This window comes from Nelumbo lutea, chromosome 7 (genome assembly GCF_056320005.1).
Source record: "Nelumbo lutea isolate HS-2025 chromosome 7, American lotus-T2T, whole genome shotgun sequence".
Classification (NCBI taxonomy): Eukaryota; Viridiplantae; Streptophyta; class Magnoliopsida; order Proteales; family Nelumbonaceae; genus Nelumbo; species Nelumbo lutea.
In genome coordinates this window covers 24774460-24888806 of record NC_142690.1, presented here as the reverse complement: position 1 = coordinate 24888806, position 114347 = coordinate 24774460, and the positions used below count along the sequence as shown (strand labels likewise).

The following is a 114347-nucleotide window of genomic DNA, read 5'->3' as shown; positions in this document are numbered from 1 at the left end:
CAAACCTAACAACAAGCACACATCAATTCATAGGGTTACAATCGAACCAATCTCTAATCGAATAGTTTGAGTTCAAATCCGATTAGGATCAATTTGAGTTTGATTCTAATCGAGTTTGAACCACGAAGTAATCTCAATTAATTATTCGAACTCGAGCTTGACTCCATTAACAAAAATATACATACATACATACATATAATATATGCATACATGCATGCATGCATATATTAGAATATAATATATACATGCATACATATATTATAAAAATATATCATATATATAAGTTCATCGAATATTTAACCGAACCAAGCTCAAACTATGAAATAGAGTTCAAATTGAACTCAAACTTGAGCTCAAGCCTAATAGTATTTTAATCAAGCCGAGCCAAGACATGTAGAAGTTCATCTCGGTTCGACTCAATTGCACCCATGTCCATTCCCACTCATCCCTGCCCCACAGCAAAACAAATACCAAAGAATCAGAAAAAAAATGAGTTACACATCAATCAATTCTTAAAACAGGGAACCTCATGTAGGGGTGGATTCAAGCTGCTTCAAGCTCGATCTTGATTCGAGCTAGAGAATGAGCTCAAATTTGACTCAACTCAAAAGTGTATATGTTCAATGTCATCTTAATTCGAGCTTGATAGTGAATTAAGCTTCACAAAAAAATACATATAAAAATTAAAAATTATGCATATAACTTCAAGCCAAACTTGAGTCCAATATATAGGCTTGCTTGCTAATCAAGCCGATCATGAGTCCAATGAAACTCGTGGAAAGCTCACTTTGTGTCCACCCCTAACTTCATGTGGTCTCCTTTAAACAAGTCAAAAGAGATTGAGGGAGATCAGAATGAGAGTTGAACTCATGGTATCTTCTTTCCTTAATGTCTAAGTTTGAAAGATAGTTCACACACTTGTTACCTTCCCAAACCGACTTAACCCTTATAAAATTACACACTTCTAATTTGTCTTACTAAGTAGATAATGTTCCATGGAGATCTCAAATTTTCAATGAGTATTCACGGGGCATTTGTTGTCACTTTCTACCTCCACCTTCATCAAACCCTTGTTGTAACAAAGGTTTAAACCATCAAGAAGCACTAAACACTAAGCTTTAATAGAAGTATCATCACTGTAGTAGTTTTTTTTGGCAAAGCACCATAGTAATTGTAAAAAGCATACTTCAGAACCGCATTATAGTCTCTAATAATCCCTCCACTGTGCTTTCTTCCAAGTTGCCATGACATGAGCGGTCAACATTTAATTTAAAATGAAACTGAGTTGGAGAGTGCTAATAGACCCAACAATATTGTTCTTCTATTTGATGAAATAGTAGGAATGTTCAGGCATTGTAAAATGTAAGGATTCATCTCAAGAGAGAGAGAGAGAGGTTTACCTCAAGTCAAACTGATTTCCAACAACCATTTCCTAATTTTGATTGATGAGAGAATATGACAAAATGCCTTTACCCTCAAAACTCCCATTGCATCTTTCTTTTCAGAGCACCCAAAAGAACAATGGAAGGAAAAACTATCATAATATGATGTAATTGTGTTTATTGCAATGAAGTTCCACAATAGTTTAACCTTGTTCATCACCTATTGATCTGTAATGATAGGGATATCAAAAGTGTTACTAAAATGAGACAAAATTTTGTTTGCAATAGCACCATTAACAAACAAGTGATTAAGATTCTCAACACAAGGGCATTCACAACAACGATGTTTTGAGGCTATCTAGACTCCATGACTTCTAACCACACTTTCAGGGGGCAAAGCTCCATTGAAAAGTTTTTAAATGATATATGTAAAAATGAGCAACTTGTAGATGTGTTTACGAAGGGGTTTCATCACCTACGGCATAATGATCTGTATAACAAGTTGGGCATGATAGATATATATATTCAAGCTTAAGGGGGATTGAACCAAGAGCATGCAACTAACATTGGCGAGTACATGGAAGAAGAAAGTTTGAGGGAATGATTTAGAATCAATGACTTGCTACTATAATAGATAACACATCAAGAAGAGCTCTCGCTGAAGGTTGAAAGGGAAGAAAGTGTATGGTTAGTTAGGCATGATAGGTATCTATACTCCAACTTAAGGGGGATTGGACCAAGAGCATGCAACTAACATCGGTGAGTACATGGAAGAAGGGGCTTCATCACCCACGACATAATGATCTGTATGTCAAGTTGGGCATGATAGGTATATATACTCCAACTTAAGGGGGATTGGAATAAGAGCATGCAGCTAACATCAACGAGTACATGAAAGAAGTAAGTTTGAGGGAATGATTTAGAATTAATGACTTGCTACTACAATAGATAACACACCAAGAAGAGCTCTCGCTGAAGGTTGAAAGGGAAGGAAGGGTCTTGTTTTCCTAGTGAGAAGGGTTGTATAGTGGTTCCAAAGTTTTTGGGATGTAGCAATGAATGTTGATTGGAAGGTTTTCTTCAAAGACCCCATAAAAACATAAAGGAAATATTACACATCGACAAGAAAAAAAAATGCCCATGGTTGGTATGTCACCCTGGAGGAAAAGTTTGGTAAGGAAAAAGACAACTAGTTCTTATCCACAAGCAAAGAAATTCAGTGGGATGGAAAAGTGTGGCAAATGCCCTATTTTGAGTTTTAGCTGGAGGTGTATATAGTGAAGAAAATAAAGCAAGGAAGAAATGGATGCTCCTATAAAACCCTTAGTCGAAGAGTCACTGACCAAAAAAAATACTGGAACAAAAAGCTTGTGGTTTCTGCTAAGAATAAAGTTAATGATTGGAAGGAAATTTTGGATACTTGTTTAGAAAATATACAAATAAAAGAAATGACCATTCTTATCCCCTTTGAGAAGGATAAAGAAGTTATTGATTTAAGGGATTTTCGAGTAGACTTTATAATTATGAAAACAAAAAGAGGTCTAATTACAATTGAGAGTTGTTTGCCTTCGAGTAATGAGAAGGAAGTTTAATGGTTAATCTTGGGGCTACATTTCAACCTATGGGTAGAGCATGTCTTCGGAAAGATTGCAATGATTCGTGGATGAGAGTTAAAAGCAGTAAGCTCCTATGACTTACATGCAACCAAGGTTAAGGTTTTGGGTGGTTAATCTTGAAAATCCCCCATGTAGTGGACATCCAAGCTAAAGGTAGATGGAGGGAGATCTAGTTAGTGTCAAAAACTAAAGTGACGATATGGCATGTAGAGACAATGATTGAAGATGAAGATGACAAGGCAAACTAGGTGCCATTTGGAGAAGAAAAGAATGACTTGTAGGAAAATCTTAGGGGGTGTTATTTTTTGGATTTTGAGAGGGAGAAAATTGGTCAGTGAGATTTTGGCTCCTATTGACCAAGAATTCTATGTTCTTTTTTCGAATTTATGTGGAGGTTAGGGAAAGTTTATTTTCCTGGGTGATACCCATCTCCTAGGTGGGTAAATAACTATCCCACTTGGGGGGAAGTCGCCAACACTTAAGTGTGACAAAAATGCCCCTTTTAATAATGGATTTTTATGGATAAAATGGTCACTACCTTATTTACATGAGAAATTAAAGAACGTGGGTAAATGCACTTACTCGAGTAAGTGTTTCCCAAGAAAAACTTACCCAGATAACTGCATTTACCTAGGTAAGTAACTTAACGAAAAGCGAGCAGGGCCTTAGGGTGAGGGAAAGGGAGAAAGTTGTAAAGCCAATGGAAGTTAAAAGAAAATTTTCATTACCTGTTAAGGAAAAGATTTCAAAATGTTTTGAGTTGAATGCAATCGTGAGAAGGACCACCCATTTGGAAGTCAATGAAGGGAATCTTGAAGTTGAATTGAAAGGTTGAGGTGTTGTAAGAGGAGGGAACTTGAAAAGGCTTGAAGGTGGTTAAGCGTCAAACCAAGATGAGCTAGGTTTGAGATGATTCACATGTCGAGGATAGGGGACATGTGGGTTTTTTAAATAGGACATTGGGGTTCCATATAATGGAATATTGTTTGGGCCCATTGAAAAAGGGGAGAGATGTTCAATTCAATCTTCATTTGGTGGGTTGCAAGTCCAACAAGGTTAGGTTTTATAGGGATGAATCACGAATCACATGATTCATTTTATGAGAATGTAACCTCAATCAAGCTTTGGAGTTTGATAGACCAAATTGTGGCTCTATCATTATCCTCCTTGAGGCAAAGTAAGATTAAGAAGGGTGTGGCGATGGTGAAGAAGATTTTAGAATCCATAGTGTATGACAATGACGGATATTTGTGGAGAATTGTGAATTTCTCTCATGAAAACAAGGCGAGGAATTTGTTACTTCATGCCATGATAATGTTGGTAAGAATAATTATGAGGCCAATAATGAACTTAGCAAATTGGTAACAAAAACAGAGATATGTAACAAGGTTGATTTGATAAAAGCAGAAGATTCTACTCCCTTATGAAACGTATCGAAAAATAGAGCATTGTAATAGAACAGGTTAATGAAAATGGTAACATATTTAGGGATGTCCATAAAAAACTACAAATTTGAACTGAATCAAGAAAACTGGACCGGAAAATGAGGTTAATCGAACCAATTAGTCTAGTTTCAGTTTGGTATTTTTGAAAAACCGAATAACCGGTTTGATTTTTGGTTAACCTACAAACAATTGACAGTTAATCGAACCGACCGGTATATATATTTTTAATATATGTCACATGTTTTCTATATATTATATATAATTATATATTCATTATATATAAATATATACATATATTATATATTTTTATAATATTTATAATATAATATTATACATATATTTATATAATATATATTATAAATATAAAAAACTGAAGAACCAAACCAATCAAAAACCGAAACCGGCAAGCCGGTTAATCGGTGCTACCGGTTCAATTTCGAATTGGGGAAATGGAAAAACTGGTGGTATTGGTTTGGTTTACAAAAACTGCCCATAGTTCGGTTAACCGAACCGTGGACACCCCTAAACATAGCTGATTCAAGTACATCTAGAGAGTGTATGCAATGTTATCAATGGTACTTTGGTTGAAAAAGAAGGGCAAAAATAATGGATGTGATGTTGAGGGAGGAAAAAGGTTAAGGGAAAATTAATATTGGCTTGGGGATGGATGCTGAAGGGAAAGAAGGGGTTGTTGAGGAGAGAGACAATGGGGAAAAAGTGAGGCTTGAGGGTGAGAGGGAGGAGGAAGTCTTGTTGGTTGCTCAATAAAGAAGAGAGGATGGGTCTTAAGTTTAAAATCAAATGAAGGGGAGTGTGACTAGTACAGATAAAGTGTTGGGCAACGAGGGAGATTTGGAAAATGTCAATTTGGAGAGGCAAGCTAAAAAGGATCAAAGAGAATAGGTGAAAAGATGAGGGAGGTAAGAAGATGAGAATTTTAATAGCTTATAAAAGGAGAAGATTTAGCATTGTTCTCATCAGGGTTGGAAAAATGAAGACATTTGACTCTAAAACAAACTCTAAAGATAAGGATGAGGTCCGCATAGATGAGACTCATATGGTCTAAAAGAAGATTGATCTTGAAAAAAATAGTTGATAAAAAATGGAAGTAAGATTTTGGGGCTGTCTTTTATAGGTGGGGAGGAGTTTCTGAGGAGATTTTTTGGGAATTGGAGGAAAATATTCATGACAAAGAGGTCATCAGGGAAAATGGGGTTGGGATCTTTTCTATGTTGGAGTTGCAAGAAAAGGTGATAGGAGGGGAAACATAAGAGGAAAGATTGAAGGAAGAACGAAAGGAAATTATGGGAGTTTTGGATATGGAAAGGAAAAAGGATATAAATATTATTCTAAAAGGGTCTCGCAACATAGGCAGATGATTTAAAAGTCAAAGACATACCATTAAGTTCAGGTGTCTAAGGTTTTCACCGTATTGAAATGGGCTTCTTTGGAGTTGTCCATAGCAAATTTGTCAAGAAATCCAAGAAATCTTCGAAAAAAAGGAAATTGGATCTTTCACAAGTATCCAAGAAAATGGATTAATTTTGACGTCTAGTTGGTTTTTACTTGGTTTTGTGCGTTGAGGATTGAGGGTTTAGTCCTTTTTTTTTTCTAGGATTTGTAATTTTTCTTAGTTTTCAAGTTGCTCATCATTTTTTTCTTCTTTCTTTGGAATGTAGTTCAAATGTGAAGATAAATTTATTTGCTCTTTGTCAATTGTTCCTCTTTGTGGAGTTGTTCTTTCTTGGGGTTGTCCCTATTAAGGATTTCTTTTCTCTTTGTTGGTTGATTGCTTATCACCTTTCTTTGTAATCTCCTTTTTTCATTTTTTAATAATATTTTTTTCTTTATTTACTTTCAAAGAATGTTTCCAAATGAACACAAAAGCTTTAATAGGAAGGTCTAAACTACAAACAAAAGTATGCTATTCCACCTAAGGGTCATGAGTCCTAATTAAAATTGCAACTTTCATCATTGTTTAAAATCTGTTTCACCTCAAAGTCTTGGATTACGTACTTTCATCTTCTAATTTAAAAACTACTAGACCAAGACCTATCTAGTTGTCATACCAAAAAGAGATAGAACCTTTGCCAATGAAGTTGGCCTAGAATCACTTATTTTGCAAGACTCTGATACAATATTTCAATTTGAAAGCTTTCAAATTTCCATTATAGATATGATACCAAACCCCAATCATTTTTAAAACTAGACTAAATCGGACGGTTGGATCAGAAAAACTGGGAAATGGTCAGGTGACCGATTTTGTTTTTCCTAAAAATCGGATATTTGTAAATAAAAACGTTGATTTGGTCAATAAACCGCTAACCCAGGCGGTTGAATCGTTCAAACCATTCAACAGTTTTGACCCTTTTTTTTTATCTTTTTGTCAGAACGGGCCGACCATTTGGTTCAAACGGTCAAACTGTTCAACCCAGGACCGGACCCCTGACCGATTCGTTCTCTGGGTCTGTTTTAAAAACCTTGCCAAACCCCCTTCATTAGTTTTCTTCCAAATTTTTTGTTTTATTCATATTCTTTGAAGGAGTACAAACACTTAGGATATATAAAGATAAAAAAGTTTCTTACTTTGAGTTCTTCCTCACAAAAAAAAAAACATCTCTACAAATTGAGTTCAATTCTTTGCAAATAGAGGAAGGAATATCGAAACCCGTCATGTGGTATAGCCATATAGGGGATGGAGGAAAGAGTGGTCTTAATGAGGGTGCACGTGCCTGCATGTGAAAGGAACATTTATCATATTAAAATATAAAAAATGCATAAATTAAAAAAAAATATTTACGCAAATGTGTAATATCATATATTTATCATATTAAAAAAAAATAAGTGTGATATATCAGAATTATTTTTACATACATAGAAATATATATATATATATATATATATATATATATATATATAATTCTATATTTATACTACAATTAAAATACAAATATTAGATAAAATATTCATTTTTTGAATTTAATCCATATTTAATTGTGAGGTTCAAAATATAATTTGAATTACTACTTTTTGATAAATAAATAAAAAAACATACACTAAGAAGATAGGACATTATGAAAAGAAGAGTCCAGTCAGACATGTAGGCTTGTCAATGACACTCAAAACTTTGTAACCCAATATGAGGGTTACACTTTCTCTTATTCTTGTTTATTTATTGTGTATTATCCAAGATGGGGTTAATTGGTCAAAGCTCAATTTCTCTAATAGTTTTATTGTCCTTCTCAGCACCCATGTAACAAAGACAAGTATTTGAAACATTGTGTAAGAGCAGATTTATTGCCTTTCAACTTAAAGACCCAGCTTCAAATCTTCCTACTTTAGTTTATTGGGTCTCTTTCACCAGAACTACTTTTTTTTTTGGCAAAAAACCGTTGGCTGCGTCAATAACATGATAAATGACTGGTTGGATCGTTGCCTTTTTTTACTCAATTAATGGGTCATGTGTAAGACAACAATTCTCCTTTTTTGCTTTTTTTCTAATTTTATATGTTAAACTATTTTTGTCATCAATAACATTAATTCTCATTTTTTGCACATACTAGTAAGTGCGCATGGGATTTACACGTGGCAACTCTAAATGATGACAATGATAGTAATAATGTATCCAAATTTTTCTATAAAGTTCATGCATTTTTTATTTTATTTTTTATTATTAATTAGATGCATATTACAAAATCCAAATCTGATTACATAAACACAAAAACTCTAGAATTATCACAACAATCTTCACATCAATTTTACAATTCCAAATAAAAGATACATCATACATTTAAGAGCTCCCACTTCAGTACATTTAGCGTAGTTACATCATGAAAGATGGTTAGACAATTTACATAATAATAAAAAAAAAGAATTTCATATCTAATAAAGGGGCTTCATTAACCAAGGAATTAGCACCTGCCTTGCTAAATCCTGATTGTATATATGCATACTCAGAATCAATCAACATAACCATCTCAGTCCCATTTTTTAAGGAGAATGACGGTTCAGCCTAGGGTCAGAATTTTTAGGCCCAAAGTGCAGTTGGGGTGGGTGCCAGCTCGGAATGTTTATAGCTCTGCAGTGCAAATCAGAAATGTTTTTAGGCCCAATGGGCAGGCATTGGTGTGTAGAGTGGGGGTTTTTGACATTTTGAATGTTTATAACTCTGCAGTGCAAATCAGAAATCAGAAATCTGCATTGGGCCTGTCCGTACTTCTCCGCCATTTTTTTTATCTCTGCTTGTCATTGTAGCCATGCAAGTAGATGGAGTGAATTTTAGACCTTTACAAATAGTGCAAACCCCAAACAAGAATATTATAATCATATGTTAATGATGGAAAAATAATCTCGTGAGTATACAATGGATATGCATACCACAGACACATCATAGCATTACACATGCCCTGTAGTGCCAATATGTTAAGCATCACTAACAGGCATTGGTGCATTAAACTGTCCCTGCATATGTGAAAACATGGTAAAAGAATTATTATACAATAGATCAAATCATCATTGACTGATGTAATTTAAGTTCGCCAGTCAGGAAAGAAAAGAAAACAATTTCTGCAACTTAATCATGATGGTAACTTTAGTTGGGCATACCATATCTTTTTATGGTCTATTGAGCACCAGAATAACCATGGAGGTCAGATATGCTAGGATTTGCAGAGTGTATTATTGGGTTATTAACTATTGCACATTTTCCGATTGCTTCTTCAATTGCATGAAGTGCAATATTGTAGCTTTCTTGAGATAGTGAGGCTTCAATACCCAACTTAAGGGCTCGATGGCATAAATTATTACAGCGTTCTGCCCTAGATCCTACTTCCTCCAATCTCTGTCCCATGATATGCCTACTCCCTGCATCTTTCATCCATCCTTTTAGTATATACTTGGATGGGATTTCAACCACAGCTGAACATTGCAGAACAACCATTGCATGTCTGCAGAGAAACCCTTTATGTTCAAACAAACGACATAGACAGCATACCTCTGATTTTGTTTCATCCCATGCCACTGTGAATTCTTCTTGTGCTTCGAAGTCATGGACCCTATATATTTTCTTGGACCCATCTTCTTTCTCTTTCCTAGGATGACATGCAACTGTTCCCAAAACCTCCAGTTGGAACTTCTGGAATATTTCATGAGGGTATATTGTAGACATTTGTTTTTCATAAGGTGAATGGGACTTCAAAGGAGGCATTGGAAGCCATGTATCAGAATTTACTCTAGATTCTTCATCACGCCCATCTTGTATAAAGACATTAAATTGCACCAAAAGATCTTTTAATGTGGTTTCCTTGTGCACATAGTTCTCAAAGAAAGAGTTCATGCTTTCAGATCGTTGAGCAGTAGACATCCCAACAAAAGAAGTATCCTTCATAAAAACTGGCACCCAATGTTTACGATCTTCATACAATGATTTAATCCATTCATCCTCCCCAAGTTCAAATGTGTGAATCATTTCCCACCATTGAGTTTCAAATTCTTCTTCTGTCCACGACTTAGAAATGCACTTTTTAAACTCTTCTATAAAATTCTCATTTCTTTTCATTACATGACTGAGCTTCTCAGGTACATCCCTTAATATATCCCCTAAACAAAATCTATGGCATGTACTTGGCAAAACCTCTGCAACTGCTGCCTTCATAGATTTATCTTGATCAGTTACTATCACCTTTGGAGCTACTGCACCCATTGCTCTAAACCACATCTGCATTAACCAGACAAAAGTTGATGGAGTGTTGTCTGCAAGTAAGGCACATCCAAACAATATTGGAACATACTGATGGTTCATTCCAATAAAAGAAACAAACGGCAAATTACATCTCTTTGTAAGATATGTGGTATCAAAACAAACAACATCACCAAAGCTGAAATAATCATGCCTTGCTTTGGAATCAACCCAGAACACGTTTTCCAAACGTTGCTCATCATTCAAATCAATCACATAAAAGAAGTTGGCATTCTCTTCTTGCATACGTATAAAATAATCAAGCAGAGCCTGTGCTTCCTCTGGTTTTATGGCCAAACGTGCTTTTTTCATTTGATTTCTCACAAGTTCCACAAAACCAACAGTTTGATCTCCATCACACTGATTGGGCATTGCAGCACAAATCTTACTTATTTGTACCTGGCCAGCGTGCAAAAAGTCCAAATGTTTCTTGCTAATGGCATCCATGCACCTGCGGCTTCTAAAATGATATGCTTGGGCAGGCAGAAGCTCATGATTATGCTCCTTCACAAAGTTATACACATACCATTTCCCATTTTGTCTTCTTTTCACATGCATGCTTGCCTTGCAATCTGTCCTATGAGTAGGCCGTGGGTTAACAACCCCAGGTTTTGCAATTTTGCTTCCTTGCCTATAGCATGCAAAATTTGCATCAATAAATGTTCCGGTTCTTCTTGACCGACTTGTATTCTTTTTCTTTGCAGTGAACCCCACACAACTAGCATATTCTTCATAAAATGAATATGCTTCCTCATGTGAGTCAAATTCCATTCCCAAATAAGGCTCAAAAATTGCATCATCTTCAGTTAAACCAATATCCATGGTGGAAAAGCTCATACCCAATTCAGCTTTACCCTGCACCTATACATCATTGATCACATTTTCACCCAAATTTGTCCTAGACGCTTGCATTCAGGTTCATCCACATATTGTTGAATATCAATTCCCTATACATAAAAATAAGGCATGGCAGGTATAAGCAATCAAATAATCAGTAGATATTCATAAACCAAGAAACAGAAAAATAAAGGGGAGAAACAAAATTATAGCCTATAGGCACACTGACAAATAAGCACACGACAAATAATAGATACTGGATACAAAAAATGTAACGTAGAGAAACAGAAGTGAGCACAACATTCCTCCATAAAGAAGTGCATGAATACATGCAAAAATAAGTGGATGAATCACAGTATCCAAATTACCAAGAAAACATATAGGCCAGTTTGTTTCTTTAAATTTATTATTTTTTAAATGTTCATTTGGTAGGCAATGACCTCCTATTAATTAACTCCAAAAAATGGGGAATTTAAGTACAACCCATGACTAGTTAGAATACCAAGGGAAGCATGTACCACTAAATATCAAAGGAAACAAATGAAAGGCCAAAAATTCGCACCTTTAACCTTCTTGTTTCGCAGATAGGGTTTTGAAATCCAAAACTCGGAGGATCGGAACCTAGCTAAGCCGTATTTGTCTACTCTAAACTTCATGGATAAAACAAGGCACTTCTGTTACCGAAACTGCCACGATGACAACGATAGCTCATTTCTAAAAATATCTTGGAACAAAACCCTAAACCTTGAAATGGGAACACTCAGATAGCAGTAGAGGGGTCGAGGAAGGCCAAATTTTATGAAAATTTAAGAAAACAAACGGAGAAAAGGAGCGCTGAATGATATTTCCTCCGGCGCCGGTGACGGATCTGTGTCTCTGCGATTGTTTTCAGGTGAAGACCGCCTCGAGGAAAAAGCAGTTTATGACGCTTGCCAGGTCGCGTTTCGAAACCGAGAGAGTGCTTTTCATATGACATCAGCTCAATTTTTTATTATTTGCCTTCGAGAGTTCAAGAAATTACAAGAGGAATTACAAAGGTATCTTTGTCACTCGAGCAGAAAAATATGGCATGTCACTGACACGTGAGGGTAAATCGCTGAAACCTTAGTAAAGTTTCTGCTGAAATGTTCTTAAGTTTGATAATTGTGATTATGGTTTTCAAAATCGGAACAAACGGTTGGACAGGAAAAACTGAAACCGGTCAGGTGATTGGTTCCATTTTTTTTTTTAAATCGGATTTTTTTAAAAAACCGTTAATTTTAATTAACAAACCACTGATTCGATCAATTAATTGTTTGTTTAAACAGTTTTGACCATTTTTTATTTTTTTATTTTTTATTATAATGGATCAACCATTCAGTTCAAACGGTCAGATCGTTTGGTCCAATGACCAGATCTGGTCTCCAAGTTAGTTTTAAAAACCATGATTGTAATTATATCTCTTGAACTTTTTCACATAGTTGCAAATAGACCCTTATGTTGTAATCCTTTATAAAGAGTTATTAAAATGTCCAAACTAATTCATACATTACTTTTGATCAAAATATTTATTTTTTTCAAAATTTTCTCATGTGTATCCATAGCTAAAACCCTTTCGATCTCTTTTCCAAAATTAATTTAGGTCCATTTGGTTCACAGTTTTAATTAAAATCAAAATCGGAATGGAAATCCTTTAGAATCGAAATCGGAATATTCTATTCCCATGGTTTGTTTGGTTCCGACATGAATGAGAATGAAAATTGAAATTAGCAAGAATATAATTTTATTCCCAAGGGAGGGACAGGGAATGGCCATTCCAATAGGAACAATAATGAGATTTTGGTTCCACCCAACCAAATAGGGCCTTATTTTCCAGATTTGCCATTTATATCAATCGCTCAAAGGTAAATTTGCAACTTTAAATTCTTTTTTTTTTTTTGTTGTTGTTGTTGATTAAGTTTGTATTGTTTATTTTTATGTAAAAACCAGCTTCAATAGTAATTACATGGGTATTTTGTACATTTTCATGTCTATTGTTAGAGGGTGCTAATGGAGGGGGTCTACTTGCAACTATGTCAAATAGGTAATTGCAAATACTAAACTTGGAGGGAGGTTTCACCAATTTACCCTTATTGAAACTTGTGTAAAAAAGTAAACAAAAAAACTATATATGGTATTTGGTTAGATTTCATTTAACTTTTATGACATGCCCAAAACCAAGCAAAGGAAAATATGCTATGCACCTATGAAAGTAATAGGTAAAGATATAAAGTTGAATTTATATAATTAAATTTAACTTTTATTATCTGTATGCACCAAAACCAATGCAAATATTAGTAATGGATTTGTTGCTCACAAAGTGCATCTCACACCAACCTTACTTCATTTTCAATTGTACATTGGGAATATCTCTCATACTTGGTTTTATCATTCATGGAAAGACTTCCTAGGGCTGCGATATACTGTGGGGTTGGTGTGAGGTGCATTATGTGATGAGCAAAATTGATTTCCTTTATATAGTAGTATATATTGATAAAAATACAAGGAAAATCTTTTAAACTACCCCCTAAGTTTTAGGAAATGGACTAACAATATCCTTATTCTTCGCAAAATCCCTTAAAATATCCTTAGGTTTTCTGACAATTAACTAATTCTACCCCTATGGCTATGATGCCATCCAATGTTTTCAACTTGTCATTGATCCAGTTGGTTGAACCGTTCAAATTGTTACCCTATCGTGATTTTGGGTTCGGTTCTAGTAAAATCAAGAATGTTCTTAAAAATAATTGACCAGGTCAAAAAACATTTAACCCAATTGGATGTCCATTGACCCATTAAACTTGGTGACCAAGTCACTGATTGCACATTAAATATGTGTGCAAACTTTTGGGGGCCATAACTTTGTGCTATAATGTGTGATTATGGTGATATTTTCTTTGAGTAACTTTTCAAGATCTATGCAGCCCACCCAATTGAACAATTGACTCATTTAACTCAGTAACAAGATCATAGCAAGGATTTTAAGAACGAATTGGAAACAAAACCGGTCAAGGGACCGGTTTTCGGTTAAGCAATTCAACTATTCGAGTTGAACAGTTCAATCCATGATGTCATAAATAAATTAAAAATAAAAAATATATTTTCAACTTTTGGGAACCACCCGACCTTCGGTCCTTCGAGCCTGAAGGTATAAAAAAAAAAAATGCAAAATATTTGGGTTTCCAAATTGGTGGTTTCTAATTGAGTGTCATGCTCGAAATTGGTGGTTCCCCAGTTTTGGGAACCCCCAATTTCGAGCCTGAAACTCAATTCAGTCGTGACTGGTGATGTGAGGGAGGTTTCATTGATACTTTAAAAAATTGCGCTTGGGTTGGGTGAGTGGTTTGTGAGGTTTTTGGTCAATTTTATCCTACATAGGAACTATGACGAGGGATTCTTCCTTTTGGTAAGTTCCTGAAAGTCAATTGGGAATCACGGTTTATTAGTTTGCCAAGCTACAGGTAAGGCTGCAGATAGAACAACTAAACTTACTCTCGCACGTATGGGATAATAGTGGGCAAGAAATATACCATCACCGTCACTACAGCTAAGGTTGCAAAATATCCGCTATAAAATCGTTAGCCGCCGCTGCAACTCAATCGCCAAACCTGTTACTTCCGCAACCCACAACTGTTACTGTTGTTGGATCTGCTGCAAAATCAACGTTGGCCACCATAAATGAAGCTCACCGCCATTGCCGGATACCGTAAATCATCGTCGGTCGTTGTATGTTATCGTAGGTGGTCAGTTGGGTGTGACGGCTGAGAGGAGGTTAGGGTTAGAACAGAAATGGGGTCGTTCTAACCCTAAACGTAAGGGATGGGATTGGGAATATGAGGGTTATTTTGTTTTTTAATTTTATTTAAATCAGTGAAAATAAAAATGATAACCTACAAACTGTTGTCTGGGTCGAATGGTTTAGTGGTTCGACTGCGCTGAGTCAGTGGTTTTCTGACTTTTCAACGGGTTTTAAAGATTTACCGGTTTATAGTATAACCGGACCCAAGGGCTGAACAATTACCAATTTTTTTGGTTTGACTGTCCGATCCGATCCAGTTTTGAAAATCATGCATCATAGGTTGCACACTAAATATGTATGCAAACTTCTGGAGGCCATAACATTATGCTCCAATATATGATTGGGGTGATCTTTTTTTTGTTAACTTTTTGAGATCTATGCATCCCAAGGGGCTTGTCTCACTATTTCGTGAAAAAAAAAAAAACCCTTTGTTGACATCAAATTGCAAATTTTAATGTTTTTACAAATAAAAATAAAAAACTGAATTAATTTATAAATTAAATATAAAATAATTACATATTATTTATTGATAGAAAATATGTATTTATATACACTAGTAATTAAGCACATGCGTTGCACATGATAAATTTTTCTTCATATTAATCACTTGAATTTTAGATATATCATAGTTAATATAGAAATTGAAAATTAATAAAAGTAACAATATGATTAAAAAAACTTAAATATTTAATATTCAATTAATGATATCATGTGTTTCTTTGAAAAGTTGGACACTAACCTACCATCTAGATAAAAAAATAACATTGCTTTTGGATTAGTTTTAAATTAGGAAAAATTATAGTTGGAGCCGACTGAGAATCGACTCTACATTTCAAATTATAAAAACCCTCGCCATGTCACCGGAGGGTTATGTGGCTTTTGCCAACATGACACTCTTAATCCATATTGGACACAACAAAAAATCTTATACTGAAATTGCCCTTTAATGTTTGGTGATTGAAAAATAAAAAAAGGGTTTTAGTTTCTTTCTCTCTCTCAATCTCCCTCACATTCTCTCACTCACAGTCATCTTTATCTGCTCAACGACTATGTGATTTGAAAATAAATAAAAAATGGTTTTGTTTTCTGTATTTACATTCTCTATATCAATTTCTCTGATTCTTTCTTCCCTCTCTCTACCTATCATTTTCCCTCGATCTCTTTCATTATCTTTCTTGGTCAATCTCTCATTCTCCCTTAATTTTAATCGTTCTCCTTCAATTTCTCTCCCTTTCCCTCTCTCGTTTTTTTTCTTACACACTTATATGGTATTAATCAAGTCGTATAAAATAACATGAGACCAACTTGGTATGGTTCAAAAATTATTACACCAATTTGATAAAAAAATTCACAATAAACTCTTGGCTATGAAATTTACACCAACTGGAGAACGACAGAGATTGAGGGAAAGGGAGATATTGTTTGAGGTGGAGAGTGAGGGAGAAGAATGAGAAAGATTGAGGGAGAACAATAGAGAGGGGAGGGGGGGGAGGGGGAGAGAGAGAGAGAGGAATTTTGATTTTGCTACAGACCGAAGCCGAGAGAGTGGGAGAAATAGAAGGAGCGGGAGATTGAGAGATGTCTGTGAGAGTGAGAGAAAAGGGAGGGAAATTGAGAGAGAAACTGAAAACCTATTTTTGATATAGTTTTTTTGGTTATGTCCAACATGGAATAAGAGTCCCATGTTGGCAACAACCACATAAGCCTCTAATGACATGGCGGGGGGTTTTATAATTTGAAATGTAGAGCCAATTGTCAAAGTTTTGTTGGTTTTTTGACCAACCTGTAACCTAATTTTAAATGTACAACAAACTTTGACTATAATTTCCCTTTAAATTATATATTTCGTTTACATTTTTATATCAAATATTTATTACTTATCACACTTGGTTTTTATTTGTCTACGGCATAATTTTACTCAAACCACTAACTCACCATCTACAAATAAAAATTGTTTGATTTCTACATTGACATTAAATTTTGTATTACATTTCCATCATTGATAAAATTATTTCTTATGTATAAAACTTATTTTTATTCAATATAATGAATGTATAGTATTAGAAATGTACCCAATATTTTATTTTTTATAAATATATAACATTAGATATGTGCCCAAAAATTTCTCTATCATTTTTTTTTTGTGATTCTTTGTATTTTCTATTATTAAAAACTTTCTAGGTAGATTTTGAATTTGGCATTCCATTTTTATCATTGATAAAAATACTTCATACATTTCATAGTTACTTATTTTAACTTTTTATTATTTAATTATGACATTATTTATTAATCCATTTGACCTCAAATGGTCGAATTGCTTGCCCACCACCAGGAGGGAAGAAAATGGTGTTGTTTTCATATTAATTTTCAAATTATTTATTTTTATACTATTAAAATTAATATTATGGATTTAATTACAAGAATTTAAAGATGAGAGAAATATATCTTAAATATAGGATTTAATGGGAGAGAATAGGAAAATATTTTTATTTCAAACTGGTTTTAAATTTTACATTCCATTTTCATCATTAATAAAAACATTTCTTATTTATCATACTAATTATTGTTTAATATGTATGTTAAAAATGTTCCCAATTTTTTTAATTTTTAATTTTTTTAATTTTATTATTTAATCATGACAACATGGATTAACCCATTTGACCCAAAATAATTTAATTTCTTACCACCACTTAAATGAAAACACTATTTTTTTGCTAGGTAGATTTTAAAAGCATAAGCTTTTATGTTATTGGAATTATTAATTTATTAAGTATGTATTTAATTAATAGAACTTAATGATGGGAATAAATAAAAATAAGTTAAATGTATGATTCAATGAACATGAATGCAAGTTAATAACTTAAATGTTGGATTTAATGAGAGAGAATTGAATGCATTGAATATCTTTAAAATACCTCTTTTCAACTTATTTAATATCAAGAACTGATTACCCTATTTGCCCTCATTTTTTATCAATAATTTTAAATGTAGAGAAGTAAATATTGTCCTTAGAAAGTTCCATAAATATTCTTGAGGTCATTCGTATTTTTTAAAGTAGTATAGATATATGTATATAATTATACATGTAGGTAAATATATAAAATGCTGACATAGCATAGTCTAACCCATTCGACTCAGACAGTTGAACTGATGACTCATGGGAAAAAACTTTAGCTGTTGGGGGCCAACGGCCTATGCTATTGAGAGAATTTTTAGAAATGCCATGTTACCATGGTATAAACAATATATGAAATTTCGAATTCGAATAATTCGAAAGGAATAAAATGGTCGAATTCAAATACATACTAATTAGATTAGATAAATATTCAAATTCAATAATATATTTATAAAATATACACAAATTTATTATATTCTAAATCCACTAACTTGTGGTACACCCTTTACACATGACCCAAAGCATCACTTGTACCTACTTACTACAAAAGACAAACAAAAGTTGTTCTTGATTGACAACCACTTTAATTGACAGGCCTTATCCACTCTTTTTTTTTTTTTCCTGCAACACCTTTCACAGTGAGGATGAAAAGTGTAAAGAGAAAGTAAGGAGAACTATATTATATTGAAGACAAAAGGGCTTATAAAGATTAAACTTCAACTTCTGTTGATTGGGGTCATTATCCAACTTCTCTCTCTCATTTCTTATTTCCTTTGGATTATGAGTTTTTATTTTTTGTATATATATTTTTTCTTGTTCTAGATTTTTGGAGGCTTTTGTTTTGCATAGTTAACAAGTGATGATTTTATTTTTTGAGTTTTTTTGTATTGTTTACATGCGATGGTTGTTTCTCTTTATGTTGGTTTTTAGATTTACAGTTTTCTCTACAAAATCAGTTAAAATCAATTATTTGACATTATAATCAAAATCGAATTCGATTGAGATTTTTGAATATCTGTCTGATTTCGAATCGAATTCAAATAACTTATTTTGTAATTGGAATCGAATTCGAACATGGCCCGATTCAATTTGAATTCACTCCATTTACAAGCATACTTTTTCCCATGTTGTCACCCAATATGGGAGGTCTGAAACTCTGAATCCAATTATTATTATTATTTTTTTCTTTTAAGAGGGGAGATTTAAGTATTTAAGAAAAACATTAAGAGGGTTTAAATCTTTTACCCTAAAAAAAAATTAAGCCATGTCACGTTCCAAAATCCTCATTCTAATTTTCCTTTTCTTTTGGATTTTTTATCTCTTATTAATGGTGAAATCTCATTGAACCACTCATCCTAAAATATGTCCATTTCCTAAAATTTCTCCTAAATTATCTTTTTCCACCAAAACATTTTCTTAAAAAATATTTTAAATACTATTTGACATATCTCTAATGGATCATTTGACATCTGTCTGTATCTCTTTCTATTTCTATCTTAATCTTTCTCCACATTCCAAACGCTATTATTTTAAAATATTCTTATATTAAGTCGGTGCAAGTCATTAATCAAATGGTTTGGTCTGCTACCTAAATTGGACTAATCTAATTTGATTCGGGTTCAAGTCCGGTCAATTGAGTCTATGCGTTTTATAAATTTATTGTCTCACACCAGTATAGTAAATTTAATAAATGTGACAAATAAGAATTTTTAGAATTTTGTATAGATATGGTAAACGTGACTAGAAAATAAGAAAAAACAGAAAACCAACATATAACGGTCTAACCCATGATCCAAATGATCGGTTCGACCGCGAGTTAAAAACGCTGGTTTTGGGGTTTTGAGGGAAGCTTGCCCCATTGCTGTTAAGCCCATTTGCCTAAATGAAAGCAACTGACATCCGACACGCGCACAACAATGTCATTTGTGAAAATACATCTATTTTAGGTGTGATGAAAGAAATGAAAAGTGGAAAACAAAACTGAGCTCTGTATTTCTCGGCATCTCTTATAAGCTTCAGCTCACTGGGACTAGGAGCCATTACATGAACGCACAGTGATTAGCAATAGCAGAGAGAGAGAGAGAGAGAGAGGGAGATGAAGACCATTCCATTGATTCTGATGGGTTGTGGAGGCGTTGGGCGACAGCTCATCCAACACATTGTCAGTTGCAGATCTCTTCATGCCAAACAGGTATCTAAGATAGCTGGATGTGAGATAGACAATAGTTTCCCTCTGAAACAATGAACATCATGATCATCCTACTGCTTCAAGTAGCGGCTTTCTGACATTTTGATTACGGAGCAAATGGGCTGTTTAATAAGAAAATAGGGGGGTCCTTTCTGGGTTTTAACTGAGTGAAGTAAATGGGGAGGTAATAATATCTAAATTGGATTTTCTAAGTGTCTCTAGGATGCATGGAAATGAAAACTAGTTTTTTAAGTGTTCCGGTTCCTATCGTATATAGAATCATCTTTCAATTGATTCTGTAGTCGAATGAAGAAGAAATTACAACTTCTCACTGCAGTTGTGGAGAAGAGAATTATTTGCATAATGGATTGGATTTAATAATGTTCTATTTGTTTGGAGAATAGAGCAAAAAGAAGAACCTCTATTCTCATGAACTTGACTGCAGAAGAGAATTCTATTAACTTTGTTAGCATCCATCGATTTTTTGGTAGTTATTTTTTTCCTTTTTTTTATTGTTTAGATGGTTGATGATACGTTACACTCCAGTATAGTTCACTCTTTTTTTGGGTAGAACACCTGTATAGTTATCCATTCCTTTCTTCTTTTTTTCTACTTATTGCCCTGTCTATATATGTGAATAGAGATTCAAACGTGTAATAGAACATGCGAACTCATCACACTGTACACAGCTGAAATTTGCATAGCAAATCTATTAATATCACTGTTTTGATTGTCTGGGAATTAGACTTAGACCTAGAGGTGTATAAATCACTTTGATCCCTTAGGAGGAGGAAACTTGGGATGCAACCTGGGATAGTCAATACGGACTTGACCATATGACCTGATATCTAGGATGGATTGCACTAAAATTTTAGAAATTTGGTTAGGGACAAAAGTTCGGATTGAACTTAGTTGAGTGTGCTGAATCCTATTCCACCATTCCACTTGTTAAGTGCCATTTCTATTGTTAAACTATGAAGTCTGAACTCATTTTTTTGAAGGTAAATTAAAAAAGAAAAATTTTATTAGAAAAGAAGGGAAAAACAATTACACCTAGGTGATAAGATATCACCCGAAAAGAAACAAAAATTGTACCCAAACCATTCAATATTTTCAAATACCCAACTTCCTTTCCCAACTCTTACAAACAGAAAAACAAGGCCTATTATAAAAAAAAACCAAAAGACCAAAATCCAAACACAAACTCCCAAAGCATCCCAAACCAGCATTGAAACAAACAGATGGAAACAGTCTGAATTGAAGAAGTCTCTGGTTTGGAAGTGATCCAATACCTTATTTTAGTCAGTCAGAATTCTGTTGCAAAGAATAAGGAGCCGTCTTGTAATAGATGGTCTGAATTAACACGGATTATATCAAAGTTTCTGTTTTAGGAGTAATCCAACAATGCGCCCTGATCTATCTGCACATATGCTGTTTTTATTACTTTGGACTTGGCTGTGTTGATGACCCAGGTTTTCCTTTATCTAGATTATGATGTTCCTCTTTGATGGTTTTATTTCTGTTACCTTTAATTGGAACTTGTGTTATTGAGATTTCCATACTGTTTGAAATAGGGAGTGCTTTTGCGTGTTGTGGGAATATGCGACAGCAAATCAGTGGTTGTAGCATCAGATGTATTCACAAGGGGTTTAGATGACGCTTTCTTGACAGAAATTTGCCGGGTTAAGTCATCTGGTTCTTCTTTGTCAATTCTGGGCGGCAAAGGTAGTATAATATAATGGTTCTTGTAATGACCAGTTTACTATAGATCTTTATGTGTAAGGTTCTAGTTCAGAAGTTTTTTAAAGGAGAAATGTTTGGTGTAATGATAAAATCTTGGGCTGATACATATTCAAGTCTTAGAGTGGCCACTTTGTGCCAAAAAAAAAAAAAACGCCAAAGGAGATCTTGGATGGCAGGGACCATTATTGGGTAGTTGTCCTTTTCTAGGTTTATTATTTCTATTACTTCATTTTGATTCCTATATTATATATGCACACTACTTGTGTTAACTGAATTTTGATTGATGTTAAAGTCAATATCTGAAGAGTTAACCAATGAAAATGATCCATCAAATGTATATTCTTTCTTAATTCTGTTTGTTTATGTGATTTAGGTGGTGAATGCCAGATATTCAGCAACTTGGAATCAGTGAAAAAAGTTGTGGATATTGCCAGTCACTTGGGTGGAACAACTGGTTTGTAGCATGTTGATAGTAAAATGGTTCTTTCCATTGCTAGTATGTCTATCCATGACAATGTTCTCACATCCCCTTTGGAAATTTAAACATTGGCTACATTTCTTCACAGTGAGGATGACCTTTTCAAGTGTTGGTTAATTCAAATTTGATAATAATTATATAAAAATACATGGGCACTATTATTAGGCTGGGGTTTTCTTTCATCCTATCTCATACCATTCTCCCAAATTTCATCAATGTACAATAACATATTACATATGTTTCTATTGATTCTTTTCCCTACAGGTTTGACATTTGTTGATTGCTCTGCCAGTTCTGAGACTATTGAAATACTAAATCAAGCTGTTGATCTTGGTTGCTGCATTGTGCTAGCAAACAAGAAGCCTCTTACATCTCCAATGGTAATTTTTCCTAGAATACTTGACTTGTCTAACACTAAATGAAGAACAATCTGGTTTAAATGTGTGGCAGCAGAAGAAAGAAGAGAGGAGAGTGTAGAGAGACAAGAGGAGAGAAAGCTGTTTTTGAGATGAGAGAGAATGTGGGGTCGTCTGCTGCCCCCTTACTTTCCTTTTATTGTGTCTGTTAAAAAGGGACAAAATGACAAACATGCCTGGTTAACCTTACACATCTGATCAGGCAAAACAAAAGATAAAAAAGTGATAGAATGGCAAATATAACCTCTTAACACCCTTCAATCGGAGCATATATATTGATCATGCCCAGTTTATTTACATCAATAATCGACTTAGATTTGCCAACACCTGAAAACATCAGCTAAGGGCCCCTTAATGGTGACAAATGGAAGACACATCTCTCTTGAAACATGTTCTTGGATAAAATGCTTATCTACTTCAACATGCTTTGTTCTATCATGTAGAGTGGGATCATGTGTGATGTTTATAGTTGCTTGATTATTGTAGTACAACATCATTGGTTTTGCATGATCAACCCCCAACTCTTCTATTAGAGACCACAATCAAAGAATTTTAGAAACTCCAAGAGCTATTGATTTATTTTCAACTTTTGCACTTGATCAAGCTACTTCTGTTTGCTTCTTGCTACTCTAGGGCAATAGTTTACCCCTAAGGCCCTAACTAGTGTGTAATACCTTAAGGTAAACTGCCTATCTTCCACTAAACTAGCTTGACCTTGACCTATGAAAGCTCCAATCTTAATTGCCCATGGTTTTCTAACACATGCCTTTTTTTGGATGCCATTTCAAGTAAGATAGAACCCTCTCAACAATTGCCAAATGTGCATTCATAGGGGTGTGCATATATTGACTAATAACATTTTTTTTGATAATTATTATTGGCTAATAACATTAACTGCATATGTGATATCCTCCCTGGCCATACATAGGTATAACATCCTTCCAACCAACCATTGAATCAGTCCCATATCTTCTAGCCTTTTCCTTTGAGGCATACAACTTGTGATTCTAATTGAGAAATATCAGTTGGTTTGATCCCTAGCTTCTCTTTATCTTTCAACAAATCAAGGGTGTACTTCTTCTACAAGATAAGGATCTCATGCTTAAGATCTAACAACTTCAATTCCCATGGTGTATTTGAGTTCACCTAGATCTTTAGCTTGTCAACTTATGTAATATCATTCCTTGCCACCATAATATCATCTGTATAAATGATGAGTTCTGTAAGCCGCCATCCCTCTTAGCAAATAATGTATGGTCTGACTATGCTTGTATGTCACCATTTGTTAGAAGAGTTTCTTTAAACTGACCAAATAAAGCTCAAGGAGATTGCTTTAGCCTATGCAGGATTCTTCAATCTATAGACCTCCCCCTTCTCAACATTGCTACTAAAGAACCAGGGACAAGAGATAAACCTCCTATTGTAAATCTCCATTCGAAAAAGCATTTTTCACATCACTGTATAATAGAAGCTAATTAGCAACAAGGGATATAAATCTCATATATAGTTCCTCTTTGCTACAAGAGTAAAGGTCTCTAAGTAATCTACCCCATAGATATTTGTACCTTTCTATCACCAATTAGACATGTATTTCTCAATCTAATCTTCAGCCCTATACTTCATAGCAAAGAACATTTACACCCATCTAACTCTTCTAGCAAATTGACTGTTGGGACCGATGGCCTTACCCGGGGGGAGGGGTGAATTGGGTAGAGCTCTAAAAATCTGATTGTCTTGGAATTCTATTCGAATTCTTACACCCTTGACAATCAAGCTCAAGACCCTTCCCCTCAAACTGAATCTAAGCCTTATGACAAATGATATGCAGTGGAAGTTTGAAGGCTCAATCAGTAAGGTTCAACAGTTGATCAAGATGAAATGCTTGAAACAACCAAATTGTTGAACTAACGAACCTGTAGCTGCAAAACAGATAAGCAAGATATGAGCAGGAGCTGCAGGCGTTAGAAGTCAACAATTAAGCTCAATAATAATAAGGACTGCTAACAAGAAGATAGCAGCTGATAAGTAAATTACATAGTTAAGAACTGCAGCCTGCTATCTTGGTTAGTGGTTCTGTAGTTACTGTACTCTGTGCATCAGAAAATAAAGAAACCATTTTGATTCCCAGCTTCTGCACTGCTTCTATGCCAGCGGTGAATGCACTCCACTCTGCATCTGTGATATTCTGAGCCTTGCGTTGTTGCCCTCGTGCTGTGGTAACTTGTTATTAGTATTTAAGACAACATATCTGATGTATGAGAAACTGGATCAAAAGATGCAACAACATATAAATAAGGGTAGTTGCCATTATTATTCAAATTGTCTTTCAATGTTAGATACTTGCACTCTTCTTGCACTTCTTGTTGATAGAGTCTGATTTGCTCTTAAACTAGATGACATACTTGTTAGGGACAACTCATTACAATCCCTATTAATGGATCTCTCATAAAATGTTTCCGATTCATATCCTATAAATATCAGCAGCCCAAAGAAGTTCACTTCTTCAAGTCCCCTCAGGTACATAAAAAAAGTCACCAAAAATTAAACATGTACAACAATTCCTTTGTCCATACCCTTTATCACTGAATGAGGATCTCTATTACAGGGTTGTGGATTACCAACCACCATCCCAATGAGTTGTGTAATTCTAATCCCATAAATATACTATAATTTTCTGAAAATTTATGACCACCATCTCAACTAGTTAAGCCATTGGAGTGCATAGAAACAAAAGCCACCATCTCATCCATAAGCCTTCTCAAGGAAAATTATCCGATGGAATGATCAATGTCAGGTGGAGCTTAATGGTTTTATTAAAAATGATCCATCAATTATATTCAAAGCAAAAGGAAAAATGGACTTTATTAACACAAGAAAACATTGGTTTGCATTAATAACTTAAAAGTAGAGGTTATATACAGAGTAATAAACAATATGCTGTTTATACATTTCAATGAAACAAAGCTATAAATAGTCAGTGTATTCAGGAGTTATGGAGAAGACAGAGAAGAATGCATGTTAACCGATACTTACATGGAATGAACATAGAACTGATGTAAACATGGAGGCTAAAGTAGAAGTTAAGCGCTCGTATGCATTCGTGAATAACAGAGAAATGAAACAAAAAAGTGAATCCTATATTGGGGGTTAAAGGAACTACTAATCAGAATGCAAGAACATGCTAATACAAAGATCGAAACACAAAAAACCCTAGAAGGCTAGAAATTAAACATGCAAGAAGATGGAAATATGAAGAAGAAAACCTACATTAGAGGTTAAACCCTAGAATAGAACATGGTCAAATGAACATGCAAAGATGAATAATAATGTGAAAATGAAACTCTATATGGAATGGAAATATGAAGATACAAGAACAAAGAACGTTATTGCATATGCCATATGATTGAGGTACAACAAGAACACCAGACAACTAATTGAAACTCTAGAAAATGAAACTTGAAGTCATGGGAGAGAAAGGAATAGAAACAAGAGCTTACACTGAATCGGTGGGGGTTCCACTGTGTTTTCAGTGGCATTGAGAGCAACCAGACAAGTGAAAAATGGGGGGTTGGGAAGAGAACCCATGAACTTTTGATCGTGTCACATGTGGGAGTTTTGCAAACGTACTGACCAGTGACCAAGCTTTATTGAGTAGACAAGGGCTTGGAAAGTTCAGAGTCTTCATTTGAAGCTTCCTGAAATCCAGCCTTCTCATCTTTCTAAAGCATCCATCTTTTCACCTAGTGGGCTACTCGCTACCAAATGGGAAAAGACAAAAATTTCATCTTTTGATCTTCCTGCAGATCAAATGGTGCTTTCATTTTTCCCATTCTTCAGCAATTATTCTATTGATTATCATGATCTAGTCCCTCAAATGGCTAAAGAAAATCCTTATACAATCTGTTGTGCAGGAGGATTATGAGAAATTGGTCTCACATCCACGCCACATTCGCCATGAATCAACTGTAAGTATGTTCATTTCTTGATGTTGCAATATTTATGGATTCTTTTTTGAAGATAAATAGAAAAAAAAAACTTTATTTAGAAAAGAAGAATGTAGAGCAAGGAGATAGGCATCATCCAAGGGAGAAAAGGAAACAAACACCTAACCAAACCTTCCACCCATAACCTTTCCAACCAAGCCCAAACACATCATCTATAATAAAACTGATGTGGCATAATCTGGCTGCTCCCTGCTGGAGATGATCTGGCTGCCACCTGCCAGCAACGACATGAACTGGGTAGTCTGCAAGAGAGGGGTCAGAGATCCCAGGGTGGCTCACCCGGCAGGGACACTCCGATGGCTAAGTTAGAACACAGTGGTAGTAGAGAGCTTGAAGATGATAATAGTGAGTTAGGGAGCTAGAGAGCAAAGATTACACACACAACAATAAAAGAACATACCTTCGCCCCTGGGGGGTGAAGTCTTTATATACTGGAGTCCTTGTGGGTTGGTGGAGCGGTTCCTGGATCCTCGCTGTGATGGGATCCGCTTGCGTGTTAGGTGGGCAAAATGTCACCAACCGGTAAGATTGCCCTCTCCTGTCTGAACCGGGGAGTGGGTGAGCTAATATATCCGTTGTGAGGTACGATCCCGTAGGATGCGGAACACGGTGGCGAGATCCTTGGGGTTGTCATGCGGAGGTCATTTTGAACGGGAGGTGAGCTGCCTGTAAGGTACCGGGTTGCCTGATGGCGAGCTGATTGGTGGCTAGCTTCCCGAGCTCGTGCTCTTTAGGTCTGTTCTGATACGAATGCCGAAGTGCCCTTGGACCGAGGTGGTCTTGGTGTGATCTTGTGCCGAGGTAGTCTTGACCGAGGTGGTTCATCTGTCTGTGTTCGATCTGTAGTGAACTCGGTTCCGTTATCCTAGTCGTGACCTGGTATTGAGACGATCTTAGTTCGGGATGCTCTTAGCTCGGGGTGTCCTTAGTTCGGGGTATCAGGGTACCCGAAGTCACTTTTAGCGAACTGATCATGCTGAGCTGTCACCTGTGCCAAGTCATATCCACGTGCCGATCTGACCATGTCGAGTTGTCGCTTATGCCAAGTCATGTCCACGTGTCTCCCTGTCACGAGGTCGGGCCAAATTCCCCTTCATCAAAAACCACCCAAACAAACAGAGGAAAAACCCTTCAACTAATGAAAAAAGAAACAACCCATCAAACAACACCCTAACCCCAACTAAAAAAATTCCAAAACCCAAACCCCTTTGCAAGGCCTCTCAAAGTTGCTGAAAACTCTTGAGACTTGAACAGTTCAAAGTTTCTTCTTGTCTCTAAATCTTCTTATGGAATTAGGCAGTTGCTCACTCTCTCCTAATTCCTTATTACAATCAATCAATCTCTCTAATTCCAACACCACGTATATTTTCAAAGGTTTGAACGGTCTCCTGTTCTCCAGAATCTTCACAGACCATTTCTTCGACTTCAGAACCTCTTGGTCCTTCTTTCTTTTCCAACTTGCTCATGAAATCCCCTGGCCAAAATTTACCTTATCTTCTTCCTTGTTCTACATTTTCCTACAAGGTTCTTCCACCTCCCTGAATGATTTCCCTGCAAACTCCTCTTCCCCAAGAAAAATAAACCCAATATTTTACTAACTTCCATTTCTTTATTGACCACTGTCTCCTATTCCATTTTCTCTTTGATATCGTGAGTTTCATCTAAGAAGACTTAGTTGCTGTTTCCATTTTTATCTCCTTATTTTTGTCAATATTTCCTCTTTCTCATGTACACCTTTGCAACTGATGGTTCCTTCACACCACTCCCGACCCCAAATTCCCTTTCCTCTTCAATATGATCTCCTATTTCATCTTCTTTTTTATCCTCCCTAAATTCTTCAACTCTTTCCCTGATATGTAAATTACAATCTAAATCATGTGTTAAGCTCCATTTGTGTTTAAGCCACTCTTCCATCAACACACCGTCTGTCTGTGAAACCACATCTGCTGCTGAGACATTATTGGGCTTTTGAGAAACTGTCGCTGACTTCTCGACCAAATAAAACTGACCTGAATTCACCATCGCCATTATTCTTACTTATCAATAATTCTGCCTCCCTTGTATCACCAACCTCCCTGCAGCCAAGACTGTATGAACGTACCTCTTTCACATACCTTGTAGGCACCCATTCTCAGATGTTTTTTGCTTTCAAGTCTGATTTTTCTCCTTATAATGTGCTTCTTCACTCGCATCTTTGGTTTTCCTTTTGAAGTTCTCAGCAAGCCTTGACAACCTCTGTTATCAAAGCTTTGCTGATTTTCCCACCTACCAGAAACCTTTGGACTTTTTGTTGGACCTTCACCGGAAGAACCCTTCACTCTCCCATCAGCCTTCTTTGCACCTCTCACACCAATCACAGGGTTGAAACCTGTGGTGTTTTGTCTTGAGGTTAAACATTTCTCAACGTCTGAACTATTCACAGGGGCCTTGATTGGGGGAGAAGAAATATCCTCCCCAATATCTCTCAGTTGGGTCATGTGACTTCCTAAAACTTCATGTACTTTATGGGCTGGTTCAAATAGAACGGTTCAACCAGACCCCAAACACTCCATACCAATTTCGATTTTGTGGTTACTTGAGACAACTTTAAGTCCAATCTTATCATCGACCCCACTTGAGCCTCCTAAAATTCTGTTGGCCCACCTCCCTAGTTCTACTCTGCATGCAAACAGTTTTCTGTGCAGGTGGCGTTTCATCTCTTCCAACAACTAATGCCTGTGCGAAGGTCCTGCTACCGGAGTGTGCTCCAAGCCCTTTTCTGAACAAGGGTCCAAGAAAAATGATTTGTCCAATCTTTTCCTGCCATGTAGCTCATCTTCTTCGAACTGTTCATGTTCCACCCTGCGTCCTCTGCTCCAGAGAGCAGCTTCGGCATAGGTTGCAATCTAGATACTATGGGACATGCCATCTGATAAAACTTCTGTCTTCCTTGGAATAGCTTCAGGCTTCACTCCTACAACAGAGGTTCCAATATATGTGGATTGCACGTGACTGATGATGGCTGTCCTTCCTAGGTTAAGCAGAGTGCATGTGTTCAAACGTGAAATTCATTATCAATCCTGAGTGATATGCCCCGTGTCTTATGAACCATTGGTATTTGTATTTAACTTGGAGTTATATGGAGCTCTTTCAATGCCTATTATTACTTTAAGTTTACATTCTGAACAAAAACTGTGGATCAATTTCTATTTTATCTCTAGAAATTGTGGATCAAGCTTCAAAAACTGTACCTGAAGTTCAGAAGGCCTCTCTTTGACTGGGAGATGGGGGAATGGGTGGAGTTTCTATAGAATTGAATTAGACTAAGCAATTATATATATATGTGTGTGTGTGTGTGTGTTGTGTTTTTCTTTTGGATGTTTTATTCATCTTGACTTCCTCTTTTTCTATTAATAAACTTTTCCTTTTATTACCAAAAAATATATATCGATATTCTTCTCATCCACCGTGACATTGAACTTGTACCTGCATTCTCATTCTTGCCAGTCCAAGATTTACCATTACACCAAGCAATGACTCCATCCTGCATATCTTTTTAGTGTCTTCTTCAATATTCAGGTTTATCTGAAGTGAGTATTTGAGCTTACCAACCTTGTACAAAATTGTTTCTTTTGCTAGGTTGGTGCTGGTCTTCCTGTCATAACCTCTTTGAACCGCTTACTTGCATCTGGGGATCCAGTTCATCGGATTATTGGGAGTTTGAGTGGTATGGAATTGGTCAAGGGTTCTGTTTATGTATTTTCAGTGGATTATTTGATGCTTTCTTGTGATTGTGATCTTTATTTCCTATGCAATTTTAACAGGTACACTAGGTTATGTAATGAGTGAAGTTGAAGATGGAAAACCATTTAGCCAAGTTGTTACAGAGGCTAAATGCCTTGGTTATACTGAACCAGGTACTTAATAAAAGTCTACTATAGATGTTATATTCTTGACTTCTGAAATTGAGGTCATACTGTAAAGTTCTATAGCACTTGTTGAACATATAATTCTGTGTCTATATTATTGTAATGAAATTTATACTTTTTAAGTATTAATGTTTAAATTTGGAATTGAATGGTTTGCAATTGTTTCGTTATTCATCTGATTATACTTTTCTGACATAGTAAACAGGGGCAGGTGTATAGTTAAAAACGAGGGGCAAAACAGAAAAAATATAAAATGTCAACACAAGTAAGAAGCAAGGAGGTCTGATATAGGAGTGGCAACAAGTGAAGAATAAAAGGGACACAGATAGGGAGGAATTGCAAGTGAAGGACATCTGTTGAAATAGTAAGAAATGGTTTAAACACTCATAAATTCATAACTTGACATGAATATGACACCAAATAGTGGAAAACAGGATTCATGTAGGCGACCCACATAGTTGGGACTAGCTTAGATAATGAGAATGGTGAATAGATAATTAAGAGAAAAGGATGGTAGAAGAAGATAGAAAGAATAGTCATAACTCTTTTCTAGAATCAAATATTGAGTCATAGCATATTCATTATAAGGCTCTCGCTGGAGTCACACAAAAGAAGATGAGATTTTGAGCATCACTCAAATGAAAGAACCTAAGAGGAAAAATTCTAGCCTCAATCCTGTCATTTTCTTTTGCAGCAATATTATAGATCTTGCATGGACTTATTTCCCTAATCCAAAGACTCCTAAACACTCAACCCATACCTATAGTAGGAATAACTTCAAAGTAATGGTTTATCTATTTTAATGCAACTTCTTGCTTTCACTTTTGTTGAAATATTTATGTAAATATGTACTTGGGCGGCAGGGTAGTTTAGATTTTTCTCTTTCTTCAATAAGGAAATTCTTGTCCCTAATTTTCTTTAAATAGGGATATTTATGTAATTGTGACTTAATTAATGAGAGTATATATTTTTTATCAATATTAGTGAGAGTATATATGGGCTGGCTGCTAGAAGATAGATTAACTCTCTCTCTTCTAAGCAGGTTGATTACTTCTTTCCTTAATCTGTCTTCTCCTTTATTTCTCTCTTGCCTTTTCACTTTCTCTTTCTCTTTATCTTTCTGTTCTGACCATATTAAAGCAACCTTTTTATGGTATCAGAGTAGGGAGATTGAGATTCTTCATCTCCTTCCTTGATTGATGTGTTTGTTTTACTTGTTTATTTTTTGGTTCCTGCTACCCACTCTTGAGATTTATTATGTTGCAAATAACAGTAAAGAGAAGAAGGAAGAGAAGAGAAGAGAGAAGAAAAGGAGAGAAAAGAATGAGAGGTCAAAAAGCTAGGCTGGCGGCACCAACATTATGTTATATACTAGGGTGGCCAAATAAAACAGGAGAAATTACAACAGTGCCCTTGCGGTGCTAAATATATAAAAAGTACATCATTTTCAACACTCCCCCTCAAGTTGGGACATATATGTCAAGCATGTCCAACTTGTCTCACACATCACTATGTCGTAAGTGATGTAAACCCTTAGCGAAGATGTTTGCAAGCTGCTCTTCAGAACTAACATAGTATGTACATACTTCTTCGCTAACAAGTTTCTCCCTGATAAAGTGCTTGCCCGCCTTAATGTGCTTGGTCCTATCATGAAGCACAGGATCAGCTGCGATGTTAATAACTGCCTTGTTATCACAATATAAGGACATGGGATTATCAACAGTAAATTCCAATTCTCCCAACAAATTCTTAATCCACGTGATCTCAACCACTCCATGAGACATAGCCTGGTATTCAACTTCAACACTAGACTTAGCCACAACACTTTGTTTCTTGCTTCTCCATGTAACTAGGTTCCCTCCCACAAAGGTACAATAACCACTGGTGGATTTTTTTTGTCATCAATAGGTCCAACCCAATCTTCATCTGTATATACCTCGACCTTCAAATGCCCATGTTTTTGGAACAACAACCCAACACCTGGAAATTTCTTGAGACATCTGAGGATCCTCTCAACTGCTTCCAAGTGAGTAGCCTTGGGAGCATGCATGAATTGGCTAAGAACCGCTACAATATAAGCAATGTCTGGGCGTGTCATGGATAAATATAAAAGTCTTCCCACTGGTCTCTGAAATTACTTCACATTTTTGATAGTTTCACCTTGACAATCACCTAGCTTATGGTTTGGATCAATAGGGGAGTCAACTGGTTTCACCACTAGTTTACCGGAATCTTGCAACAAATTTAGGATGTATTTCCTTTAAGAAATGAAGATACCCTTTTGTGAGAGAGCAACTTCAATCCCAAGAAAATATCGTAAGGGGCCTAAATATTTCACTTCGAATTGAGTAGCAAGAAACTTCTTCAACTTCTTCAACTTCTGAATTTCAGTTTTCCAATCACCAACGATCACTATGTCATTAACATATACTATTAAAGCTGCAATCTTTCCTTCCCCTCTTTTCACAAATAGGGTGTGATTAGATTAGCATTGTTTGTAGCTAATCTGTTGTACTACTAAATGAAACCTACCAAAGCAGGCTCTTGTTGACTGTTTTAGGCCATATAAGGACTTCTTTAGTTTGCACACTTTTTGTTCACTGCCTTGAGCATGGAAGCTAGAAGGTTGTACCATGTACACCTCTTCTTCAAGATCACTATTGAGAAATGTATGCTTGATATCTAACTAGTGAAGATCTCAATCAAGATTAGCAACAAGGGAGAAAAGGACCTTGATAGAGTTCATCTTCGCCACCGGAGCAAATGTTTTTGCATAATTCACTCCATACACCTGAGTAAATCCTTTTGCTATTAATCGATCTTTATATCTTTCTACTGTACCATCAGCTGAAGATCTACCAATTTCCCTGTGCCATTTTTGTGTAAGGCATTGGTTTTCTCTTTCATTGCATATGTCCATTCAGGAGCTAAGAGGGCTTCTGCCACATTTTTGGGAATAGGAACAATGTCAATAGTGGAGAGGAAAGCACGAAAAGAAGGTGAGATGTTCTCATAAGAGACAAAATGGGGAATAGGATGTTTATGGTGCAAGACCTAACACACTTCCTTTGAGCAATGGAACGGTTTAGGTCATTAATAGCAGAAGTATCAATGTTAATGGGATCAATCATATCAATGGGAACAAGAGTACTTGGCTGGATAGAATCTGTCCTCGGGAGTCCAATGGCACTAGTGGTATAGCATCCAAATGCTCCACATCTCTTGAACTTGGGTGGCTCTTGTGTCCATGAAAGAAAACACGAAATGGGGGAGGATTAGGAATAGAAAGGAGCATAGTTGTCAAGGCGACAAGGCGCCCTTGGAGGTTCGCCTCGCCTAGTTGCCAAGTAGTTTTGTGCACTATGTTATAAAATACTTTTATATTTTTAATTTTTTGACATTATAATTGTAAAATAGGCATTATTAAACTAGAATACTCATTTTATGTGTTTATATACTAATTTCTTTTTATTATTTTCTTATTTGTTAGTGTTTAATCAACACAAACATTGCTAACTGCTGAGCCCATGGTTCAAAGTATTTCTACACCTCTGGGTACCGGCAAGGTGTATTAGTACTTATAGCGATAGTCTCCCTACTTTTTTATTTCTTTGGTTTTCAATTTCATTTTATATATATACATATATTATTTTAAAAAATGGGTTCCTGAAAACACGTGTAAACATGTGTATTGAGGTGCCAAAGATGCAATACAATACATCTGATACGGGGCGTATCGTATCAAAGTTTTGATTCTTGATTGAATCCTCAATGATTTCAGAACCTGAACCAATAAGCAAGGGAAGAACTTAAAATTTTTGTCTAATCAACACATTTTCTTCTTACAGATATTCTTCTTCCACCTTTTCTTTTCTTCTTTTCCTAGAACAAAAGTAAGGGTTCAACCCCTATATTTTTTGAATTTTCTTTCCCTTATTCCTTTTCTTCTCATAATATGTTGATTCTCTAAACTTAAATCATGAAATTTATACTTCTCTTATGAAAATCATGGATAATTATTAAGGAAAAATGGTTATGGAACCTAGGGAACTACCCTAGGATATATGGTTTTACTTAAAAATCCATCGCCTAGGTGACTAGGCGACAAGGTGCCTTGAAAACTATGAAGAAGGTAAACTTGAGCATGTTTCTTCTCAACCATACTACGCTTCCCCTAAGGAAAAACGGAGAAGTCATCTTAGCAACAAGAGAGAAGTGCTTCTTAACATCAAACTGATAAAGAGGCCAATCATAGCTTACTACTAAAGATAAAAGAACTCTCATAGAAGTCATCTTAGCAACAAGAGAGAATGTCTCATTGTAATCTATCCCATACACCTGGGTATATCCCTTGGCAATGAGCCGTGCCTTATATCTCTCAATGGATCCATCAACATGATACTAGATAGTGTAAACCCACTTACACCCAACAGGTTCCTTCCTAGATGGTAAGTCAACAATATCCCAAGTATTATTTTTATGAAATGCTTATATTTCAATCCTCATAGCATCCTTCCACTTTGGTTTGGCTAAGGCTTCAATCAATGACTTTGGGATGGGTTGAGAGGAAATGGAGGCTAGAAAGGAATAGTAGGATGGGGACAATAGGCTGTAAGAAAGGTATTTGGAAATACAATACAATGAACCATACATTTCTTCTTACCTTTCCTCAAAGAAATGGAAAGGTCAGGGTTTGGAAAAGATGGTACTAGTGATGGAGATGTCGGACCTGTCCCTTCTTCAGTGATTGGAAGCGCTTGAGACTGAACTGGAGATGTAGGAACAACTTGTGTCTACCTTAGTCTTTGCCACTAGTACCACCTTTGGAGAATCAGATGAATGGTAAAAACTAGAGGACTAGCAGGAGGAGGGGGGGAGTAGGAATGGGAGACCTTGAAGGAGAGGAGACCTCCATGGGAATGGGAGTAACGGTGGAGGACTCAACACAAGACTTAACTAGAGTTGATAAAGGAAGGGGTGAAGAAAGAAGAATGACTATAAAAGGGGACTGACTTTGCAAAGGTGACATCCATGGACACAAACCGGGTGCCACTAATGGGATCAAAACAACAATACCCTTTCCGTGTGGAGGCATAACCAAGGAAAATATACTTCTGAGCCTTAGGGTTCAAACTTATGTCTATGGGAACTGGGAATGTGGACATAGCAAGTGCAACCAAAGACACATAGAGGAATGAAGAAAACATCAACATCAGGAAAGAGGAACACCGAAAGGAGACTTTAACCCCAAGACTTGAGAAGGCATATTGCTAATGAGATAGGTGGCTGTTAAAATTGCATCATCCCAAAATTTCATAAGAACATGGATAGCAAAAAGAATACTCCTTGCAACTTCCACAATATGTCTGTATTTTCTCTTCGCAGTTCCATTTTGCTGTGGATTACATGCACAAGAGCTCTGATGAACAGCCCCAAATCTGTCAAGGTAGGAGGTAATATCTTTTTCAAAATATTCCTTAGCATTGTTAGGTTGGAATATTTGTTATGTGGGTATCAAACTGGGTGAGTATATATTCATGGAACTGTTGCACAAGTTTAGGCACTTTAGTACAAGAGCGCATAAGGTAGATCCAGGTATCTTGTGAAAAATCATCAATAAATAAGATGAAATATTTGTAGCCACCCATACAAGGTAAATGGTAAGGCCCCCACACATCAAAGTGAACAATATTGAAAGGACTAGTAGATTTTTTATTGCTTGTAGAAAAAGTATTCTTACAATGCTTTGAGAGTTCACAATATAGACTCGACAAACTTATTCCTTTAAGCAGTTCTGGAAACAATTGACTCAATGAAGAAATAGACAAATGACCCAAACGGTGATGACATAACATAATACGACTAGTGGACTCTGAAACAAAAGCAGTTCTCTGAGGTTGTACTTGGCTTTGCTCAAGCATGTCTAACAGATGTGTCCCATTCGCCTCATGGCCACTCCCAATCACCTTATGAGATTTCATGTCCTGAAAAACACAATATGAAGGCTAAAAGGTCACACTGCAATTCATGGATTTAGTTAAATTACTAATTGAAAGCATATTGGTGTTAAGTTTAGGTACATGAAGAACAAATGATAAGGTCAGGACATGTGATGTTTTGATGTCTCCTTTTCCTGTGATAGGAGCAAGAGAGCCATCAGCCAGGGATATCTTGTTCTGGCCAGAAAGGAGTTGGTAAGAGGTGAATAAGTGTGAAACATTGTTCATATGTTAGAGGCAACAAAGTCAATTATCCAAGGGATTTTATGAGTACCTGAAATAGTAGCATGATTTGTAGTGGCACGAATGCTTGAGTGTGCATACACAGAGGAACTGTTTTTGATGAAGTTGGTGCTATAGCAGTAGACTCCAAATGACTGACTATTCGGACATACTTCTCATACTTAGCCTTAGTGGCTACTAGTTGCTCTCCCACTGACTTCTCACTACCCTGTCCCTATTCAATCTATGAGAAGGTGGCTACATTTGCATTTCCATCTTTTCCATTCTCAATCCTCTTTCCACTGTTTGCATTCTTGAGTCTGGTAGGAATGAGCTTTGGATGCAACTTCCAACATGTGTCTTTAGTGTTTAGGCTTTGGATGCAACTATTTGGCCATACTTCTCATACTTAGCCTTCGGCTTCATCCCGACATTAGCATAGTGATCCACCTGTGGCTCTACAGACTAAATCTGTCTTTTGCTCTCCTCACTACTCATCATAGCATAAGCCTAAGATATAGTCACCTCATCCTTTGCCAAAACATTTTGCCTCACAATATCATACTCCCAGTTAAGTCTAGTGAGGAACTTGAAAACTCGATTTCTCTCCACCAACTTCCTATGTGTTTTAACATCCTTTATACAACCCCAAACAACAGTCTCCATCAAATCAGTCTCCTGCCAAAGAGATTTCAGCATGGAGAATTAGACGGCTAAGGGCTTCTCCCCTGTCTTAGATTATGTTAAAGTGAGCCGAATAGGGGTAGTTTAGTCATCTTATGTGTGTTAAGTAGTTTGCTTATGTGGCAGTTTTATTAGAGTACTCTGCCCCACACTTAAGTATGGGCAGTTTAGTCTTTGTAAAGGTCATTAGAATCTAATAAAGATTAAGGGGGTCGACTGTATGGGATGTCCATCAGATTTCGACAGACCCTTATTTTCTTTCTTCTTCTTCCCTTCTTCTTCCTCTTCTTCTTCCTTCTCTTCCTGGTTCGAGTTACTGTAGCAGCATTCAAAACATGGTATCAGAGCCATGTTCCTGACCTACTTCAGTTGGTAAAGCACCTCAGCAGTGTTCGTGACTCTTCTTCCTGCCTTTCTAGTCAGTCAATGGAGAGAACTGGTTCGCCCTAGGTCTGAAACCTCACAGCTTGTCTCTCTCTGCTGCGCATATTCTTCTTCATCAAGAAAAGTGATTTCAGCAGTGAATGGTTGGTTGAGACTCTCAAAGGAAGATCGGTTATCTCTTCTTCTTGTGTTGCTGGTATTTCTGGGTAGAAACCCTTCAAGAGGCTGTTAGTACTGATCAGAACCTAGAGAACTAGGTTCATTGTTGCCCTAGAACGGGCTGTGTGTACAGTAGCCGAATGGTGTAGGGGCGGCTGTAAGTTGTTGAGTGGTGTTAGGGCTGCTGTAAGTGGCCAAGTGGTGTAAGGTGTAATGCTGTGACCTAGCTGAGCTTTTGTGGTTGTGTAGTGCCCTCTTAAAAGTGTTAAACTAGTCTGAACTGGGTGTAACAGGTTTGACTATGTTGTGGTGCTTGTGTTGCACAATCCTTATTGAGTGGTTGTAAGAGGGCTTACATGTGATTAGTGAGTGTTAAATTGATTCTTATGTGGTTCGTGGTGTTGTGAAATCAGGAGTAGTGTGAATAAGAACAAGGCGTGTGTATCCATTGTTGTGTTTTGGGGTTGCTGTAAGTGCTGGAACCTCAATTTTTGGATAACAACAGTTAGCTTGTTGCCGAGAATTCAGGTTAGAGGCAACTGTGAAAGGTACCATGGCAGCAATAGGAGATGGGTGTAATGATCAGAAACCTAGTGTCGTGGTTTCCCCTGACTACCTAGGTATACAAATGACCTCAATTAAATTGAATGGGGAGAACTATGTTCCATGGGCTAAATCTGTGGAAGTTTTCCTCGAGGCAAAGAGGAAGGTGAAGCACATAAAAGATGAGAAACCATCGGCTGATTCCCCAGGCTTTGATGATTGGGAACAAGAAGATGCTCAAATCATGATTTGGCTATGGAACAGTATGGAACAAAAAATTAGTGCCAACTTCATGTTTCTTGATGCGGGTAAGGATATATGGGAACATGCTAAGAAGTTGTATTCTGGACAAGATAATACAACAAGAGTATATCGACTTTATCAGGAGTACTTTGATTTGCAATAAGGAAACAAAACACTAGAAGAGTACTATGCCAGCATGAAGAATATAAGGAATGAACTCAATGTCTATCATCCCCTAACTCCAGATATTAAAGTTTAGCAACAACAAAGGGAACAACTAGATGTTACAAGATTCTTAGTGGGGCTGAAATCGGAGTATTAACCAGTTAGAGCCCAAATATTAGGGAGCTCCACACTTCCTACACTTGAGGAGGAAGTAATCCCATTACCCGAAAGTGCTATGTCTGCCCTGATGTCACTTTTTTTGAGTTTGTACCCTTCTTCTCAAGTCCTGAAGCTCCTTTGATTCCACCCTTACTTCCTATTCCTCTTCCTGTCAGTGACCCAGTTCCAGATGCTGTTGTTGGAGTAGACTCATCACCTCATCCAGTGCAGATCACCACTGAACGACCACCGATCCGACAAGTGTATACACGTCAAACGACACTGGCCCCTCCTCCAGCTTCTACCTCATCTACGGATCCTCTCATGGCTCCTATTGCTGAACCTTCAGACCTTGACCTACCCATTGCCTTACGGAAAGGTAAACGTAGTTCTACCCTCCATCCCATTTCCAATTTTGTTTCATTATCTCGTCTTTCTACCTCACGTCGCCAGTTTGTTTCACTTTTGTCCTCTATTTCCCTACCTAACAATGTTCAAGAAGCTCTTAGTTCACTTGGATGGCGGCAAGCAATGGAGGAGGAACTTTCTGCTCTTCAACATACTCAAACGTGGGAACTTACTACTCTCCCACCTGGTAAGCATGCTGTGGGCTGTAAATGGGTGTATACTGTGAAATACTTGCCAGATGGTAGTGTGGAGCGTCTGAAGGCCAGACTTGTTGCTAAAGGTTACTCATAGTTGTATGGAGTGGACTACATAGAGACACTCTCTCCGGTGGCTAAGATTGGTTCTGTTCGTGTACTAATTTCCCTGGCAGTTGTGTATGATTGGTGTTATGGATGCCAGCAGCAGCAAGGATTCAGTGATGCTCATCCTACCCAGTTCGGCAACAACATCCTTATCTAGATTAGATTAGCTCATTTTGCTTGTTCTTATCTTATTGTTCTTATCTCTTATCTTATCTTGTTAATAGCTTATCAGATTAGGATTAGCTTAGCTTATCTTATCTTGTTAGTAGCTTATCTGATTAGGATTAACTTATCTTATCCTTAGCAAGATAGAACTGGAAGTCTCCCTATTCAGCAAGGAGACTCCCTTTGATTAGGACTCTTGTAATCTCCTATTTAAGGAAACCCCATTATTGAATGAGATATCAAATTATTCAGTCAAGAGTGAGTTAGGAGAGTTGGTTATCTCTTGAACAAATCACCGAAGGCGCCAAGATAGGTTCATCACGAGCAGGAAGGAACAAGGGAAAACAAGAGGTTTTCCCCGTGGAACGACCCGTGACAAGATCCTATTCCCGGGCCCTCAACAACTTGGTATCAGAGCAAGGCGTCATGGGAGATCTGGAGCAGCTACCTTCTAGGTTCCACGACCTTGAGCACCAACTCATGGAGACCAGCTCCGAAGTTCGTGAGATCAAAGGTGAAGTGCGAGAATTGCGACGACTAATGGAGATGCTTCTTTCCAGCAGGGAAAGGAACTCTAATGGAGGGACAACAGCTAACGATCGCCGGCCAGATCTGCCGGAGTCTTCCGGTGAACAGCAGTCCGTCGGCCATGGAGCAGCCATCATCCCCAAGTACAGCAGGCTGGAGTTCCCATCGTACAACGGCAACGGAGACCCCCTAGGCTGGTTGTATCGCTGCGAGCAGTTCTTCCAGAATCAACAGAAAAATGACCAGGACAAGTAAGCCTAGCTGCCTTTCATTTAATAGAAGAAGCACAACTTTGGTTTTATCGGTTAGAGCAAGAAGAACCCGGGCTTAGTTGGCCCGGATTTAAATCCTATTGCCTTCTTCTGTTCGGACCCCCATTGACCAGCAACCCACTGGGCGAGCTAATTAACCTTAAACAGACCGGAATAGTTGTTGAATACCAGCGACAGTTCCAAACCCTCCTCGCGAGGGCATCCTCTGTGCGACCAGATCAGCAAGTGGATATGTTCATAGCAGGGTTAGCAGAACCCTTGCGAGTGGATGTCGAGATGCAGAATCCCCCAAATTTGGTCACAATCGTGAACTTAGCCCGCGCATTTGAGCGCAAGCTGCAGCTCAGCCGCAGAATTTTTAATGTGGGTCGTCCACCGAACTCGTGGGTGCCCCCAAGACCAGCAACAACGACCCCTTCTTCTGCTACCAACCGGGAAATGAAGCCTCCCACGACCACCACCCCTAGAGCAGTGACAAGTATAGGCAGTAACATGGTCATTCCTCCCATCAAGCGCTTGACCAGGGCAGAAATGGCAGAGCGCCGAGCAAGAGGTCAATGTTTCAACTGTGATGACCTCTACTCGGCAGGACATAGATGCAAGAGGCTTTTTTGCCTTCTCATAGATGAGCAAGAGGAGGAGGAAGAGGAACCCGTCATATTCGAACCAGAGATCTCTCTCCATGCGATAACCTGTGTTAAAACCTCTCAGACCATGCAGTTACAGACACAAATCCCAGGTCAGCCGGTGCGCATTCTCGTCGATTTAGGGAGCACACACAACTTCATAAGTGAACATGCAGCCCTGCAATTAAAACTACCAATGGAACTCCGGCCGCGACTACAGGTAGCCGTCGCAAATGGTGAAGAAGTTCACAGTCCAGGGATTTGTAAGGACGTCCCAGTACAGGTCAATTCTAAACTAATTCTTGTTGATTTATTTGTACTCTCGTTGGATGGGTTTGATATTGTTCTCGGGGTCAAATGGTTAATTACCCTAGGCCCGATTTTGTGGGACTTCAGCGCACTCACCATGACCTTCCACCTGAATGGCAAGCAAGTTTCATGGCACGGTTGCAGGGTTAAAGAAAAGACACCGCAGATTCATGCACTCCAGACAAAACCGGCAGCCATGGAAAAACTTCTCGCCGAGTTTTCAGATCTGTTCCAGGAACCGAAGGGCCTTCCCCCTTCTCGAGCTTGCGACTATCGTATTCCTTTGGTGGCGGGTTCAGCACCAGTCGTTGTCAGGCCTTGTCGCTACGCTCACTTACAGAAGGATGAGATAGAAAAACAATGTATAGCGATGCTGAACCAAGGGATCATACGCGAAAGTCACTCCCCCTTCTCTTCGCCGGTTCTGTTGGTGGCGAAGCAGGATGGAACGTGGAGGTTCTGTGTTGACTATAGAGAACTCAATGACCGGACGGTCAAAGATAAGTTCCCTATTCCCGTTGTGGACGAACTGCTGGACGAGTTGCATGGTGCCCAGTATTTCTCTAAGTTGACCTCAGGTTCGGATATTTCCAAGTTGCATGGCTCCCGGTGACGTGAAGAAGACTGCTTTTCGCACCCACCATGGCCACTTCAAATTTTTAGTCATGCCATTTGGACTCTCCAATGCACCATCTACATTTCAGGCACTAATGAACTAGGTATTCCAGCCCCATCTGCGCAAATTTGTTTTAGTTTTCTTTGATGATATCCTCGTTTTCAGCAAATCATGGGTAGAGCATGTCCACCATCTGAGGACCGTTTTCGTACTCCTACGCCAACACAACTTATTCTTGAAACGGTCCAAGTGCTCCTTCGGGGAACGACATGTTCTTTACCTCGGCCACATCATCCATGGGCAGGGTGTAACAGTTGATAGTTCCAAGATTTAGGCTATAACAGAATGGCCCAAACCTCAATCCGCCAAGGCCTTACGCGGGTTCCTCAGTTTAACGGGTTACTACCGCAAATTTGTACAGAACTATGGAGTGTTGGCAGCCCCGTTGACCAACCTGTTGAAGAGAAACTCCTTCTGGTGGGACGACGCAGCTGATGAAGCTTTTCTGTCACTGCGAAATGCACTGTCTTCAACCCCTGTTCTGCAATTACCTAATTTCGCCCTTGAATTTACAGCCGAGTGCGATGCTTCCGGAGTGGGTATCGGGGCTGTACTACAGCAGCAAGGGCACCCGATCGCTTTCTTCAGCCGCAGATTGGCCGACCGGCATCTGAAGCTTCCGGCCTATGAGCGCAAACTAATCGGCCTTGCCCGAGCTATCCAGCACTAGAGGCCGTATTTGTGGGGGTGGTCGTTCATCGTCAAAACTGATCATTACAGCCTCAAATACCTGTTAGAGCAGCGTCTCACCACTTCCCCTCAGCAGCATTGGGTTAGCAAATTGCTCGGGTTTGACTTCCGGGTGGAATATAAGGTGGGATCCTCTAATCGCGCAGCTGATGCCTTGTCTAGGCGAGAAGAAGACGCGATGGTTCTATGTAGCATTTCCCAACCTCGAATCTCTCTGTTTGACGACATTAAGAAGGTAGCACCACTGTCCCCGGAATGGTTGCTCTTACTGCAAAAGATCCAGACCGGCAAGACCGACCCCAATTGGTCACTTCACGACGGGTTGGTACTGTATAAGGGACGGGTCCATCTTCCAGCAGACTGCCCGTTGATTCCCACCATCATCACAAGCATCCATAACTCCACTCATGAGGGCATTCAAAAAACACTACACCGCGTCCCGACTGATTTCCATTGGCGAGGTATGAAGACTTCTATTCGAGATTTTGTCCAGAGTTGCTCCACATGCCAACAACACAAATGGGAAAACCTACACCCGGCAGGCCTCCTTCAGCCCCTTTCCATCCCATCGCAGATCTGTGCTGACATCTCCATGGACTTCATTGAGGGACTTCCCAAGGTAGGGGGCAAATCAGTTCTCTTTGTGGTAGTCGACCGCTTCTCTAAATACGCACACTTCATTCCTCTATCACACCCGTACAGTGCCACTTCGGTTGCCCTTGCCTTCTTTACACATATCTTTCGCTTACATGGGTTGCCGGAATCCATCGTCAGCGATAGAGGCCCAGTCTTCACTAGTGCCTTCTGGAAAGAGTTATTTCGACTACACGACACCACCCTGGCCTACTCATCAGCTTACCGGCCACAAACCGACGGTCAGACGGAAGTGGTTAACCGCACTATTGAGGTGTATCTCCGCTGTTTCATAGGCGATCAACCTCGAGGGTGGTTGGAATGGCTTCCTTGGGCCAAGTACTGCTACAACACAGCCTACCATTCCTCCCTCGGCATGACTCCCTTTCGTGTCGTTTACGGCAGGGATCTGCCCCGCTTACTGTCCTACGAGCCCGGATCTACTCACTTTGACGCAATCGATCACTCCTTACAGGACCGCGACGCCCTCCTCGCCGACGTCCGCATTCGCTTACAGCAGGCCCAGCTCCGCATGAAGCTCCACTATGATAAGCACCAACGGGAACTGTCGTTCGATCCAGGACAATTTGTTTGGTTAAAGCTCCAGCCCTACCGGCAGCGCTCCTTGCGCCACAAGGCTGCCCCGAAGATGGCCCCTAAGTTCTATGGGCCCTACAAGGTTCTGCGACGGATTGGCAGTGTGGCCTACCAGCTGGAATTGCCAGAGACTAGCCGAATTCATGATGTCTTCCACATCTCCTTGCTGAAACCATTTATGGGTGTTCCCCCGGACCAAGTTCCCTCCTTGCCACCCTTGAAAGATGGCAAACAGGTCCCCCAGCCTAAAACTGTCACCCGCTCTCGTTTCAATCGTGGAATCCTTGAAGTCTTGGTGGAATGGTATGATCTACCACCAACAGAAGCCACATGGATCCCATTGGCAGAGTTCCAAGCCACCGGCAGCAACAGGCCCCGGGCCCACCGCCAGCAGTAGCAAGGATTTAATGATGCTCATCCTACCCAGTTTGGCAATAGCAGCCTTATCTAGATTAGATTAGCTCATTTTGCTTGTTCTTATCTTATTGTTCTTATCTCTTATCTTCTTGTTAATAGCTTATCAGATTAGGATTAGCTTAGCTTATCTTATCTTGTTAGTAGCTTATCAAATTAAGATTAGCTTATCTTATCCTTAGCAAGATAGAACTGGCAGTCTCCTTATTCAGCAAGGAGACCCCCTTTGATTAGGACTCTTGTAATCTCCTATTTAAGGAGACCCCATTATTGAATGAGATATCAAATTATTTAGTCAAGAGTGAGTTAGGAGAGTTGGTGATCTCTTGGACAAATCACCGAAGGCGCCAAGATAGGTTCATCACGAGCAGGAAGGAACAAGGGAAAACAGGAGGTTTTCCCCGTGGACTGACCCGTGATGAGATCCTATTCCCGGGCCCTCAACAATTGGCCTCTGTTTCAGCTTGACATAAAAAATACCTTCCTCCATGGTGATCTGGTGGAGGAGGTATATATGGAGCAACCACCTGGGTTTGTTGCTCAGGGGGAAGATGGTAAGGTGTGCAGACTGAAGAAGGCAATTTATCGGTTGAAGCAATCACCACGTGCTTGGTTCGGGAAGTTCAGCAAAGTGGTGAAGAGTTTTGGAATGAAGCAATGCCAGGTTGATCACTCAGTGTTCAGCTATGACTCAAAAGCTGGGAAGATCTTATTAGTGGTCTATGTGGATGATGTTGTCATTACTGGTAGTGATGAATTGGGGATTGGCAAACTAAAGGTATTTCTACAAAATCATTTTCAAACAAAAGACCTTGGAACATTAAAGTATTTCTTGGGAATAGAAGGTGCCAGGTCAAAACAAGGTGTAAATTTGTGCCAAAGAAAATATGTTCTTGATCTATTGGAAGAAACAGGACTGTTAGGTGCAAAGCCGGCTGAGACCCCTATGGAACCAAATGTTAAGTTGAGCAGTGATACAGGAGAAGTATTTGAAGTCTTCCTGGAAGGTATAGACGACTAGTGAGAAAGTTGAACTATCTGACTATTATGAGACCCAACATCTCCTTTGCAGTCAGTGTGGTGAGCCAATTCATGCAGAACCCTCGTATACCTCACTGGGATGTGGTTCTTAGAATTGTAAGGTATCTGAAAGGAGCTCCAGGCCATGGGCTATTGTATAAACCAGGAGGAAAACTTGAAGTAGTTGGGTATACTGATGCAGATTGGGCAGGCTCAGTGAATGACATAAGATCTACTACAGGCTATTGCACATTTCTTGGAGGAAACCTTGTGACATGGAAGAGTAAAAAGCAGACGGTTGTGGCCAGAAGCAGTGCTGAAGCCGAGTATAGGGCCATGGCACACACTACCTGTGAATTAGTGTGGTTGAGGAATCTCCTAAAAGAAATTGGGTTTCACATGGATAAACCTATGAGATTGTACTGTGACAATCAAACTGCACTCCATATCTCATCCAACCCTGTTTTTCATGAGAGAACAAAGCACATAGAGGTTGATTGCCACTTTGTGAGGGAGAAGGTTCTTGCTGGAGAGATAAATACAGAACATGTGGACTCGAATGATCAATGGGCAGATTTGTTTACAAAAGCTCTAAGCTCAAGGAAAGTGAACTACCTATGTAACAAGCTGGGATTATATGACATATATTCTCCAGCTTGAGGGGGAGTGTTAAAGTGAGCCAAATAGGGGTAGTTTAGTCATCTTATGTGTGTTAAGTAGTTTGCTTATGTGGCAGTTTTATTAGAGTACTCTGCCCCACACTTAAGTATGGGCAATTTAGTCTTTGTAAAGGTCATTAGAATCTAATAAAGATTAAGGGGGTCGACTGTATGGGATGTCCATCAGATTTCGACAGACCCTTATTTTCTTTCTTCTTCTTCCCTTCTTCTTCCTTTTCTTCTTCCTTCTCTTCCTGGTTCGAGTTACTGTAGCAGCATTTGAAACTGATTATTTACATCATTCTTCAATTTGTAGACCCGAGCAACATTCAACTTTTGGGAATAGGTCTCTATGACACTATCCCACACTTCCTTTGCAACTTCCATCCATAGGTAGTGTTGGTTAATATGTGGCTACATAGAATTCACTAACCAACCCACTACTATGTAATTTTCCTATACCCACCTTTCATAGGTAGGGTCATTCTCCTGTTTCTTCTTGCTCCCAATGATGTAACCCCATTTCCCTCTATTACACACATGTTCCTTAATTGACTGAGACCAGGATAAATAATTGGTTCCATCCAACTTCACAGTGGCCACAACTCCCAACAAAGTCTCCACTGATCCCTAGGTCCAAACCTGGAATTTGTGGGATATTTGGTTTCTCCTTTAGTTTGCTCCATTGAGTGAACAAATGCGAACAAAAATCAAAATAGGGCTTTACTAAGCTAGAATTGCTGTTCAAAGCAAAGAACTACTTTTGAACCACCTAAAACTAAGGTTTCATAGGACCTAGCAGAATGGGAGAAGAGGAGAAAGTTCAACCGCCCCTACCAGAGGCTCTAGAACTCTGTCGAACATAAATTGCCCTAATGAAAATCAAAAGGTTTTCCTTTGATCCCCAAGCACCAGCTCCAAAGTGTCTCTAGGACCTGTAGCAAGGTTTCTCCAGTTATCTTGGGTTTTCTGGGAAACACTCCAAGAACCTGCCTTAGGCTTCAACTATGGATGGAAATATCCACAAAACCTCTCCAAAAGCTCTCCTAACTAGGCTACATAAGCTGCTAATTAATCACCCGATCAGTTCTCCATACACATTGTGTATGGGCCAAGAAAGGATCTTGGGTTTTCAGGGAAACACTCCAAGAACCTGCCTTGGGCTTCAACTATGGATGGAAATATCCACAAAACCTCTCCAAAAGCCCTCCCAACTAGGCTACATAAGCTGCTAATTAATCACCCAATCAGTTCTCCATACACATTGTGTATGGGCCAAGAAAGGAGAAAGATGTCGAAGGTGAGAACCTGTTCTGATACCAAGTTGTAAAGCACACCTGCAGTAATTCAGAAAGTATGGAAAAGAAAAAGAGAAAAAAGAAAAGAGAAAAAAAAAAGAAAAGAGAATAAAAAGGAAAAGAGAGAAGTTTCTGCAGAAGTTTGTGGAAGGAAATGAAAGAAGAGAAGGGAAGAGAGGAGAAGAGTTTGATCCTCTCTCTAGCCCCCCAGTTAGATCTTTTATTCTTTTAATTCTAATCTGAATTCAATTCCATGGACTACCCTTAATGGGGTGGCCAATAATAAAAATAACAAAAAGAGGCCCATAACTGAAAAAAACACAAACATAACATAAGTGAAATAAAGAAGTTAAGGCCCATTTGGCCCATTCTCACTAGACTCCAATTCTTTACATTCAATTTAGTTCATTGTCTTCTTCTCAGTATGCTATCCTTGCTAATAGTGCCTTGTCTTGTGTGTCTGGAGTTGGACATGTTAGCCTCAACCAATTTAGTCCTTTGTCTTCAGGATTTTATGATATTTGAAGGGGTCAACTGGTATGGGTATCATATATAGAGATCATGGACAGTTAACTATGTTAGATATCACAGTAGTTTTGACCTTTCTCTTTCTTTAATAAGAACATTCTTGTCCTTAATTTTCATTAAATAGGGGTATTTATGTAATTCTCACTTGTTCAGTCACTTCTTTCACCCCTAATCTGCCTTCTTTATTTCTCTCTTTCTTTTTTATTTTATTTCTCTTCCTCTTGTTATTCTGACCTTACTAGAGCAACCTTTTTAGCTTTTAATTTTTGCGTGGTTGAGCACAAATTGGTCTTTTCCTTTTCTTTTTCCCTTAATGCAGTCATTTAATGGCTAGATTCCTTATTGTAGTTTTCTCATATTCATTTCATTATTTCCAACTTATGGTTGGTTCTTATCTCCAATGAAAAGTTGAATCACATCTCCCAAGGATATATAGTTATATTTCAGAACATAGACTTATGGTATTGTTTCATTTTGTTCTTTCAGATCCTCGTGATGACCTTGGCGGGATGGATGTTGCAAGAAAGGTTTGGTTATTTTTTAACTAATAGATGCTAAAGCTAGTTTAAGCCCCTTGGTGTTCTCAATTCCTCCATCTGTAAAAATATTAGAATGGATGAAACATATCTGCAAATAGGTCATACATCTGTGCTGCCAATGATGTAACTGTGTACATAATGCACTATTTGGAATTGGATTATTAGCAAAACAGATAATTTTACAACAAAACTTTGTATTCTTTTGAACAAGGATTAAAAATTAGGTGTCTACTAAAACTTAATTATCTACTTATTTAATTAAAAAGTCAATTTCTTTTGAAGGCAAATCAAGGCAATTTTCAATATGAACTGTTTGATTCTTATTGTCCTCACTGTCTGGTATCTATGTTTGTCAAAACAGGCTCTGATCCTTGCTCGACTTCTTGGGGCACGGCTTAACTTGGATGACATTAAGGTTACTATTGAATTGCATTTCCTTAATTTCTAGTGTACAACAGGATTATTGATATTGTTCATGTTCAACTCCTTTTTATTAAATAAATTGACTATTTTTTATTTATATTTATATCTATCAAAAAAGAAATTATGATTTATATGTAAGCTTATTTGAACATAACAGGATTCTCATTTCATGTCCATTTTTCTCAGGTTGAAAGCTTGTACCCTGCTGAAATGGGTCCTGATAAAATGTCTTTGGAGGACTTCTTGTCCAGTGGACTTTCCTCGCTCGATGAGGGTATTGATGAAAGAGTTAAAGTGGCTTCCTCAAAAGGGAATGTGCTCCGTTATGTCTGTGTTATTGATGGGTCAAGGTATTTTAAAATTTTATTTGACTCCAAGATACCTAGATATGGATATTGATGTGTTGTAAATTTGTAATATTTATACTTACAGGTTTATTTATTATTTTACTATTGCGATACTATACTTGTAGTTTTTTTTTGCTGTTTATTATACAAATGAGAATAGACTGACAAGAAAATGCTCTGCTTGTACGGTTCTTCTTCTCATTTCTTTTCTCTCTTCTTACTTCTTTTTCCTTTAAACAGACCAAAATCAATCAAATTTGGTATCAGAGAAATACAAGGGAAGGAATTCTTCCTGATTCATGTGTTTGAGGCTTTCTAATGTTAGCAGACCATACAAATGATGTCAGCAGTCATTTGGTTGACATGAAACAACAACTAGGATAAAAAAATAAAAAAAACATTGTGGTAATGGCATATCTGATCAGTTCTATATAACCATATATAGCCTGTATCTGTTTTTTGTGATTTTGTTGGAGGAAATTGTGTACTGGAAGAACAAAAGCAATTTGTAGTTGCTCTTTCTAGTGTAGAGGATGCGTATAGGGTGATCTTCTGTGGACTTTTATAAGCCTTATGGCTGAGGTCTTTACTTGAGGAGTTAGGGGTTGTTTGGAGGAAGCCTCTTGTGTCATATTGCAATAATTAAACAGATGAGGTGGATGATCATTTTTTTCGTGAGCTAGTTGTTTTGGAAGAGGTGTCTTCCATATGTGAAGATGTATCAGCAGGTGGCTGATTTTTTTTACCAAAGGTGTGCCAGACTCAGCTATAGAATATATGGACATCTAGTCTCATCTTTTTTTTTGCAGAGCAGTAACAATAATTTTATTAACAGAAAAAAAATTACAAAAAGGAGGTGATAAGATGGCACCTCTACAAACATAGCAACTAAAAACCAATAAAAGCATACTAATGGCTGTTACAATTCTGGATTTCAAGTACATTCCAAAAATTCTCCCCCAAACCTGATCTACTAATCAGATCAGACTCAGGGAGCACCAGAACCCAATCTGAGACAAAATGTCCTACTGAGGCCACCAACGCCTTGATATTTTTGGATTTGTCTTCAAACAGTTTCCTGTTCCTCTTGTTCCAAATGACCCAACACACAGAAAAAGGGATACAACTCCAGACTATTCTTGCTATAAAATCTTTTGTTATTACTATAGTCTGCCACCTATTCTCTTCTCTTATTGTTTCACCTCTCTCTCTCTCTCTCTCTCTCTCTCTCTCTCTCTCTTCTTTGTTTTCCTGCTTTTCCTCTTCTAGGAACTTTCTGCTGGTATACTTGATTGTTTATTGCTGAAACCTAGAATGGCTCCTGAGATTATTAAATGGGAACCATGACAAGACTTGGTCTATATCATAGGGACATCTAAGGGAGATAATCTTGTACTGGTATTAATTTTTGATGGAATAAAAGTTGATAGACAGTTTTCTTGACAAGATACTTACCATTGATCACCTTTGAAAGGTGAGAACCCAGAGAATGAATATAGACTTCGTAATTTGCAAGAAGAATCGGTGGTTTTATTTACAAAATACTCGTATTCATCTTGTTAGAACTCCTCCTAGGAGCTCTAAGACTGCTCTAGAGAATTTTCGAAGTTGGAATACTTATGCAGATGTAGAAGCAAGGAAAGAATTCATGGGGAAAAACCAGTTTTCCAATTCCTACATCAATTTCAGAATTTTTGGGTTATGGGATATTGTTAGTTGGTATTGTTTCAGTTTTTTTTTTTTTTTAAAATTTATTTTCTAGTTGTTGGTGTCTTAAGAACATGGTTCTGTTTTATAGATTTTTTTACTGTTTCAAAATTACCATTTATGGTAACTCTTGGACATACTATTTGTAGTAATTCTTGTAATTACTATTTTTAGTCAATGTTTTGAAAGTTGTAATTGTAAGATTATTTCTGTTTTTACAAACTTGTCAAAAAAAATTAAATATAGTTATATTTGAAAGCTAAATATATATAGGAAAGTGACTGTACATTATTTTTAATTTGTATCTACCATATATGTACCTAAAACGATAGAATTTACCACTTATACAATAAAATCCGAAGATGATATAATCAAGTTTAACTTGAAAGTCAAATAAATCTACAATGGCTCTTCAAGCTACATATGATGGAAAATAAACTCAACTTCTAGTCTTAAATAACGAAATAACATAAATATATTATTTTCTTGTAAGGGCTTTAAAAAGTCTCCCTTGACAAAACTGAATATAAATAAAAAACATGCTAAAGTAGAGAAATAATTCATGATTGAATTTATTTGAACCTCAGTGAATTGTGGAAATCGTATAAATTCGAAGATTTATGAATTAATTGTAGGATTAAAACGAGAATTGCAAGATTTTTGCAGAAAAGGATTCATACATAAGATTAGAATCAAAACCTTTGGGATTCTTGATTCAAATCATGAATCGTATTGTAAATCGTAAGACAAGGGATGGGTGTTTGGAATTTGGACCTTGTTGCAGATTCTCTCTGATGGTATTATTGATATTATTAAGACAAGAAGCACCCAATTGTCATATAGAGATGATAAGATCACGTGGATGCATAATAATGATAATAGATTAACTCTTAAATCTGCATTTAATGTAATTTGGCGTCATAAAGATAAAAATAGTGTTTATAAATTTGTTAGGAAAAATATTGTTCTTACCAAGATATCTTACTTTTGCTGTTGATGGAGAGTGCTGAAAAGAAGAATAGTTGTTGATGCAGAAATTCAGAGAATTGGTGTTCTTTTTTACTCAAGGTGTATATGCTGTAAGGACCTGAGCATTGAATCTATTGATCACCTCCCCAACCATGGTAGTTTGGCTTGAAAAGCCCCAAACTATTTCAGACACGTACTAGGCTTTCAATATATTACCTTGGAGTCTATAGTTGTGTGCTTGAAGGAACCTGTATAAGGTAACCATTTTGAGATGGTGCTTGATGTATGTCGTCTTTTTATCATTTGGAAAATCTGAAAAGAGCGCAATAGGAGAAAATGAGAAGGGAAATTTTGTTTCTTCCAGCAATTCATTTGACGAGTAATAATATGGGGGCAGCAGCTTCTCTATCATATCTTCTTTTCTTAAGGAAATGAACTGGCATGAGAAGCTGTCCATCCAAAGTCTGGGAATTCACATAAGAAGTTAAGCATGCAAAGGTCAGACTGGTTTACATCGAGCCTCCTGCTCTCGTGTTTGTTAAGGGCTGATTGTGGTAATTTCGTTCTGCCTCGTTCCATTAATATGGTGTCATTAAAACCTTGGCGGCTGAAGCTTTTGCTTTGCATGATGGCCTACACCTTGTTAAGGCTTTGGATTTGACTAGTCTTATCTTTTTTGATTCTAGAGTTTTGACTAGAGTGTATCTTTTCTTCCTACTCTTTGGTATTAGTGGTCTGATGCAGTGGAATTAAGGCAGTGCATCCATTTTGAATTGAAGCATATCCTGCATGAAGGTCATTAAGCAACTGATTCACTTGCTAACCTGGGTCATGATAGCCATTTTTCAGCTTTCTTTGGCTCTCTCACCAACTTGTCTTGTAATGTTGTTCAAAACCTTTGACAGAACAAGTTGGGCATTCCTTTCCTTTGATCTGATTGAGATCTTTGTTTTACATTTCTTCCTTAATCCCTGGATTCTTCTTTGTTTATTTATTATGAGTTGGGGACTTTGGTGTATAGTTTTTTCTTGAGGGGTAAGGCTTTCTATGCCCCCCTTCATAGTTTTTTTTTTTCATTTAAAAAAAAAAAACTATGGAGGCTGCCCCTCCACCAGGAGTAAAGTTTGGGGTCCAAAAAAAAAAAAAATTAAGTTTTTTGTAATGCAATTGGTAGTGCCTGCCGATATGAAGAACCTCATTCAAGTTTGTGCTGCAAGGGGCTTTTCAAGAATTGGAATAGTTTCATAGAATCTGTTGCACTTTCACCATTTTCTATTGCTTGTAGAAGGGAAGATTTTTAGGGATAAGAGAGGGAAATCCAGGACCTTCAGGGATTGAAGGCATTTTTAGGGATAAGAGAGTGAATATTGTGGCACCATTTTCAGCACCTATTGGAGTAGGAGATTCTTTAAGAGTGGTGGTCATAGTTTTTATGGAACGGTTGAAAAGAGCAAGAATGATGAATGTAAATAAGCTAATTATTGATGGAGACTCTAAGTTGGTGAGGGAGTGGTTGCAGAGTGGGGAGGCAACCCTATGGCAGTACAGAAATGAGCTAAAAAAGTTCTTATGGTAGACTAGGGAGATGAAGTGAGACTTCAATGGGTTCAATGGACAGCCAACAGCATGGCTGATGAACTAGCCAAGCAAGGGGTGGGGAGGGAGCAAATCTTTTGGGGACAATTGTAAGTGAAGTTGTATAGGGAGATAAAAACTTGTCACCTCTTCCACTAATGCTTGTAATTTGTAATTCTTAATTTGCATTAATAAAATGCCCAGTTATTGATAAGAAAAAGGAGTCTCTAGTTGAATGTCTCATAGAAAAAATTGAGCATGGCTTTCTGGTTTTCTATCCCAGTAGATTCCAAAATCTTACTTTTTCCAACTTTTCTAACAGTTTGTAAGCTGCAATATTCCAAATCTAAATTCTATAAATGGGTCTTATACTTGCCATTTCATGCTTGGAATAGGGATGATTGCCCCCTCCCGCCTCAGTAATCTCTATTTTGTTCTACTCAAGGTTTTTGAACTGCCATTGACCCGGATGGTTGAACTGTTGACCGTTTGACCTGGGCAGCAGTTAATGGTTTGAAATTAAAATTAATTTTGATTAATTTAATAGAAAAATAAAATAAATAAAAAGACATTTCAGTTCATACTTTCTTTACTGAGTCTTCTTTCTTGAGAGAAAACTCAACTTTCAATGACTCAGGACATCCGCAGCAGCAATCCAGGGCTATGGCCAAGGTGACTATCAACTGCCTCTTATCTCTTGCGCGGTTACAGTGATGAGCCAAGGCTGCCATTTATAGTGATGAGCGAAGGCGACAATCAACTCCCTTTATGGCTTGATCTCTTCCACCAGTGATGCCATTTGAAACGGGAAATATTTTGATCCCTTTTTTTATTTCCTATGATGGTTGGAAAGTAAAATTTCCAGTATTTGACATGGAAACAAAGGCAACCCACAACCTATTTTTGGTATGCAAGAGGAATGAGAGGTAAAAGCTTCAAAAGGGTGGATTGGTCATCTAAGTAAAACCATCAATCACTTTGTCCTGTTTTTCTTTTTTTAATTCTCTTTCTTTAATATAAAATATAAATAAAAAAATGAAAGGTACCTAGCATTTTCCAAATTCATCATAGGTCTTAAAAGTTTGACTGAACCTGTACAGCATAATGTTGGCAGAATATAGCTGTTATTATTAAAAAAATATATAATGGTAGCTATTTTCTTAATAAAAGGAAAGGTGCACAGCATTTTCCAAATTCATCATACGTCAAAGAAATGTGACTGGGTCAGTACTAAACAGCAATGTTTGCACATTATAACTGTTATATTAAAAAAAACAAAGGAAACTACTTTCTAAATATTAGATATTTTATAACTATATTTATGACATCACGGGTCCTGTTCAACCCGAACACTTGAACTGCTAACCTGGAAACTGGAGGCCAAAGTGGTTCAATTTGCAGGTTGGTTTTTAATACCTTTGTTCTAAGTTATTTTTCCGTTGGTTCTTAATCATTCTGTTTTGTTTCTATTCCATTTTCTGCCATGTAGTGGTGACATTCTTCTCTTTTAGCAGGTGTCATGTTGGCATTCAAGAGCTTCCAAAAGATTCTCCTTTGGGGAGATTGAAAGGAAGTGACAATGTGGTATGCTCATTAATTCATTTGAATGTTTCTAATAATCATGCCATAGTAAATCTGTTTGTAAAGTCTTCCAATAAAATGTGCAAAACAATCTTTTCATAAATTGAGTTCATGAATTGTTCATATTAAAGATCATGGAAAATCCATTTAGAGCAGGCGTACATGTCACTTTGAATTGGATCTCCTGTCAGCAAGCTCAATTTTTTTTTTCATAACAAATTTTATTATTTATTAATATTAAATAAGAGAAATGCAAAAAAGTGGATGTTGAGAATTCATCCATAGGTATTATGCAAAAAGAACTTCTCATATAATATCAGAAAATAAAGAAGAATAATAAATGATGACATGCTGATTTGGAGAGAGTAAGATGTGAGTGTGTGCCTTTATCACTAGCATTTGTTTGATTCTCCGATTGATACATCAAATTAGATAACTACCCGACTATAAACAGCAACAAAATACATGATGAATTTAACTGGCTTCCATGAAATCATGGTTTTCCCACTTCCATTTCGATACTGTTATTGCTCCCCTCCAAGGTGGTCATAAATGTCAATCATGCCCAGTTTTCTTACATTATGATTCGGCTTCAATTTGACAGCTCCTTTTATAAAGGTATCTACCAACTTGATCAGATGCTACAAAACAAAGGTGGACTTGATCAGATGCTACCAACTTGATACACCTTGATATGCTTAGTCCTATTATGCTAAATTGGATTGTATGCAATATTAATTGATGTTTGACTATACAGTACAAAATCATAAATCTATCATACTCAACTCGCAACTCTTTCAACAATGCCCAAACCTACAAAGTCTCTAGGATACCTTGAGCCATAGTTTTGTTTTCAGCCTCTAAACTAGTTTGAGCCACAATAGACTATCCCTTGCTCCTGCATGACACTAGATTTCCACCAATAAGAGTACAATTTGTAGAGGTGGAGCATCTTCATCATTGATCCAACCCAGTCTACATATGTGAATGCCTCATTCTTCATGTCAGAATTCTCTGCTAAGCTTCCTCTTTTAAGTTAAGATTCTCTATAGCAACCAAATGGACATCTATAACAGTATGCATGAATTGGCTCACCACACTGACTGCATAAGAAATGTTAGGTAGAGTCATGCATATAAAAGCCTGCCAATTAGACACCAAAACATCCTTTTATCTTCAAGTAGTTTTCCTGTTGAACAAAACAACTTGTAATTTGGACCAATGATTTTATTAGCTGCCTTAACTCCTAACTTCCTTGTTTCTGTTAACAAGTCCAAGATATTTTCTTTGTGAGATAAATATGCCATGCTTTGATCTGGCTACTTCCATGACAAGGAAATATTGAAGCTCCCCGTCTCCTAAGTCTTTAATATCAAACTTACAAACAGAAATTGCTTGAACTTCTCTATCTGTGAAATGTTGTCTCTACTATATCAACAACATATACACTGAAAACTGTAAGCAATGGATCCTCCCTATTGTAACTTGTGTATTAGTGATGCAGGGATAAACTAGTCACTTTGCTCCATTATGCTCATTCATTCTAATAAAATAATCAGTGGGTATTGCCACTCATACCTTTTGTCTCTCTCAATTTCGTGTCTCTTCCCTCTTTACTCTCTATTCCTATGGCTGACATTCTGACAACATGGTAACAGAGCAGGTTCAACTATAGATCTAATTGATCTCACTTTCTTGATCTTCTATTGTTTCTACTGTGCTGGTGAGTGGTGATTAAAACAAGGCAGATCTAAGACTTCTCTTGGACTGATGGAAAACAACATATTTCTTTTCTCTATTTTTTTCCTTTGTCATAGAACCAAGGATATTTCTTGTGGGAGTTGAGACCTATAATGGAGGTTTAAGGACCTTTTTGGAAATGTTTGATCTGATTATCAGTTCATACGGTGTATAGCAGTTTCTTTGTGGCTGAATACATGAGGGTATCCCTGAAAAGTAGAAGGTGAGACTTTAGTCTCTACAACAATCATTCATGCTCATGTATTTACAGACCAGAGAAAACTAAGAAGTCTTCCATGGTTTGACTGGAGGTAATGTTTGTGCAGACCATTCCATATCCAGCAGTAAACTGAAATGTCTTTCTCTTTGGTGGACAGATTTATGGACAACTGATTAGTGTTTAATGCTTAGACAGAAATGTATTTGCTAGTTGTTGGTACTCAATGGTGGTTTGTTTTGACTGGTATAATACTTATTACTGCATGTGCTTTATTTTGGAACTTGTTGAGTGATTGATGTGAATGATATTGTGCCTACCTAACAAGTAATGTTATGTGGAAAATGTGGATTTTCCGATTTCTAGTCCTCCTGAGTGATTGAATTACTTGGAATGGTCCAAGTGCACGTGTTTTGTTTTGGAACTTGTTGAGTGATTGATGTGAATGATATTGTGCCTACCAACATTACTTGTTATAGCTTGAGCTACTAGAGTTATAAAAAGTAATGTTGTGGAAAGTGTGAACTTTCTAATTTCTATCCCTCCTCTTGATGGATTGAATTACTTGGAATGGACCAAGGATGTTAAGTTATTTGTGGGAGGAAGAGGAAAACTTGGGTACTTAATTAGTAGGATTGCTGAACCCCATGGTAGTAGCCCCCTGCACATGAAAATAACTATGTCTTAAAGAGTATACAATTGATAGATCTGTAGTCCTTGATGTGTTTGTTAATGAATTGAGTAGACCACACCAAGAAGAGAGATGAAAGGAGACAAGAGCAATGTGACAATAGAGCAATGTGAAAATTGAGAGAATTGTGGGGAAGCAATAGATGCGATTCCAAGAGTGTTAGGCACTTAGGTGGTGTGGGAAGTAGAGTTGCAAACATGGAGAGCAGAGGCTTTGTGGAGATTGCACGATGGAGGAAGTCCTTGAGAATAGAAGCTAAAGATTTTCTTTTCGAGGAGTTGAAGATTAAGGGACACTCTAGCCTAAAGATTCGGGAAATGAAGAAGGCTATGGTCTTGGTTCAAGGACAGGAGATGGTTGAATGGCTGATGGAGTTTGTGTTGGAGGCAGCAAATAGAGGCAAAAAACCAAGTAGGCAGGAATGGTCCTTGGAGACAGGAAGAAGTTACCTGTTGGAGTGTAAAAGAAACTCAAAAGGTTCATACATCTCTTTGTCTGAATTTTTTGCTAAAGGTAAGAAGCAAATGATCTGCTTTCCTCAAGAAAAAAATGGTCAAGGATGGAAGGAGGTTGCCACAGTGTTAAAGACTAATGCTGAGGTGCAAAAGAAGGATATTTTTGTTATGGCACACTGTCAGAGCCTCCCCACAGTGATTGTCAATGTAAGGAAAGAATGTTGGGAGGACATGATGGTGCTAGAGGCCAGTAGTCCAATCTTGGAGTGGAGGAAAGTTGCTGATCTGTTAATACAAAAATTGAACCTGAGAACCACCTTTATCCTGACCCCATTTAACAGTTTTAAGGCTTTTACTTGATCCTGTTGAAAATATGATTGAAGTTAAAGCTCTGAGCTTTCAGGATGCATTAGGTTCTTTTACTTTGTTTAAGTGGTCTCCTTCGTCGAACTCCAAGTTCTTCTCAGTGGAAGATGGTATGATTATTCAAGTGATTGGGCTGCCTTTCCACTTGTGGAATCATGAGATAGCAGCCTCCATTGCAATGTTATGTGGTGCCCGTCTTGATGGAGAGTTTTGGGGAGACCTACGGTCGGAAGCCTTGTTGTTGAGTGGAGTTAAGCCTGAAGATATACCCAGAAAGATAAGTATTAATGTTGAAGGGGTTTTTCATCCGGTGTGGTTGGCCTCCTCCATTGAAGCTAGTCTATGGAGGGAGGCTTGATAGGTTGAGGATGAAAGGAAAGAATGGCTAGAGCTATGTGGCAAGTTGGGGGTAGGGCACTCAGAGAAAGTTAAGACTTTCACAAATTTGGATAGGCAGCCATTAGGACTGTCTAAAGGTTTCGGCAGACAGGAAGGTCAAAATGGCAAAGGTCAAGGAACAGAGCTAGGAGGTCAACTATGTGGAGAGCAAGTTTTCAGTAGGGAGGGCGGTAAATCTTATACTCAGGTGGTAAAAGGAGGTGAAATCTCTGATTCAAAATCAAGTTACAAAAGGAAGGTTAAGGAATCAGACCGGGTTGAACCAAAAAAGGGTGAACCTGATTTCGGGGTAAGGGGCACTGAGCGTGACTTTGTGAAGACTCACGTGCCAAAGCTTATTAGCTCGAGTGCGCCTCAAAATTTTGATGGGCCTGCTCAAAGAACAAAAGGTGGGCCGCGAATCAAGTTGGCCCAAGCCAAGGCTCAGGTAAGTGGGTCACGTGACTCACTTAAGTCACACACGCCTGGGAAGGGGAGAGCTCCAATAGGTGGTAGGAACCGTCTATCTCCCTCATCGTCGAGCTGTTTCTCTCAGGGTTGTGAGTGAGTAGCAGCATCGGCCTCGACCTACCTGCAATAGGTTTTGGCCAAGAGGTCAAATATTCTTTCTCCGGACAGGCGGAACCCCGGAAGCATGAAACGACGAGATTTTGAGCTTCTTGAAGACAATGAAGACACAAATGAAGGTGGCAATGATGAAGATTCGACTGATACAACGAGTTTGGGAAGTACTGATTTGCAAGAAAACGTGGATATGTTACAGGAAGGAAGCTTCAATACCGAGGTTCCATTCTTAGAAGGAATCTCTCAAGAGGAAGAAGGGGAGATGAGGATAGAAAGTACGACTTCAGACGTTGAGCTTATCACACTCCCCTTCCATGAGGGAGCAACTACAACCTCTCAGAACACAAACAGAGTTGGTATAAAGGCACAAAAATTTCCGGTGGACTATGAAGATAGGTCAGAAAGGAAGGAACAGGAACAAGCTTCTCTGGTGGCACGACTTGACAAAGGTGAAAATTTAACTTAACCACCTCACTGCAAATGCCAACTAAGGGGACAAACTTGGCACTACCTGTAATTTCTCAGATGCAAGCCTCATTTCTTCTTCATTCTCCTACTCTGCGATCAGGTGTGGGTGTCCATTCGGTTTCGGTTACTGATATGTGTGTTCAGCCTGTCACAAATACTCTAAATTCCCATCTTGAAGGAGCAAATTTGGTGGCTAAAGGAAGGGATGAAGGTGTCGGTGGAAATCATGAACATAAGAAGAAGGAAGAATTAAATTGTTATAAAGGTGTGGGGGAGGAGGTGGAGAGAATATGGAAGCTAATCTGTACAGAATGTGAGGAAATAAGATTGAAGGAAGATTACTTGGAAAGGAATTTTCAGAAGAAGGGACTGCCTAGTGAGGAAGGAGAGGGGGTTGAAATAGAAGGCGATAAGAGGACAAAATTGAATTCTAAAATAGGAAGAGATTATCAAAAGGTTGACCTTGGGGTGGGGAAAGAAGTAGTTCAAACATACCATAGGAAACCTGAGAAAAAAAAAGAGGAGAAAAAGGAGCATAGAAAGAAGAAAAGGACTGAGATGCAACGACTAATATTTGACATTGAGGCTGATATTGAGTTTAGCGAAGGGGGAGAGAGGAGGAAGAACTCTAGGTGAGGAGTTGACTTCAGGAGGGACTTTATTGAAAGTGTGATCATGAGGATTATCAGTTGGAATGTGAGAGGTTTGCGAATTGCTAGGAAAAGGAGGGTTATAAAGGATTTATTCACAAGAGAGAAGCTTGACATTGTGATGGTGCAAGAGACGAAGCTCTCTGAACTGGATGGAAGATGGATAAGAGGCTTTTGGAGGATTGATGGAAGATGGATAAGAGGCTTTTGGAGGATTAGGTGTGTTAGTTGGTCCTCGGCTCCATCTTGGGGTGCCTCGAGAGGAATTGTCATCGTTTGGAAGAATGGGGTAGTGGAAGTAGTGGAGGAGCTAGTGGATAGATACTCTGTCTCCATTAAATTCAAGAATGTAGAGGATGGGTTTTGTTGTGTGCTTACCAATGTGTACGACCCTAGTACCTGTAGAGAAGGAAATGAATTGTGGGAGGAATTGTATGCAATTCGGGGTTTATGGGATGGACCTTGGTGTTTGGGAGGGGATTTTAATGTCACAAGATACTCAAAGGAATCTAGCATTCATGCCCAGTCAATTACAACAAGAATGAGGAAATTTAATGGGTTTATAGAAGATTGTGAGCTAAAAGAAATTCCATTGCTGCAAGCTAGATTCACCTGGTCTAACTTTCAAGATAATCCACTGTGTTCAAAACTGGATAGGTTTCTGTTCAACCTAGAATGGGAAAACTACTAGGGGAACTTGGACTCTAGAGCGTTGCCTATGGTCACATCAGACCATTGTCCCATCAAGATTGGTGTGGAATCCCTAGTTAGTGGACCTAAACCATTTAGGTTTGAGAATATGTGGTTAACTCATCCTGGTTTTGAAAGCATAGTGAAGGATTGTTGGAACAAGGAGTTAAGGGGAATAAAGTGGAAAGGAATCAAATTTCATAAGGAGTTGAAGAGACTGAGAGTCCAATTGAAGGAGTGGAATGAAGATCATTTTGGTAGGGTAGAGGAACAAAAGTTGAGCCTGGTCACACAAATAGAAAAATCAGATGAAAAGGAAGCCCAAGGGTTGTTGAGGGAGCAAGATAGAGAATCAAGAAGGCAATTGAAGAAGGGCCTAGAAGAGGCTCTACTCAAAGAAGAGATTTGCTAGAGGTAGAAGTCAAGGCACAAGTGGGTTAAGGAGGGGGATGGGAATACTAGGTTCTTTCATGAGTTGGCAAATGGTAGGAGGAAGAACTTAGTGGCTAGACTAGAACTAGAAGGGCAAGTAATTACCAATTAAGAGGATATAGCTAGGGCCTTCGTAGATCATTTTAAATCCATCTCTAGTAGGTCTTTGAATGAGAGGGTGCGTTTGGAATGGCCGGGATTAGAGGGAGAAAAAGCAAGGTGGTTAGAAAGGAATATTGATGAAGAGGAGATCAGGAGGGCAGTGTTTATGATGGATAGAGCTGAGGCGCCAAGTCACGATGGATTTACTGTGGCTTTCTACCAAGATTGCTGGGACATTTTGAAAGAGGATTTGTATGCTGCTGTTGAGGAATTTTTAGAGAATCATATAGTAAGTCAGGGAGTCAATGCCACTTTCTTGGCCTTAGTCTCTAAGAAATCAGATGCTATCCAACCTAAGGATTTCAGGCCAATTAGTTTGGTAACTAGCATTTATAAAATCTTGGCTAAGGTGTCGTCTTTGAGGCTTAAAGCAATTCTCCCGTCCTTAATAAGCCAAGCCCAAGGAGCCTTTGTACAAGGGAGACAGATAGCAGATCAAATCCTAATTGCTAATGAGTACATGGAGGATATGAGAAGATCTAAAAGAAAAGGCTTTGTCTGTAAGTTGGATCTAGAAAAGGCCTATGATTTGGTGGACTGGCACTTCTTGGTCGAAGTATTGAGAAATTGTGGATTCGGGAATAAGTGGTGTAGTTGGATTTTTGGATGTATCAGTTCCTGCCATTACTTTGTCTTGGTTAATGGAATGGTGAAGGACTTCTTCCCAGCCTGTAGAGGTATCAGGCGAGGAGACCCTCTATCACCCTTCCTCTTCACTCTAATAGCAGAGGTGCTTAGTAGAATGATCTCAAAGGCTGATAGATAAGATGTGATTAAAGGGTGGAGAATAGGGAGGGATGGTATTCCGGTCATCCATCTCCAATTTGCAGATGATATTCTGATTTTCTGTGACGGGGATGATATTGAGAGAGTGAGGAACCTCAAGGAATTGGTTAAAAGCTTTGAGAGATTATCAAATTTGAGTGTCAACTTCGAAAAGAGTTGTGTAGCTTGTGTTAACTTGGAGGATAGGGAGGTGGAGTTTATAGCAAGAAGTTTAGGTTGTTCTATCTCGTCCTGGCCTATGACTTACTTGGGGCTTCCGTTAGGGGTAAACCCTAGGGAGAGTAGTTTTTGGTGTCCAGTGGTAGAGAGGTTCCAAAAGAAGTTAACTTAGTGGAGGAAAAACTACTTATCCTTGGGGGTAGAATCACGTTGATAAGAGCCACACTTGCTAACTTACTAACCTATTTCCTGTCTGTGTTTAGGATACCACCTAGGGAAGCTAAGAAGCTAGAGAAGTTGATGAGAGACTTTCTATGGGAGCCAGGGGAGAGTAAAAAGGATCACTTGATAAAATGGGAGGTGGTTTGCCAAAATAAAGAGGAAGGGGGATTGGGGTTAGGGAATTTAATTAAAAAAAATAAAGCATTGCTGGGGAAGTGGCTATGGAGGTGGCTAGTGGAGAGAGAGAGAGACTTTGGCATGAGGTGGTGGGTAGTATTCATGGCCGCTTAGAAAACGGATGGGATGCTAGAGTATCACGGCGGGCAACCTTGGCAACACCTTGGAAAGCTATTCATGGCATTCATCAATTCCTCAGTTTTGTTAGGTATGATGTTTGTAATGGTAACTCAGTCCTATTTTGGGAGGATACTTGGGTGGGAGAGGTTCCATTGAAGGACCTTTTCCCTTCTATGTTCTCTGTTTCAAGGTACAAAAAGCATGTTGTGTCAAAGTTTTTTTCCATTATGAATAACCCATTAACACCAAATTGGGACTTTGGGTTTCGTAGAGGTTTAAGGGAAGAGGAGATTGTGTCTCTCACAAATCTGCTAAGTCTACTTCATACAGTATGTTTGGACCCTTCTGAACCTGATATTCGGATTTGGACACCCCAGCAGAATGGATCCTTTTCATGCGCTTCTTTCTTTAAATCCATTACTCAGTCTACCCCCAACCAGCCTTTCCCTTTTAAGGAAATTTGGTGCAAGCCTGTTCCCCCTAAGGTTTTGGCTTTTTGCTGGGAAGTGTATTATAGGAAAATAAACACCTTTGACACTCTCCAAAAGAGAAGACCTTTTCTCTGTCTCTCACCTTCCTGGTGTATTCTTTGCAGGTCACATGGTGAGGACTGTAACCATATACTGATATCTTGTTCATTTACTGCAGAGTTATGGGAGTGACTCTTCTCTTTGTCTGGGTGCAGGTTGGTTAGGCCATCTGATGTAAGTTTGTTCTTTGATCCTGCTTTCTTCCCTTGGCGGCACAGAAGAGGAAGAATTATGGGGAGGTGTGCAAGAGCAGCGCTGATTTGGTCCGTGTGGGAAGAAAGGAATGCCAGAATTTTCCAAGAGAAGGAGAGAAGCCCAGAAGAGATGAAGGACTGCTTTCTAAATAGGGTGATCTTTTGGCTAAAATAACTGAATCTATTCCATCAATTCTCATTCAATGATGTATGGAAGAATTGGTTAGCAGTGGCTAATTGCTCATCCATAAAAACTAAAGTGAGCATGGCTTGGGAACCCCCTCCTGAAAGATTCTTGAAGCTGAATTTTGATGGGAGTCATCTTGGTAATCCTGGTCCATTAGGGGTGGGGAGGGGTAATAAGGAATGAGAGTGGGGATGTGGTTCTTATTTTCTCAGGACCCATAGGAGTTGGAAACTTTACTAGGGCGGAACTTGCTGCTGCTATCCAGGGAGTACAATTAGCAGTGCAGATAGGCGTGGAACAGTTGATAATATAAGGGGACTCCAAGGTGGTAGTGGGCTGGCTACAAAATCCGGAACCTGTAGTGTGGTGTTTTAAGAATGAAATTAAAAAGTTCAACTGCCTAATAAGAAGCTTGACAGTGAGAATACAATGGGTGGGTTCAATTGTAGACTGAATCTGTTTTCTATTGTTTGTCTTTCTTCCTACTGGTAGGAGAGGACGCAGCTTGTGCCTCTCCAAGGGAAGCTTGTAACTGCACCAGTTTTTTAATGAAATTGATCCTTTTTAATTAGAAAAAAAAAATTGAGAGAATTGTCATAGGGATGTGTACACTGCTCCCTCAAAAGAAAAGAAAAATTACAAATATACCTTCCACTTAAGACCATAGTAACCTTGGTACCAAACCAGATTAGAATCATCCGATGGAACTATTGTTAATCCCAGATCTGCAACCTTTACAGCATAGATGTAAAAGGGCAAGACACTTGACTGGCTCTTGTATCATGCAATTGAAGAACTCAGAGTTCATCTGAATCTTGGCAGAGGTCCGATGTGTCTTTTTATCATCTGAAGCTTGACTTAGAGTTCATGTATATCACTCTAGAGGAGGACCACCTATTTATAAGTGTGGACTCCATTCAACATTAAAAAATATTACTGTTAGAGCATCTCCAACGGTAACAAGATAAACTTGGATTTAGTCTCGCATGGACCAATTCAGCCTGTTGGGTCAGGGACAAGTGTCCCACTAGGTAGGATTATATGCCCCAGATTTCTCAACTACCTAGCCAAACTATTGGCCACACCAAGCATGTGTTATGCTGACATGGAAATGGTTTGTTCAGTGCAAACAAATGTAAAACATGCAGCAAACAGATAACATAAACATAGAAGGAAATTAACAACTAAGTTATCAGAGGAAAAATGTTTTTACCCATTAGTGTAGGCTAAGCCATTGGCCGTAGGATTTGTCCATACACCAAGGTTGTTCCATTTGAGGGCATCTGGCCACTCGTACTAACAACTATCTGGTCAACTAGGGCACTTCATCCCAGGAACCCATGAAATACACCCTTGAGAAATGAGATAAATCATCAATGAACAACAAGAAATAATAATATCCATCAATTGTAGGAATATGATAGGGATTCCAATTGATCAAAAAAAAATGATAGGGATTCCACATATTGCTAAGCACAATCTCAAAAGGAATATTTGATCCTTTATTATTAGAATGAAATGAACTTCTACGATATTTTTAAGTTGCCTTAACACTAAACAAGCTTAAATTCAAGAAATAGCTAACTCAGAGAAGGAAACCACAAATAACTTAAACGAGTATGCCGCATCATTACTCAATTCGCCAACTCTAACACTGTAGTCCTAATACCTTGCTCTTCTTGGGTGGACATCTCTCCTAGGTGGAGCATCAAGTAGGTATATATATCCCATTTGCCTCATAGCTACTCTCGATCACTTTTTTAGATCCTAAAACTTAGAATGACATGGGGAAAATGTCACTAAGTAGTTTAGGTTTTTTAACAATATTGCTAATAGATAACAAATTTGTACTAAGCTAAGGAACATGTAAAGTAGACGGGAGGGTTAAGCTGTCAGGCATGCTAATGTTCCTTTTCCCAAATATAGGGGCTAGATTATCAGAAATGAAACTCGTCTTTCCCACAATTAAGATGATAATAATGAAATAGGGAGGAGAGACTGGTCATGCGATTAAAAGCTCTAGATTCTATGATCCATGGAAAGTTTGGATTATCTAGGTAAGAAGCATGATTTACATTGGCCTGTGTTCTTGAGTGGGCACAGACTAAGGTAGAAAGAACATTCCTAGAGAAGCTCTAGTCGTACTCTCTAGTTGTGCCAAGTATTTGCTTTACTTTTCGAATTTTACTCGAGTAGTGGCAAGCATCTCTGGAGAAGGAAGACAAGTGTTTCCCTTTCCTGCTAAAGAAGTGTGGGGTTAACCAGTTCCAACTAGGATAGGGGCACTTTTCTGAGAAACAACTTTGGAAAGAATTGACACTTGCGATAAAATTCAATGAAAGAAGGCTTTTTGGTGCTTGTCTCCTAACTGGTGTACTCTTTGCAAAGCCAATAGTGAGTCTTGTTACCACTTATTTATCTCCTGATCCTTTGTTTCTTCTATTTGGGTTTGGTTTCTTTCTCTGTTTGGTTGCACGTGGACTCCCCCATTAAACATACAAAGCCTTTTCGACTCTTTTGCTAGTAGCTGGACTATGAAGAGGGGAGAATCCTGTGGAGGTGTATAAGAGCAGCGGTTTATTGGACAATTTAGGAAGAAAGAAACCAAATAATTTTTGCCAAAAAAGAGAGAAGTAGAGAGGCAATCATAGAGGTGTTCACTTTTAGGGTGGCCCATTGGGTAAAGACAGTGAGGTTGTTTAATGACATTTCCATAGAGACCATTTTGAATAATTGGTAGGAAGTATCAGCCTTAGCTCCAAGCAGAAGCATTTCTCAACCTCATGGTCTCCACCTTGTGCAGGCTTTATCAAGCTCAACTTTGATGGCAGCAGTGAAAGTAACCTAGGGCCTTCAGGAGTTGGTGTTTTTAGGTCGGAGGAAGGTTCAATTATAGCTCTGTTTCTGGCTCAGTTGGTGTTGGGGACTCACTGAGAGCTAAAATTTTGGCCTTGATAGAGGGTGTTAAAAAGGCTAAGGAACTAAATGTTAATCGGTTAATCATTGAAGGAGATCCAAAAGTGGTAATAGGTGGTTAGGGAAGTAAGATGATGGATTGTGGGCATATTATCAATGAATGAAGACAATTCAAGTGGCTAACTCAAGGTATGGAAGTGTGTTTGTAGTGGGTTAAAAGATGTGCCAACTCATTTGCAGATGCACTTTCCAAACAAGGGGTGGGAAGAAATCATTTGTTTTAGGATACATTGTAATTTTCTCTTTGGGGGAGAGTTAAGAGAGTTTACCTGCCCCCACCATTGTATTTGAATTTTATCTTTTTATTCATTAATGAAATCCTTTTGTTATTGACAAAAAATAAAAAAATAAAAGGAAGAGCAAGTGGTACAGGTGCAGATATGGAGACAAATGAGGATATTAATTTGCCACTAGTAGTTTCCATGTGCGCTTCTTGGGATTCCTAAACCTTTCTGGCTTCAAATTTGAGCGTAACTTCCAGCATGCCTTCCTGGTATGCTTTGGCTTTTACAATTGTCATAAATCACTTCCTTCTTTTCCTCACCTTCATGATCAACTAGCACTGCTAATGTCTTGGGTTTCATGGCAACATGGGTTGAATAATCAGGAGATGGTCCCTGTAGCATTACATGCCTTCTGTTCTCCTCATTGTGCACAATTGAGTAGGCTTGTGACAAGGTGGCATCATCCTTGGTGAGAATGTGTTGTCTGGTAGTGTCATGCTTCTAATTTAATTTGACAAGAAACTTAAAAACACTATTGTGCTCCAATTTTTTGAAAGCTATAGCACCCCTGGAGCTCTCCCATTTTACATCTCTTAGATGATCAATTTATTGCAGGGTAGACTGAGTTTAGAGAAATATAATACTAGAAATTTCAAACCCTTTCAAATTATTTATTTTGCTCCTAAGCTGATCTGCTTTGGCCACATTTATTGCCTAGAAATAGGTTTCAACAGCACTATTTCAGATTTCTTGTCATGTTTTAGCCACAAATAATTCCTGGTAATGTGAGGTTCCATCAAATTCATAAGCCATGACATCACCATATAAAAAAAGGACAGCCCAGTGCATGAGGCTCCCGCCAATGTGGGGTCTAGGGAGGGACAGATGTACGCAGCCTTACCCCTGCACACACACAGAGGCTGTTTCCACAACATTAACATATAATTCTCTTATGTCCATAATCCATATGATATGTAGTGGATTTGTGGGAGCTGGCTTTGTCAAATGTTCAAATAGTGGAGAAACTTTGTTCAGAGGTTGGGGATCAGTTTCTGGGTTGGATTTTAATTTTCCATGATTTTTTTAATGTTCCAAAGGAGTCTTTTGGTTTTTTTTTTTTTTTTTTTTTGTTCAATATTGGAGATTGTGAAAGGGATAATGAAACATATTGTTTAGTTTTTCTTTTTCTTATTGGGTGATTTCTCACCACCTATTGTTTTGAATTGATGTACCTATAATTTTATCAACATATCCCAGCTTCCCACATCCTCCAATGAAGATTCTTACCGATTGAACCCATTCCAGATGAGAGAACTCCGGTCATCCATGTTTAATAGTCAGGGCTGTCAAAAAGGCTCTCCTTGTGTGCATGTTAGTTCATGCAGCCATGCATCCAGCACCGGTGCTGTTTCACAAAGTTTGTGTGAACTAATGTGTCTTGTGGGAAGAACCCTGTTAACAGCCCATGTTGTCAAACTTGGACAACCAAAATTTTCTCATTCCAGATATTTGGCACCATCTAGCATTATAGTAGTCACTGATGCGCTGGGGATCTTACAAAGTACTGCTTATAATAAAATTCTGATCCTTAACTCCTCTAGAAATATCCATGTGATATAATCAACTCCAACAATACCTTTGTATAACTAGGGAACCAATAGAAACAAGAACCTTGACCTACAATGACAGCTATCAAAAAGATTCTCAGGGTTATCCAACTCCAACACCAAGTTAGAAGGGGAGAAATAGGGAGCACTTTCTTCAGTCACCTCAGAGAACTTCCCAAAACAAGTGGTAATCTCAATAGAAGAGTAAAACTGACTGAAAAAAATCCCAAGTACCAAACAAAATCTGTCTCTAGGGTCTTCAATTGTGAAAGCTTCTCCTATCTCTGGTTTCCGATTTTTTTGGGCGTATAATCTCCATAATCTCTTAGGCATTCAATCAAACCAGACTTCTCTTCAAAATTTCCTCAAAACCAGGCAAAATAATCTTTCCTTGATCAGCCTTGTATTCTCTCATACACACTACTGATCCTAGTTGTGTATGGTTCCTACACACAGAGAAGATGGAACCTTGCACTAATACCAACTTGTCATAGAATATCAGAAAACAATGAAGAAAATGCAGATCATAGGTTACTGGACAAGAGAAGGAGAAAGAAGAGAATGAAAACTATTTTGGAGGGAAAGCATGAAGATGTGGGTGTGTGCCCCTATCATTGGCACCGATACAGCTGTCTAATACATCAAATTTTATAGATACCGTTGTTATAGATAGAAAACATAATAAAGCTAACCGATTTCCATGAAATTGTGAATCAATTGAACACTCATTGAAAATGCAAAAAGAAAGGGTACAAAACTTAAATCAGTGATCGATAATATCCTGCTATTTTCTATCAAAGTTGACCCTATGTCCTTGATCTCCTTAAGCGCCAAAGACCAATTAATTACAGATGAATTGATATCCATGTGAACTCTATGGCTAGGTCTTCTCAGCAAGTTATCCTTTCAAAACTTTTGTTCTTTGTTGAACAGACAATGGAGAATTGATGGCATAAAAAATTTCTAGCCTACTTGAACTCTAAGGTGTACAGAAATAACTTGATATGAACTTAATGAAAGTTCTTTAAATAATTGTCTCTTATAAATTATTCAGATTATAATTTCATAGTGCATGGAAGAAGAAATGGTTTCAACGGACAATCTAAGAACTATGAACTCTGAAGATAAAAATAGTTGTCCATTAGCTTTATGGAACCATATGAGATTTTATCAAAGGACTCTCTATAACACTTTAGTAACTTTGATGATTGATCTTGCAGTTGGAAGTTTACAGTAGATGCTATAGCAAGCAGCCATTGGTTATTCAAGGTGCTGGAGCAGGGAATGACACTACAGCAGCTGGAGTCCTTGCCGATATCCTTGATATCCAGGATCTGTTTTCATGAGGGCTTTACCTTAGGAATTATGATAGGCGGGTAGATGAATAGATATGTGCAGGAGCAGTAGTTTCTCTCTCTCCCCCATGGTGTGTTATCAATTCAAACATAAAGTGCTGAGTTCTGGTTTCATTGTCCTTGAAGGCTGGTCCCTTTCATCTTTCCGCCACTGACTGCCTCAAACCCAATAGTGATGTTACTGAACACAGCACTGCCTCATGGCATTGAGAACTTTTATTTTTCAGGTTTTTAATTATTTGATTTTTTTATGTAGTTTCTTAAAGGGCAAAAGTGGATTTCTGAGAAAATATAAGACAAATACAATGTCAAGTCAAATGGTATATCAAAGATAATTAAGGGAGGGGTATTATTTGTCTGATGACATCATTTCACGTGGGAGGTTTAAGTCCTATGACAAATCACAAGGGAGGTATAAGTATTTAGGAAAAACATTGGGGGAGGTTCAACTCTTTTACCCAAATTTTAAGTCAATTGTCTAACAAATTTGAGTTCCAACTTCCTACTCAGGTATGTTATGCAGCATGAAAGTCCATGGAAACCTATCCAAATTTGGTCTAATATGGAGCCATCTCTTGATCTTGGTGCATGCAATAGCCAAGCCAATAAAACAAGAATTGTTATTATCAATTGAAACTCATGATGACTGTCATATTGCTGCATTTTCTGGTTTCATTGAGATACTATCCTCCAAAGAGGCACAAGTTTGATAATTTATCCTTAGACTTGAACCTCTAGCAGTCAGCAAGAATGCAAGACTGAAAATCTGCAATATCATTCTGGAGAGCCATGGCAAAGGTTAAATATAGCCATCAACTATAACAAATGCTATATTGAATTCAAAAGAATGGTTAAACATAGTGGGAATCTTTAGAAAATAAGCAAATGGAACATAAAGCAAAGGAAAGAAGATGAAATACAGAGGAGGTTAACGTGGTTTGGCATGAAGCCTACATCCACGGGAGAAAGATAGCAGTTTTCAACTCTTGTTTCACCGAAGGTAAAAAGAAAGTTATTATACAAAGATGCACCTAGAAATACAAGGAAAGAGGACTCAAGCAAGGTTCAAAATATCGATTTGCCGGTATGGGTGTATTGGGCGAATCGATATAGCTTTTGATGTTTTTATTTATTTATTTATTTTTTTTGCAACCGGTTCAGGGGGACTGGTTTAGGGCTCCTCCACCCCTGAATTGGTCAGACCCCCGATACACCCACTGTAGGGGCGTATTGGAGGCAGATGGCCGATACGGTCTAATACGTATCGATAGTTTGAACCTTGGGAGGAAGATATAGGATAATGTGTTTCTTCCTCAAAATAATGCCCCTCAAGTTGGAGTGTGGATGTCATAACTCATAAACACCCAGCTTGCTAGCAACAAGTGAATTGTTCTCTTCCCAAAGATTTGGTAAGCATGTCTGCTAACTGATTCTTGGAAGCGATGGTGCAATCAAACCAATTTGAATTTTTTCACTAACAAAATGGCAATCCAATTCAATTTGAATCGTACGCTCGTGACAAACAGGATTCGCTACCATATGTAGGGCTGCCTTGTCATAATATAAACACATATGCTGTAATGTCATCATGCCATGTTCTTGTTTTTCCAAGATATAGGACTATCTCCTAGAAAAATGCAATAACCATAGAGTTGAGTGATAAGACAAGCAGATCAAAGGAAATTACAATAGGCTTTGACTTAAAGATCACTATGACTTGACAAGAGGGTCTCTTTCCTCGCAGCTGACTTGACGTGATGTAAAACTTGATAGGCAACAGATGTTGCTTCATTATCCACTAAGAAGTTGCACAATAGGTTATGTCAGGACGCATGATAGTTAAATAAATCAAATGATCTATCAATTGTCTATAGTGAGACTGATTGTCTAAGAGATGAGTTCAAATCAGCCTCCCATAACGCCCCACCGCACATCTCCCAATGGTGATATCATTATTTCTGGTATACCATGGGAAAATGTTCAAATGTGCTGTGGGACGTTGTGGGGGGCTGATTTGATCTCCTAAGAGATCCCCATCATCAGAAGTTAATTTGGCATTTTATTCCATCTAAAACACAACTGGCTTTCCACCAAGTAAACCTGCATCATTCAAATTTTCCAAGGCATATTTTTGCTGAAGATAGGAATATTTCATTCTTGGAACAAGCTACTTTAATCCCTAAAATGTATTTCAAGGGGCCCAAATTCTTGATATGGAAATACTTTTCAAGGGAAATTTTGATGGCTTGAATATCAGTGGTGGTATCATTTCTAGGGACAATTATGTCATCTACATAAATCAGAACTATGGCGATAGATGGCTTAATCTACATTTGATTGTTTGAAGCCTGCAATGTTAGATTATCTGATTAAGATGGCTTAATTGTTGTGTGTATTTGTTTACTCTCGAAGAAATTATGGTCCGGATGGATTAATTCTTTGGCCTCTACAAGTTGCATTAATGTTCATTTGTTTTCCAGTGATAGGTTTTCAAATTTCTCTTGCATTTTTTAAGGGTTAATTATTTATATATTTTTGAGGTTTGAGAAAACTACTTATATATGATGGCCCTACATAACACAAATAGGAGACCAGTTTTGGTCAGGGCAAGCCCATACTCACACTGTCCCTATAGCCTCTTGCAACCTTGCAAAAGGAACATCTCCCCATGAAATAAAGCACATAGGTATGAAGATATTTCCATGCAAAGCTGTAAAACCTGCTTGAACAGGCATTGCCCTGACAGAAGCTGAACACCACAAATAGGCCATGCGTTAAGAAAACATTTAGGGTCATTTCAAATGCCCATTAATTTTCTTCATAATCTCATTTTTATTCTCATTTTTTTTTTCTTCCTCTATTTTTTCCTGTGCCATTTTCATAATCCCGTTTTCTTTGTAATAACTACAAGAGGCAAATTAGGAAACAGAAGAGCTTCTAGGGAAAGGCTCATTGACATTTGTCATTATTTGGAGAACAATGTGACTCACCGTGGGAGACCGCATCCCTGAAATTGAAGCCCTCTCAAAGGACATCCATTACAACTCTGAAACACTGCCATCATCGTTCGTTGGTGTTTGCATTAGCGGAGAAGAGAGGAAGAAGGCAATGTCCATTATGGCTCTAAAACACCACTGTTGATTCTCAGTGCTGTTTTGCAGCGAAGAATGGCATGCTTTGAAAATTTAATGAAATGTTAAGGGCTCTTTGGTCTTTTAAGTTTTGTTGCCAAGTTGAAGTAAGATGGTTCTAGCATAACATAGATCATAACAAGTTATTACTAATATAAGCAACCAGGTCAAAACTCTGCAATTTTTGTCTGATCAAAATAACATCCTGAAGGCCCTCCATAAGGAAGCAAAGCCAACATGACAGGGCCTCTACTCTCTCTTCCACAGTCATGGTTCCTGTATGCCAACTAATATTACTGTTGACGAACAATAGTCTACTGTTGCCAAGTTCAAGTAAGATGGTCTAGCAAAGAATAGATCATAACAAGTTATTACTAAAGCAACCAGGTCAAAGCTCTGCAATTTTTGTCTGATCAAATAACACACTGAAGGCCCTCCACTAGGAAGCAAAGCCAACACGACAGGACCTTTAGCTCCATCTTCCACAGTCATAGTTCCTGTATGCCAATTTGGATCAATGTTGACACAATAGTCTACTGTTGCCAAATTCAGGTAAGATGGTTCTAGCATAGAATAGATCATAACAACTTGTTACTAATCTAAGCAACCAGGTCAAAACTCTGCAATTTTTGTCTGATCAAAATAACATCCTGAAGGCCCTCCACTAGGAAGCAAAGCCAACATGACAGGGCCTTTAGCTCCCTCTTCCACAGTCATGGTTCCTGTATGCCAATTAAGATCAGTGTTGACAAAGCCAGGATGCACACAGTTAATATACATGTTGGGGTACTTCTTGGCAAGAACTCTAGTATAGGCATTCAGTGTGACCTTGGAGATGCTGTAAGCGGGCAACATGGTGCACCATCCATTGGCTTCAAGTGCACCTTCTTTTAAATCATGTAGGAACTTGTGCAGTATTCCATCCAATTTTTCTTCTGTTAAGGTTTCCAAGTTACCTAGTTCACTTCGTATTGCATCATTGGGGATCCTCTGTATAAATACAGCATTTCTGTAAGTCATTCTGTTGGCAACATTAACCAAGGATTGGATTCTTTCAAATAAGGCACAGTAGAAGTTTTAGGGGGCCATTTGATAATGGCTGAAGTGACTGAATTGAATGATTTATTATTTGGTCTTTTAGAAGATAAGTTGGGTTGGTTATTATACCCTTGATCCACTAAACAAAGTCATTCAGTTCAGTCACTTCAGCCATTATAAAACAGTCCCTTAGCATGCATATGTTCCAAGCCATGGTCACTTACCTTTAGCTCTGACCTCAGTGAAGACACATTTACAATCCTTGCTCCCGTCACTGAATGCTGGAGGAGTGGGATAAGAGCCTCTGTGACTCTCTTACAGCCATAGTAGTTGGTGTTAAGGCATTCTTCTGCTTTCTCATATGTTTGCTGTATCACTCCTTGCACCAAATTGGTTGCCTTGCCTGAGAGCTGCATTAGCCACAATAACCAATCATTTCTGTAATTGAATCCATCACCAAGCATCATAAACTTACCCATGAGACAGGATTAATGTTTAAGGCTTTTAAACTATCAACATCAACTACAACTCCAGATGCTCCCGCATTATTTACCTGAAGATGATTAAAAAATGTGGATCAATATGGTTGGGTTGGACATCTTTGGCTTGATAGAAAATAAGATAGAAGTAAAAAAAAAAAAAAAAATCTTAAAATATTTTGTGAAATTCCTTAGGCTGCCTTTGTTTGCAATACAAATTTGAACTTGATACAGTTTTTGCACAACATTCAGTTTTTGCATCCGTTTGTTTGAGACTTGGTTTGCACTGTTACTTGTGCAAAATTTGCATTGTTTCATCTCATTTTCAATTATTAACCGTGAAAATTTTGCATCTAAACAACTGATGCAAAATTGGCACCACTTCTAACTTAATTCTCTCATGTAAGGTGTGAACCATATCAAGTTGCTTCCTACCTTATTCCCCTCAAATATATAATTTTCCTCCTAGTTCATTTCTCTTTCATATAATTTGGGGACCACATCAATTTGCTTCCTATTTTATTTACAAACAAACAAAACAAGGTCAAATCTGAAGCAAAAGAAAGGTTCTATTTGGATAAGCTTTTGCTTTTGGTCATTGATCTGTAGAAAACAAAATTGAGCTAAAAAGTGGTCTTGGCATTTGGTAATAGTTGCTTTTAGAACCATTACAATATAAAACCAAAACACTTTTAAGCTCTAGAGCTAAAATTGGGGCATCGTCATTGTGAACTTTAAAGCACAGATCCTGAAGCTTATCCAAACACAACCTAAATTCAACATGTTATACCAGCTATATGGGATTTGCTACAGCAACCCAGTTTCTATCATTCCATTCTATCAAGGGCTATTAACATTCAACATGTTAAACACAGCAACCTGTGTTTTTACTTCTATTTTCTTTATAAAGAGGGATGTAAAGCGTCCATTCATGGTATAGTCACTATGGACTTTATCTTGATCTTGGGACCATATTGGCTATTTGGCATAAGGAGCTGCCACAGTCAAGGGCAAAAGCCACAATAATTTCTAGGACTGCAAGCTTGTTAGGACAAGTGGGATATAACTAGATTAAAATTTGGTTCATTAATATTAGAATTCAAAATCCATTAGATTTGGATTTTGGATATATTTATAAATTAAAATAAAAATATCAGAATTTAAATTTTATTAATAAAATAAATTAGAAATGAATTTGATATTGCATATAATGATGTGAAAAAGACTTCTATGAGACTTGAACCTATGACTAAGTAATGGGAAATAACCCACCCCACCCTGGTGGCAGCGGGATTTAATCCCCAGTCTCCACTACAACCAGCAAGAGACCTCACCAATTTTACCCATAGGTAAATATTGATTTTATAAAGATACAAGAACCAAATGTTTAAATATTTATAAAGATGGCATTGGGATATATGTATTTCGGATCTAATTATAACCAGATCAAAGTTGAATCACCCTAATTCGATTAGATTCAAATTCAAATTTGGAGGAAGGGGTAAATTTTGCAGTTCTAATAATTATGCTTTTGTCAAATTCTAATTTCATCTATGATTGAACTGTTCAAAGTTTCTTATACTTTCTTTGCATCTGGGCTAGTTTTTCAATTGAACAGATTGGGTTCTCCTCTCCCTCCTCTTTTGCTTGTGCATTTGGTAAGTGGAACAAATTAGAGTTCCTCTCCCGTTATCATTTGTTAGTTTTTATTCTATTAACCAATGTCTGAAAAATCCACTGGCTGGTCCTCTGAACCAATGTTGTAAGACACAGAGCGGACAGACGGACCATAAAAGTGGGGGAGTGGGTTTGATTGGTCAATGCTCTCTCGGTCTGAAGTGCAGTGGCTTTTGGTTTTCCAAGGTTGCACTCATAATGACATCCTTTAAGATATGTTTCCTGCAAAACCTGGAAAGCTCAAACTGGTCATGAGTCAGTTTTCCCATCGTCCACTTCAGTATCTGGAGCACTTCAACCAATTTACCTCAATGTTCAGCTCAATCCTCCAAAACAGGCAATTAGGTGGCGTTGTTTGGAAGTGTTTCTGAATTTGGGTCTGAAAATTATTTTAAGATCTAAAATAATAAGATATGGGCCAGGCGCTGAACGCGTTCAGATGCGTTTCAGACCTGATCAAAAGTCCAAAATACCCTCAGATCTCTCTCTCTCTCTCTCTCCCCCCCCCCCTTTTCTTCTTCTTCTGCTTCTTCTTCTTCTTCTTCTTCTTCTTCTTCTTCTTCTCTCATTGTTGCAACTGAATAGTCTAATTTAGGGGTAAAATAGTAAAATTAATGAATTTCAGATGCTAAAGGTTTGATCCAACACAAACAACCTTCTTTATTCAAAGCCGCTAAAAAGTCAAAAAACAATTATCTCTTTTCAGATTTCAAACACTTTTAATATCTTTTTAACTTTTCAGATTTCATATTTTAGATTTATCAAATGCCACCTTAGATAAAAAGGGGCTGATAGCTAGTGTTTGTTTGGGAGGGTTGAAAAGCAATGCTCTGGCTTTCCGAGGTGGGCCTTACATGTACAGCCTATAAAATTATGTTTGGTGTAAAATCTGAAGAGCCCAAATCAACAATCAGTCAATCATTTAAGGGGCTGTCATAGGCCAGGATCAGGCTTAACTTTTGCCAAATTTTAAATGGGTTCGATCGAAAGCCCAAGCCCAAAGCAGTACAAAATGTTTATAGGCCGAAGTGCCGAACCCAAAACTCGGACAGATCTAATCCAGAGCACTAGCGGAATCTTCATCTCAGCCCTCCCAAACGGCTCTAGTGTGCCGAAAGATAAGGGTTTCATATTCTTACCAGTATATCAAGTCTCCCAAACTGGGTTTCCACAAATTTAGCCAGAGACTCCACGCTAGCTGGATCTAGAACATCAAGCTGATGGAAAACAACATTTGATAGCTCTGATTTCATGAGTGATTCTGTCGCTTCCATCCCCCTTTTCTCATCTCTGGCCGTTAAAATCACCGTAATACCTTCCTGTGCCAACTGTCGAGTGATTTCTAGACCTATCCCTTTGTTTGCACCTGTAACCACTGCATATCTGCAGCACCAAATCAACTCAAATCAGCCATGAAAATAAGATAGAACAACTTAAGACTTCATTTGGATAAGTTTTTACTTTTGAGCTTTGTGCTGTGGAGAATAAAATTGAGCCCAAGTTTTGTTTGTGTTGAGATCCAAAACACTTTTAAGCCTCAGGATTTAAAAGCACAAATCCAGAAATTTATCCAAACGCAACCTTAGTTTGAGACTTTGAGTACCCACAAAACTAAAGCAGCATACCTCTCTGTTACCAACTCCTTATGAACTCCCATTTCTGCTGTATTTGGAACGCACAATGAATCTTTCTCTGCACTTAGAGCTTGTAAGCCGGACCTGTTATGTTTCAGAATTATATTTATTTATTGTGAATATGAATCTTGGTGGCTGTTAGATAACGGCTGAAGTGGCTAAAGTGAATGAGGCAAAGTAATAAGTCATTCAGTTCAGCAACTTCAGCTGCTAAAAACGGCAGCTTAGTAGATATAACAGATTTTTTTTCCTTGTTTTTATACTTACAAAATTATAATAACTATCAAAAAATACAAAATTATAAATTTAAGATTTTAGGTTATGTTTGGATAAATTTCTGCATTTGACCTTTGTGCCGTCCTCAAGAAAAACGTGACAAAAAGTGTTTTAAGCATTTGGTAAGTGTTTTCTTTGAAAACATAATCTAAAGTAAAAATCATTTTTAAGCCCCCAAACACAACTTAAATTTGGGGCTTTCAAAACACAAATTGATGAAGTTAATTTATGGGTTGCCTGTTCATTACTTCATTTATAATTTTCATCCAGTAGTGAACAAGGGTTAGTGGAAATTTAGGTTGGGTTGGAGTTCAGGTTAGGTTAAGGTTAGAAGGGTTGAAACATATGAACTCAATTTAACTTCGGGTTGAATTAGGATTCAGGCCTTCACTAACATGAATTCTATTTGTCTTCATTTTTGTGTGCATAAATATTATATAAATATGTCTTTATGATGCATAAAGTTATAGTGTTATACACCCATCAGTAAAAATATTTATACTAAATGTATCAATAATTTAATTTTAGAGGCAAATATTTTCTAATGTGTGAGATAATTAAATATGATACTTCTCAAGCACCACAACTTTGTCTTTATACATATAACAATGAAAAAATTGGTGAAGCTCAAAAGAAAAAAATAATAATAATAAAATAAAAGAAACCAGGCTAACCCAAATTCAAGCCCTTTGAGTTAGTGTTAGGGTTGGGGTTAAAAAAACTTGGGTTGGATTAGGGTTGATCTAACCTGACCACACTCCACATTTCTGTGCCCTACTGTATTGGAGATTTGTGAGTTCTTATTTCTCAACCCAAGATACCAGGAATGCTTAAGGAGACCATAGGTGACAATTATGGTCTGATGCACCAGGCTAATCCATTCCAGTTCTAACCCAACCCAACACCTTGAAGTGAACACTGATCAAAAGCATTAAGACAAGTTACTGATACATTGAAAAAAAGTATAAGGCACACAACTGCATTATTATATAATTAGCCAAATCACTCGGTGATTGCAACCTGTTATTGACCCAATTGTTTAGATCGGTTCTATCAACCTGTTACCCCTGTACCGTGTAATATGTAGAAAAAAAGAGACCCAATAAACTTGACAGTGAGCATCCAAAATGGTTTGAGGCTCACTTTTATAGCTGAAATGGATAATTTGGAGCCGCCATCCATCAAATTGCAAGAGGGGAGTGATGGGTCTCTCAAAACAATGCATTCTTACAACTTTTTTGACGACTCATTAGCCCTAAAGAGCCATTGGCCAAATTTTAGGCTTTTAGAGAAGCATCCCTCTCCCTGTATCGTAGTAATTGTCAATTCCCAATCCAACATTAACATCCAAGAAGACTTTAAAGAAAGATTAAGCTAATGGGTCTAAAAGGTCTCTTTGAATTCGGAGAAGGCTAATGTAGTGGGGAAGTGTCCTCTCACATGGTTCGTCCCCTTCACCCTTTTATTGGGTGCGAGGAGAAAAGGGGTAGGTGACTACACGCCATCCTCCTTTAGTATTCCAAGGTCCTCACCCTTACATTCTTATTCAAGGGAAAAGGGATTGAACCTCAAGGAATTTACCCTCTCTAGCTCTCTTCAATTGAATTCATTAATAAAGAAGAAGAAACAAAGCAAAATTCAATGCCCAAATCACAAAAAAGCAAAGCTGCACAAACTCAAGAATCAAGACAAGGCATTATTCTAGGTAGTAGTTGAAGCAGAACGACATAACCTACAAAAAATTCATTGGAGACCATCATATATGCAAGAGATAAAAGGAAAATATCTTACTACCATGCTGTCATGGATTTCACAGCATGAGAAGTGAAAAACAAACTGTTGCCTTTTCACAAACACTTGAATAACAAGGTTGTAGGGTGTTGACAGTCCAAAATTTCGGATAAAGAGACACCTTTTTCTCGCTTCACACGTTCCAAAAGCTTGAAAGAATGCCAATGAAGGATGTCACCCTTCCTGAAATCGACCCTTGTACCTTCTTCCTCTTCTTTTTTCCTTTTTCTCCGCTTTTATTCTCTTCTGCTTTGTTTTCTATTCTTTTCGCAGCCCAAGTGAAAAAACGGTGAACTCGGTTCCTAGCCGGAAAATAGGAAGGGAAGATGGTGGGTGGTTTCAGCTATAGTGAAGATGACGATTCGGTGGAGGGAAGGGAGAATCGGAGACAATTGCGGTTGAAGAGAATGGAGGACTCGGGAGATGAAGTGACTGTTAGGCAAGTTTTTTCCACAATATCTATTACAAGATGTCACGGTTAAAAGACCGGGTGAGCTTTTGCAAATAATATCAGAAGATCAAAGAATGTGCGGTTGAAATATTTTACAGATCTCACAAAATATTTTACATGGAGATTAAGTTAATGTGAATGTATTGTGTGTGGGCCAACAAACCTTTTATTTAATATGTGGAATCCACGACTACTAAATTTTATAAGGTGGGTCTTATATACCATTGGTGGTCATGCATGTGGGTATATGTGTGAACGTGTATGTGGGGTTTACATACATTTTACAAGGCGGGCCCCATATGTCATTGGTGGATATGCATGTGGGTTCATGTGTGGATATGTATGTGGGGCCATATACATTTTTCAAGATGGGCCCCACATACAATTGGTGGACATGTATGTAGGGTCTATGTGTAGATATGTATGTGGGGCCCACATATGTTTTGCAAGGTGGACCCCACATACCATTGGTGGACATGCATATAGGGTTTATGTGTGGACATGTATGTGGGGTCCATATATACTTTATAAGGTGGGTCCCACATGCCATTGGTGAACATGCATGTGGGTCCATGTGTGGACATGTATGTGGGGCCCACATACATTTTTCAAGGTGGGGCCTACATACAATTAGTGGACATTTATGTAAGGCCCATGTGTGGACATGTATGTGGGGCCCACATACATTTTACAAGGTGGGCCCCACATGCCATTGGTGGTTATGCATGTAGGTCCATGTGTGGACATGTATGTAGAGTCCACATACATTTTACACGGTGGGTCCCACATAATACCTAATGTGGACTCCACATACATTTTCCAAAGTGGGCCCCACATACCATTGGAAGGTCCCACTTACACATTCAAATAGTTTTTGTGGAAAGATAACCCATTTTCTCCCAAGCATGTGCATCGTAGCACACGGATGCTAAAAGACTGTAAAAGCTTAATTTGAAGCTTCTTGAAAAAGCCCAAATTTGGGCTTTTGGCGTCTTTTATGAGTTGGAGCTTTTATTGAATAGATCTTTCTATTGCCAAACGAGAAAAGCCCAAAATTCAGGCTTTCAGGCTTCTAAACAGCCCGAACCTTGCACGGAAAGACTTGCCAAATGTGGCTGAAGTTTTTTCAATGGTGGGGTTTGGAAGAGAAGTTGGGATCTCCTACCAATGAAATACGTTCCAACCCTCTACCAACATATATATGAGATATGCAATGTTATATCATTTTTGTAGGTGTTGGAATGGAGTTCACATCTCCGCCCCACAACGTTTCACATTACATCTCCGCCTTGTATTGGGAACATCTCCCGATGATGACAACATCGACTTTGGTACTATCATCGGGAGATGTTCCCAATACACAGTAGGAATGTGCTATGGAACATTGTGGGGCGTAGATCTGAACTCGTTGGAATGTATGTTGTTGACAGGTGATCTGGACTCAAAGTGTATTGAGATCACTTGCTAATAGGGGTGGATTCGAGCCGAGTTGAGCCGAATAGTAGCAGGCTCGAGCTCAATGCGAGACTATTCTACAAGGCTCGAGCTCGAGCTAGCTTGAGTTAAAAGTTCATAACTCGAGCTTGGCTCGGCTTGGCTCGACTCGTTTTATATTTTATAAAAATATTTAGAAAAAAATATTTTATAAAAATAAAAATTATATATAAAAATTGTTTATTTTATATTTAAAAATTAAGAATTATAATATGTTTATTATATATATTATTTTCTATATTCGAGCCAGCTCGCAAGCCTCACGAGCCAAGCTCTAGTAGGCTTGAGCTCGACTCATTTAATAATCAAGCCACTGAGATATGCAATGTTAGATCATTTTTGTAGGTGTTGGAATGGAGTTCACATCTACGCCCCACAACGTTTTACATTACATCTCCGCCTTGTATTGGGAACATCTCCCGATGATGACAACATCGACTTTGGTACTATCATCGGGAGATGTTCCCAATACACAGTAGGAATGTGCTATGGAACATTGTGGGGCGCAGATCTGAACTCGTTGGAATGTCTGTTGTTGACAGGTGATCTAGACTCAAAGTGTATTGAGATCACTTGCTAATAGGGGTGGATTCGAGTCGAGTTGAGCCGAATAGTACCAGGCTCGAGCTCAATGCGAGACTATTCTACAAGGCTCGAGCTCGAGCTCAGCTCGAGTTAAAAGTTCATAAGCTCGAGCTTGGCTCGGCTCGGCTTGACTCGTTTTATATTTTATAAAAATATTTAGAAAAAATATTTTATAAAAATAAAAATTATATATAAAAACTGTTTATTTTATATTTAAAAATTAAGAATTATAATATGTTTATTATATATATTATTTTCTATATTCGAGCCAGCTCGCAAGCCTCACGAGCCGAGCTTTAGTAGGCTCGAGCTCGGCTCATTTAATAATCGAGCCACTGAATTGGGCTCGAGCTCGAGCTTGGTTGAAATCGAGTCGAGATGAGCTCGAGTAGCTCGCGGAAAGCTCGACTTGTTGCCACCCCTACTTGCTAACAAAACATGTTCCAACATCTTACAAACAAGATCTAATACCGCACATCTCACCATGAGATTGGGACCCACCATAAAAGTGAGACCGGCCATGTATGAGATGTGTGGTGTCAGATCATTTTGGTAGGGCATTGGTTTTTTGGCATGTGATGCAGACTAATTAAATGGAGTGGAGAACTTAATGAGTTGGGATGTCCTGTCAACAAAACACATTCCAACACCATACCAATATGATCTGGACGACATCACATACCTCACCATGAGGTTGGGATCCACCATGTATGAGATGTGCGGTGATAAATTATGTTGGTAGGGTGTTGGAACATATTTTGTTAGTGACACACTCCAACACCCTACCAACATGGTCTTTTGCTAACCAAAGATTAAGGTATTGATATGGTACATCTAATATGGGGTGTATCGTATCCATATCCATCCTGACTAGCACAACCTGCACAGGATACACTACAACTCTATGCGTTTCTGCTAGTCGTGCGTATTTGCATGATACACAATTGTATTGATGCATGTCGCACTAGATTGGTGGATACGACTCGATACTCACCAATATGAAAGCGTATCGAACCCTAATTTGACGATATATTCAAACCTTGATTTAGGATATATTTTTTCCCAAAAATTTAATAAGAATTGAAAATTATAAAATTAATTTACTTTATTTATATTAAATGATTTAAATATTTTATTTTACATATAAATTATATGTTAAAAATGAAAATATATTTATTATTTGAAAAAATAGAGTTATTATTTATATAAAATACTAAATAAATAAATTTTTCCAAAAAATAATAAAAACTATAAATTCTAGTTATAAAACCGAACTAAATAATTTAAGAGCTAATTTTCCCCAAAATTTTAGGAAAAACTGAAAATTATAAATTATTTTACCTACCTTAAGTTATTTATATGTTTTATTTTAAAACCATATGTAAAATAAACAAATGTATGTTTAAAATAAAAATATATTTTAAAAATAGAGATTATTTATATAAAAATACTAAATAAAAATCCAAAAAATTAATAAAAATTAAAAATTATAATTGTAAAAACTAAAATAGAGTGATAACTATTGTATGATATGTACATCTTTCGGAGTCCCGATATTGTTGATTGTAATGTTTCTCTTCATGTAACTTGTTAAAGTGTACATTTCTCATGTATTTATACCTCATTCATAGTTAACTCATGATTAGTACCTTGTACTTTGGACCTAGTTCCACTTTGATCCTTAAACTTTAAAATGCGACAATTTAGTATTTGAACTTTCAAATTTTGCGAGTTCAGTACTTGTAATTAACCAACCATCAATTATGTGTATTGCGTGATGACATGTGCGGTTTCAATTTTTTAAAAATATCAAAATTACCCATCGAAACACTGTTCATCACCTTCTTCTTTAGGAATTAAGACTGAAACAAAGCAATGGTGAACAACCCCAAACATGTAGGGGTTTCAACCAAGGTTTAAAATTTTGATACGTTACACCCAATACGAGGTGCATCATATCGTATCTTTTAAAAACCGATATAGGATACACATGAAAATTGGATGTTTCATCTTTTTTCATGCGTATCAGACCCGTATTGAGGGTGTATCGAGGCGTATCACTAGCGTATCGACGAAAAAGATACGACCAAAAACTAAAAAAAAAAGAAAAAATTAAAGGGAGAAAGCAAGCTTCTTTTCCCCGAAATAAGCCTTATTTCACCTCCAAATGATTCTAAAACTCCAAACTTCATTTCTAGAGTGCTAGATTTGCAAAATTTTGCAAGAAACAAGTGTGAATCGTTAATTTTTTTTAAGATTTTTCAAATTTTGAAAAAATATGGCAAAAATAGGTAAATTTTTTCAATCTTTTATAATATCTTGTGATTTCTTTTTTTTTTCTTGAATGTTTAAATTTATGTTGATCTACATTTCTTACATTTAAAATCACAATTTTTTGTGCTATCAATAGATTTATAAAAATTTAATGAAAATATTTGGGAAAAATATAAATTAACAAAAAATTTGAAAATGTAAGTTTTTTCTCTGCCTATAAAGACTAAATATGTTTTAGATCTATGGATTTATCTATCATATCCATAGACCAATTGAAATGTTTTCTTTAATAATTATTATTTTTATTTTTTTATAATTAAAAAATAAATAAATAATTAATTAAATTTTATGAATTGATCACAATGATTGAATATGTTATAATTCTATGGATGATCTATCATATCCACAATTGAAAATTCTTCTTTAATAACTATTTTTTGAATATATTATATAATATTTATTTATTTTTTATAATTTTTAAAAATGAATAATAAATAATAATAATTTAAACAATAAATAATTATTAATTTTATTTTCACATAGAAGTTGTGCCAATGCATGTTTTATGGTTGGATAGGAGAGTTGGGTTTTTCTCATCCCATAAAACATTAAAACTTAGGAATTATATTTGTAAGTTATAGTTAAGCATAGGATTTTTAATGAAATTACAATTAGCTATAATATATTTCTTCATAAAACCATTAAAATATATTAATTTAATGTATATACACGTCATTGAGGTCTTATATTTAGTGTTGTTGATGTATTTTTATAATTTATTAAAGTATTTATAGTGTTTCCAAGCGTATCATAGTTTTTCTCTGATACGCATACGTATCCAAAGTGTATCCCGATATGTATCTTAAAATTGCCTTTCCAATAGACTTGGCGTTTTCGATACTTTGAACCTTGATTTCAACACTTGTCACATTCGTCAACTGGGGGGTTTGAAGGAATATATTTGGTTTTTGTAGGAGCTGGATCATTACCATTCCGTTGCAAAATTGTACCAAAAACTTATACTTCTGTTTCACCTTATTGAGGAAGAAGGTGATGAACAGTGTTTTAGTTTTGACAAGGGCATTTTGATGGTTGATCAAGAAAATTAGATGACACCCAAAAAGACATTTATATCTTTTCACATGCTATTTAATGAATGGTATTAGATTGTCACATTTGAAAAATTTGGATATTAAATTATTATATTTTAAAGTTGAGGGACCAAAATGACACTAGGTCCAAAACACAGGATATGTATTTCCCTAAGGTATTCAAGCATTTTTCATATATTTATTCGTACCGAATTCTTAAATACCATACTCAAGGAAAGAGTACACTTTTTCTAATTCAAGGTGGGGCCATGTCTTTGATTTACTTATTTCAGCGCATGTGGGTATGCCAACAAAACACCCTCCAATGCTGGGGTACTACTTGGGTTCAGGCAACAGTAGTACAGAACCGATGAAATGGAATTGGGCCCGATAATTTGTGGAGTGTTGGGCAGAACTAGGTCCACTCTAGCCAGGCCTTATAATGGTGGGTTCGTAGCCTCGGACTCAAAGTTTGCACGACGGGCCCTCAGCATGGTGTAATCCGATTTGTGTACAACAGATCGGGAGCGTGCTGTTGAATCCGTTGAAAGCGAACCAACAAGAGCAAGAGCAAGACAAAGCAAAATCATTGGCAAGGAAGAGCACTCAGTCATAGGATTTCCTTGAGCTCACGACTGACTTTTGCTCTATGGTAAGCATCGTTTATGTATCCGCTGTCCCGTGTGTGTGTGTGATGAGAGAGAGAGAGATACCTGATGGGTTTTTGAGATCGGACTGGTTCTGATTGCGATTGTTGGGAAGAAGAGACTGAAACCGCTTTGATTTTCTGGCTCGGGCTAGGGCGAGGAGAAGAAACGGAGACTGTGGAAGAAGAACCCAACGGTGCCGATGAAAGGAAACCCAGATAAGGAGTCGAGGCAAATGTGCTTCTACACCAGCCCAACATCAATAGAGTCATTTCTCCTCCTGCAGCGGCTCTCCGACAGTGACAAGTACATTGCCTGTTATAATAGTCTGGTATGAAAAAGAGAAAATTAAATATTCTGAAAGGACAAAATGTTAAAATGTATAGGGTAAAAAACAAATCGGCCGAATGCATGTTTTACACTCTTGTGCATTTGGCAGAACGGTGTAAAATCATCGGCGTACAAGTATTGAGGAAGCCATTTCAGGAGCCATTCGAGACAAGGGAAGGGAGGAGGTTGAGCAGATTTGTTGTCGGAGGTAGATAGGCGATGGGGCGATGGGACGATCAGATGCCTTGATCGTCTCAGCCTCCTCAGAGAGAAGGAGAAAAGGCGTTTGAACCTCAAACTTGGCACAATGACATAGCTGTACATAACTTATGTACATAACTTATCTTCTCTTCTTATTGTATCCTATTTAGGTCACCGACCTTGCCTCCCTATTGTATCCCTATTAGTTCTATTATAAATAGAGCTGCAGCCTATTGAATATATATATCAAGAGAAATTATTATCTTTTCCATCCATCTTTCTTGGTTCGTATCATGGTATCAGAGCCTGTGATACTTTATCGGATCCGTCCCAAAACTTGAGCTTCGTCGGTGCCCTCTCATGAGTGCACACCATCGTTGCATTGGTTATCGTAGCACATTGGGTTGAAGGCTAGCTTCCTCGCATAACCGCCCGTCGTGATCGTCGTCCTGTACACGACTTCTGGTGCACGCAAAAAACTGAGCTCAATTCTTATTTGCTTCTTCTTCTTCAAGCCCAGAAGCAGGGTAATCTGGAGTTTGCCATCTGGAGCACGGAAGCTTGTCGATCTAGGTTCGAGGATAATCATGAAAAGCGCCCAGATGTTATTCTCGTCTGTGTTTCGCAAGGGTCTTCCTGCTCCGCCGCCCGGTACAGAGGTAAATAGAGAATTGAAGCTTGGATCCTCCGTCTTCCAAGTCTGTGACCCGACCAACGACTCATCTGCTCTACTCCGGTTGGCTGCGGAACAAGCTTGGATCCCTTGTGACCAGACCAACGGCCGACGTTTCGAATGAGATCTTACCGGAAGCAAGGTCATCGAGGTAGATATCCCAGAGGGTGACCCAACCCGAATCAGGAGCTCCTTATTCTTGACGCCGATCAACTTCTTCATCCGGTGGTTCTCCACGAAGGCGATAATCTCATTTGCGTATGAGACCTGCTTCCCGTGCACTTGAAGGTGTGCTGCGTTCTTCCTCCTTAAGCCAGACGAACCCGGCTTCCCTGTCGTAGCCCACCTCCTCCGTGCCGTCCAGCAACAACAGACTCTTGGGCAGCGATATCTCCTCCAGAAGCTGCAATGATTTCTTCTTGTAGAGAGCATCTCCGCCTTCTCTCTGTAATTCTCAATCGCTTGACTCGCCATTGTTGTTGTCTGAGCTGGTTGCTAAGGCTTAGCTGGGGGAAGACATAAACGGAATTAATTGAAGAAAGCAAGAAAAGGAAGATGGGTCTGAGCCTGAGCCTGAGCGAGAGCCCCGAGTCTACCTTGTTTCTTTTCCCGTGATTTGCGTTGCTCCAGAGTTTTGTGTTTCTCCTCATGGATTCGTCTGAAGCTGCTCAACATATCTCTCATCCCATCACTGTTACCTTCGATGGCTCAAATTATGATTTATGGTCCCAGGAGATGTGTAGTTTTCTCAAGGGACGTCTTTTATGGCGATATGTGACGGGTGAGATTCCCAAACCTACTAAAATTGCTGATGAAACAGAAGATAAATTTGTTGAACGAGTAGAAAAATGGGATGGGAAAAATCATCAAATATTGACTTAGTTTCGCAATACTTGTATTGCAAGCATCAAGTTGGAATTTCGTAGATATGACTCTCCTAAAGAGGTATGGGATTTCTTACAAGTTCGTTATTCTATTTCTGATGATGTGCATCAGTTTCAGCTCTATAGGCGTCTTCACCATATGAAGCAGCAACCTAAATAGACCATTCACAGTTATGTCTCTGAATTACAAGTTCTTTAGGATCGGTTAGCACAGTGTGAACCTGAATGGAATAATACCTCTGCAGCTACTACTTATTCCAAGCTTCGCGATCGCTAATGTGTTTGGCATCTTCTGATGACTCTCAGGGATGAGTATGAACCTATTAGCAGTACTCTATTTCATCGTAGCCCACTGCCTTCTCTTGAAGTTGTGGTCAAAGATTTGCTCTCTAAAGAAACTCGTATAAAAACACTTCGAGATGAGCGATCATTATTATCTATTGATGTTGTTCTTGCTACTCTGGGTATGTCTACTACTTCTTCAACTAAATCTTCAAAACGGACTTTCTGCAATTACTGCAAGAAGACTAGTCACACTATTTCTAAGTGCCGCCGCTTGCAAGCCAAAAAGGCATCTGGATAGAAGTCCTCATCCATGGGTTCTCAGGCTTTGAGTTCTACTGCAACTGCTGCCACAGAGAATTCTTCTGATAACACTTCTCCAAAATTTTCTCTTAGAGAACTCCAAGCTCTTCTTCACCAGCTCCAACCTGATTTTGGTATGCCTTCTAATTTAGTCTTGTCCGTCACTCCTGGTACTACCTCATCATGGTATTTTGATTCTGCCTGTTGCAATCATATGACATCCAATTCATCACTGTTTACTTCCAAGTCACATTCTTCTATTGCACCAATTGTTCATACTGCCGATAGTTCCAACTTAACTGTCAAAAGTGTAGGCATTGTTTTAACATCTCGTTTGTCACTTCCTAACACTTTTTTGGTACCTAAATTATCTCTAAATCTTATATTTGTTGGACAATTATGTGAATTTGGTTTTGAACTACATTTCTCAAGTTGTGGTTGTACTATGCAGGATCCACAGACAGGGAAGATCATTGGGACAAGCCGTAAGGTTGGGAGACTGTTTGAGCTATCATCTCTTAAATTACCATCTCTTGCTGTTGTTGTCACCTCTAGTGTTTGGCATTCTCGTCTTGGTCACATTTCTACCTCTAAATTAGGATCGTTAATTTCTAATGGATGTTTGGGTTCTATTAAAACAACAGACTTTGATTGTGTTTCATGTCCTCTTTTAAAACATCATACTTTGCCTTTTACTATAAGTGATTCTGTTTCTTCTGCATCTTTTGATCTTATCCATTCTGATATTTGGGGCCTTTCGCCTCATAATACCATGGGTGGTTTGCGTTATTTTGTAATATTCGTTAATGATTTCTCTCAATATACATGGATTTACCTCATGCGTAATAAATCTGAATTACCTGCAATTTATACTTAATTTGCCACCATGATCAAAACTCAGTTTTCCTCTATCATCAAAATTTTTTCGCACTGATAATGCCATGGAATATATAGATTCTATCCTTACCCAATTTCTTTCACAAAATGGAACTATCATTCATAGATCTTGTCCCGGTACCTTTCAACAAAATGGTACCTTTCAACAAAATGGGTGTGCAGAATGAAAACATAGGCATATTCTTGATACTGTTCGAGCTCTTTTAATCTCCTCCTCTTGTCCTGAACGTTTTTTGGGGGAAGCAGCCCTCACTGCTATTTATACCATCAATCATATTCCTTCTCCTGTTATTGGTAACATTTCTCCTAATGAACGATTGTATGACCATTGCCCTGATTACCGGTCTCTTCATGTATTTGGTTGTGCTTGTTTTGTTCTATTACAACCTCATGAACATACCAAATTGGAACCAAAATCATGTCTATGTTGTTTACTCGGGTATGATATTGAACATAAAGGATATCGGTGTTGGAATCCTCTTTCCCAACGACTTTGCATATCTCGTCATGTTACCTTTTGGGAATACAAAATGTTTTTCAGCCTCTCATCATTTTGAGTTACCACGACATCTTCACATTTTTTTAATAATCCTACTATCTCGTTTTTTTCTGATGATTTATCCACAGGTCCGACTACTTCATCTGATAGCTCTAACAGTACTGCACAACTTGCAACCTCTCCTGATGCATCCACCTTGGCTATGGATCCTCCAACTATGCCTTTTTCTGAGCCCTTGATTCCTCATGATGAATTCGACCCTACTCATTCTAATGTTTCACTCTGCCGCTCTGGTAGGGTCACTAAACCTTCCATTCTTCTTCGTGATTTTCATTGTTATTCTACCATTGTATCTTTATATGAACCATGTACCTATTGCAAGGCTAGTACTGACCCTCTATGGCAAAAAGCAATGGTAGAAGAAATTCAAGCTCTTACAAGCACTCATACTTGGGATTTAGTTGACCTGCCTCTAGATAAATCCGTGATTTGTTGCAAATGGGTCTACAAAATCAAGACTCGGGCAGATGGTTCAGTTGAATGGTATAAAGCTAGATTGGTAGCTAAAGGGTTCACACAGGAGTATGGCATTAATTATGATGAGACTTTTGCTCCAGTAACCCATCTCACTTCTGTTCGTAGTTTTATTGCGATTGCTGCAGATAAGCACTCGTAGTTATTTCAGATGGATGTTAAGAATGCTTTTCTCAATGGTGATCTTTCTGAAGAGATTTATATGCAGCTCCCTCCTGGTTATGATCATCTCCCTAATCAGGTTTGTCGTCTCCGTAAGGCTCTATATGGACTTAAACAGGCACCTCGAGCATGGTTCTCCAAATTCAACTCTACTGTTTGTCTGCTTAGTTTTCAATCTAGCACTTATGATCATGCCTTGTTCATCGAAAAGACCTCTTAGGGTTGTGTACTTCTCCTCCTTTATGTGGATGAGATGATCATTACTGGCGATGATTTGCAGGGCATTTCCGCTCTTAAGACCTTTTTTAGCAAACTGTTTGAAATGAAAGATCTTGGTCGACTAACTTATTTCTTAGGCATTGAGGTCTCCTTCGACCAATCGAGATATTATCCGTCTTAGACCAAGTATGCCACTGATCTTGTTTCTCGTGAAGGACTCACTGATACTAAGACTGTTAACACTCCAATTGAGCCCAATGCCCATTTGTCAGCCACTGACGGTACTCCTCTTAGTGACTGCACATTATATCGGCAACTAGTTGGTAGTCTTGTATACATTATTGTTACTCGTCCTAATATTGCGTATACTGTCCATATTGTGAGTGAGTTCATGTCTGTCCCTCGCACTACTCATTATGCTATTGTGCTTCGGATCATCCGTTATGTCAAGGGCATTTTGTTTCATGGACTTCACTACTCCAGTTCTTCCTCTCTTCATTTGATCGCATATTCTGATGCTGATTGAGCCAGTGATCCTACTGATAGATGCTCCACTACTGGTTATTGCTTCTTTCTGGGAGATTCTCTTATATCTTGGCGTAGTAAGAAGCAAACGGTTGTCTCTCGTTCCAGTACTGAAGCTGAATATCGAGCTCTTGCTGACACTACCTCCGAGCTGTTATGGTTACAATGGTTATTCCATGACATGGGAATTACTCATTCATCTGCAACCCCTCTTCACTGTGACAATCGTAGCGCCATACAAATTGACCACAGTGACGTATTTCATGAGCGCACTAAGCATATTGAGATAGATTGCCACTTTATTCATCATCATGTGCTCAAAGATACTGTTCGCCTTATTCCTGTCCCTTCCCAGGATCAGTCTGCAGATATATTTACCAAAGCTCACTCTCCTCTTCGCTTTCATGCTCTCGTTGGCAAACTCCAAATGACTAATACATTACCATCTTGAGTTTGAGGGGTGATGTTAGCGTATTCTATCAAAATTAGTTTCATTATCTCCTTCCTTCAAGGAGATAGCTGTACATAACTCATCTTCTCTTCTTTCCTTATTGTATCCTCTTTAGGTCACCGACCTTATCTCCCTATTGTATCCCTATTAGCTCTATTATAAATAGAGTTGTGGCCTATTGAATATATATATATATATATATCAAGAGAAACTATTATCTTCTTCATCCATCCTTCTTGGTTCGTATCGTCCTTCTTGGTTCGTATCAAGAACAAATAGAGAGAGAGAGAAGAGGGTCATATGAGGATTGAAACCATGGTGGAAACAGGAGGGTTCTAGCAAAGATTGAAACCACGATGTTGAGGGTTATACGTTTCCGACGAAGATTGAAACCATGCTGGATCCGATGATGAAGCTTCTATTGAACCGGTTCTGTTTTTGCCTCTACTCCTAAGCGAAGGAGGCAGATGGTTGTCGGAGCCGATGATGAATCTTCTACCTCTGTTCCCATGGAATTGTTTCTGTTGAGCCGATGATGGTTGCCATGGAGCCAGTTTCCATGGAGAACGTAGGTGGGTTCAGATCTGCCGCTACAACTAGTTGTAGTGGCAGTGATAGAGAAGAAGAAGAAGAAGGGAGGAAGAAGAAGAAGAGAAGGAGAAGAGAGAGAGAGAGTGTGAGCAAGCAAGAGAGAAGGAGAAGAGAGAGAGAGAGAGTGTGAGCAAGCAAGAGAGAAGGAGAAGGAGAAGAAGAAGAGAGATGTATTAAATACATCAAAAAATTTGATGTATTTATTACATCGATTATCGATGTAATTCAATGGTAACATGTAATTACACGTTTACCAAATGCTTGCAAAATCGAACCAGGTGTAAAGTTTACCCCGGTTCGATTTTACACCTCTACAAAACGTAGCCTTCAAGTTTAAATGTTTTGAGGAGTGGAGGTGGTGCAACTCTTACTTTGGAAATACAGATATTCGCATCGAACCGAGTTGGATACTTGATTATTCGAGATTGGTTTGCAGAAATAGTGTTAGGCTCAAGATTGATCTCAATTCGAGCTAAAGACTTGAGCTCAAAATTGGCTTAATTTAAAAGCTTGCAAGTTTGAGTTCTGCTCGACATGAATTTGACTGCAAGTCAAACTTTTTTTAAAAAATAAAATTATACATATAAAAATGTTTTTTGTTTTACATACAAAAATTAAGAATTATAAAAATTATTTATTATTATACATAAAAAAATAAAAATAATATATAAAAATATTATTATATATAATAAAAATTATTTATTTATTATACTAGGCTTGATTAGGCTCATGAGCCTCACTAGCCAAGTTTCACTGGGATTGAGCTCTACTTGATTAGCAAACAAGCCCATATATCCGGCTTGATTTTGGCTCAAAGCTCGGTTTAAATCGTGCCAAGCTCGAATAGCTTGTGAGAAGCTTTGCTTGTGGGCACCCCGAAGGAGTACAAATACAAATGTGTACAATGCAAAACCTTGTACTTGTATGTATTTTTACCATGGTTTTTAAAACCGACCTGGTGATCGAATCGGTTAGGGGTCCGGTTACCGAGTCGAGCAGTCCGACCGTTTGAACTGAATGCTCGACCCGTTTCGACAGAAAAATAAAAAATAAAATAAAAAAGGTCAAAACCGTTCAAATGGTTAACCGCCTCATTCAGCGGTTCGCTGACCAAATCAACGATTTTGGGGGGAAATCCGGTTTTTGGGAAAAACAGAACCGGTCAGGTGACTGATTCCTAGTTTTTTCGATCCAATCCGGTTTTGAAAACCATGATTTATACTGTACATATTTGTATTTGTACGTACTCCTTCCAAACTGAGCCTTAAAGGAAGAATCGTTTTCCGTTTAACAATTAATGTTTTATGGTATAAATAGCAGAGAGAAAATTTATATATATTGCTGGAAAGACATGAGACTGAAACGTTTGATCACTCAAAACCTATCATGAATTTTGATAAATGCCACCTGATTGGTTACCCCTTTTATGATATTAGTTTATTCCATAAAAGTTTTTTCGGTATTATAATTGAACCTCGCCCCATGTGACACCAATCACATTAGCCACAATTGTTATGCCAATCTAAAGGATAAGATTTTTCCAAATCCATGACTCTATTAGATTTTGTATTCCTCCAATATGTGAAACCATGTCCTCTGGTGCGTTTAATATTTATTAGGCTAATTTATGGGTTCCATGAAAAGGAAGGGGCCTCTTCATGGAATCAGGATTTTCTTTACACCTTTCTCACAACACTTGCAGACATGCAAGATGTTCTCAATGTACAAGTGCAAGTATTGTGAGGATAAAATACTATCTCCTCTTCATGGAGAACACTATTGCTTCAGAACTCAATAGCTTTCCCTTTCTATAATATATAACTCTTACGATTTTGTTATATAGAACAAGTATAAAATACTAGTGAATTTCAGTGTGAAACCGAAAGAGGCTTAAAAATGATCAGAAAGGAGCCTGAGTATCTAAAGCATGATACTTAGATTATATTTGATTTAGTCTTCATGCTTTTTTAGGTATATTTGAAAATGAATGTTCTATACTTCTTACAATCGATTGCTATCAGAAGGGGAATGAGTTGGAAGATTGGTAATGGAAATTTGGTCAAATACTGGAAAGATACTTGGTATGGAAATTCCCCTACTTTGGATGATGTTAATCCAGGTACCAACTCAAATTTGGAGATGTTGGTTAGTAGTGCAATTGATCATGATCATAGAAAGGTTTGGAAAGGAAGATCTCATTAGATCCTTGGTGCTCAATCATGTTTGGCATTGTATTAAACCTATCTTAATTCCCTCTAGTAATATGGAGGACAAACTAGTTTGAAAGTTTACTTTGGATGGAAAGTTCTCAGTTAATATGGCCTATAATGAAGACAGTCGTATAAATGGAGGAATTGGAAATTCTGATGGAGGGCAAAAAAATATTTGGAGAGTTAAAGTTTTTCTCTTCCTTCTTCTAAATGGAAAACTTCCTATGAAAAATAGGCTTATTGCGAGAGGTCTCAATATTAACCCTAGCTGTGATCTAGTGGAGAGGAAGAGAGTATAGATCATCAGTTCATTAAGTGCAATTTATCTGAACAAATATGGATGCTTATTAAGGTTTCATTTTGTTCATTGGAATAGGGGTCCGGAATCGGAATCGGAATGGGCTATTCCGATTCTAACTGTTTGGTTAGATTCCTGCTGGAATGGCATTTCCCCATTTGAGGGAATGGCCATTCCCTGCCCCTCCCTCCTGTTGATTTTAATTCTTATTCCCATTTCTGTCTAAACCAAACAGACTGAGAATAGAGCATTCTGATTCTGATTCTGATTCCGATTCTGACTACAAACCAAACAGACCCTAAGTCTTCAATCCGAGTGCCTAATGATAATAAATCATCAGTTCTTTAGTGCCTAATGATAATGATTCTGATAATGATAATAATTGTTTAAAGAGAAACTAACAATTATTCTTTGGTTTATATGGACAAACATAAATGCTAAATGCTTCAACAATAAATCTTCTCAACCTCAAATTATCATTCACAAAGTCTTTGACTTTTGGAATGAGATAAAAAATAATTCACTAAATGGAGTCAATGATAGTTTAAAAGAATGGAAGTAAATAGTGTGGTCCGACCCTAACCTTGGGACCATTTAACTTTAAGGACACCCAAATCATCATTGAAGGTGACTCTAAGCTCATTGTCAACTATCTCATAAGAAAATTGTAACCCCCATGGAAGCTAGAAAGCATCATCAATGAATGTATCAGCATCGTATCGTGGTTCAATGCAAGCATCATTTTTAGACATATATATGGTAAAGCAAATTAGGTTGCAGATTGGTTCGCTAGGAATGCTCCATTTAATAGATTAGTTGATGCAGATTGTCTCTATAAAAAAAATTGCTATACAATATCAAATGCCACTAATGGCATGCTTTATTTATGACCATCTCAATCCCAACGCTGTTTTTGGTGCTGCACTATTGTAAATGCACGAAAGTACAAATAGGCTGAGAGTAAATTCTGGATTACTTCTGATTCAAACTTGACCTTAGTCTTATTTGTTTGCGAGAATTAAATGGGGGTGGTCAACCTTATATACAAGAGAACTAGCAGAGAAGCCCTGCTTTTTGTAGAAAAAAAAATGCCATTTGGAGATACGACAATAAGTTAGATTTTTTATTAAATAAAATAACTATAATTGTATTATTTAGGAATAATAAATAAGTATAGTGGAGAAACCCCAGTCTGGTTTAAGGCAGAATGGGTCGGGTCTAGGTAGAACTAGTCCTGATTATACTAAAAACAATAGTTGTTTATTCAAATAATAACTTCAAATTTAAATTTTGATAATATAATCTTAAAAAAAAATAGAAAAATACTATATTATTTATATACTAATAAGACAAACATTTTTAACTAATATTATCTTATTTATTATCTTTCAAATTTACTATTTCAAACATAAATATATGATGAAAAATCATAAAAAATTAAAAATTATATATTTCATAAAATCGGTTTCGAGTCTAAATCGGTTCTGGATAGGCAAGAACCAAAATCGGCCTAGTTATTAATCAAAACAAAATCATGGAACCAAAACCATTATAATTTGCCGATTTGGGTCCACCGGGTAGACCCAACCCATTGACAACCCTAGTCTAGTTACCATTTTTCTAGTAATAATAATTTGTTAATAAATTATTTCTAACTAAATAAATAATTTAGCAAAATAAAATAAAAATGAATAAATAAAAGTAAATAATGTATTTAATTCTATTAAATAAATAAATAAATGTTTAGATAATACATTTATTAGGCTAGTACATGCTATTTCAGTTCGAATTTGATCTGTTTACATCCCTAGAGGCTAGTACATGCTATTTCAAACCAAACACAACCTCTTGACAACCCTAAATATTAGGCTCGGTAGGAGAGAATTATCTGTTGGTAAATTATTTCTAAATAAATAAATAAAAATTTTGAAATAAAATTTTAAAATTTTCTAATATAACCTTAATAAAAATGATAAAAAATACTAAATTAATTATATGTTAATAAGTTAAACATTTTTAACTAATATTATCTTTTTTATTATCTATCAAATTTATTATTTCAAACATAAAATATGATAAAAATTATAATAAAATTAAAAAATTATATATTTCATGAAATAATCAATTTTGTGTGTAATTCAGTTCTAGCAAAACCACTGTAATTGAGACAAAATCATGGAACCAGAACCATTGTAATTGGTTCTATCAATTTAGGTTCATCAAGTAAACCCAACCCATTGACAACCCATGTTCAGTTACCTTTTTGCTAGTAATGATAATTTGTAATATAGTAAACTATTTCTAACTAAATCATGAATTTAGTAAAATAAAATAAAAGTTTATTTGGATGAGACTAGTACAAGCTATCCCGAACCAGATCCAACCTGTTGATAGCTCTAAATATTGGGTTCATGGGGAAAGAATAATTTGTTAATAAATTATTTCTAAATAAATAAAAGTAAAACATAGTGGTTATATTATCCATGTCGGAAGGCACTAGTGCAATTTTTTTTCTATATACTAGTGAATACAACATTATTTAGCTTTCCACATGACAAATTAAAATACAAAGGTTAAATTCTCATTAGACTTAGGAGCCCACAACATGTATAAAATTTAGACATAGGCTCCTTGACATTTAGCAATTTGATGCATATTTTGAATTATGCTTTCTTGTGTTTCATTAAAAAAGGGGGCAGAATTTCTTTTGTTTCATAAGATTTAAGTAATATTTTTAACTCTTTTACAGCCACAACTTTGCATCCAATGCCTTTGAATATATGAAAATAGATGCAAACTATTAGTATATTTCTAGAAACACTACCAAATGTGTATTTGAATTGCACATGGAAATTTTGAATGATGATGATTGTTTCCATTTTTGTAGGGTAAAGCTTAAATAGACCATGAATTTTCATAAATTGTCTTAAACATACCCTGAGTTTTTCAAAATTTTCATAAAGATATCTTGTGATTCTTTTATCCTTCATTGTCTTTCAAAATTTCAAAATACACCCTAAAATTTTCAAACTCATGTGAGAGATGGGCATATGGGTAAAAATGTCAATGCACAATAAGTCTCCAACACCCAACAATAGGATGAAGAAAAAAACATAGAAATAAAGAAAGAATCATGGCGGTTCAATTGAGATTTTGTTCAGTTCTATAAGTGTTCCATCTTATCTCTTACTCTAGCCTAGGTTGGAGAGAGAGAGAGAGAGAGAGAGAAAGAAGAAGAAGAATAAACATGATAGTGTTGATATCTTATATTGTAAAACATATTTTTTGGGGGCAAGAGGGATGAAACTTGAAAGTTGAAATAATCCCCCCTCTCTATCAAGAATATCAATAGAATAAATTCACTTTTCAATCCCCCTATCTCTCTTCTCCTATTTTTTTTTTTCACTAGTGTTCATTATTCCTTTTTTCTTTTCTCTCCTCCCATGTTCTTTCTTTCTTTCTTTCTTCTTCTTCTTCTTCTTCTTCTTCTTCTCACTTCTCTTGTTTCCTACCTAGAAGGGCAAAATAGGATTTTAGAAATTCTAAATGAGTTTACATGCGATGTTTCATTGATGGAGGGTATGTTTAAGTCTAGTAAGGTCATCCCACAAGGTATATTTAATTCTTTTTGAAAATTTTAGGGTATGTTTAAGTTTTATGCCCCTTTTTTATATTTTTATCTATTTTTAAATTTTAATTATGACATTTTGAGCTGATCTATTTGACATGGATATGATATGGGCATGTAGGGAAAGAAGTGCAGGATATGATATGGTGCATGGAGGATTTGGATTTGGGAAGATAAACGAATTACGATGTAGATTTTGTAATAGCTTATAATATGGAAATTTTAAATAACTTTTGTCCTTAATAGGATAACAGAATGGATGATGTGTAAAGATTACAAGGTTATTTCGAGAGAAATCTTTACAATACAACATATATACGTGCTAATAGATGTGTGCATTAGGAAATGGAAGAAAAATGGGGAAGAAAATAAGTGCCCAAGAATTAGGTGGGAAAGCTGAAAGGGAAAAAAAACTAGCACAATTTAAAAACAAGTTTATAACATAAAGAAATTGGAATTTAATTAGATGGAGTGATTAATGATATTTGACTTAAAATGGAAAATAACATAAAAAAGTATCAAAGGATATCTTAGGAAAATTTAAAGGAAAATGGAAAATAGTAAAGAAACTTGGTGGTAGAATGAACAAGTTGAAAATATAATCAAATTAAAACAAGCATGTTACAAAGAACGACAAAGTAGAGATTTAAACCATGTTAGGTGAACCAAAAGGTATTGTTAAAAGATGAGGAAATCAAATAAAGATGGAAAAACTATTTTAATTAAAATTGTATATATTTATAGAGATATCTTTGAATGCAACAAACATAGCTTAATTTGGAGTTTTCTATGCAAAGTTATGGCCATTTTATGAGAGAGATATGTTTAGACCAACTAAGTTAGTTGGCTTAAAGAAGACCGACCAAACTACTCTCAGTAATGTTGATAGTAATGGTTGGTCTAAAGTGGATTGATCCTCCATAATGCCTTTTTTTTTGTGATTGCTCTTCTCCAAAGATTGAGAAACCTAATGAAAATGAATCTCCTACTCAAAAAGCTTCTTGTTGAAGTAGGATTGATAACTGTTAGGGGATGAAACCTATTCAAGGATCTCACTTAACAGCTTAAGCTCTTAGGTTGAATGGTTCTTTGAGATGGTATAAGAGCAACTTTGATCAAGTGATTTAGTGCTCGATCCTCGTCACCCCCATTATAATTAATTAAGTTTCAGCATAAGATATGGATGGGCCTGTGCTTGTTCACACTTCAAACCCAATGGGTTTTCGTATGAAGGGGCATGTTAGAGAATAAAACCTATTCAAGGACCTCACTTAACAATTTAAGCTTTTAGGTTGAATGGTTATTTGAGAACCTCCAATCCAAGTACAGTAGGGTCTCCTACCTCTTCCATAAATACTCTCTCCACCAAATTTGTAGAGGTCCTTTGGTAAATCCTTCTATGAGGCCTATAAGCTTGAGGGATCAATTAAAACTCGTGACCAAAGCATCCTTTGAAGAAGAGACAGCTAGAAGATTCAACAAGGCTATTAAAGCACCAAAAAGAGACGCTTTCTAGTCAAGCTCAAGCATTGGGGAATTGATTGCATTCTCCCTAAGGTAGCTAGGTTCTTATTGTCTCTTTTGTTTGATTGATTTTTTATTGAATGAATGCCATAGGTTGTAGCCTTGTAGGCAGCCTTTCATTCATTAGTTGCATGTTAATTTCCTTTTCATTGCTTATAGTTCATTGTTTGTTTGTTTAATCAATATCCTCTCTTTTTCTTTTATATAGTATTTTGTTTCTTTGCATCCGATTTACTTGATTAATTTGCATCTTAATTGCTTAGTTTAGCATTCCACATTAGGTCATGCATAAACCCTAGGGTATCATGTTTTATCATTATATGTTCTATTTTGCATGCATCATAACTAGGTTGCATTCTAGCTTCATGCAGTTGTTCTTTTTGTTTCTTTCTTCATCTTCATGCTTCGGTTTTTGTTTGCATTAGATCTTCTTCATTGGCATTTGCATTAAATCCTCAATTCACCATCCCCTTTGCCAGCCAACTGCTCTTTTTATTCTCTCCTTCACTATTTTTCTTCTTCTAGCTCTCCTATCTGGCAAAGATGTGGCATCCACTGGCATATCAGTTTCAATTATAATTGGGTCCATATATTTAGGACCCATCAAGAATTTGGCCTAGTTTGGGACCATGAAGACATGAAACCGATAAATATACAATATATACTGGTCCTGGTTTGGGTTGTTGATGCATAGAAATCAGTTGGAGCAATATATACAGCTCAATGTATGGTGGAGGCTGAATCTCATAACTAGCTAAATCATCCTTTAGCATGGAGCGGTTGTCTGGCAAAATAAACATAAAAGCCTCGTGTAAGGTGCCAATCAACTGGTTGATAAGGCCTTTTGTTGGTTATAGCGGAGACTTGGGACCGAGTCGTGCTTGCATCTGAGTCGGGGGGTTTTGGATTGGGGATGAATTACCCCATTGTGTAATCCTTCAAAAGAAAAACAAAAAAAAAAAAAGAAGCCTCTTACCAGAATTTGTTTTCTAGGAATAATGATTCCAAAGTTAAATCTATGAGAGGCAGAGGCCCATCAATTGTGTACAGCCTCCAGATTTCAACGTGTGAAAGCACTAATTCTAAATCACCTATATATATATATATATAGGATGAAAATGTCCATAAGGCCCAAATTAACTGGTGGCAACTTTTGGTGTTCCCGCTTGGGAGGGCTTTCCAGTGGCAGCTTTTGGATTTGCAAGTGGACCAAACCAGGAAATTTCCAAAAGGCCCAAATTTACAGTCCTTCAGCCCCCGCGCCGGATTGTTTCTTCATCATATAACTTACAACTAGTAGGGATTCAAGCATGGGATTTATTAAGGGAAAGTGAATAAACAGAAACTAATAATTATTATAAAGAATAAACGTAATGTTGTTTAATAAGATAATTATTTTTCATATTGTCTTTTAGTGTTCTATTTTGTTTATTTTACATTATTAGTGATTAAACATTACAATTTTTTTGGAAATATTAGTAAATATATAAAATTAGGTGGTTATCATAATTAAATTAATCTATAAATTAACTTTTTATTCATAATTAGATTAATCTAAGCCCGAGCTTGAGGTCTAAGATTTCGGATTCGGCTTGGGTTGATACTCAACCTAACCCAATCTGCCCAAGTTGCATCCTGATGAGCAATGTGACATTTGTAATTGGACTAAGCCAAACCAAGTACAATCCATGCATGCATTATTTTTTGGGTTTTAACTATTTTTAGATAAAAAAATGTTAATATTGAAGCCATGAATGAGCTATGGGGTAATGGGATATACCCTCATTGTATAGCCTGATGAACCAAAAAAAAATAATAATAAATAAAAGATCTCAATCCAACATTTTGATAGTGTATTAAGGTTGCCTGGCCTAGCCCAACCTACACCCCAAATGTAACAGTATTTGTCTAGGTCTAGGATATGGAGTTAGGGACTATTGCTCTCTAGGGTCAATGGACTTTGAAAGCCCAATACTCAAATTAACTCAGAATTTGATTATCTTGGATTTAGATGTTAGAACTTGCCTCTGATTGATAATTGGACTAGATGTGGATTTAACCTCATCTGATCCAATTAAAATTTGAGTCCAATAAAAATTACGGAAAAGTACACTTCACCACACTGCAAAATTCTGAACACCATTGCAACCTTACACAATTCAAATTGACAAACACCCCCACCCTAAAACACTAATACCTGCCCATGTATTGACATCAATTCCAAGCTGATACCTACCCCAACTGTATGGTGGGGCTAAGAATTCTTAGGGTGGGTTGAACAGTCATTCTCCCTAAAAATTATTATTTTATGCATATATGTAGTATAATTATGTATACATACAAATATTATGTATAGTTATATAAAGTTTATAATTGTAAATTTAATATCTTATGTTTATACACATTTATTATACATATATGCTTTAAAAATAATTAGCTTTTAAGCTTTTTTAAATTTGTCCTTTTAAACACAATAAGATGGTTGTGGATTAAATCAAATGTAGATGTAGGTTTAGATATTTCATAATTGGATGTGGATATGGATGTAGCTAGATCTGATCTGAATCCGATCCATTTATAGTCCTATTTTCTGCATTATGTGTGGGCTTTGTGCAAATCCAAGTTTGACCTACCTTAGAAGAAAATAATATCTTGAGCCTAGAAATTTGTAGGTCTAATCAGGTTAGGATAAGTTATAGATGATCATCCCTAAGTAGGAGACTCATGCAAGGTTTAAAGTATCGGAAACGTAAGGTATATTGGAAAGATAATTTTAAGAGACGTATCGGGATACGCTTTGGATACGTATAGATACGGACGAAAAATCAAGATACGCATAAATATGCTAAAAAACACAAATAAATCCTAAAAAATATATTAATAACGATAAATAAAGTTATTTAAAAGTAAAAAACTGTAATTTAATTGTCTGTATAAAATTCGAGATATAGAGACACACTTAGTAACTATTGACAAATGATGGAACAAGTAAAATGTGAAAACACAAAAAAAAAACTAAAATGTATATTGATATACATTGGTTTTAAATTAATCAATATAATTTATCTTAATATTTATTAATACATAAATTTTAATAATTAATTCTAACATTTATTGATAAGCATATACTAAGAAAGAGAGAAAATTTACTTAAAAATAAAAAATGCATAAACTTATAGCAAGCAAATGGGCATGGCTTAGTGGTGATTGGTTTACCTCTAGTTCTTAAAGTCTAATGGCTAGGGTTTGAATCTTGTTATTTGCTAATTTGTAGTTTTTTATACTAACAAAATGAATTTAATGAGAAAGAGGGTTATTAATTAACGAAATTAATGAGAAGAGAATTCCAATTAGGCACTAAAATTGAAATTCAAATTTAAAATTATGCATTAATTACATGAGTAATTAACTAATTAATGAGAGAGAAATTCATTTAAATATAGAAGTAAATATAAAATTAATGAGAGGTAATTCGGCCTTAAATAATTTAATGAAATTAATGAGAGATAAGGGAACTTGTATAGGCTATATCGGATTGTTTCGGCTGTATCGGACTGCTTTGGAACCGTATCAGCCGATACAGACCTTAAACAGTCCGATATAGGGCTAGGGCCCGAAACGGTCTGATATAGACCGATACATACGAAAAGAAATGCTATAGATAATTTCTATGCGTTTCGTTTATCGGACTTGTACCAGAACAATACGTATCGGCCGATGCGGTCCGATACGTTGCGAAATTTTGAACCTTAGTCTCATGACATTTTTATAATTGGAATGCGAATGGTTTGTTTTATTACTTTTAATATATGCATGCATATTCTCTCAAAATATATATATATGTGTGTTTATACATGTATGCATGTATTTTATCAATAAATAATGTTATATTCTACATGTAAAAAAAAAAAAAAAAAGATCTCCCCACATCAAAGTGCAGAGTTATTGCCTTAAGAAGTTTACATACACATTTAGTGTGCAACCCGGGACCTGGTCATTGGGTCGAATGGGACAATGGTCCAACTGCCCAAGTCAAACAATTTTTTACCAGGTCAATAATTTTGATCAAGTTCTTGATTTTAATTGAACCAGACCTAGAATTTTGGCCAGGTAATTGTTCAAATGGTTCAATCAAGCTGATCAACGACAAGTTAAAAACACTATTACTAACAGACTCCTCTTTTATTCTCTCACTTTACTATTTTTCTTCTTCTAACTATCCTGTCTAGCAAAGATGTGGCATCCACATGCATACTAGTCTCAATTTTAATTGGGTCCTGCTTTGCGTTGTTGATGCATGCAGTTGATAGAAATTACTTTGGAGCAAATGTATGGTGGAGCTTGAAGTTCATAATTGGCGAAATCATCTCTTTGGCATGGAGTGGTTGTCTGGCAAAAAGGACATAGAAGTCTATTAGGGGGCATTCTTTTTTGGATTTTGAGAGGAAAAAAGTTGGTTAATGGGATTTTAATTCCCATTGACCAAGAAACCCCTCTTCTTTTTTTTCAGGTTTATGTGGGGATGAAGTACCATTTACTTGAATAAGTGGAACCTATTTCTTAGGTGGATAAATAATTTTTTCATATTGGGAGAAAATTTTTATGAATAAAATGGTTATTACCTTATTTACTTGAAAATATAAAAAAAAAAATAGGTAAGGAAAGACTTATTAAGATAACTGAATAATAATTGAAAGTTGAATCCATGAGAGGACGTAGAGCTCAGCCCAAGCTGCTGAGAACATGACTCGAGAATCGAGATTTCAACGTGTGAAAGCACTAATTCTACATCATTTATGGAGAGCATAAAATGCTGGGGGACCGGCGTTAATTGATGCACATGGACAGTTGGACATTGTTATCATTCTCTTTCATGAATTGACTTCACGAACTGCTGGAGGACATAGCGGACAGTACAATCTACAATTCAACAAGGATGAAAAGCTTTTAAGCCACAAAACCAAGCTGATGATGTGTCCGATTGGAAGGCTTTTTCATGGCAGCTTTTGGCTTTTTAATGTGGATCTAATAAATAATTTTTGATGAAATGTCTAGAAAGCCCAAATTTATTGTTTTTCAACGCCTTTTTAGCACTGTTTTTAAAATCGGATTAGACCGGACGATCGGATCAGAAAAATCGGGAACTGTTCATCTGATTTGTTCTGTTTTCCTTCAAAATTGTTTTTTCTCTCAAAACCGTTGAATTGGGCAGTTAACTATTTGAACTGTTCGAACGATTTTGACCATTTTCTAATTTTTTAAAATTTGTTAAAATCTTTTTATTTTTATTTTTTTGTCAGAATGGATCGGCCATTCGAGTCAAATGGTCAGGCCGTTTGAACTGATGACTAGACTCCTAACCGGTTCGTTTTTAAAAACCATGCTTTTTAGTGCCCTTCAACCAATTGAGGACTGGCTCGAACCTATTGAAGGTTGGATTGTTGGTGTGTTAACTGGTTTGTTCTAATGTTGACGTGAAATTAAATCTCGCAATCAGCATTTTGGGGAAAAAGGGGATAATGGTGCATGGCACCGAATACTAAAATAAAAACCCTTACTAGTGTCGATTTGGGAGGGATGAAGTTCCAAAATGGACCCTAGGTGGAACAACCCATAAACTATATTCTTGGTAAAAAATCTGGAGAGCCCAAATAAGCTGTGTCATTCAGTCATTTAAAGGGTCATCTGCTTCAGCCTCTTTTAAGTGTCTGTTTGGGAGGTATTTTTGGACGTGGCTTTTAGCAATTCCAAGAAGCTATGTTTGTAAAAAGTTTGGAAAGCCAACCACTGTGTTCAGGACTCAAAAAGCCACAGCTAAAATGGGGATTTATTCCAAATAACTTTTCCGGATCACGGGTGCTCAACCACCACAGCTGAATTAAGTACCTCGCAGCCAATGCAGAAACCCTCTCGAAAGGACTCCGAAAGTAACTTAGCTGAATCTTCAGCTTAGACCCCATTTGGTAGACCCTCAGCTTCGATTGAACTATGCTAAGCTTAAAATTAGTTTCACTAAAAATTGATTTCTTGACTGAATTAAAGCGTAGTTGAGTTACCTTGCAAGGCTAAAATCTGTTGCTTGACAACCTTCCGAAATTAGATGTATTCCTACTTATTTAGGCTGCATTTGGCATTTCTTATTTTAAGGATTTATGTCCGTTTTATTTTAAAAAAATAGGTATTTATAGGATTATTTTAATTTTAAAAAATAGATAAATCCTTAAAATAAGGAATGCTAAATGCAGCCTTAGTTCTACCAAACGGCCCCTCAAAACATGTAGGCCCTAGTATAATATAATCCCACTGTCTAGTAATTTTTGTTTTTTCTAGGGGTTTTATTGCAACGCGTGGGTCTCTCTAAAAGAAAGGGTTTTATTATTCATTCCACCCCATAAAAGAGTTTTGTTTATTTTTCAGATTTTGAGAGGGAAAAGTGGGTAAATGGGAATTGAATTTGAGATATCCATATTCTCTTTGGTTCCGGCCTTCTAGGTAAACAATAACTATCTCTCAGTTGGATAAATAATTTTCTCATTTGAGGAAAAATTTGCATTTATATAGGTATTGTCTTATTTACTTGGGAAGTAAAAGAAAATGGGTAAATGTATTTATATGGGTAAGTAATTTCTTGAAAAACAAACAGACTTAGTACAATTTATACAGTTCGAACAGCGACAAATGGGGGAATGAATGAAAATTCAAGGGGTAAGTGAATCATAGGTGGAGGTGTAGGCAACTAAAACTCAAAAAACTAATAAAAGTCCATGAGGTGGACTGAATTCTAAATTTCCCAAAGAAAAAAAATAAACGAATTTAACGTAAGCAATATTTTGAGGTGGCCGCCCATCCACCTGGAGTAAAGTTTGGGGATCAAAAAAAAAAAAACTTGTCCCTTGTTTTGTTGGCCAACAATCCACAACAAAAATTGCTTCTCTTAAGACATGGGGAAATTGAACATTAACCTACCAACCCTACACTGAAAGGAGCATTCGTCTATGATGTTGGAGATGCTCCACCAAGGCACAATCAAACACTTCATGCCATGGTTTTCCAACCGCTGTTGATTCAGACGGTTGGTCAAAAATCATTTTACCCCAAACTCGATCCAAACAACTAGTTTCATTTTACCCCAAACTCGATCCTTAGTCAAAAATCATTGAACCGGTTAACAATTCATTGACCCAAATGATTAAACCATTGACCTGTTCGATCCATTCAAGATTTTTGGCCATTTTTTTATTTTAATTATTTTTAAAATTTTTAATTATTTTATTAAAATTAACCATCCATTCGAACCAAACGATCAAATCGTTAACCGATAAATCAGTGGCCACAACGGTGGTTTAAAATGGCAATTATTGCTTTTCCAAAACTGACCAATCTTTAGTAATATTGATCGAATATGATTAACCCAACGCTTTGGCAGTTAGCCTCGAGAACATACCCCAACTCATCTCTAACAAGTAACAACCCAACCAATAGCACTCTCACCGTCAACTTTTCGTGAAGCATTGAAATTGATCTTAATTACTCCCTAATCAAGCAGAGCTGTCAAGTAATCTTTTCAATATATAAATTGCTTAGTCAAGTAATCTTCTGCATGCACAAGTAATTGAGTTAACTTGGAAAAATCTCAGTTTCATTTTAATGTAATTTGTCTTGCAGCATAAGGCACAAAATGAGTGTTCTATTACTCTTGTCATGGTGTTGTTGAAATCATGGCAAGGCATATAAAATTGTGGGTCACCTCATCAATCTAGATTCCAGGGTGAGTGTGTGTTCATTATATTTTATGTCTATAGCGAGTCCTTAATCTACCTAGCAAAACCCTATTGTGTGTTCATTATATATTTTTACCAGTTGAGAACAAAAAAGAAAATAGTGTGTGAATATATATAAAATCCTAATGGATAAATGGCTCATCAAATAAAATGAAAACAAAAGAAGAAATAAAATATATTTCAGCCATGGTTTTGAAAAGTGGACTACACCGGACGGTCGGATCAGTTGACCCGGGAACGGTCAGACAATCAGTTCCATTTCACTCAAAAACTGCTCCTGAACCCAAAACCATTGATTTGGTCAGTGATCCACTGGCTCAGGCGGTCAAACCATTAATCCAGAAAATGGTTTTTGGCCATCATTTTATTTTAATTTTTTATTTTTAAATCAAAACGGGCCATCTGTTTAAACCAAACGTCAGACCATTCGACCTGGGAAACGGTTCCATGTCTGATACAGTTTTTAAAACCTTAATTTCAGCAATATGAAAACTACAAAGGAAAATAAAGTAAAAAATTACTTCACCATTGGTGAATCTCTCACTATATTTACCATCAATAAAAGGATTATGAGATATAATGCCATAAGAGTATAACATCTAACAAGCTAATAACCAATAAACAAGTATTCCAGTTAAATTCACTGAATGGTGAAACTCACCTCTTCAGACTTCGTTACTTATTATAGAAATTGTTCAATAACTATTGAATGTCTCTAGAGATTATATATAAAAGGATGACCAACCTAGTAGATATGCCTATGACCAGTGGCGGAGTAAAAAAAAAAAAGATAGAGAGTAGAAGTAGGATTTCAGTAAAATGGCCTGAGAATTAAGGTTTGGGTCTATTATAGCTTTTTTTTTTTTTTTTTAAGTAGACTTTTTTTTTTTTTAATTTTGAGAGTTGGAGGAGAATTAGAGAGTGATACTTTACATTTTAGTTCAAATTTTGGGGGGCTAAGGACCCAGTTTATTACGTTTTTGACCCAACCTCCACTTAATAATTATATAAATCATGGTTTTCAAAAACGAACCGGTAACTGAATCGGTCAGGGGTCTGGTTACTGATTCGAATGATCCGACCGTTTGAATCAAATGGTCGGTCTCTTCTAACAAAAAGATTTTAAAAATTGAAAAACTGTCAAAACCGTTCAAACAGTTCGAATGGTTTGAATGATTAACAGGCCGGTTCAACAGTTTACTAACCAAAATCAATGATTTTAAAAGAAAACAAAACCAGTCAAGTGATCGATTCTCAGTTTTTTGGTCCGACCGTCCAGTCTAGTCTAATTTTAAAAACCATGATATAAATAATGATTCTAACAAAAAGTTTGAGTAACCAAAGCAAAACCCACCATGCGTATGACCTAATAGTTGAGATGATGATTACTTGGCAATGGCATCCTTACAAAATGGAGGCGCAGGTTGATTTCTTGTGCACCTACTCTGTTCCCACCTTATTCCATTAACGTGTAATATATAATAGCAAAAAAACCCCAGAGGTACAGACAAAAACCAGATAAAAATAAAGAATATCAACCCAGTAATCGATATGGTCACTTGCACCCCTCCATATGGAAAGATTGGGATCAAATCCAAAAAGAAAAAAAAGAAAAAAAAAAGAAACCTGGGCTCAAAATGTCATTAATATTATTTTTGTATTTTTAAGATTTGTTTTCATCAGTTCTCCTGATAACTTAATAAGTTGGAATTTTATTTTTAAAAGTGCTCATATATTGGAAGTCCCGTCATTGCCAAAACACCCTTGTGTGAAAAGACAGAATACCCTTCATGTCAACAAGTGTGAGTAGACCTCTATCTTGGATTTTTCCCCAAGATGGGTATCTTTACCATTTAATGCTAATATTTGCCTTAATTTTACATCCAAGCCATCAAAATTAAATTAAAATATTTCAATATCATCATATAATGTTATTTCAAATATTTTTTATCTTTAATCCAATCAATGAGTTAATGTATTTAAAGAATCACCAGAAAAATTTATCACCAATAAATTAATATCTAATCAATCAGGTGGAATTCAATATTTATATAACTTTTCGTATTTTCATCCTTTTATTTTTACTTGCATACATGCATAGCACGTGCCTTCCCACTAATATAACTGTGTATAAGTAGAGTTCATCCTTACAACTATAAATTTTGTTATCATTTCACATTTTTCTTATTTATGTTTTGTATTTTAAAAATATTTTCTCTTTAACATCTATATAATATTTCAAAACAACGTAACTATATTAGAAAGAGTTTTTTTTTTTTGAATAGTTTGAAAAAAAAAAGTCTTAAAAAATAAGAAGTATTGTGGACATGGATTTGACTTGTGCCTAGCATGAGATCAAACAGCGTGGGTTGTTTTGGGATGCTCCACGCGACACTTTCAATTCAGGTCTTCATTTGTCTTTTCAATTAAAAAAATATCGAGTGTAAATAATATTTTATTCATACTCATTATGAGATGTCATTCAAGCAAGTTACATCAATCTAAAATATTTTAGAGAGAATTACTGTTCAGCCCAGACTCAGAATTTCTAAAATATAATTGGAGTACGTGTGAGCTTAGAATTAATGTCAATTCACAGGTGGAGAGGGTATTTGATATTTTAAATGTTTATAGATTTATAATAAAATTCAAAAATCTGCATTGGATCTCTTCGTATTTTTCCAAATATTTATTTTTATTTTAAAAAAAAGATGATGGAACTTTCAACCATTAGGCTGGAAACCACGTAACGTCAACATGCCGTGGTGGCATCATGGCATGAGTCAAATCTTGGATTATGACACATCAGTTTAGAGCCGTACACTTAAAGCATTACTTTTGGTTGTCTAAATTTGACAGCTGGACCATCAGGCCTCTCCACACATGATATCTTAGTTCACACAAACTTCTTGTAATGGTATTATGTTAGATATGTAATGCAATGGCTCTTTATGGAATATGGAACCAATAATAGTACCCTACACCATTCATTAGCCATAACGGAAAATCTATGATGCCGGAAAGACATCGTATGAATTTATGAAAAGAGTTTTGACCAATTAAAATCCATCCATGAATTTTGATAAATAACACTTGATTGACTATCAAATTTATGATTCGAATTTATTGGTTAGAAGTTTTTCAGATATCATATCTTTTCTATATCATAGTCGAATGATTCGAACCCCAGCCATAAATGTTAAGTGAGATGTTGAATTGGTGTGGGAGTCATGCATTTGTGAGCAGTATGAGATGTTATCCTTAGTTCAATAGTTCTACGTCTGCTCAACGGCCATTATTTCATTTAATTTGATCTCCTAGATGCATAATAGTCATGCAGGAAGAGCACTATCGGCAGCCCATGCAGCTAGGCTGTTGAACATGGATAGTTTTCTCATTTTAATAGGACTTTAAGCCCCTATTTGGGAACACTTTAATAAGGACTTATTTGAATAAATACTTATTTTAAATGGTGGGGTCACACAATAAATAGAAAATATAGACTTTTCATGCTTGACAAAAACTTAAAAAACAAAGGAAGCGCTTATTTTGAAAATAAGAACTTAAAAAATAAACTCGAATTGGGTGGTATTTTTTAGTGTTTGTTTAATAAGTACTTATTTCCTGTTTTTTATTTTTTGTTGAGAGGGACAAGGCTGTCCCCAATGTTTTGTTCATTTTCCAAGGACACCCCCCCATCTTCAAAAGAAGATCAATATTTACTTCCTTCTCCTGTAGTCTTTCCCAAATCATCAATACCTCTCTCTCTCTCTCTCCTTTATTTCAATTATGGGAAAAATATTTATTTATTTTTTATTTGTCTTTGTGTTTATCCAATATATGGTTAAGTTAGGATTGTAGTGGTCATTTCTACAAATATAAGTACTTATAGGATAAGTGACTCAACAAATACTACATCACAAATAAGTACTTAAAATAACTATAAGTGGTTTGAGAAAAAACCTCTCAAACACTAATAAGAACTTATTCAAAGAAGTACATAAAAATAAATACTTATTAAATAAGTAATGATTATTTTCTAAATATACCCTAAATCATGTACTAGAACCAATTGATACTTGCAGCAATAATGATTGATGAGGGCGAATTTGGCCCTCCAATGATATTGTGACACATGGCACCTCAGAACAAATAGGTGAAACCTAGAACCACTTTGGCAATAATTTGCCTTAGCTAAGTTGATGGTGTCCCACCTGGCGGCCCAGGCGCGGCCTAGTACAGGCGTGACCTGGCATAGGCATGGCCTGACCACCTGGCCCTGGCGCAGCCTAGCACAGGCGTGGCCTGGCCCTGGTGCGGCCTAGCCCTAGCACGGCCTGGCCCTGGCACGACTTGGCGGCCTAGCCCAGATGCGACCTAGCCCTGGCGCAAGCTGGCAGTACAGGCACGACCAGGCAGCCTGGCACAGGCGCAACTTAGTGACCTGGCACATGCGCCGACCTAGCGACTTACAAGACGTGCTCGCCAACGAATTCGACATGCATATCCAAACACTCCCACGATCTTTGGAAGTTGGCCCACATGCCGAACGATCGCAGAAATCTCGGATATGGTGCGTGAAGCCCACGCCAAACAATGCCTATATAAAGGCACCAACCCCAGAAGCAAGTAAGCAAATTCTAGCTCTCAGCTCGTAGTCTACTATGAGAGTACTGACTTAAGCATCGGAGCGACCTCACCGGGTTAGCCACCCCGGGTCCTCTGACATTTAGTTCCTTACAGGCCTCTGAAGAGCAACAGAACTCATCAATCCAGTTCGCCACCTGGTCAACTCTACACCTCACAGGCAGCCCTGCACCTGGTCAGCTCGGCACCTCACAGGTAGCCCCACACCTGGTCAGCCTGGCGCCTTACAGGCAGCCCTACACACTGCACCTGGTCAGCTCAGCACCTCACAGGCAGCTCAGTACCTAAGCAACTCCGCTTCGACCTCTGAGTCATCGGCCACTTGGAAGCAAACCAAATGACGAGGTACTTAGCCAAAAGATTGATACATGACCAAAAATTATTTCTTCAATTATATATCTTGTGAAGGCCCATATATCAAACTTTTTATATGACCATGATCCATTATTATGAGTAAAACTACAAAGAATTTTATTTC

The 114347-nt window shown here is 37.2% G+C and overlaps 2 protein-coding genes and 1 pseudogene across 13 annotated transcripts; 1 reads left to right on the top strand and 2 right to left on the bottom strand.

Annotated features, from left to right (window-relative positions):
• Window positions 1-8175: 8175 nt before the first annotated feature.
• Window positions 8176-12050, bottom strand: LOC148845739 (protein FAR-RED IMPAIRED RESPONSE 1 pseudogene; annotated as a pseudogene). Of its 4 annotated transcripts, none has more exons than XR_016102564.1 (4): window positions 11580-12050; window positions 9049-11127; window positions 8821-8904; window positions 8176-8727 (listed from the first exon to the last, which is right to left on the bottom strand). The product of XR_016102564.1 is annotated as a protein FAR-RED IMPAIRED RESPONSE 1 pseudogene, transcript variant X3 (transcript). The 4 variants fall into 4 exon arrangements; XR_016102565.1 differs by having other exon boundaries at window positions 8176-8681; XR_016102563.1 differs by lacking the exon at window positions 8176-8727 and having other exon boundaries at window positions 8737-8904.
• A 7523-nt stretch (window positions 12051-19573) lies between these two features.
• Window positions 19574-71023, top strand: LOC148845738 (Glyceraldehyde-3-phosphate dehydrogenase-like family protein). 3 transcript variants are annotated; one of them, XR_016102105.1, is made up of 12 exons: window positions 19574-19921; window positions 21493-21643; window positions 22035-22115; window positions 22404-22519; window positions 26467-26520; window positions 30178-30265; window positions 30363-30455; window positions 48637-48677; window positions 49051-49104; window positions 49299-49462; window positions 54348-55294; window positions 70528-71023. XR_016102105.1 is itself a non-coding variant. In XM_088954103.1 (12 exons), exons 1-12 carry the CDS (start codon window positions 19826-19828, stop codon window positions 70651-70653), a joined length of 1134 nt encoding a protein of 377 aa, XP_088810229.1. In that variant the 5' UTR covers window positions 19574-19825; the 3' UTR covers window positions 70654-71023. The 3 variants fall into 3 exon arrangements, 2 of the variants coding, with proteins under 2 accessions (XP_088810229.1, XP_088810230.1); XM_088954103.1 differs by having other exon boundaries at window positions 55225-55294; XM_088954104.1 differs by lacking the exon at window positions 26467-26520 and having other exon boundaries at window positions 55225-55294.
• Window positions 71024-73909: 2886 nt separating this feature from the next.
• On the bottom strand, window positions 73910-87861 carry LOC148845737 (short-chain dehydrogenase/reductase 1-like). Of its 6 annotated transcripts, XM_088954751.1 has the most exons (7): window positions 87297-87558; window positions 80810-81147; window positions 78613-78705; window positions 78127-78370; window positions 75307-75384; window positions 75056-75241; window positions 73910-74783 (listed from the first exon to the last, which is right to left on the bottom strand). In XM_088954751.1, exons 3-7 carry the CDS (start codon window positions 78642-78644, stop codon window positions 74406-74408), a joined length of 918 nt encoding a protein of 305 aa, XP_088810877.1. In that variant the 5' UTR covers window positions 78645-78705; window positions 80810-81147; window positions 87297-87558; the 3' UTR covers window positions 73910-74405. The 6 variants fall into 6 exon arrangements, with proteins under 6 accessions (XP_088810877.1, XP_088810875.1, XP_088810873.1 ...); XM_088954749.1 differs by lacking the exons at window positions 78613-78705; window positions 80810-81147 and adding an exon at window positions 87651-87861; XM_088954747.1 differs by lacking the exon at window positions 80810-81147 and having other exon boundaries at window positions 87297-87540.
• Between the last annotated feature and the right edge of the window lie 26486 nt (window positions 87862-114347).

Excerpts from the sequence above, each read along its gene's own strand:
- LOC148845738 (XM_088954103.1), top strand. The coding sequence starts at position 19,826 with ATGAAGACCATTCCATTGATTCTGATGGGTTGTGGAGGCGTTGGGCGA. Across the intron at positions 21,644-22,034 it reads GTCAATTCTGGGCGGCAAAG|GTGGTGAATGCCAGATATTC; the intron begins GTAGTATAATAT and ends TATGTGATTTAG. Across the intron at positions 26,521-30,177 it reads ACATTCGCCATGAATCAACT|GTTGGTGCTGGTCTTCCTGT; the intron begins GTAAGTATGTTC and ends TTCTTTTGCTAG.
- LOC148845737 (XM_088954747.1), bottom strand. The coding sequence starts at position 87,502 with ATGACTCTATTGATGTTGGGCTGGTGTAGAAGCACATTTGCCTCGACT. Across the intron at positions 75,385-78,126 it reads TTGGGAGACTTGATATACTG|GTAAATAATGCGGGAGCATC; the intron begins GTAAGAATATGA and ends AATCATCTTCAG. Across the intron at positions 75,242-75,306 it reads ACATTAATCCTGTCTCATGG|CTCTCAGGCAAGGCAACCAA; the intron begins GTAAGTTTATGA and ends TGGCTAATGCAG.